A 121,896-nucleotide genomic window follows, 5' to 3' on the forward strand; every position below is an offset into this window, starting at 1 on the left:
GAAGCAGACACTGTTGTAATAAATGAATGTTTAAAAACATCAAATGTTTTTATTATCATCGAAACAGACACCTCATGAGACATTCCAAGGATGGATTTGGGCAGACTTTCAAAAAAAAGAAAATACCCCCTGAGATCCACAACGAAGAGCCTGAAGTAACAGATTCAGATATTTATTTGTTGTATAATTTGATGGTGGGGAGAGCAGAATCGATCCATGTAACAGTGACCGTGAACAATAGACCTATTAGAATGGAGGTGGACACAGGAGCTTGCACTATGGTAATTGGTGAACATGCTTTCAAGTATTTGAATTATGGGAACGTCAATTAAATTTGGAAGGAACAGATGCCAAATTGAAAACTTACACAGGAGAAAACATCAAAGTCAAAAGCATAAGCAAGTACAGTATGGAAGCCAATCAGTAAAACTAACCTTGATGGTGAAATAAGGCAGAGGACCAAGCCCACTAGGATGAAACTGGTTGAGGGGAATCAAACTTGATTTGTCTCAGAAATTCCAAAAGGAAGCTAAAAACATTCCAGTTTTGGAAAAGGTGTAAAGACCCAACAACCTAAAGAAATGCAGGATGTTCCAGTCCCTCAAGAACTTGTTTTATTGTTGAACTTCTTAGATTCATCACCAGTATGTGCTAGACAGATCAGAGGTTGGACAAGTCGAGACCCAGTCTTATCCAAAGTACGTGAACAAGTTCTTCATGGTTGGTCACAAGCGCAGGAATCCAATGAAATTAAACCGTATTTTCACAGAAGATATGAAATAACCAGCCAGCAGGGTATCTTATTGTGGGAAGCGTGAGTGATTGTTCCTCCAAAAGGACAAAAGCTATTGTTAACTGAACTACATGGTGCATATCCAGGAGTTTCCTGAATGAAGACCATAGCGAGCAGCTATTTATGGTGGCCTGGGATGGATGGAGAAATAGAAAACTTAGTGAGAAGCTCTATGCAGTGTCAGCAAGTGCAAAAGCTATCTCCAAAAGCTCCTCTACACCCCTGGGAACAGCCTGGAAGGCTATGGGTGCGATTATAAATTAACTATGTGGGACTGATATGAGATAGCCTTTCGGTAAAGCTGAGTTATTTAAAAATCCCAGAGGGAAATTTTAAACAACTATCATAACCTGTATTTTTAAGTGGTTTGTTTGAGATGCAACTCTAAATTCAGCAATCAGGCCACCAGTTCTCAAGAGGTTTTATATTATAAATGAAACATTTTATTAATTTACACAAGATAAATATATACATATAATATATGGCTACAAATTACTACTATCATAACTTTTAACAAATTCCCAAACTAATCTCCATTAAGGCAACAGTAACCCATGGATCTAACCGGACACAAGGCAAAGCATTTCCACCTTAAAAGTTCAAAATGAGGTTCCTTTCACTTTGGTTCCTGTGGAGACAATTGGAGGCTTACAGCTGCTTTGATCTTACATTGCCTCTGCACCGCACACACAAAACTGCTGAAGTTATATGTAGTACAGTTCAGTGAATGTAAATTCTCATTGTATCACCAGCCTCTTTGGACTCCACCTCTTCTAACAATAAAAACCCTTTCATAGTACCAATTTTATTAGTAATATAAACATATTGCTTGGTGACTGCTCAGTAGGTGCCAGATTTCACCCCACTTCTTGAATGCTCTATTCAAAAAATGCAAATGCATTCTACCTTTCTTATATCTCAAAACTAGTACACATCAAAGCACCCAGACCAGCTGCCTTTAATCCAATTAAGCAGACCCACAGACTAAACCTCTATTTTAAAAGAAAAATATTTTCCAATAATATTATATAAATTATAGCTTCATGACATTCCTGTCCCTATCAAAAAATGAGCTGTTATAATTCTAAAAGACAGCTTCATTTTAATAATGAACTATCTCCTATACGAAGGGTCATGAGGACTCGAAACGTCAACTCTTTTCTTCTCCGCCGATGCTGCCAGACCTGCTGAGTTTTTCCAGGTAATTCTGTTTTTGTTTTATCTCCTATACTTATTACACTAAAACATCACCAGTTGCATGCATTAACACTATATATACACACAGGTCCTTGGTATCAACAGCAATCACTCCAGTTCAGTGTCTAGGTTTTTTTTAAAAAATGTCCCATTTTCCTTTAAGCTTCAAGCTCTTGATAACGTATCAGCGAACAGATTTTCTCTCCAGCAATATGTATAATACGTAGATTAAATAGTTGTAGTAATAGACTTCATCTGAAAAGCCTCGCCCTTTTGTCTCAAAATTTGTCCAAAAACTTCGAAGAATTATGGCCTCTATAAACAATTCTTTCTGATGGATTGTTTGAAACATAAATTTCAAAATGCTGCAATGCTAACACCAAACTTAAAGTCTCTTTTTTGATCATTGAATATCTTCTGTTGTACATTCAACTTCTGTTTTTCAATTCCAGTGTCATCCAATTGTAACAGTACAGCCCCAATGTGTACATCGCTTGCATCAACAGCCAACTTGAATTACTTGGCCTAATTGGGTACTGCCAACACAGGTGTCGTAATTAATACAGTTTTCAAACTACCAAATGACCTCTGACACTCCAGTGTCCGTTGAAACTTCTTGTTCTTTTTTAATAGTTCAGTTAGTGGAACAACCACTTGGCTAAAGTTTGGTACAAATTTCTGGTAAAACCCATTCATGTCCAGAAATCTCAAAATTTCTTTTTGTTGTAGGCACTGAGAAATCCATGATAGCTTTGACTTTCGCATCTCTCGGAGCCACCTTACCATGTCCAAAGGTATGGCCTAGATAAGCAACTTGCGCTTTTGCAAATTCACTTTTAGCAAAGTTTGTCACCAAAGTAGCTTCTTGTAGTCGAGTAAATAATTCTTCCAGATGCTGTAAATGCTCTTCCCACGTCTGACTGAAAATATTCGATCATCAATATAAATGGCACAATTGCTTAGACCTGCAATTACTTTGTCAGTTTTTGAAATGTCACAGATGCATTCTTCATAGTAAATGGCATGACTTTAAACTGATATAGTCCACTTGGCGTTACAAAAGCTGAAATCTCCTTTGCTCTCTCCAACAGCAGTACCTGCCAATGTCCTTTTAGCAAGTCAATCTTTGCGTAAATTTCGATTGTCCCACTTTCTCAATGTAATCTTCCAACCGTGGTATGGGATTTAATCTGCTTTTGGCACTGTACTCACCTTTCGATAGTCCATGCACAGTCTTTGTGTTCCATCTGGTTTCAGTACCAGCACAATAGGCAAACTCCAGTTACTGCAACCTGACTCAATGATATCATTTTGAAGCATGAAATCAATTTCTTTTTGTACTTGTGATAACTTTGCTGGATTTAATCTATAATGTTGTTGTCTTATTGAAGATGATATATCTATAAATACATCATGTAAAGCTAAATCTGTCTTTCCCAATTTATTTCCACAAATAGGTGTGTGTGACATAGCTTTACCAAATCACTTTGAGACTTGCCTGGAAGGTAACTCAATATTTTGTTAAAATTTTTAAGCACCCCCTCATTATCTAATTTGATTAGAGGAAAACCAATTTCAGAGTCCTGCACTTCTACCTCTTATCATCCACCATCACTAATATCTCTTTTTGTTCCTCTTCCCTGCCGAAGTACTTTTTAAGCATAATTACCTGACACACCCTCTGCTTCTTTCTTCTATCTGGAGTATTTATTAAATAATTTCCTTCACTCAATTTCTTTTCAATCCTGTGCGGCCAACTAAATCTTGCATCTAATGAATCCCCTAGTACTGGAAGCAAAACTAATACTTTCTCTCCAGAAACAAAACTGCGAGCTTTAGCTTTCTTATCTACCCTCACTTTCATCATTTCCTGTGATATCTTTAGATGTTCCCTAGCCAACTCTGTTGCTCTGTTCAATCATTCCCTGAATTTTGATACATAATCCAAGAGAATAGTTTCTGAATTTTGACCCACCAATTTCTCATGTATTAATTTCAATGGTCCTCTTACCTCATAGTTCAAAAGGGTTAAAACAGGTAGTTGCATTAGAAGCATCTCTAATAGCACAAAGGAAAGAAGTGTTACTTCTCCTCCGACTAGAGAAAGAATATACCGGCCATAAAGATATTAATGTTATGATAGCCAGGACTTTAACAACAAAAGCAAACAAGCAAATTTCAGATAAACGCCATACAATAAAATTAGTTAAACTTAGAAATAAAATTAGTGCTTTCGATGAGATAAATGTTAATAATAATTCTACTGACTCTGTCTTCTTGTGAAGATGAGAGTAATGTAATGCCCGATAGAGAACGAGTTATGAATTATAGGCAAATAGGGACTTAGTAATATTGGGTAATAGATATGACAACATTGATATCTTAACGTTAATCAGTATGACCCTTAAGTTGTTAAATAGGGATAAAGCAGGTTCTAGTAATGACCATATTAGTGGCATACTAAACCTAATTTTTGAAAGAGTAATTAATATCGGACAAAAAGGTAGACAAGTTAATAATAAACAATTGGATGTAACTGATTGCTCCAAGTCTGATAATAAAAATCTAACCTTTAAAAGTTCCAGGTCTCGAAAGAGATATGCTGAAAAGAAACAAAAATATAAAGAGAGCCAGACACTTCATACATTTAATACATAAGGCTTGGCTAGGAAATTAATGGGCAGCCCAAGCCAAATATTATGTTCCTTGAGTTTGGGTGAATTGGAAGAATACGTTAAACAAAGATTGTCTAAAATTAATAGTAAAGCAGTTTTAGGCAAATATTTTAAGTGTCCTAATATGGCTGACAATTCTCAATTGTTTAATGCGATTAGTGAGAATGAGATTAAGACAATTATTGATCAGTTTAAGAAAGATACCGCCCCAAGCCCTGATAGAATTACAGTTAAGCACCTAAAGTATTTACTTGCTAAAAATCCTATTTCACTATCAAATATACTTACAAAATGGCTTAGATTGGGTATCGTCCCAGATAAAATTAAGGTCTGTAGAATGGTATTAATACCAAAATCAGGTGCCTTCAAGGCACTTGAAAATAAAAATAACTGAAGGCCTATTGTGGCAAACTGGATGTATAGTCACTCCCTCCTGCCAGTCATTGGTCATATGATGCACTGTGGGGGCTCCGACCAGTGAGCTCTTAGCGTTGGCAATCCGCGGGGCTGGGCTTTTCCAATGAGAGATCTGGTCGAGTGTGCTAGCACTGAAAATGTCACTGTTAAAAAGTTTAACTGTCTCCTGACAAAACCTGTCTGCTCCGTAGAATCATTACATTTGGCAATGAGGCAAAAATCAACTTTGTCTTTGCACATCGTTCTGTTACTGTGAGTAAATCGAATTTTTAAAAACTACTCACCAGCCATGCCGCTGTTTGGAAGAATCAATCCCTATGATGCTGATATTGAAGATGGGAGCCAGTATGTTGAGTGCCTTGGATTTTACTTTGTAGCAAATGAACTAACCGCTGAAGAAAAGCGGAAAGCAATCCTCCTAAGCGTAAGCGGCAGTAAAACATGTAACTTGATTTGTAACTTGACTGCCTCGAGTGTTCCCAATTACAAATCATATAGCAAATTAATGGACCTAGTGAAAACACACTTCCAGCCAAAGCCATCTGTGATAATGCAACGCTTTAAATTCAATTTAAGAGTTCAGACCCCAGGAGAGTCTATCGCAACCCACGTAGCAAACCTCAAGCTGTTAACAGAATACTGCGGCTTCGGAGACATTTTAAACAATATGCTGCTGGACCGATTGGTATGTGGAGTCAAGGATGACCCCATTCAGTGCCGAATGTTTGCCGAGGTCGAAATCGATATTAAATGCGCCCTAGAAATCTCCCTCGGCATGGAAAGTGCTGCGAGAGACTCGCAGGCTTTGCAACACATGGATAATGGTGCCGTACTTCATGTGGGGCTGGAATCTACCACTGAGCATGGCGTGAATGCCAGAACTGCAGAATTAAAGCGTGATTCAATGGCCACTGTGAGAAACATTAAGAAGCCTAACAGAAATGCTTCATCATCGGTTTCAAGACAAAATTGCTATAGATGTGGAGGTGACCACGGATCAGATACCAGTAGATTCAAAGAGGCAGAATGCCATTACTGTCAAAAGAAGGGTCACGTGGTTAGGCAATGCCAGACAAAGTTGAAGCAGTCTGCAAAATAGCAAACAAACATGAGGAAGAAACAGGTACAGCAAAAGTTGAAGCTGCTGCCCCTAATGTTTACTCCTTATATAATGTGACTGCTGTGAAGACTGAGCCTATTACAATGAATGAGAAGCCACTGACAATGGAAGTGGATACTGGTGCCTCAGATACGGTGGTAGGAGAGCCCACTTTCAGGTACCTTAATGGAAGGAAGACAGCCAATAAACTTGGAGTGGATAACTGGTAAATTAAGAACTTGCACTGGAGAATCTATTCAAGTAAAGGGAATCGCTATTGTCCCAGTCTCTCACATGCAACAGACAGCACAACTGCCTGTATTAATAGTGAAAGGAGAGGGACCCAGTCTTTTAGGTTGGGATTGGCTACAGAAGATCAAACTCGACTGGTCTGAGATATTTCACCTAAAATCAGATGAAAAATCAGAGTTTCTAAGGAAATGCAACGTGGTTTTTCAGGATGAATTATGGAAGTTAAAAGGCATGCATGCCAAGATACATGTTGATCCTCAGGTGACACTATTTCTCTAAGGCCAGGCCTGTGCCTTATACATTGAGAAAAAAGATGGATGCAGAGCTGTGCAGGTTAGAAAGGCTGGGCATCATCCAACCTGTCCAATTCTCATATTGGGCTGCACCCATAGTTCCAGTGATTAAGTCTGACCACACCATATGCATCTGTGGAGACTATAAATTGACTGTAAGTAAGGCAGCAAAAGTAGATAAGTACACCATTCCAAGGATGGACAACTTGTATGCCAAGCTGGATGGAGGTAAGTCCTATACGGAATTGGATATTAGCTACCAACAATTAGAATTGGTTAGCATGTCGAGAGAATATGTGACTTTGAACACACATAAGGGTCTCTGTCAGTACATTGGTCTACCTTTTGGAGTCTCATCAGCATGCGTTAGTTTCCAGAGAACAATGGAGATTCTTTTGCAAGAACTCCCACGAGTGTAGTATATTTGGATGATGATCTCCTCACGGGGCCAACCAAGATTTAGCACTTGGCCAACCTGTAGGAGGTGCTAAGAAGGTTCATGGACGCTGGCGTATGGTTAAAGAAGGAAAAATGCACATTTCAAGCACCAGAAGTTTAGGTCACGGAATGGATGACTTGGCTTTACATCTGGTAAAAGATAAAGTTCAGGCAATAAAAGATGTACCATCATCATCTAATGTAATAAAACTAAAGTCCTTCCTGGTTATAATCAACTACTATAGCCTGCTTCTTACCCTACCGATCAACTGTTTTGGCACCATTACACTCACTGCTAAGGCAAATTGGCAAGGCATTAACAATGATCCCGGAAGATCTAGCAGTTATAACAATGAGATGCGCCTTAATTGGCATAAATACGAATTTAAGTAGACTGCGTTAAATTACCAGGGCATTGGTGTTTCATTTTTATAATAATATTATTTCAAACCACTGGTTGCGTTTTAATCAGTTTAAACAATCTATTTTTAATCAAAGCTCTCTTATTTAGATCCAATGCTTGCCCAACGAGATTTTTTTATTCTTCAGTAGGACCGAATATATCACAACATCAGATACAATACAGTCAATGAGACTATCTGACACATTTCAGGCTGCAGTCCATTCATCAAAAATGCCAGAATTCAACAACACAACAAAATTCTCCATCTCTTTAAGGGGTTGGTGATTAAACATGGATGTACAGTTTTTCTAGAATCCTACATTAGAATAGATGAGGGATAACTTTTCAGATCAGATTTAGTTGTTTGTAGTGGTGACATAGTGGCCGTCGTAGATGTTACTGTAAGATTTGAGGGCAACAACAAGTTGTTAGAGAAGGTATGGGATGAGAAGGTTAAAATATATCATTTGACCTATAAAATCATTTCTTTGACGGTAGGCCAAAAAGTATTTTGGTTTTGTCCTTGGATCGCGGGGTAAGTTTGAAGAAAATAACTCTTTAATGAGCTACTTACAGATAGTTCATTTTCAAAACTTCGCATGCCATGCATCCAGACTCGCCATATATATGTACGAATTTTACAGATTTTCATGGATGATTGACTACCATCTGCCCAATTTTTCTAAATCAATTTTTAATGTTTGTTTTATTTGTATTCTTAATGTTAATTTTTATATTTTTTAGATTTCTGTTTCAGTAATAAAGGTTAATTTAGTTTTGATTGATAAATTAAGCTGACACACTTGTTAAGTGATGAGAAATAGGGTCCTGCTTGAACAGATTCTATTCAGCTTTTTCATGGACAAGCCACATAAAAACTCGAAATATACATTCGATAATTTTATCAATGTTTTAGTTAGCAGTTGGAAAAGATGGTAAAGACGACATATGGAATCCTTTCATTTATTAACCGAGGCAAAGAATAAAAGAGCAGGGAAATTTGGCTGGAATTATATAAAACATTAGTTAGGCCACAGCTTGAGCAATGTGTGCAGTTCTGGCCACCTCATTACAGAAAGGACGTAATTGCATTAGAGAGGGTACAGAGGAGATTTACGAAGTTGTTGCCAGGACTGGAAAATTGCAGCTATGAGGAAAGATTGGATAGGCTGGGGTTGTTCTCCTTGGAACAGAGGAGGCTGAGGGAAGATTTGATTGAGATGTACAAAATTGTGAGGGGTCTGGATGTCGGAGAGGTCAGTGACTAGGGGGCATAGATCTAAAGTGATTGGTAGAAAGATTAGAGGGGAAATGAGGAAATTCTTTTTCATCCAGCGGATCATGTGTTTCTGGAATTCACTGCATGAAAGGGTGGTGGAGGCAGAAACCTCAATTTATTTGAAATGTCTGGATATGCACCTCAAGTGCTGTAACCTGCAGGGGTGTGGAACAAATGCTGGAAAGTAGGATTAAGCTAGGTGGTTGGTTTATTGGCCGGTGCAGACACCATGGGCCAAGTGGCCTCATTCTGTGCCGTAAACTTTCTATGATTTGATAATGCAATTGAAATGTGATCCGAGAGATTTTCTATATGATTGACCCAATCACGCTGTGAGGTTGGTGTCATGTTTTGTTATTCTTAAAAATAAACTTAGTATCATCTTTGATAGTAAATAGACTCCAATATGCTAAAAAGATAAGATATTCTCCTTGGTGGTTTACCAGACCAGGAAGATCTCAAATCAGTTCTGCAGTGTGTGCTAGATTTACTGATCTCAGCCAGGGTACAGATGCTAAAATCAACTAACGCCCTTGAAGTAGGGAAGGAAAATTGACAAAGGTTCTTGCTCCTGATTCTTGTCCAGTGTCAATGGAGCGTTGGTCTGGGTGTTCCCACCTCTTCTAGATTCACATATGAAGAAAATCCACTTTGGTGGTGCCAGACGGTGACTAGTACCAGCACAATACCATCCCAACAACAGCTTGTATTTATATTGTACTTTTAACATAATGAAACATCCCAAGGTTCTACACAGGAACGTAAAGAAAAAAGAGAATAACACCAAGCCACACAAGGAGAAATTAGGTCAGATGACAAATGTTTGGTCAAAGAGGAAGGTTTTAAGGAATGTTTTAAAAAAGGAAAGTGAGGGGTGCTGGGAGGGAATTCCAGAGGTTAGGACTTAAGCAGCTGCAGACACAGACACTAATGATTGAGCAATTATAATTGGGAATGCACAAGAACCAAAATTAGAGCAGCAGGTATCTCCGAGTGTTGTGGGGCTGGAGGAGATTACAGAGATAGTGGAGGAATTTGAAAGCAAGGATGAGAACTTTAAAGTCAAGATGTTGCATGACTGGGTGATAGGGGAATGGGACTTGTTGCAAGCTGAGACACAAGGTCATCTAAAACTCTATTGTTCAGATTTATGAAGGGTATAAAGTAGGAAACTAACCAGGAGTGAGTTAGAAGTTTTTTTTTATTCTTTCACAAAATGTGGGCATTACTGGTTAGGCCAGCATTTGTTACCCATCCCTAATTACATTTGAGAAGGTGGTGATGAGCCACCTTCTTGAAGCATACAGTCCATGGGGTATAGGGATAGCATAATGCTGCTAGGGAAGGAGTTCCAAGATTTTAACACAGCGACAGTGAGGGGAAGTAATACAGTTCCAAGACAGAATAATGTTTGATTTCAAGGGGAACTTGAAGGTGGTGGTGTTTCCATGCATCAGCTGTTGTCCCAGTACTTAGGGGTCATGGGTTTGGAAAGTGCTGTTGAACTAGCCTTTTCAAGTTGCTACTGTACATGTTGTAGATGGTACACAATGCTACCACTGTGCATCAGTGGTGGAGGGAATGAATATTTAAGGTGGTGGATAAGGTGCCAATCAAACGGGTTGCTTTGTCCTGGGTGAAGTTGAGCTTCATGTGCTTTGTTGGACCTGCACTCATCCAGGCAAGTGGAGAGTATTCTATCACACTCCTGACTTGTAGATGGTGGACAGGCTTTAGGGAGTCAGGTGGTGAGTTACACACTGTGGAATTTCCCGCCTCTGACCTGTTCTATAGTCACAGTATTTATATGGCTGGTCTGGTTCAGTTTCTGGTCAATGGTAACCTCCAGGATGTTGACAGAGGGGGATTCAGCAATGGTAATGTCATTGAATGTTAAGGATAGTTAATTCTCTCTTGTTGGGGATGGTCATTGTCCTGCTCTTATGAGACACGAATGTTACTTGCCACTTAGACAACATTCAGGTTTGGATTGCTAGGTTTTGCTGCATATGGACACAGGTTGCTTCTTTATCTGAGTCGTCGCTAATGGTGCTGAACATCGTGCAAGCATCACTGAACATCCCCGCTTCTGACCTTATGATGGAAGGAAGGTCATTGATGAAGCAGCTGAAGACGGTTGAGTAGGACACTGCTCTGGGGAAGTCCTGTAGTGATATCCTGGGACTGACATGATTGATTTCCAACAACCACAGCCATCTTCCTTTGTGCTAGGGTATGATTCTAACTAGTAGAGAAATTTCCCCTGATTCCCATTGACTTCACTTTTGCTAAGGCTCTTTGATGCCATACCCAGTCAAATGCTGCCTTCATGTGAAGTGTACCTCACCTCGAGTTCAGATCTTTTGTCCATATTTGGACAGATGAAGTCAGGGGCTGAGTGACCCTGGCGGAACCCAAACTGAGTGTCAGTGAGCAGGTTATTGCTGAGTAAGTGCCACTTAATAGCATTGTGAATGACACCTCCCATCACTTTGCTGATAATAGAATAAATTGATGGGGCAAAAATTGTTCAGGTTGGATTTGTCCTGTTTTTTGTGGAGAGGATATGCCTGGGCAATTTTCTATATTGCTAGATAGATGCCAGTGTTGGAGTTACACTGGAATAGTTTGGCTCAGGGTGCAGCTAGTTCTGGAGCACAAATCTTCAAGACTATTGCCAGGGCCCATTATTGCAGAATATTGCAGTGTCCAGTGCTTTCAGCCATTTCTTGATATAACATGGACTGGATCAAATTGGCTAAAGATTGGCATCTGTGATGTTGGGGACCTCAGGAGGAAGCCAAGATGGATCATCCACCTGGCAATTCTGGCTGAAGATGGTTGCAAATGCTTCAGCCTTACCTTTTGCGCTGGTGCGCTGAGTTCCCCCAACATTGAGGATGGGGATATTTATGGAACTGTTTAATTGTCCATCACCATTCGTGACTAGATATGGCAGGACTGCAAAGCTTAGGTCAGATACTATCACGGACAGATGCATCTGTGACAGGTAGTTTGGTGAGGACTAGATAAAGTAGATTTTTCCCACTTGTTTGTTCCCTCACTGTCTTCTGCAGACCCAGTCTAGCAGCTATGTCCTTCAGGACTCAGCCAGGTGGGTCAGTGGTGTTACTATGCACTCTTGGTGATTGATATTGAAGTCCCCTGCCCAGAGTACAGTCTGTGCTCTTTCCAGCCTCAGTTCTTGTTCCAGTTGGTGTTCAACATGGAAGAGTACTGATTCATCAGCTGGGGGTGGGGGTGGGATGCTGCAGGTGGTGGTAATCAGCAAGAGCTTTCCTTGCCCATGTTTGACCTGATGTCATCCCACTTCCTAGGGTCTGGAGTCAATGTTGAGGACTCCCTGGGCACCTCCCTCCTGACTCAACCAGCCCAACCCCAGCTCCATGTTTGAGTTCAATGACAGCACCACACCTCAGCAGCTGAACATCAACCTAGGGGAAATTGCCAGATCAGAGGTCTAAACAGCCTGAAGAACAACAAGGCAACTGGGATTGATGAGGTACCAGCACAGCTATTGAAATGTGGCAAGAATACCATCACAACGAAGCTCACGGACCTGTTCAACAGGATCTGGACTGCGGAGGATGTCCCAGATGACATGGGGCAAGGGGCAACTGTTAAGCTGCCAAAGGTGAACTGCAACAACTGTAGGGGCATAACATTGTTATCAGTACCTGGCAAGGTCTTCAGCAGATTGAAAGTGGAAGTAAATGGTACCTTCGTGAAAAATAGGAAAATTTCTGGGGGCAGATCATACAGCGAGTAGATCTTCACACTCAGGAACATCATAGATGTTATGATGCAGATGATGTGTGTCAGGCAGATCAAATCCATGAGGGGAACTCGATCATGTGGTCACAATGGTTTTGCAATTTATATTTTAAATTGAGATGCATGCCCTGAATTCAGTAGTAGTAAGTCCACCAAGACTTGAGAGTTTAAAAAAAACTAAATTAAACCTTTATTAAATAAAAGATTTCAAGCATGTACATAGATCTACAAATTACTATTATAACTCCTAAAACCCCTAAGTAATCTAGCTTCCAGTTACAACCCCGTTAAGGCAACAGCAAAAACAAAGATTTAAACAGATCCAGGCAAGTCAACACAATACCCTGGACAGTAGAATTCAAAATGGCTTTTCCAAGCTTCGGTTTCTGTATAAAGCAAGCTTGATGTACAAATACTGGAGGCTTTTCACACTCCTGGTACATGTTACAATGCCTTCCCTGACACATAGCATCAATCTCCTTTATACATGTTTCTCCCTTTTAATATAAATTCCATTGTTCCCATATGTCTTTGGAACTTTACCCTTCTCATAATATTAATTTTTTCATGGTGCTAATATTATCAGTAACCTTTGGGAAAAATAAACACACTGCTTGGCCTAGCTTCTCTGGCTAGGTGTAACATCCCACCATCTCTTTGAAATTCAAACTTCCCTGATTTAACTAAAAATATAAATTCTCTTCACCTCACCTTTTAAGTCTTCAGTCATGTTTATGTATTTAGCATTTCAGACCTAGCTTTTGATGAGTCAAAGCCTCCAGACCAGTTGTCTCCAATTAAGTTAGATCCCCCACACACACACAAACTATCCAAACTCCGCTATTAACCTACTTTTACAATAAGTCACAATAATATTATGAGAATTATTATACTTTTGTGACAGAGCAGAACCTAGAGTATCCAAAACCGCTTTTCACGCAAGTTGGATGTCTTTCACCAGTGCTGCCATCAAGATCTTGGGCATCACATGGAGAGCCAGTATCACCAAGGAAGTGCTACTGAATTCTGGTCAGAGGCACCTTGATGGAGAGATGACGGATGGTGGCAGGACACATCCTTTGCCTTCCAGACATATGCCTCGCAGAGTGGCAGTAGTTTATCAACTTCATTGATTTCAAGGCAGCTTTTGACAGCAACCATCAGCAGTCACTCTGTTACATTGCAAGACAGTACATCCTAGAGCGGTACATTAACATCTTCAAAGCCAAATGCTACGACTCCAGCTGTTACATCAAGATCAGTACAAGCACCATGGACTCCTTCAACATCATTACAGGAGTACAGCAAGGCTGCATACCCTCTCCATTCCTTTGGTTATTGATTTCATCATGAAGGCAATGGTGGAAGTAACCTGTGGCACCACTGGTTCACGGACCTGGATTTCACAGACGACATCACCCTGCTGGCTGAAGAATCATGCAAGACAATCGAGAGTAGCAGAGTCACAGTTGGTCTACACATCAGCTGCAAGACGACCAAGACAATGATGACTGGATGGCAACAAGGGGTCAGCCCCCCCCCAATCACTATCAGGCAACAGAACTTTGAGGATGCAACATTCCAGGGGAGTGATGTAGAGGTTGACATCGACACAAGAATTGGCAAAGCAACATCAATCTTTCAGAGGGTCCACATGCCTGGGCATCTAGCACCATCAACATAGACATGAAGCTGCGACTCTACATGTCCATTGTAGTACCAGCCACAATCTATGCCAGCAAGACATGAAAGAGAACAGCAAAGTTTTCACGCAAGTTGGACGTCTTCCACCAGTGCTGCTGACACAAGATCTTGGGCATCACATGGAGAGTCAGTATCACCGAAGAAGTGCTACTGAATTCTGGTCAGAGGTACCTGCAGGACATCTTGATGGCGAGAAGACAGATGCTGGCAGGACACATCCTTCGCCTCTCAGACATACGCCCCGCAGAGTAGCAGTAGAGTGGACACCACCAGGCAGAAGATGATGGGGCCAACCGAAGGAGATCTGGTGAAGTATGTTTAAGGAGGAGCAAAAGAGATTGTGATGAACCAGAACTAGTGGCAGAGTCTTGCTGCCCATTGTCCATCACAGGACTGGAGGAACTAATTCTTAGTCTAAGTGATGGCAAGGGGATAATGCTTCAAGCAGGGGGAGAATAATAGTAAGAGTTGGAAAGAATCATGTCAATATTAGTATCACTTTTGGAAATTAAAAGCAATCATGATCTTGGTTCATTTCAGTATATTTGTTATTTTCCCCTGTGATTTTCTATAAGCAGAGCATCAATGATATCACTGGTAGAGTGTACTCACTGAACCATAAAGACAGAGAAAGTTTAACCAACCATCCGTGAATACAGTCAGCAACACCGTAGAACATTTATTTTTCCAAGCTATTTAGCCAGGTGTAACAACTCTTCCAAGTAATTCTTCCAGTTAGGTCAGAGAACAGCAAAAGAGGAAAGAAAGATCAGAAAAAGTGTATAAAAGATTTAAATACTAAGTTATGCCTAAATGCAAAATAGATTGTCTAAAGGAAAGTGTATAATTTTGATATTTGTATAATTTGGAAAATTGTCTGATTTTTTCATCAAATTGTTGATACACACAATTACAACTGGTTAAAAAAAAAGACAACACCAAGTGTGGCAAAAACATTCATTTTGTTCAGTTTTGTTTAACAAGGTAAACATTCTGTTCAAATTAATTATAACAAACTATTTTTTAATCACGGACAGACTGACAGTTCTTTTATTCCAAATAACAGCACCATTAAGAACACAAGTGAAAAACATTTATGTATTTCTTAGATTACAGCTATTCACAGTCTAGATATTATTACAATACAATTTGTGCAATGATCAATGTAGTGATCTACAAATCTGTGCACACATCACTGTCAGCACTGCATTTAGAGTTGTGCCATTGTTGCTCTGCACTTTCAGCTTCAGTGACATATCAAGGATGTCGTTATGTTGATGCCAAAAGTAGAAACCAGCTAGTGTTGTATAACTCGGCTCACAAAAAGTTCCTTCTATTAAAAAAAAACTCAGTGACAGCTTGCACCAAAAGTTTATGAATATCCCACCATGAGTTCTCTTAACCTTAGCGAAAAAATCATCAGCAATACATCTCACCAGTAAATTACAGCTCTGTGTTTGACCACGTATGTTTGGAGCTTTGCCATCTCTCTACCACAAGTAAAGAGTGTGACTGGATGCTCCCCATTTGGTATGCACACATTGTCAGCACTGTACTAGTAAGTGCAATACAACAGCAGCATTAGACTGATATATAATCTGTATTATTGTTGATTTATGTGTCAGATCTAATTAAATAATTTTTCTGTACACAGGCAGCAGCCTAAAACACTATGCAACCTATCTTAAAGTTAGAAGTCAGCAGCATCACATTCATTCACTGATATCTATGAAATATCACAAAGAGTAAATGCATTTTTTAAAATTCCATCATTTGCTGAAAGCTGAATAAGGTGATTAGAGTTTGTACAGATCGTTATTGGTTTTAAAAAAAACAGTCCGACAGAAAGGAACGCCATTCTTCTACAGTATGGTACGCGTGCTCTGCCCAAGGGCAGGCCCTAGGCTCATTGTCTGCTGGTGCTTCATCCTGAGTTGTTTTCTTGGCAGTTTTTTTTGTCAGTAGTGGTTTGACATTGCCTTCCACTCACTGGTGTAGGGCAAGGAGGGGCAGGTCCCAAGTCACCCTCAGCCAGAAGGGAATCAAATCCGCACTGTTGATGTTATTCAGAACCACATGCTAGCTATCTAGCCAACTCAGCTAACCAGCCCCGCCATTCTTCTAAACAATCTAAATTGTGTACAGCAGCATTTCAAAATTAGTGTCAGCATTTATTTCATGTTTGGCTGGTGGGAGGCAGGGGGCATAGGTGAGAAGAAAAACAAATGTATGATAACTAATTAATTTTTTTAAATATAAACATATCAAATTTAAAATGAAGGAAAAGTATATATTTTCTTAAATTAAGCACAGTCTGGGAAAACAAAATCACAAGAGTTCTAATACAAAACAGTTTCTCCCGAATATATTAGCGCAACATTCAGGCACAGTTTTTACATTCTAGCTAGCTCAGCTTTCATTTGTCCAGTAAGGGACAAGTTTTTAAAAAGTTATGTACACATTTGCCCTATTTTAATTGATATCATATCTAACATAAGCAATAACACTGCCATATTTTTCAATAAATGTTCCTACTTCTTAAAAAGATAGCTTTTTGCTGAAGGTGATGAACAAAACATTGGATGTTACCAAGGCCGAATAGTCAATGGTGAAATGGTTTAAAAAGAGGGGGAAAAAAAAACTTTTATTTTCCCCACAATGGAGCTGGATAAGGAATTTGACCATCCATTTTACACAACACTTAATCAACATGGAACATTCAAAGTCAGGAGAGATGGAAGAAAAGGAAGGAAAGCAGGAAAGAATTTTTTTCCCTCCTCCCATACCAATACACTTTTTAAAACAGTCCCATAAGGCAGCTTGACAGGAAGTGGAGGATCAGGAATGGGAAAATTTAGGGTTTGACTGGGGAAGGTGGGAGACAAAATTCTGACCTCAAAATATTGTAATTCTGGTCTACGGAATAAATGCATATCCCTTTCCAGAAGTGGGCAATAGTTTTTAAAATTATCCTACTGATTCCTTACAAGCTGCCAATTATAATGTGTGTATGAGAAAGTGCCAGAAAAGTGTAAAAAAATTAGAACAGAACTGGTTCCTACATCCCAGCATCCCAAGGAACCACAATTTTAATATCACAACAGCAATGTTACCTGCAACTCTGTAATGCACGAAATCCAGAGCATTAGAGAAGAATAAAAGCAAAAAAATGCAGATGATGGAAATCCAAAACAAAAACAAAAATACCCGGAAAAACTCAGCGGGTCTAGCATTAGAGAAGTCAGACTAGGAAATCAAACTAAAAAAAAAATGGCAGTGATTTAGGAGACTGATAAAGGGAAAGTTTTGTGACAGATTTTGTACTTTAACATTACAGATGTTAAAAAAGGTCTTAAAATGTCATTGTTAAAATAACCATCCCACTCTCTCTTTTGTGTGAAAATTTTCAATCACTCCTTGCAGGAGTTGAGGGCATAAGAACAAACAAGCAACACATTTGTATGCTTACAGTTAAATATTAGTTTTTCCTAGTATGCCCATGGGCATACTAATTCTAAACACTCGTTTTTGGGAGGAAGATGAAAAATCGCGAAAAAATGAAAAGTTCTCTCTCAAGTAGAGTACACGACAGATTTAATACCAACTATATTCTTTTGGATCTTAAACAAAAAATCAATGTGAATAAGGATCTTAGAACTTATTACCCTCAAAAGAAATTTTAGGTTAAATGTACAGAAAGATTAACTAATTCACTGTGCTAAATAGTGTGTGTTTAGTGCTCAGGGAATAGGGGAGATTTCCTATGAGGAACAAAATTCCTAACTTAACTATAAAGAGTTTGTATTTTACATATTGTGTGCAAAGGAAGTTTTGCCTCTTGGTTTGCCACAAAATGAGATCCAAACTTCAGCTACATTGTTTGGAGATGGGAGTGTGCAGATTTCCAGCAGCAAGAGAAATTGGGAGGAAGTCAGTCCTAGGTATTCTCGCAAACCTCTTCGTGACCTACTAGCAATGGAAAATGTTGCCCAACCCAACCCTTTTATGTTGAGCAAAGGGTGTGCCAGAGGAGACCCAAAATAAGAGAAAAAGAAATAATGCACTGCTGATTTTAGGAGTTTTTCTTTTAGTCAAAATGTTAGGCTTTACAATAACACATGTCCAGATATTCTAGAGTGGCCACTGGCATCAAATGGCACATTGGTTCTACCACCCAGAAAAACATTTTCATCGTGTAAAGGGTCAAAGCTCAATGCTTTCATAACTCTCAATCCTTTGTAATGTTAATATAAGAATACAGAACAACTCTCAAGTCTTGAATGATAATTAACATTCTTAAAAGTGCATTTTAAAAATAATGTTGCTTTTGAGGGAATTAATTTCTTAATTGGGTCATTTTCTATCAAACTATCAGTATATAGGAATACATAGTAGTTACAAAACAAAGACAGGGCAATCGGCCCAACCAGTTTGTGTCGCAATTTCTCCTCTAGTGAGCAATAGTTCTAATCATATTTATCCATCCTGTTCCCATATTACCCTTTCCATCATCCATCCACTCATTGTAATCTTGAGTGCTGACATAGTTTCTGCCTCAACCGCTATGGAAAGTGAATTCCATAGCCTCTCAACTCACCAAAAAGTTTCTCCAGCCCCCAATTCTAAATTTCTTAGATTAAATCTTGTTTTTAATGTCCTCTCGTTCTTGACCCTCAAGTTACTAGAAAAAGTCTGCTTCTATCTATCCTGTCCCATCCTTTCATAATTTTAAATGCCCCCATAATTTGGGATTTTCCTACAGAATTTCCCACCATATTTGCTCTTTGAGAACTATGATAGCACCTCTGCAACATTAATAGTACTAATAGCAATAATATAAAAACAAGATTACAATATAAAAAAAATACTGAAAGTTATATTCTGAATCATCATTCAGGCCATGTTACTTACAGAAACTCCTTGTTGTTTATGGTTCTTAATAGGAGAAATGGTTAAAAAGGGGGTATTTTACTCTTCGGTAGGCAAATATCTTCCATATTGAAATGAATTTAAATTGTGTTCCAAGAAGAGATCTACCTCAAGGATAAATATTTGCATTGTTTTTTAAAATATATATATATACATTTTATACATATAGTAGAATAATGGCCTGGTGTTTTCTTGTGCTAATTTCAGCTCAGTCAGAAGCAAATAACTTGCGGTCAGAAATCAGTCAGAAATTCACGTACTTGGTCTGCGCATTGCTCAATTATCACAGCAGTGAAATAGCCTCAGACACAAAGCAAGATATACAATGATAATCTTGATAAGGTGAAAACCACAGTGGTTTGCAAGGTTCAGTTTCAGCAAATTACTAAGGTCGTCAATTCAAATAAAGAGATGTTAGGTTAATTAATACTTTTAGCTGCCAATATTTTTGGAAGAAATCAGTGAGTCTTGATTCAACGGTTCTCATATTACTGTCTTCTGTCAAGCTACCACTGCAGCTGTGCTGCAAGAGTGTTGTTTACTTAAAAAACCCTTTACTATCATGCAACCCATTACTGGTATAAAATGTAGCAAAAGGCTTTATTTTTGAATAATATATTGTGTGATGGCTGGATATGATCAAGTTAATGAGATTTTAAAAGGTTATTTTAAAGGCCAGCAGTTCTGTGGAAAATCACAAATGACATCATCCTATTCAACTTACACTGTAGAAGAGGAAAAATAAAAAAGGATAGCTTCTGCCAGCATCACAACTGAAAACACTTCAGAATTTTCCACAATGCCGCAGCAAGTGATTTAGAACACAAAGGTCAGTGTTTGTGAATAAACTATTAATAACCACATGAGGCTGTTATGCTTGATGTAAAGTGCAAAGAAATCCAAAACAATAGCTCGGGGTACAAAATGTTGCTGCCAATATTATAACATTGGCAGAAATTGATGCAGTGATTACAAGAGCTGCACTTTATTTTGCAATGTCCTAATTTCAATTCAATCTATTAGGTAAAAGCAAAAGATCAAGAGCCTATCATTAAGTGAAAAAGTACCTTAATTAAAAGAGCAAGGTGAGTTTGGTACAACCATGCTATATGTTCATGGGATAACATCTAAAACTGTTTTATAATTAATAATCAATTTGCTTAAACAGCTCTAATTAATATAGTCATTTTCCATAACTGCCTTATGAATGTATTCAAGTATTATGAATATGTAAGCAAACAAACAAAATATTTAAAGCTGTTCTCCAAGGCTACTCTGTATCACAAAGCAGCTTAATAAAATGGGAATTCAGGAATATGGCAAAAATCTGATTGATTGTGAGATGTAAATAAATCAAGAAGCAAAACATGTGCAATGACTAATATGATTGTTCATTTATGGGCTACACAAAGGAAATTGCACTACTTGAATTGGTCCATTGTCATCTTTAAATGGAGTGTTGTAAATTGGTAATAACATAGGATAAAACAATCATAGAAATGCCTCATAAATAGTTCAATCATTTAGAATCCTACCTTGGCTAGGATATAAAGGCTAAGTATAATCGATGGGTTTCCAAGGTCACATTTTCACTATGGCTCAACATATACCAGTAAGGTCACTATAATTCATAAACCCATTAGTACTCTTGCTTGAATTAGTGTTCATTGAATAAAAGAATGTGGTTCATTTCCGATGCTTTTCTTGCATTTTTCAACAATTGACAGTTAATACATTGGCCTGAAGTCAACAGCATTTGAAAATGCTAGAGCTAATTAACATGACGAAAGAATTTCCCTCAGGAAAAATATGGTGATCCAGTGCTTTCCACTAACCAAATTTCCACATAATATTACATTCCATACATTACAATGGGTTAGTATTTAAACATCAGCCCCAAGACCAACACAATATATAAATGCAACCCTGATGGCTTATCCAATTTATATAAACTAGGAAGGTTGCAGGTTTAATGCTTAGTCTGTACTGAATTTGTCAACCTCAGTAAGGACAGTGGAATAGGAGACACTATTGACCTCAGTGTTATCCAGCATGGGGATGGGAATACAAAGAATATTTGTTGCTTCTTTAAGTCACACTCTGGAATTGCTCCTGACAGTGTTCATGTGATTCACGGAAGCCAGAGAACAGCACTGGGCTTAGTTGTGATGACACCAGACATGCAAGAATACTGTGTTGATTCTTACAATCATGCATGATTAATGGCCCCTTTGGGCAGGAGAACATTGGGCCTGTGAGAATGTTTCTCAGGATGAATCCACACCTTCAGAAAAGGGATGTGAAACAGTTGGAAAAGAAAAATAATTAAATATAAGGAAGATTTTATCTGACTGCTATGTATAGCAAATTCATAAATGTTTTATAAAATAAAATGCTTTATTAATTTAGGACTTTGTTGCATAACAGAGACAAAATCTTCCCTGATCGTCTCGAAGGACTTAAAATTTACAGAGGCAGAACTAAAGCTTAAGTTAAAACCAGAACAAAACAGCTACTGTACAAAAAATACAGTATGTGGTTCAATCAGTAACATACGCAAGATGAATAAAGACAAATAAAGGAATGAGCTGGTTGCTCATTAAATTCTACACAAGTGATGAAAAGCATCCAGTGAGAATGGGGACTGGGGTTATCAAAATATCCAACATTAGGCTATTTTAAAAGGGCTTAATGATCACATGCAGTGCTTATAAGAAAATGCACAATTTCCATATAAACGAACTACCTCAATTGTCAATTGTAAAATGACTCAATAAAAGCCCATTTAGCACCAATATATTATTTGAAGCATGGGACCATAAAGACCTTAGTGGTTAAAAGCAAATCAAATAGTGTATCATCTACATTTTAAGTTACCTTTTCTATTAAACTATTAATACCAGCCTTCATTGTAAGAAGCAACAAAATGGCAAATTCCGTGCATCAAATAAGCATTTGGCAGAGCTATTTCAAAGCACAGCAAAGTTAAAGTTGAGAATTTTTTTTCAATAATTCTAGATATTGTAGTGTTACCTCACTTGGGTATCTGAAGCGTAGAAGCTTTCTACATTGTATGTGTCTTTTTTTTGAAATATCAGCCTTCCATTCTGAAGTCCAGAAATTACCTTAAGCTTTGGTCAATAAGGTAAGAATTGCAGGAACTTTCTTCTTCATCAGATTGCCCCTGTAAACCGTCAGCTCTATTTCACAGATAATGTTCACATCATATCTAATTAAAGTTGCAACAGTTCAAGTAGCTGATGCTTCTGCCTTCACCAGGCAAAGGAGATGCTACATTATTGACCAGTGTGTGCTGCTTTGCCTCTCCAATCAACTGACATGCAAGGTCAAGGAACAGTTTTTCAACATTGTCTGACTCTTTTGCTGACGTTTCCAGGTAATGCATATTCTGAGATTCTGAGAATTCATCAGCCCTTTCTCTGGATACTTCTCGTTTCTCTGCTAAATCAATCTTGTTGCCTGTGAAATGGAGGAAAGAGGTATAAGTTAGAACATAGTTGAATGACCAGGTATCATTGCTAGAGTGTCAGAATTGGCAGTGGTAGTACTTCTGCCTCTCAGTCAGAAGGTTGCACTGTACTTGAACAGATAGGTCTGAATGTGATCAGCAGTGATATGTCAGCACTTGCCACTGACCTTGAAGAAAGCTACCCACAAAGGTTGTGATCTCCATGTCATGGATTCCATCTTTCCCAACATTAATTTGAATCTGGCACTAAGTCAAGGGGATCTCCAGAAATTCAGCAATGGTGATGTCAACAAGCAGGGTAAGCAGCCAATTGCATTGAAGAATTCTCAGAGCCATAAGCCAGGAAGAAAAACTCACATTATATTACTTCAATAAAATTTTCCAGAGGACAAAAAATTAGGACATAAGCATTAGAAGCTGAAATATCAAACAAACTTCAAAAAGGTAATTGTAAAGAAAATTATGAAATTGTTGGAATCATTTCTCTCAAGGCTGAATTTTTCTTTTACAAAATGAAAGGACTTGGCATTAACTATACATTCAGATGCCAACCTCGGATTTTTTTTAAAAAAAGGTCTTAAGTTCACCTTGGAACTGTCAACAAGCAGGCCACTTCCAAGAAATCACCTGACTATATGGCACTTAAGAAGGAGTTGTTTGTTTTGAATTGCAAAGCTCTTTAATTAATAAAAAGCTGGAAGATAAAAAGGCAATCACATGGCAGTGACAAACCTTAAGTTTGAACCTGTGGTTTTGCTTGCAGTCTTGTTGGGGAACAAGCTGGGGAAGGAAGGCTACCCTAACTGACTCCCCTCTCTACCTTGTCTGCAATTGTGTGTGGCTATCAACCTGTAGCCAGAGAACCCTCTTCTGAACGCAACTGGTCTGCATTTGGACCTACAAGGCTGAGACCAGTTGGTGAGAACTTCCAGACATCCACCAGGACCAGCGATCCATCTTCACACGAGGGAACTCCAGGTCGACGGCAATGAGACCCTGCGGACTTTATCCTTTATTTTATAACACCCATCCTCCAAAGCCCATCCCTGCAGAGACTCTATCTGTTTGTCCATTGTTTGTCTGTGTGCATGCTGGGGGATTTCTTTAGGAAGATATAGTTATACTTCGCAATTATAATTGTGCGTTAACTAGTACTTGCAACTTGTAAAAAGAAGTTTTGTTTTAAAATAAGTTAGTCATTGAGTATTTTGAAAGAAGCCTGGTCAGCGTCCCTTTTCTTCTAGGTACTAGAGATATAGGTACACAATTGGCCACTTCAGTGAGAAAATTAAACATTTAATTAACGGTATGGCCTGCAGAGTAGTGGGGCTTGATAATTTCTGCACTTCTCCCATCCCAGTCATAACATTATAATGCATAAAAATTGACATTCCAGAAATATAAAATGAGTTTTCCAGGGCCTAAGAGGCTCTTGGCTAGTAGTTATGACTTCATATGCCACTGAAAACCCAGTTACACTTCATTAAGAAGGCATAACTTTCTTCAGGAGTTTTAACAGTGATATAATCGTTTATATTTATATAATGTATAAAACCCAAAGTTTACATCAGTTCAGTGATTTCAGAAGATTGTTGTCTGTGGGGACATCAACAACACGCCTTGTGGAGGAGCAACTAGATTTCTGTTTAACTGTGCATGTATGGATATCAGAAGTTGTCATTTTTACAGAGTAATGACAGCAGACACAGTTTCAACATCATTTCAACGCCAAAATCTGGGCTATTAACAAGAATGACAAATCGGAAGAAACATTAAAATAAACACATCTGCCCTCTCAGTTGGATGTAAGAAAACTAGTGGCGCTATTTGAAGAAGAGCAGGGCATTTCTTCTCATGCCTTGGCCAACATCTAGATATCCCATCCAAACAGAATTTGATTATTTATATAATTATTGTTTGTACTACCGTACTGTGCACAATGTACCACAAACAACATTGTCTGCCATATTTTACAACACAACAGTGATTATATTTCAAAGGTTCATAGAAACATAGAAAATAGTAGGCCATTCGGCCCTACTAGCCTGCTCCACCATTCATTATGATCATGGCTGATCATCCAACTCAATAGCCTGCTCCTGCTTTCTCCCCATATCCTTTGATCCTTTTCACCCCAAGAGCCATATCTAACTCCTTCTTGAAAACGTATAATGTTTTGGCCTCAACTACTTTCTGTGGTAGCAAATTCCACAGGATCACCACTCTCTGGGTGAAGAAATCTCTCATTTCAGCCCTAAATGGCCTACCCCGTTTCCTCAGACTGTGACCCCTGGTTCTGGACTGCCTCACTATCAGGAACATCCTTCCTGCATCTACCCTGTCTAGTCCTGTTAGAATTTTATAGGTTTCTGTGTGATTCCCCCCTCATTCTTCTGAACTCCAGCAAATATAATCCTAACCGACTCAATTTCTCCTCATATGTCAGTCCCGCCATCCCAGGAATCAGTCTAGTAAATCCTTGCTGCACTCCCTCTATAGCAAGAACATACTTCCTCAGAGAAGAAAACCAAAACTGCACACAATATTCCAGGTGTGATCTCACCAAGGCCCTGTACAATTGCAGCAAGACATCCCCGTTCCTGTACTCGAATCCTCTGGCTATGAAAGCCAACATACCAACTTTTCCTTCTTTACCACCTGCTGCACCTGCATGCTTACCTTCAGCGGCTGGTGTACGAGGGCACCCAGGTCTCGTTGCACATTCCCTTCTCAATTTATAGCCATTCAGATAATAATCTGCCTTGCTGTTTTTGCTACCAAAGTGGATAACCTCACATTTATCCACATTATACTGCATTTACCATGTATTTGCCCACTCATTCAGCTTGTCCAAATCACACTGAAGCATCCCTGCATCCTCCTCACATCTCACCCTCCCGCTCAGTTTTGTGTCATCTGCAAATTTGGAGATATTACATTTGCATTCTTCTTCGGATGTGAAGTACTTTGAACCGCAATGGAAGGTGCTATAGGAGTCCAAATGATTTATTTTCTTCAGATAAAGTGGATTAAAAAAATCCATCAGGAAGACAGTCCAGAAGAACATTTTTAACCCAGGCAGGGGTCCTTATATCCTTCAAGGACCTTCCATGATGATTTTGATTGGACATTATTCTTAGTATGATTCAATGGAATCAATTCCCATTCCCCCACCCCTGCCTGAGTGCAAGTTAGCAGATCTGAACTGCACTCTGCCTGAAGGGACTGAATCCTCCTTTTATTTCTGGATTGAGTGTACATAACAACCCTAATATTCCCTGCTGTGGTTATGCTCTTTAAAGGGGTTTGTACTCAAAAGTAAGAGGTGCAACTATAATGGCTGCCAAAATCAGTCATGACAGCTGGCATCAAGGCCTTCTGGTTGCTAACTAAATACACATCTCATGCTCTGATAATAATAATCCTGCTATCTCTCTCTGTAGCCACAATGGGTTTGCTTTGAGCTCCTTCTCAGGAACTTTGATCTGAGGAGATGGGGCACTAAGGCCACTTACTATGGATGCCATTGCATCTGGTTCAGGATCCAGGAACATGAACTGGGACACATGATGATATCAATCATAACTCATTACCATAGCCTTCTGCCTACCTTGGGTAAACCCTCAAAAATTTGCATGAATCCAGTGTTACAGAAGTCACTTATGGGAGAAGCTTATAGGCCTGCTAAGAGTAACTGCGCTGTTGGACAGGGTATACAGGAAGAAATAAGGGGGCTTGTAAGGAAGATACGGCAATAATTATGGGTGATTTTAATCTACACATAGATTGGACCAATCAGATTGACAAATGTAGCCTGGAAGATGAGTGCAGAGAGTGCTTTTGGGACAATTTCTTAGAGCAGTATGAATTAGAGCCAAGTAGACAACAAGCCTGGTGGTGTGCAATGAGGCAGGTTTAATTAATGACCTTACAGTAAAGGAGCCTCTAGGGAGCAGTGATCAAAATATAATTGAATTTTGCATTCAGTTTGAAAGAGAGAGGGTGAGAAGTGTGGGTTTAAGACTAATGTCTTAACTTAAATAAGACAATTACAAGATTATGAAGACCAGGTTGGCTAATGTGAACTGAGAAAATAGGTGAAAAGGTATGTCTGTAGAAATGTAGTGGCAGATGTTTAAGGAGATATTCCATAACTGTCAGCAGATATATTCCAGTGAGAAAGAAGGAGACAAGGAGAAGAAGGATGCACCATCTGTGGCTAATTAAAGAAATTAAAGGTAGTATCAAATTGAAAGAAAATGTAAGCAATACTGTGTAGGTTAGTGGTAAGTCAAAAGACTGGACAAATTTTAGAAATAAGCAAAGAAAATGACAAAAAAAATTAATAAGGAGGGAGACATTAAGAGTATGAAAGAAAGCTAGCTAGAAATATAAGAACAGATGGAAAGAGTTGCCACAAGTATTTTAAAAAGGAAAAGAGTAGCTAATTGAGCCTTGGTCCCTTAGAGTGCGAGACTGGAGAATAAATAATGAGAAACAAAGAAACAGTGGAAGCGTTGAAAAAGGTATTTTGCATCTGTCTTCACTGTAGAAGACACAAAAAACAAGCCAAGAACACTTGAAAAATCAAGCGGTAAAAGAAAGAGAGGAACTTAAAACAATCACAACCACTAGGGAAAAAGTATTGGGGAAACTATTAGAGCTAACGGTTCACAAGTTTCCTGGACCTGATGGCTGTCATCTTAGGGTCTTAAAGTAAGTGGCTGCAGAATAGTAGATGCATTGGTTGTGATCTTCCAAAATTCTCTAGATTCTGAAAAGTTCCGATTGGATTGGAAAATCGCGAATAGAGTCATAGAGGTCTGCAGCACAAGAAAAAGGCACATCGGCTTGCACCAGTCAAACAAGTACCTAAATATTCTAATCCCATTTTCCAGCACTAGGCCCATAGCCTTATATGTCATGGCATCGCAAGTGCACATCCAAAAAATTCTTAAATGTTGTGAGGGTTTCTACCTCTACCATCCTTTCGGGCAGTGAGTTCCAGATTCCCACCACCCTCTGGGTGAAAAAATTCTTACTCACATCCCCTCTAAACCTCCTGCCCCTTACCTTAAATCTATACCACCTGGTTATTGATCCTTCCACCAAGGGGAAAAGTTCCTTCCTGTCTACCCTATCTATGCCCCTCAATTTTATACACCTCAATGTAACAGCTTTATTCAAGAAAGGAGGGAGTCAGAAAGCAGGAAACTATGAGCTGGTTAGCTTAATGTCCATCATAGGGAAAGTGCTAGAAACAATTATTAAGGACGTAATAGCATGACATTTAGAAATTCATAATATAAACAGACAGAGTCAACATGATTTTGTGAAAGGAAAATACCAAGCAACAGGGATAAAAAGGGGATTTGCAGATGTGGTGTTCTTGGATAAGCAGAAGGTATTTGACAGGTGCCACTAAGGTTACTTCACAAAATCAAAGCTCATGGTGTAGGGGGTAACATATTAGCATGGGTAGAGGATTGGTTAACTACCAGCAGAGAGTAGGGATAAATGGGTCATTTTCAGGTTAGCAAGCTGTCACTCATGGAGTGCCACAGAGATCAGTGCTGAGCCCTCAACTATTTACAATCTATATCAATGACTTGGATGAAGAGGCTGAATGCATGATAGTTAAATTTGCTGATGACATAGATAGGTAGGAAAGTAAGTTGGCAAGAGGACATAAAAGGTTTACAGAAAGATATAGATAGGTTAAGTGAGTGGGCAAAAAACTTGACAGAGTATAATGTGGGCAAATGTAAACTTGCCCACTTTGGCAGGTAGAATTGAAAGGCAATATATTATTTGAAAGGAGAGAGACTGCAGACCTCTACGGTACAGAGGGATCTGACTGTCCTGGTACAATAATCACAAAAGGTTGGTATGCAGGTACAAGTAATAGGTTTCAATTGAAGGGAAATTTTAAAAATCAAAAAGAAAGGAGAGCGCAGAGGTGCACGGTAGCGAAGAGATGAACAATAATCAAAGTGTGAGAGGAGGGGCAGAAAATATAAGCAGAAAGGTGCAACAGGATTCAGAACCAGAAAAAACAATAATGGTAAAAACTCAAAGCTTAAGGCTCCTTATCTGAATGTACGCAGCATTTGTAACAAGATGGGTGAGTTGACATCACAAATAGAAATAACTGAATATAACTTGATAGCCAATACAGAGATGTAGTTGCAGCATGACCAAGACTGGGAACTCAGTATTCAACATTCCAGAAAAACAGGCAAAAAGGAAAAGGAGGTAGGATAGCTTTGTTAATAAAGGAAGGTATCAGTACAGTGGTGAGTAGTGATGTAGGTCCAATAGGTCATGATGTGGAACCAGTTTGGGTGGAAATAAGGAAACAAGGGGAAGAGGTCACGGGTAGGAGTCGTCTATAGGCCCGGGAAGAGTTTTCTCACTGTAGGACAAAGTATAAATCAGGAAATAATGGAGGCGTGCAAGAATGGTGCTATAATTGTCATGGGTGATTTTAATCTGAATATTGACTGGAAAAATCAGATTGGGAGGGGTAACATGGAAGACAAATTTGTAGAGTGCACCAGGGATTGTTTCTTAGAGCAATATGTTACACAGCCTACCTGGGAACAGGCTATTTTAGATCTAGTTATGTGTAATGAGGTGGGATTAATAAAAGTTATCGTAGTTAAGGATCCTCTGTGGGGTAGCAGTCTCAATATGGTAGAATTTCAAATTCGGTTTGAGAGCAAGCTCCTCTGGTCTCAAACCAGCGTCCTCAACTTAAATAAGGGCAATTACAGAGGTATGAAGAAAGAGTTGTGTAAAGTAGGCTGGGAAAATAGACTAAGGAGGTCAGTGGATGAGCAATGGCAAACATTTAAGCAGATATTTCATAATGCTCAACAAAAATTTAACCCAGTTAAAAAGAACTCAATGAGAAGGATGAACCACCTGTGCTTAACAAAGATGGTCAAGGAGAGTATCCAATCAAAAACTAAAGCATACAAAGTGACAAAAAGTGATAGGCCAGAGGATTGGGATTTTTTTTTTTTTAGGAACCAGTAGCAGATGACTAAAAAGTTAACAAAGAAGAAGAAAATTGGATTATGAAATTGGCAAGAAATATTAAAACAAACAGCAAGAGTTTCTACGGGTATATGAAAAGAAAGAGAGTGGCAAAACTGAGCGAGGGACCCTTGGAGGATGCAACTGGAGATTTGATAATGGGGAACAAGGAAATGGCAGATAATTTAAACCAATATTTTGCATCGGTCTTCACGGTGGAGGACATTATAAACATCCCAAAGATATCAGATAAGCAAGGGGTTAATAGGAGGAAGGATCTTGTAACAATCTCTATCACGAGGGACAAAGTATTTGATAAATTAATGGGGCTAAAGACAGACAAGTTGCCAGGACCTGATGGCCTGCATCTAAGAGTTTTAAAGGAAGTGGCTGCCAAGATAGTGGAGGCATTGGTCAAAATATTCCAGAGCTCACTGGATTCCGGGAGGATCCCAGCCAATGGGAAAACCACTAATGTGACACTCCTGTTTGAGGAGGGAGAGAGACAAAAAGCAGGAAACTATAGGCCAGTCAGCCTAACATCTGTCACTGGGAAAATGCTAGAGTCCATTATTAAGGAAGAAACAGCAGGATATTTAAAAAAGCTTAACGCAATCAAACAGAGTCAACATGGTTTTTTTGAAAGGGAAATCACGTTTGACAAATTTGCTAGAGTTCTTTGAGGATATAACATGCAGAGTTGATAAAGGGGAGCCAATAGATGTAGTGTATTTGGATTTTCAGAAGGCATTCGATAAGGTGCCACATAAAAGGTTATTGCACAAGATAGGAAGGAGTTCATGGTATTGGGGGTAATATATTAGCATAGATTAAGGATTGGTTAACACACAGAAGACAGAGAGTCAGGATTAATGGGTATTTTTCAGGTTGGAAAGATGTAACTAGTGGAGTGCCACAAGGATCAGTCCAAGGCCAACAGTTATTTACTATCTATATTAATGACTTGGAGGAGGGGGCAGAGTGTAATGTACCCAAATTTGCTGACGATACAAAAATAGGTGGGAAGGCATGTTGTGATGAGGCCATAAGGAATCTGCAAGGGATATAGATAGGCCGAGTGCGGGCAAAATCTTGGTAGATGGAGTTTAATGTAGGAAAGTCTGAGGTCATGCATTTTGCTAGGAAGAATCAAAAGGCAGACTTTTATTTAAGCAGAGAAAGACTCAAAAAAAGTGCAGCACAGAGGGGTCTGGGTGTTCTTGTGCATGAAACACAAAGTTAATATGCAGGTGCAGCAAGTAATTAAGGCAGCAAATAAAATTTGGCTGTATTGCTAGGGGGTTGGAGTTTAAAAATAGGGAAGTCTTGTTACATCTGTACAGGGTGTTGGCGAGGCCACACTTGGAGTACTGTGTACAGTTTTGGTCCCTGTATTTAAGAAAGGATATACTGGCATTGGAGGCAGTTCAAAAAGAATTTCACTAGACTGATTCCTGGGATGAAAGGTGTTGACTCGTAAAGAATGGTTAAGCAGGTTAGGCTTTTATTCTTTAGAGTTTAGAAAAGTGAAGGGTGATCTTATTGAAATGTATAAGATTCCGAGGGGGCTTGACAGGATAGATGTTGAGAAAATGTTTCCACTAGTGGGGGAATCTCAAACTAGGGGACATAGTTACAGAAAAAGGGGACACTCATTTAAAACTGAGATGCGAAAGAATTTCTTCTGTCAGAGCGTAGTGAATGTCTGCAATTCCCTACCCCAGAGAGTTGTGGAGGCTAGATCACTAAAAGGATTTAAAGAGGAGTTAGATAAATTTTTGAAATATCGGGGAGTTGAGGGCTATTAGGAGCTGCCATGAAAGAGGAGTTGAGGCCTGGAGCAGATCAGCCATGATCTTATTGAATGGTGGGGCAAGCTTGAGGGGCTGAATAGCCTATTCCTGCTCCTACTTCTTACGTTCTTGAGACAGGTAATGGAATGATGGCAGTTATTGCAAGAGGAATGGAATATAGAAGTAGGAAAGTTTTACTGCAGCTGTACAGGACTGTGGTGATACTGCATCTGGAATATTGTGTACAGTTTTGGTTTCCTTACTTAAGAAAGGGTATTATTGCATTAGAAGCTGTTCAGAGAAGGTGCACTCAACTTAGATGAAGGACTTATCTTAGGAGGAAAGGTTGAGCAGGTTGGACCTATGGCCGTTGGGCATTTAGAAGAATGTGAGGTTATCTGATTGAAACATATGAGATCCTGTGGGGCAAAAACAAAAATTGCTGGAAAAACTCAGCGGGTCTGACAGCATTTGTGGAGAGAAAGACAGAGTTAACATTTCGAGTCCGTATGACTCTTCTTCAGAACTAAAGAGAAGTAGAAATGTGGTGAAATATATACTGTTTAAGGGGAGTGGGACAGGTGAAGCTGGATAGAAGGCCAGTAATAGGTGGAGGCAAAGGAGAGATTGCAAAAGGTATCAATAATGAAAGGTCGAAGGGGTGTTGATGGTGGTGATCCTGGCTAAAGGAGGTGCTAATGGTGCAGGATGAGTAAGTGACAGATGGCCCTAGTGGGGGTGAGATGGGGGGAGGGGACATTGTGGGAGAAAATCCATGATTGAATGGCAGAGCAGGCTCGATGGGCTGAATGGCCTAATTTCTGCTCCTATGTCTTATGGTCTTATACGGGGAGAAGGCAGGAGAATGGGGTTGAAAAACTTATCAACCATGATTGAAAGGAGAAGCAGACTCAATGGGCCGAATGACCTAATTTCTGCTCCTGTGCCTTATGGTCTAAAAGATCGAAATAAGCTAAAATGCGGGAATAAAACAACTAATGGAAATAAATTGAAACAAATAATAGAAATAGAGGATGCTGTTCCTCCAGTTTGCGTTGAGCTTCACTGGAACATTGCAGCAGGCCGAGGACAGACATGTGGGCATGAGAGCAGGGTGGTGTGTTGAAATGGCAAGCAACAGGAAGGTCTGGGTCATGCTTGCGGACAAAACAGTAGGTGTTCCACAAAGCAGTCACCCAGTCTGCGTTTGGTCTCTCCAATGTAGAGACCACTGCATTGGGAATGGCGAATGCAGTGGACCAAATTGAGAGAAGTGCAAGTGAAGCACTGCTTCACTGGAAAGGGGTGTTTAGGCCCTTGGGTGGTGAGGAGGGGGAAAGTAAAGAGGCACCTCCTGCGATTGCATGGGATGGTGCCATGGGAGGGGGTGGAGGTGTAGGAGGTAATGGAGGAGTGGACCAGGGTGTCCCAGAGGGAACGGTCCCTACAGAACGCCGACAGTGGGGGTGAAAGGGAGATGTGTTTGGTGGTGGCATCATGCTGGAATTGGCAGAAATGGCAATGCTTTGAATGCAGAGGCTGGTGGGGTGAAAAGTGAGAACAAGGGGGAACCTGTCATGGTTCTGGGAGGGAGAGGAAGGCGTGGGGGCAGAGGCATGGAAGATGGGTCAGACACAGTTCAGAGCCCTGTCAACCACAGTGGGTGGGAAACCTTGGTTAAGGAAAAAGGAAGACATGTCAGAAGTACTGTTTGGAAAGTGGCATCATTGGAACAGAAAAGATCCTGTAGGGTGACAGGGTGGATGCTGAGAGGATTTCCCCCCTTGTCGGGGAGTCTAGAACTAGGGAATATAGTTTAAAATATTGGAGGTCTTCCATTTAAGATTGAGATGAGGAAAAATTTCTCAGAGGGTCATTAGTCTGTGGAATTCTCTTCTCTAGAGAGCAGTAGAGACTGGGCCATTAAATATATTCAAGGCTGAGTTAGGTAGATTCTTGATCAGCAAAGGAGTTCAAGGTTATGAGGGACAAACAGGAAAATGGAGTTGAGGCCACAATTAGATCAGCCATGATCTTATTAATGGCAGAGCAGGCTTGAGGGACCAAATGGCCTACTCCTGCTCCTAATTTTTGTTCTTTGCTCCCTTTTCCTCTGCTCTGAGGTCAGGAAAAAATACTAAGCCCAATTGTAATGTCCAGGAAAATTAGCCTCCATGAATTTTAATTGTACTGGCGCGAAAAGATTCATTAACACATTTCATTCAACCTTCTTCCATGGCCTACTTGATAAAGACAATATCCAGAGTAATATTAAGTGATGCAATCCTAGAAGCTCAATACTCAACACCTGGTCAGTGTTGATGCACTTTTTCCTCACCCAAGGCAACAACAGCTACAAATTAGCCTGAACACATCTGGATTAGAAAGTGGAGAAACTTCTCAAGGCTTCCACCTCAATGTTATTCATCCTGCTGGAATGTATTGTGTGGGCATTGAGAGAAGGACATGATCAAGCTTAACTGTGCTATTTATCATGATTACATAGCCTTCTCACACGGTCTACGCTTACAAATGATGAATGGACACGAGAAAGGTATTGAGGATTGGTGGACTCATGAAGCCATACCATTTAAGAAAAAAAGGAATAAATGAAAAAAATGAAAATGAAAAAGCCCCCTTCTATAGTGGGAAAAGCTGCATCCTAACTTTTGCAACATGAGACCTGCTAATCTTCAAAGTCATGTTGTAATTTCACAGTATAATTTTTTTTTAAATTGGGGCAAAAATGGGGATAGAAGTGTAGGCATAATTGTGAAAATACAAATCAGAAGAAAAAGTCTGGGATGACCATTATTGCTGTTCCTGTGCTAATTTCACGTAGGACACCAATTAGTGTGTTCTATTAAACTGGTTTCTGCACCCCAATTCTGATTGTGCGCTTGTTTCCCTTCTGTCATCTCAGCTTCTGAAATCCATTTTTGCAGAAGGCAGAAATATGGGAGTGAGGAAGAGCTCAATATCAAGTTAAACATATTTTGGATACCATGGCAACATCAACACATTTGGTAGAAAAGTCAAACAACCCCCACCTTCAACCACAGAATCTGAAGCAAACATTTAATCGAAACAGTTCCCATGTTTTGAAAGGAAAACATTACAAATATTCCACGAGTAGGAATCCCCATTACCAACTTAATTCTCTCTTTACATTTCAATAAATCTATATCCATTAGACAATGTAGAGCTGATAATACAACATTATATCTTCAGGCACTCATGCTAGCTGTATAGGCCTCGAGTAACCAATATTGTACAACCTTCCCTATGGCACTTACAGTTTCAATAAGGGATGCTGGAAATATTGCTGCAGTAGCCCGATACAGCTAGGACAGCCTTTAACAGCGAGGAATTTTCAGATAACAGTAATAAAATACTAGGAACATGGAAGTCCATTGGACAGAATTTCAAGTGAGAAACAATTTTTTCAATGGGATTTTTCTCCCACCTTCCCAGCAGAAGGAGAAGGTAACAAATGCAAATGTAGTTACACAAGTTGACCAATTTTCTCTCAGCTGCAGATTGACCAAATTTGCATCAAAACAGGAAACTGGAAAGCCCTGCAGGATCAGAGGTAAAGAAAATTCAATGAAGTCGTGGAATGTGAACTGCAGTCCATTCAGGGCACTTTAACATTATAAGATCATAAGAAATAGGAGCAGGAGCAGGCCATTCAGCCTATTGGGCCAGCTCCACCATTCAATAAAATTATGGCTGATTGGAAAGTAGATTTAAGTCCACCTTCCTGTCTGCTCCCCATAACCCTCAACTCCCATGTCGATCAAAAATCCAACTCCACCTTGAATACATTCAATGACACAGCCTCCACTGCTCTTTGGGGAAAGAGTTCCAAAGGTTAACAACCTTCAAGAGAAGAAATTCCTCTTCATCTGTGTCTTAGATGGGATACTCTATTTTTAAACAGTGCCCCCTTAAACAACATTACTATACTTTCACACTGCAATCTATTCAAACTTGCTATTAAATAATGGAGGAAGGCTTGTTATTTCCAGTTAGTCTAAAATGTCTGTCAAAATATTATGTTTAATCAAACCTCAAACAAATAGGATTCTCAACTGCCCTGAAATGACCAGGCATTTCCCAGAAAATACCAGGTGGTTTTAGGATTACCACTAGTTACGGGTAGAATATTAGGGTATTACATAATTTACTCCTAGTTACATATAAACTATCAGTTATTATTTTTGGTTATGTTAGGAATCTGAATTTTACTTAGTTATAAATGCAATTTCATTGGTCCAATCAAAGTTCTTCCTATCTCTGATTTTCTCTCTACACATTGCTCCCCCAACTTCAGTTTCCTCACCTGCGCTCTTCCCCATTTCCCACTCCTCTGTACCTCTTCACAGGTGACCTCCTGGTTCTTGAAACTTGTCACACAACAGCCACGGATGCAAAATCATCCATTAAAAGGTAAATGCAATAACATCTGTAGAGGTTTATGTGCTGAGATGTCACGAGGTCTTTAATGGAACCATCTATACGCTGGACATCACCACTGGCCAGAAGCTGAACTGGACCAACCATAGCATCTCGGCCACAAGAACAGGACAGAGACTGGATATTCTGATGTGGCTCACGTACTGACCCTTCAAAAGCCTCTCTACTATCTACAAGGCTCAAGTCAGGGTACTTAATTTCTACCCCTGCATCTCAATTAATATTCACCTTCTCTAACACCGGCACATTGTTGCTCCAGTATGTACAATGTACAAAGTTCACTGTAACAATGCACTAATGTTACTTCAACAATAACTTCCCTATGATCTCAACAACATAAGTAGCACTGGTGTAGTAATACCACTGCCTCCAAGACACACATAATCCTGTCTTGGATGTACATTGCCATTTCTTCAGTGTCACTGGGTCAGAATCATGGAATTCCCCAACATTGTGGGTTCAAAAGGAATGCGGCAATTCACGGAGAACATGCACCTTCTCAAGGCAACAAATGCATCTTTGCTTACATCAAAAGGACAAATAACAAAACTAAGGTGCACAATTATTGCTTTAACCATGATAAATTGTAGGCACTGCTCTTTTGACTTACCAACTAAAACAGTGGTAACTTTATTGCTTGCATACTGCTCAATCTCCCTCAGCCATTCAGGAAGACAGCGGAAAGATTCTTCACATGTGATATCATAGGTCAATATTAAGGCATTTGCACTGCGGTAGTAGCTCTGTGTGATGGATCGAAACCGTTCTTGTCCAGCAGTATCCCAAATCTGGAGCTATGGGAAATTAGACAAAAAATAATTAAAAATCAATATGACTCATTGCAAAAGAATGTGAAACCTTTGGGCATCATTTTCACCTAACCCATCCAGCTTGAAGCTGACGGGATTGGGTTTACTGGCTGTTCTATATTCCATCAGGTTTTGCTTTCCACTGATTTTGGTGTGGCATGTTAAACAGAAACCCAACCTGTTCCAGTCAGTTTCCCACAGAATGGGAAGGGTTAAAATAAGCATTTACAAATTTAAATTAAAATTAATTAAATTAAAATTAAAATTTTCCTTTGTAGATTCAAACTCCCCAGCCAATTCTCTCCATTATTGGGAGTTATTGGACCTATGATCAGCACGTTCCCACAAAATTGGGCTTCAGAATACCTTCCTAGCAGAGTGAAGTATAGAATCTGCATCCTACCACTCCACAACACCACATACTCCTGCTCAAATATACCAGCATCAGGATTTTTTTTTATGGAAAAGCGTATCTACACACTTACTTATTCATTTGGGCAGACATCCTGTTAATCTGCTTTTAGTAGTCAAGTATAGGAAATTCCATGATCTGTCTGAACCAATGCTAAAAGATTTTAAACCAAGGCCCCTTTTGTAAGTCACAAAAACTTGCATTTATATAGTGCCTTTAGCATGGAGAAATGTCACAAGGTGCTTCATAGAGACATAGCAGACAAAACTGGACAGTGAGATAAAGGAGAGATGTTAGGGTGGTCAGATAGATGGGTATTTAGAGAGGGAGGTGGAGAGGTTTAAGGAAGGAATCATGTGTAACAAACCAATTAGAGTTTTTTGAGCATGTAACTAGTAAGGTACATAAAGACAAACCTGAGAATGTAGTGCATATGGATTTTCAAAAAGCATTCGATCTGGTGCCACACAAATTATGACAGTTTTAGGGCTCATGGAATTGAGGGTTGATTGACTGACAGAAAACAGAGTAAAAATAAGTGGGTCATTATACAAGTCTCCTCTGAGTCAGAAGATTGTGCATCAAACCCAAGTATGGAATCAGATGACTTAATCCAGGCTGGCACTTGAGAGCAGTGCTAAGAGAATACTGCATGTTCAGGGAGTGCTACCAGATCACTTGTTTAAATTTCTCCAATCAGGTTTTCCATCTTTGTCACGATTCTGAAATAGGTTTAACGTCACAAATGATATCCATTGTGACGCATTATCCCTTCTTGCAGTGTTTGACATAGTTGACCACACCAACCATCCTCCATTACTTTCCCCCATTGTCTAGTTCAGTGGCATTTCCTGCTTGGCTCCACTCCATATGATTGTAGCTAGAGCATCCTCAGCAATGAATTTTCATTCTGTCCCACGCAGTTACCTCTGGAACCTTGTGGACCTATCACTGACCCTCCTCCTCACCTACATGTTGCCCCTTGATATCACCCACAACTTTGGATCAGCTTTCACATGTGTACCCAACTTCTTCACCAACCATCTACTGCTTCAGTGGTGTCAGACTGCTTGTTTGATATCTAATGTTCAATAAGCTACAATTACTCAGAGTTAAATGCTGGGTAAGCCAAAGCAATCGACTGATATAAAATCAGAAGGTGCTGTAAATATTCAGGAGGTCTGGCAGCATCTGTGAAAGTAGAAACAAACTTCACATTTTGAGTCAAGTATGACAGAAGAGTACATAATGAGGCTTGACTGAACCAGAAATCCATTAGCCTTTGAAACATTTGAGCCCCTGGGGGAAACACTGCTTGATTGACTGCTCTAGCTCTCTGATCTATTCTGTCAATTGCACAATGTTTATTTACACAAGATGAATATATTTCAAGTACCTGCAGTTTCAGCTCTTGATAGACTAAAGGGTCTGGATGATTGACACTTTCGTTGAGCTGGAGTAAAAAGGTGTATTTTTTTTTAAAAAGAGACTTATCAATAAATGACTTTTTAAAAATGATTTTTCAAAGGCTTTTTTTAAAAAAAGAGATCCCATTGGCATTTTCAGTTTGATTGGTTCTGTGCCATGTATAGTGGGTGAATGGACATGAAAGTGCCATAGCTTTGCATGGGGGCATAAGAGGCCATGGAAGGTGTGTGTGGGGCATAAGTTAGCATGAGGGATGGTTTGCATGCCATAGGTTTGCATGGATGGCATGAGGAGCCAAGGGATGGGTGGAGGGGCAGAGTTTGGCATGGGGCATTAGGGGTGGATGAGAGAAATAGCTTGGCATGACGAGAACTTTCTGAACTTACCTTTCAAAAGGTTCCCTCATGCAGACTATGGTTGACGACAACCCTGAGGTGGACAAATCCAACCCAGCCAATTAGGGTCCACGTCAGTCTACTCTTGCTCATCGTCAAAGTGATGGAAAGGATTGTCAACAGTGCTATCAAACGGCACTTACTCAACAATAACCTCCTCACCAAAGCTCAGTTTGGATTCTGCCAGGCCACTCACCTCATGACCTCATTGCAGCCTTGGTCCAAACAAGGACAAATGAGCTGAATCCAAGGAAGGAGGAGAGACCACCTGCCCTTGACATCAAGGCAGCATTTGAATGAGTGTGGCATCAAGGAGCCCTAGCAAAACTGGAGTCAATGAGAATCAGGGGAAAGACTCTCCAATGGTTCGGGTCACAGAATCACAGAATTTCAATGGCACAGGAGGGGGCCATTCGGTCCATCATGTCTGCACCAGCTCTCCTAATGAGCATTATGACCTAGTGCCATTGTCCTGCTTTATCCTCGTACCCCTGCACATTGTTTCTATTCAAATAACCATCTAATGACCTCTTGAATGCCTTGACTGAACCTGCCTCCATCATATATCCAGGCAGTGCATTCCAAACCTGGACCACTCGTTGTATGAAAAGATCTTTTTCTCACGTCACATTTACTTCTTTTGCAAATCACTTTAAATCTGTGCCCTCTTGTTCTTGATCCTTTTACGAATGGGAACAGCTTCTTCCTATCTACTCTGTTCAGACGCTTCATGATTTTGATCATCTCTATCAAATCTCCTCTTAGTCTTCTTCTCTCCAAGGAGAACAGTCCCAGCCTCTCCAATCTATCCTCATAGCTGAAGTTTCACATCCCTGGAACCATTCTTGTAAACCTCTTCTGTACTCTTTCCAAAGTGTTCACACCCTTCCTGTGTGGTGCCCAGCTCTGTACTCAATATTCCAGCTGAGGTCTAATGAATGTCTTATATAAATTCAGCATAACCTCCTTGCTCTTATACTCTATGCACCTACTAATAAAGTCCAGGATACTATATGCTTTATAAATTGCTCTCTCCATCTATCCTGCCACTTTCAACGATCAATGCGCAGATACACCCAGGTCTTTCTGTTCCTGCACTCCCTTCAAAATTTCACCCCTTATTTTGTATTATCTGTTCATGTTCTTCCTACCGAAATGAATCACCTCACACATTTCCGCATTGAGCTTCATCTGTCACCTATCTGCCCACTCCACCAACTTGTCTACGTCCTTTTGAAGTTCTATGCTGCCCTCCTCACAGTTTAGAACACTCCTAAGCTTCGCATCATCTGCAAACTTTGAAACTGTCCCCTGCATACCAAGATCTGGGTCATTAATATATATCAAGTAAAGCAAAGATCTCAATACTGACCCCTGGGGAAATCCACTACAAACCTTGCTCCAGCCCAAAAAATATCCATTGACCATTACTCTGCTTCTTTTTTTCAGCCAATTTTGTATCTACATTGCTACTGTCTCTTTTATTCCATGAGCAATAAGATTTGTTACCAGTCTGTTGTGTGGCGCTGTATCAAATGCCCTTTGAAAGTCCATGTACACCACATTAACAGCATTACCCTCATCAAACTTTACTGTTACCTCTTCAAAAGACTCCAGCAAGTTAGTTAAACATGATTTCCCCTTTAGAAATCCATGCTGGCTCTTCCTTATCAACCCATGTTTTTCCATGTGACTATTAAATCTATCCCGAATAATTGTTTCTAGAATAAAAATACCTGGAAAAACTCAGGTCTGACAGCATCTGCGGAGAGGAATACAGTTAACGTTTCGAGTCCGTATGACTCTTCAACAGAACTAAGGAAAAATAGAAGAGAGGTGAAATATAAGCTGGTTTAAGGGGGGGTGGGGGGCGGTGGGACAAGTAGAGCTGGATAGAGGGCCAGTGATAGGCGGAGATTGCCAAAAGATGTCACAGACAAAAGGACAAAGAGGTGTTGATGGTGGTGATATTAGCTAAGATATGTGCTAATAGGTGACATTAAGGGTAGAAAGCAGGATGAGCAAGGTACAGATAGACCTAGAGGGGGTGGGGTGGGGGGGAAGGGATCAAAGTAAGCTAAAAGGTAGAGATAAAACAATGTTTCTCTCAGGTCCAACCCTGACATTGTCATCAAACCCGCTGAAAAGGGTGGTGCTGTAGTTGTCTGGCGCACTGACCTCCACCTTGCAGAGGCTGAGTGTCAACTCGCAGACACTTCCTCTACCTCCCCCTGGACCATGACCCCACCACTGAACATCAAGCCATTGTTTCCCGAACTGTTACTGACCTCATCTCCTCTGGAGATCTTCCTTCCACAGCTTCCAACCTCAGTCTCCCAACCTCGGATGGCCCGCTTCTACCTCCTACCCAAAATCCACAAACAGGACTGTCCTGGCAGACTGATCATGTCAGCCTGTTCCTGCCGCACGGAACTCATTTCTTGCTATCTTGACTCCATTCTCTCTCCCCTTGTCCAGTCCCTTCCCACCTACATCCGCGATTCCTCTGACACCCTACATCATATCAACAATTTCCAGTTCCATGGCCCCAACCGCCTCCTCTTCACCATGGACATCCAATCCCACTACACCTCCATCCCCTACCGGGATGGTCTGAGGGCTCTCCGCTTCTTCCTCGAACAGAGGCCGAACAATCCCCATCCATCACTACTCTCCTCCGTCTGGATGAACTTGTCCTCTCATTGAACAATTTCTCCTTAAAGTCCTCTTACTTCCTCCAAATAAAAGGTGTGGCTATGGGTACTCGCATGGGCCCCAGTTATGTCTGTCTCTTTATGGGGTATGTGGAACATTCCTTGTCCCAGTCCTACTCCGACCCCCTCCCACAACTCTTTCTCTAGTACATCGATTGCTTCGGTGCTGTTTCATGCTCTCGTCTGGCTCTGGAAAAATTTATTAATTTTGCTTCCAATTTCCACCCCTCCATCATTTTCACATGGTCCATCTCTGACACTTCCCTTTCCTTCCTGACCCCTCTGTCTCAATTTCTGGTGATAGACTGTCCACCAATATTCATTTCAAGCCTACCGACTCCCACAGCTACCTTGACTACAGCTCCTCACACCCCGCTTCCTGCAAGGAATCTATCCCATTCTCTTAGTTCCTTCGCCTCCATCGCATCTGTTCTGATGATGCCACTTTCAAAAACAGTTCCTCTGACATGTCTTCCTTCTTCCTTAACCGAGTTTTCCACCCACGGTGGTTGACAGGGCCCTCAACCGTGTCCGGCCCATCTCCTGCACATCTGCCTTCACACCTTCCTCTCCCTCCCAGAACCGTGATAGGGTCCCCCTTGTCCTCACTTATCACCCTACCAGCCTCCACATTCAAAGGATCATCCTCTGCCATTTACGCCAACTCCAGCATGATGCCACCACCAAACACCTCTTCTTTTCACCCCCCAGCAGCATTCCGCAGGGATCGTTCCCTCCAGGACACCCTGGTCCACTCCTCCATCACCCCCAACACCTCAACCCCCTCTTACGGCACCTTCCCATGCAACAGCAGAAGGTGCAACACCTGCCCCTTTACTTACCCTCTCACCACCGTCCAACGGCCCAAACACTCCATTCAAGTGAAGCAGCATTTCACTTGCACTTCCCTCAATTTAGTCTACTGTATTCACTGCTCCCAATGCGGTTTCCTCTCTATTGGAGAGATCAAACGCAGACTGGGTGACCGCTTTGCAGAACACCTTCGGTCTGTCCGCAAGCATGACCCAGACCTCCCTGTCGCTTGTCATTTCAACACTCCACCTGTTCTCATGCCCACATGTCTGTCCTTGGCCTGCTGCAATGTTCCAGTGAAGCTCAATGCAAAACGGAGGAACAGAACCTCATCTTCCGACTAGGTACTTTACAGCCTTCCGGATTGAATATTGAGTTCAACAACTTTAGATCATGAACTCTCTCCTCCATCCTCATCCCCTTTCTGATCCCCCTTTTTTCCAATAATTTATATAGATTTTTCTTTTCCCACTTATTTCCATTATTTTTAAACGTATTTCCATCCATTGTTTTATCTCTATCTTTTAGCCAATTTTGATCCCTTCTCCCTACCCCACCCCCACTAGGGCTATCTGTACCTTGCTCATCCGGCTTTCTACCCTTAATGTCACCTATTAGCACATATCTTAGCTAATATCACCACCGTCAACACCTCTTTGTCCTTTTGTCTGTGACATCTTTTGGCAATCTCCACCTATCACTGGCCCTCTATCCAGCTCTACTTGTCCCCCCACCCCCCCTTAAACCAGCTTATATTTCACCTCTCTTCTATTTTTCCTTAGTTCTGTTGAAGAGTCATACGGACTCGAAATGTTAACTGTATTCCTCTCCGCAGATGCTGTCAGACCTGCTGAGTTTTTCCAGGTATTTTTATTTTTGTTTTGGATTTCCAGCATCTGCAGTTTTTTGCTTTTACCTTAAATTGTTTCTAGAATCTTGCCCACCACTGAAGTTAAACTTCAGACTGTAATTGCTGGGCTTATCCTTCCTTATAACCTTTTTTTGAACAAGGGCATAATGTTTGCAATTATCCAGTCCTCTGGCATCTCCTGAGCCTAAGGAAGACTGAAAAATTATGGCCAGCAGCCCTGCAATTTCTACTCTCACTTCCTTCAATGGACGCATCTCGTCCAGTCCCGCTGCCTTCTCAACTTTAAGCATCGAAGGTCTATTCAACACTTACTCATCAATTTTGAATCCTTCTAGTGACAGAGTTTCCTCATCTGTGACCATGGCCTGTATAGCATCTGCCTCTTTGGTAGGGACGGGTGCAAAGTATTCATTTAATACCGCAGCCATGGCCCCTTCTCTATATGTAAATTCCATTTAAAGACCCTAATCGGCCCTACTCACCCTTTAACCACCTTTTTTCTATTTATATGCCTATAGAAGCCTTTGGGATTCCCCTTTATGTTGGCTGCCAGTCTTTTCTCACAATCCCTCTTCACTTCTCCAATATGCTTTTTCACCTCCTGTATTCCTCTTGGTTCTCAATTATATTTTCTACCCGACACCTGTCATAAGCACACTTTTGCTTCTTTTTAAAAAAATTTCTATCTCCTTTTTTCATCCAGGGAGCTCTGGATTTGTTTGCCCTACCTTTCTCTTTCGATGGACTATGCCTTGACTGTGCCTGAACCCATCATACAGCTAGAGTTTTTCCCGACAATCTTTTGTTCCAGTCTATGTGGCCCAGCTCAGTTCTTGCCCCATCGAAGTCGGCTCTCATCCAGTTAATTATTCTTACTTTGGATTGTATATCAGCCTTTCCTATCATCTTCCTAAAACGTACAGTACAATGATCACTGTCTCCTAAACGTTCCCTCACTGACACTTGATCTACCTGGCCCACTTCATTTCCAAGAACCAGGTTCAACAGTGCATCTTTTCTTCTTGGATTGGACACGTACTGCTGTAGAAAATTTTCCTGAACGCAATCTAGGAACTTTTGCCCCTCTCCGCCCTTTACATTACCACTGTCCCAGTCTACACTCGGGTAATTAAAGGACCCCATTATAACCACTCTATAATGCTTGCATCTCTCTGCAATTTCCCTGAAGATTTATTCTCCTATGTCCTTCTCACGAGTTGATGATCTATAAATTACACCAAGCAATGTAATTGTACCCTTTTTGTTCCTTAGCTCTAGCCGAACTGATTGCCCTTGAACCCTCTGGGACATGCTCTTTCTCCAGCACTGCAATGCTCTCCTTAACCAATACCGCCATCCCTTCTCCTTTCCTATCTTTTCTGAACACCTTATACCCAGGAATATTTAACACCCAGTTCTGCCCTTCCTTGAGCCAGGTCTCTGTTATCATCACATCATCATACTTCCACATGGCAATCTGCATCTGTAACTCCCCTTACCCTAGCACGAAGAAAAATGATTGTGGTTGTTGGCAGTCAATCATTGCAATTCCAGGACGCTGCTGCAGGAGTTCCTCAGGGTAGTGTGCTAGGCCCAACCATCTTCAGCTGCTTCATCAATGACCTTCCCTCCATCATAAGGTTAGAAGTGGGGATATTAGCTGATGATTGCACAATGCTCAGTACCATGCGCGACTCCTCAGATACTGAAGCCATCTGTGTCCATATGCATCAAGACCTGGGCAATATTCAGGCTTGGGCTGATAAGTGGCAAAGTGACATTCATGCTTCACAAGTGCCAGGTATTTTCCATCTCCAACAAGAGAGAATCCAACTATCTCCCCTAGACATTCAATGGCATTAGCATCACTGAATCCCCCACTATCAACATCCTGGGGTTACCATTGACCAGAAACTGAACTAGACTAGCCATATAAATATTGTGGTTATAAAAGTAAGTCAGAGGCTGGGAATCCTGCAGTGAGTAACTCACTTCCTGACTGCCCAAAGCTGTCCACCATCTACAAGGTACAAGTCATGAGTGTGATAGAATATTCTCCATTTGCCTGCATGAATGCAGCTCCAAAAGAACTCAAAAAGAGACATGCCAAGGCTTTTCACCTTGCACTCATTAGGGCATTTTGAAAGAATACCAATATAAGGGGAAAACAACAATTTATACTATATGAGAAGTGCGTGCTGATTGGTTGGCAAGTAGACTTTGAGTGGTGCCATGGAGAATGCACCAATTGATGGTGACTGACAGCTAACTGTCAACCATTGTTTGCAATTTAAACCAGGCAGCTCAAGCCCGAATGACTCATTCCTCAGGGCAATCACTCAATACTCAAAAAGCTTGATGCCATCCAGGACAAGGCAGCCCCCGCTTGATTGGCATCCCATCCACTACCTTCAAGATCCATTCCCTCCACCACCGACAACCAGTGACAGCAGTGTGCACCATCTAAAAAGATGTACTGCAGCAACTCACCAAGGCTCCTTCGACACCACCTTCCAAACCTATGACCTCTACCACCTCGAAAGACAAGGGTAGCAGATGCATGGTAACATCACCAGCTGCAATTTCCCCTTCAAGCCACACACCAGCCTGACTTGGAATTATATCACCATTCCTTCACCATTGCAGGGTAAAAATCCTGGAGCTTCCTTTCTAACAGCACTTTGGGTGTACCTACACCACAAGGCCTACAGCAGTTCATGAAGCCAGCTCACCAGCACCTTCTCAAGGGCAATTAGGGATGGGCAATAAAGGCTGGCCTAGCCAGCATTGCCCACATCCCATAATAGAATATAAAAATAATGATTCTTCGAAAAGCTAGCCGATTCCCATGAAAATTGCGGAGGACTAGGTCATGCCTATCCCTGCAATGAAGCCGGCCAGTTTGGGACCAAAGAGTGCAGGCCTGTAATCTGAACCTGCCTGCAGTCTTAAAAGGTACTCCCAAAAATTGGAAGCCCTGGAAACGGGGTCAGGAATCCTGGAATCAAGGCCCACCCACCATTTTTAAAGTGCTTACAAGTCATCCTGACTCAGTGGAATTTTAGCCCAAAGTTTTCCTCTTACAATTGCATAACACTGTAAAAGCTGCACTTGCTTTTCTTTCTTTCCTGGCGTTGTCTGTTACTATCGAAGTAGGTTTCTTACCAAGAAGAATGCCAGATAATTGTCTCTTTGTAGCAAAATGCATTGTTTAATTCAAAGCAGAATAAATGAATAACAAATTTAATCTTTCTTGTAGCAATCTGGTAGTTTAAAATTCCCTGCACATATCGCTTATAATTTGTGTCACTCTGTTCTTGTGCAGTTTTATAGATGCCAAATAGCCTCCTTCTGCACTGTAACTATTCTTTGATTCATTTTTCTATGTTTCTATGTTTTTCCTTACAGTTTGAAATACACATGAAGAGAGGGAGAGGGACAAGAGAACAAAATGGAGATAAAAAGAAAATGAGGAAAAATGTCAGGATGTCAAAAGATAAAAACACTACCATACTGAAACACAAGACACACAGAAGCAAAATGCTTAATTCCCCAGCATGGCCCCAACACCCATGATATACATTAAAAACTTGAATGGGAAAGAAAAAATAGCCTTAAGCAGTCGTCTATTTATGAAGCTTCAAAGTCTATACTTAGTAAAACAAAATTCTATAGGGATATTTAGTTTGTCAGTGAAATATTTCACTTTGACAGATTTAAGTTTTTCAAACACACTATATCACTATATCTGTATCTCTTAAAAGACTGAAGTGGTTACACCAGTCATGAAAACGATCAGTATTTGGCATCAATCAGGCAGTTTGATGTCAAATATGCAACCACAGGAATTATAATACATTTTTATTAGCTTATACACACAGCTTATATACACTAAAAACATTTTACTCAGAAGTCTATAGACAGTTTTCACCATCTGTACCTAAAACTTGAAATTTGATGAGAACAGCCACATTGAAATGTACCAGTCAGTCTAATTGCTAAGGTAGTGAAGCATTTCACTTCTGGCCAGAAAGTTGTATGTTCAAGCCCCTGAGGTGCACTTATTTTGAATTCACATTACAGAGGTTTCCCTAGTTCTCATCTTCAACCTTCCTTTTTCTCTCCAAAGTCCTTGGAGAACTGTTGCCTCCCAAACTGTGCAAATCTTTTCTGGGGCTCCATGTTTGAATCCCTCTAATCAGGTTTGCACCCCTGCCACAATACTGAAATGGCTCTTATCAAAGTCACAAATGACATCCTATATGATTGTGACAAAAATAAACCATCCCTCCTCATCCTTCTCAAACTGTTGGCATCCTTTGACGAGTTTGACGACACCATCCCGCTCCAACAGTTCTCAGTCTTCCAGCTGGGTGGAACTGCTCTCACCTGATTCCATTCTTATCGATAATATCCAGTCATAGCCACAGAAACACCTGCAATGGCTTCTCTTCCTACTCTTGTGCCATAAATTCTAGTGTCCCTAAAGATGTTTCCTTGGCCCCCTCCTAATTTTCATCGGCATGCTGCCCCACATATCATCCAAAAACAGTGCTAGTTTCCACATGTACACTGATGACACCCAGCTCTATGTCACCACAACATCTCTCGACTCCTTGACTATCTCTAGATGATCAGATTGCTTCTCTGACATCCAGTACTGAATGGAGAAAATTTCCTCCAATTAAACGTTAAGATGACCGAAGCCATTGTCTTTGGTCCCTACTACAACTCCATTCCTCTTCCTGGCTGCTGTCTCAACCCACTGCTCACAACCTTGGTGTCATATTTGACCCTGACATGAGCTTCTGACCATATATCCCCACCATCACCAAGACTGCCTATTTTCACCTCCTTAATATTGTCAGGCTTCACTCCTGCCTTGGCTCATCTGCTACTGAAACTCGCATCCATGCCTTTGTTAAATCTTGACTTGATTATTCTAATGCACTCCTGGCCATTCAACACTCCAAAAGTTTGAGGTTATCCAAAACTCTGCTGCCCATGCCCTAAAACGCCCATGTCCTTCACCCTATGCTTACTGACGTATATTGGTTGCTGGTTAAACACCACGTCAATTTTAAAATTTTTATTCTTTTCAACTTCCTCCATGGCTTGCACCTCCCTATCCTTGTAATTTCCTCCAATCCTACATCCTCAGAGATATCTGCAAATACAAGAGCAGCACAGTAACTCCAAACTTTGCATCAGATGTTGGGATAGTTTATCAGTTGCATTGTTCAATGTTATATTGCTTTATTATAAAGTAGTATTTGAACTACTTCAGCATCACCTCAAGCTTAATCCTAGTTTATTACCCAGTTTTCCAATAGAAAATCTGAATTCAATGGTGGAATTGGCAATTCCCTGGCAGAAACAGTGGGTTCATTCCAAAAATCTCGGTGAACAAGCAATCACTCCTACCAGTCAAGTATAAAAAGTAGGATCAGTGAGAGAGAGAGAATGAGAATAATCACAATGACCATTTTAATGTACCTTATGTACTTCCTAGCAACTGGTCTCAGAGCTACACTAGCGGAGACCTGGAGCAGGCCATGCATCCTTTCAGCATTGGCATGTGGCACGAAAAGACCCAGCCAAGGCCGCCTCAGGATATCCACTAGATTTTTTTTTAAAGTAATGTGCTTTAAAACTCATTGTTAAAGAAGAAGGGTTCTTATTGTATTGGCTTCAATTTTAAGATCTTCGCCCAGATCTTTTGATCCCAACATTGTCTCAACATTCATTGCCATTGTGACCCTCAATAGCACTGGAGGTTCTGCAGAACTGATTTAAACCGGAACCAGGACCTTTCAATACCTCAGAAATAGCTTCATGGGAGCCTCCTCTGATGGTCTCCTGTCACCAGATAAATTTGGGGAGTTTGCCATATACTTACCCAGGTTTTTACACTGATTTACTTAGAACTATTCCTGGCAGGTATAAAGCCTGTTCAGGAGTGCAGCTCTAAGTAAATCAGGTAGTATCAAAAGCATTCCAGCCAGCACAACAGCAACTCCAAGACTACTCAATACTCCAGCCCTGAGATCGCTCACCACCACCTCCTAGAAACCACACAGCCCCCACCCATCAAGGCTCACAACCATCACAACAACCCCATAGCCCACTACCATCCCCCTCCTGATAGCCCCAACATCACTCACCCCCACACACCCAGCACAGCTCAAGCACCTCCTGACAATGCTCACCACCCAGACCCCAGACACTGCTCACAATCACTTGTAGCACCACTCAACCCCCATGCCCCACTCACCCCCTCCACCCCCACCCCTCTGCTGCTCACCCACCCACACTCCCCTCTTGGCTCACTGTCTGAAATCCCTGGTTACTTAGTTGGACCAATGTCGGGACAGAGTCAGTAGTATCAGGGCATGCAGTGGGTGAAGATGGTAAGTATTGTCGGAGGGGGGCGGTGAAGCAGGGAGTTGCACATTGTCGCAGTAAGGGTAAGCAGTGTCGCCATGTGGGGTGGGGTGGGGCAGGGGAAGAGAACTAAACAGGACAGGGATATTAAAAAAAAACTTTGTGTCAGTGAACCTTAAGCAGCATGTCTTCACTTCATGACAAAAGGGGACCGTGGCTTTGCAAGAATTACACTTCACTACAAGCCCTCCACACTCCGCCCGTTGCTGGATCCAAGCCAGAGCCGGGACAGTAAGGTCTTAAGACTTCTGAAGGCAGTCCCGCTACACCACTGAACAGTAGGCATAGGCCTTTGTGTTTGTTGCAAAGTGTTGGAAAACAATTCGATAATCTCATGGGACTATCCTTCAAATCAAAGCAAGATTTCAATCCAATAACTTAAGCTCATTACTTCTTAAAAAAAAAAATTCCTCATGCTCTTATTTTCTTGCCCAGTTTACTCTCTAGACTGAACTTCAGCAGCTTCAAATTTCCACAACCTTTTTCAGAGATGTCAGTCATGTTAACCCTGAGGTGCATGATGAGCTTTGTACACAGGGCATCAACCTTGTGCCAAAAACAATTCAAATTGGCAAGCTGCATCCATCACAGCAGAGTATTAAACAACTATTTCATGAATTCACTATGTCTTTAGAATGAGAAGTACAATGCAGGGAGAGATACATAGTAGAAAGCCACTCAAAGATAATGATGTCTTTAATCCTTTGTATAATGTAACACTTGCCATCAACTTCAGGAAAATTACATACAAATGCATTTGTATACATGAAAGAAAAGATGCTTTGCATTGCATAAAGCTTCAAGACTCAAGACAAGTGAGGCAAAATGCCAGCATAGGGAGTCCAGTGACTGAGAGGCAAGATGGATTCATGGTCCAAAGAAAGGTACTCAAGGTGAAAGTGTTAAACTTACAATATATCTTTTGCCATTTAGATACCAAGTCAGGTATAACACACAGAAAAATGCTCTGTAAAAATACGTCTGCTCTGCCCTAGCAACACGCACCTACTGGACAATGGTATGGCTGAATATGTCTGTGCCTGTGGGGAGATGTCCGATGCCTTTGTAGTAACCAGCAGCATAAAGTAAGGGTGTGTCATTGCTCCGCAACTCTTCAACCTCTTCTTTGCTGCAATGCTTAATGAAGCTACCAGAGACATGGCGGGCATCAATATTAGATTCCGTTCAGTGAAGCTCTTCAATCTCTCCAGACCGCATGCCTCCAAAGTCACAGAGGCAGTAATCAGACATCTTCTGTATGCAGATGACTGTGACCTAGCTGCCCACAACAAGGAAGACATCTAAACAATGGCATGCCAAAAATTCTGGTCTCTAAATCAGTGTCGCCAAGACTAAGGTTATGTTTCAGCCAATACCAGGTATACGCTGTGAAACACCTGACATAATCGTTGATGGCACCAGTCTCAAGGTTGTAAAAATTCTCTACACCAAACTAGCAATATCCGACATGTTCAGAGTAAGGACAGAGGTGGCACAGTTAGATGTTCCCACAAGTACCAATAATGACAACATAAACTGCCAGTTCTCTGAATGCCCATGCTAATCCTGCTTTGAACTCTTTAGCCATGAGAGGACCCACAGAAGATGATAAAATTACTTACAGCTGGCACATACTCATAATGAGGAGTCTACGATGAAAAACATGTTTCATTCACAACTTCAGAGGAACATCAGTGTGCCAGTGAGACATTCTTTCATTTCCTACCAAACATCGTGTGGTCTTCTCAGATTGAGATTACCATTTTAATGCCAAATTCAGAATAATTTTGTGCTGAAGGCCCATGCTCATTAGGAACTGCATAAAACTGCACAAATACATTTCACTCAATGCCATATCTTGGAGACACAAAAATATGAAGCATAGCTGCTTCAACCTAACACACCTTGTGCTGGTTATTTACAATTTGCCAGGTGGGAAGTAATAATTTAGAACAGAGAAAAAGATCAAACTGGAACAGACTTCCCTTTTTAAAAAAAATACAGAAGTAACAAAGGCTTTTTGGATATGAATTTATTTGGTTTAGCTTTCAGATTACCAAAGGAATGTGATCTGTGAAACAGAGCATACTGTTCTCTAAGAAGTAGTGTACAACAGTCTCATGTTCAGCATGTGGCTATACAGCACGTGACACTTGCACAAGTTTCCCAAAAACACTCCTATTTACAGAAGCTGCCCTGGGGGTGTTGGTGGAGCAGGGGGAACAGGACGTGAATCAGACAGGAGGGAAACCCAAACTCAGCACTAATTTCAAATGGCCCTGCTGAGTTCAAACATGCCCCATTTTGGCTGTTGCAAGGGCCTTAAACCACAGCTGGGAGTCACAAATTGATAGAATAGACATAACCGTTCTTAAAAGGGTGGATAAGGTCTGCTTAAGTGTCATGATCTGAAGTTTTTTTTTAAATCCCCTGCTCTTTAAACATAAAACAAAATAGGCCAAAGTTGTCAGAGAGATTTAAAAAAACCCTCTACTGTACTGATTAACCAGCCATCTGGTGTGGGTTAGAAAAAATAATTACCATCCGGTTGTGCAGTTTCAATAGGGTTCTTTGTTGATATTTCTCCAAGGCCCATTATTATGTCATTATGCTTGGATAAATTTCAAAAGCTACAATTATCCCAGCAGGGTTCACAGTTGACAGTTTAAAGCAGCCACTAAAAGGCTAGCTGTCTTTGATGTGGAGTCTGAATAGACGTGTGTTTGTCTTTATTAGAGATTAACCATTTGCAGAGATTTAAAAGCTTTGAATGGGAGTTCTTTTTTCCCACTATCAAGTGTATAAGACGGAGAGCTCTTTTAGATTGTTAGAAGCTTTTTTTTTGACCTCCTCATGGCTCCTGAGGTCTACCCACAGTGGATACTGAGTGGCTATGGAGATGGCATGGGGATATGGGCAGCATGAGCTGGATTGGAGGTGGTGGCATGGGGGTGTAGGGAGTGAGGGGGTGAGGGATAAAGTGCCAAACAGCTCCAAAAACAACTAGGACAAAGTCCCAGAGAACTGAGGGAGGTCTTCTAACCAGTCCACCTTGGTACTTGCCTCTCCCCATAGCTGGGGAGGATCTACTTCTGGGGTCAACAGGTCCGACTCGATCCTGCCCCTGCCCCCACCTCCCTGGAGCAAAAATTGGATCTAATGGGTCCTTTAAACCAAAGCGGGCCTGCCAATTTACTGTATTTGCTGCTCACAATGCAGTCTGCTCTACACTGGAGAGACCAGACAGAGACTGGGTGACCGCTTTACATTCAGTCTGCAATCATGACCTTGAACTTCCAGTTGCCTGCTATTTTATTTCTGCATATTGCTCTCATGATGACCTCTCTGTCCTCTGCCTTCTGCACTGTTTCAACGAAGCGCAACATAAACTTGAGGAATAGTTTCTCATCTTTCATTGTCACACTTTATAACCGTCCGGGCTCGACAATGAGTTTATCAATTTCAGACTTGATCCTCTGCCCTCATTTTCTCCCCCTTTTTATTTGGTTTTGATTTTCTTTTTTTTTGCATTTGAATGGCAGCTGTTCATCATTCTGTCACACACTACGGCTCTAGACTGCTCTAGGTCTGTTTAAAAACAAAAAAACTGCGGATGCTGGAAATCCAAAACAAAAACAGAATTACCTGGAAAAACTCAGCAGGTCTGGCAGCATCGGCGGAGAAGAAAAGAGTTGACGTTTCGAGTCCTCATGACCCTTCCACAGAACTTGAGTTCGAGTCCAAGAAAGAGTTGAAATATAAGCTGGTTTAAGGTGTGTGGGGGGGGGGTGGAGAGAGAGAGAGAGAGAGAGAGAGAGAGAAGTGGAGGGGGGGGGTGTGGTTGTAGGGACAAACAAGCAGTGATAGAAGCAGATCATCAAAAGATGTCAACAACAATAGAACAAAAGAACACATAGGTGTTAAAGTTGGTGATATTATCTAAACGAATGTGCTAATTAAGAATGGATGGTAGGGCACTCAAGGTATTGCTCTAGTAGGGGTGGGGAGAGCATAAAAGATTTTTAAAAAATTTTTTTAAAAAAATTTTTTAATTTTTTTTAAATAATGGAAATAGGTGCGAAAAGGAAAATCTTTATAATTTATTGGAAAAAAAAAAGGAAGGGGGAAACAGAAAGGGGGTGGGGATGGGGGAGGGAGCTCACGACCTAAAGTTGTTGAATTCAATATTCAGTCCGGAAGGTTGTAAAGTGCCTAGTCGGAAGATGAGGTGTTGTTCCTCCACTTTGCGTTGGGCTTCACTGGAACAATGCAGCAAGCCAAGGACAGACATGTGGGCAAGAGAGCAGGGTGGAGTGTTAAAATGGCAAGCGACAGGGAGGTTTGGGTCATTCTTGCGGACAGACCGCAGGGGTTCTGCAAAGCGGTCGCCCAGTTTATGTTTGGTCTCTCCAATGTAGAGGAGACCACATTGGGAGCAACGAATGCAGTAGACTAAGTTGGGGGAAATGCAAGTGAAATGCTGCTTCACTTGAAAGGAGTGTTTGGGCCCTTGGACGGTGAGGAGAGAGGAAGTGAAGGGGCAGGTGTTGCATCTTTTGCGTGGGCATGGGGTGGTGCCACAGGAGGGAGTTGAGGAGTAGGGGGTGATAGAGGAGTGGACCAGGGTGTCCCAGAGGGAGCGATCCCTACGGAATGCTGATAGGGGGGGTGAAGGGAAGATGTGTTTGGTGGTGGCATCATGCTGGAGTTGGCGGAAATGACGGAGGATGATCCTTTGAATGCGGGGGCTGGTGGGGTGAGAAGTGAGGACAAGGGGGACCCTATCATGTTTCTGGGAGGGAGGAGAAGGCGTGAGGGCAGATGCGCGGGAGATGGGCCAGACACGGTTGAGGGTCCTGTCAAGGACCGTGGGTGGAAAACCTCGGTTAAGGAAGAAGGAGGACATGTCAGAGGAACTGTTTTTGAAGGTAGCATCATCGGAACAGATGCGACGGAGGCGAAGGAACTGAGAGAATGGGATGGAGTCCTTACAGGAAGCGGGGTGTGAGGAGCTGTAGTCGAGGTAGCTGTGGGAGTCGGTGGGTTTGTAATGGATATTGGTGGACAGTCTATCACCAGAGATTGAGACAGAGAGGTCAAGGAAGGGAAGTGTCAGAGATGGACCATGTGAAAATGATGGAGGGGTGGAGATTGGAAGCAAAATTAATAAATTTTTCCAAGTCCCGACGAGAGCATAAAGCAGCACCGAAGTAATCATCGATGTACCGGAGAAAGAGTTGTGGAAGGGGGCCGGAGTAGGACTGCAACAAGGAATGTTCCACATACCCCATAAAGAGACAGGCATAGCTGGGGCCCATGCAGGTACCCATAGCCACACCTTTTATTTGGAGGAAGTGAGAGGAGTTGAAGGAGAAATTGTTCAGCGTGAGAACTAGTTCAGCCAGACGGAGGAGAGTAGTGGTGGATGGGGATTGTTCGGGCCTCTTTTGGAGGAAGAAGCTAAGGGCCCTCAGACCATCCTGGTGGGGGATGGAGGTGTACAGGGATTGGACGTCCATGGTGAAGAGGAAGCGGTTGGGGCCAGGGAACTGGAAATTGTTGATGTGACGTAAGGTGTCAGAGGAATCACGGATGTAGGTGGGAAGGGTCTGGACAAGGGGAGGGAGAAGGGAGTCAAGATAACGAGAAATGAGTTCTGTGGGGCAGGAGCAAGCTGAGATGACTGGTCTACCGGGGCAGTTCTGTTTGTGGATTTTGGGTAGGAGATAGAAGCGGGCCGTCCGAGGTTGGGCGACTATCAGGTTGGAAGCTGTGGGAGGAAGATCCCCAGAGGAAATGAGGTCAGTGACAGTCCTGGAAACAATGGCTTGATGTTCATTGGTGGGGTCATGGTCCAGGGAGAGGTAGGAGGAAGTGTCTGCGAGTTGACGCTCAGCCTCCACGAGGTAGAGGTCAGTGCACCAGACAACAACAGCACCACCCTTGTCAGCGGGTTTGATGACAATGTCAGGATTGGACCTGAGAGAATGGAGTGCAGTAAGTTCAGAGAGAGACAGGTTAGAATGGGTGAGAGGAGCAGAGAAATTGAGACAACTAATGTCGCACCAACAGTTCTCAATGAAAAGATCAAGAGAAGGTAAGAATCCAGAGGGAGGGGTCCAGATGGAGGGAGAATATTGGAGATGGGTAAAAGGATCCGTTGAACTGGGAGAGGACTCCTGCCCAAAGAAGTGAGCCCGGAGAAGAAGACGGCGGAAGAAGAGTTCAGTATCGTGCCGAGCCCGAAATTCATTGAGGTGAGGGCGTAAGGGTATGAAACTAAGTCCTTTGCTGAGCACTGAACGTTCAGCATCGGAGAGGGGAAGGTCAGGGGGTATAGTGAATACACGGCTGGGGCTGGGATTGGAAGATGGGGTGGGGACGGAGGGACAAGATTCTGCCCCCTGTAGCCCTGCAATTTTTTCCTTTTCTGATAATGATCCAATTCCCTTTTAAAATTTCAGCTGACCCTGCCTCCTCCACAGTATCAGACAGTACATTCCAGATCCTAACCACTCGCTGCATGAAAAAGCTTTTGTCAAATCGCATTGTTTCTTTTTCCAATTATCTTAAATCTTTGCCCTCTGGTTCTCGATTCTTCCACCAGTGGGAACAGCTTCTCCCTATCTACTCTATCCAGGCCCCTCATGATTTTGAATACCTCTATCAAATTTGTTTTCAACCTTCACATCTCCAAGAAGAACAATACCAACTTCTCCAATCTCTCTAAATAACAAAAGTTCCTCATTCCTGAACCATTCTTGTGAAGCCTTTCTGCACTCTCTCTAATGTCTTCACATTAAAGTGTGGTGTCCAGAACTGGACACATTACTTTACTTGAGGCCACACCAGTGATTTATACAAGTTTAATATAATTTCCTTGCTTTTGTACTCTTATGCCCCTATTGATGAAGCCCAGGGCACTGTATGCTTTATTAAACATGCTCTCGACCTATCCTGCCACCTTCCATGATTTATGCTCCCTCCACCCCCACTAGAGCCATACCTTGAGTGCCCTACCATCCATTCTTAATTAGCACATTCGTTTGGATAATATCACCAACTTTAACACCTATGTGTTCTTTTGTTCTATTGTTGTTGACATCTTTTGATGATCTGCTTCTATCACTGCTTGTTTGTCCCTACAACCACACCCCCCCCTCCACTTCTCTCTCTCTCTCTCTCCCTCCGCCCCCCCACCCCCCCACACACACCTTAAACCAGCTTATATTTCAACTCTTTCTTGGACTCGAACTCAAGTTCTGTCAAAGGGTCATGAGGACTCGAAACGTCAACTCTTTTCTTCTCTAGATCTGTTTCTTTACTTGTTGCATTACCACTCCCCTTCACCTTGCACCATGAAAGCTTTTGTTATTCAATCACTTGTCTTCTGCACTACTATAGACCTTGCCTTTTGTTCTTTTTCACTACCTATTCTCCTTTCAACTTATTACATTGCTAACTTTTCCCAGTTCTGATGAAAGGTCATTGACCTGAAATGTTAATTCTGTTTCTCCCTCCACAGGTACTGCCTGACCAGCTATTTCCAGCATTTTCTGTTTTCAACAGAAAATTCATTCAAATCCCATTCTTTGCTCAAAATATGAACTATCCAGCTTCATAAATTAAGCAATTTCAAAAAGCAGAATTTTTTTGCAAAATTTCAATTTGTATTAACAGATAATGAAATTAAGAAACTTTTATCTAACAGGGATAGGTTATATGTGCAATAGAGCTGATTTGGAAACAATTTTAAAAAGCTATATTTTTGCTATTCAATATGGAGCTTTAGTCAAACATTTTAAAAACAAGTCTATGCACAATGTATTCATTACAACATAATCAGGCACTGTTGCCATAAGGAACCAAGGAAGTAAAAATAGCTGAAGCAAATACTTCTGTGTGCATGGCATGGTCAGCAGGTTATTGTCTAAAGATACTGCACAGCATTTACAGGAACACTCACTGCACCACTTTAAATACGAAAACAGTGTGGCTGCATTTTCATTGTGTAGCATGTCAGCAATTTAAGCAGTTTGGGGTGGAGAAAAATAGCCATTTCTTCATGTAGAATCTGCAGCACATGACCTGGTGAAAAGAATCAAAATTTCTATACTTTCTCTTCATAACTAAAGCCCCTGATTCTGTGTTTATATCACTAAACATATTGCCTGTTTGTTCCACTTGATTTCGTTGCCATTTTTTTGTCATTCTGTCAATTTCCCCAGATTCCATAATTTCTATGTCCATAATTTTAATGGGATTGCACAATTTGACCACTGTGTGCCCAACTCTGATTTCTGAACCATTTCTGCCAGCTCAAATGCCATGTTGGTTCTTCAGAAATAATCTCTCCTTTCAGTTTTTGTTTAAAATTTAACATTTTCTGCTTTTAAGTTTATTATATATGTTTTATTTCTTGCCTAGACAGAAGAACTTAAAATCTCTTGCAATCACAGCAGCACATTACTCCAGTCTGCTTGCTCCTGCTGCTTTCACCGGTGCAGTCAGCCAGAGAAACTTCATCTGACTTGGATGACATTCTTCCCACCCACTTCCCCAGCACTCGCTCATTGGTTTTTTTGTAATTCATTCATGGGATGTGGGCTTCGCTGGCTGGGCCTGCATTTATTGCTCATCCCTGGTCGTCCATGAGAAGGTGGTGAGCTGCCTTCTTAAGCTGCTGCAGTGGTTGCTCATTCACAGTTGCAAACCACAGGGCCTATTGTGCCAATTGACTTCTCCATATTGTGTCCTGGTGCCTGCTTCCATATTTTTGACTTGTTGACCACTTGGACATTTATTCCACCCCACTATTCCCTCAATTCTTGACCATTTCTCCAAACCATGCTCTGTGGTACACTTGCAGAAAGTGTTAATTAATGTGCTGAGAAGGCTTATTGGAGACCTGTAACAAAGTGAGGTCACTCATTCCCTGGTCCCTCTTTCTCCCAATGAGATACTGACTTTCTTCAAGAGAATTTGCCACCTCAGCAGTACCGTTGTCCCTGCATCTAAAAGAGTTTTCCACCCAACCCATCTCTACTGAGTTTTCCAGTGCTGAAATTTAGTTTCTTGTCTTTGCTCCCCAATACTGACCTTCTACAATCCTATACCCAATTCTCTTTTCCACTCTGCTGAATCTTTCCTCATTATGCAATGCTGGCAGTCAAAATTAATCAATGGATTTATAAACAAGTATCAATTTTATTACATTTTTTCATTCATTAAGAGGGTGTGGGTTTTGCTGGCTGGGCCAGCATTTATTGCCCACCCCTTGTTGCCCTTGAGAAGGTGGCAGTGAGCTGTCTTCTTGAACTGCTGCAGTCTATGTAGTGTTGGTACACCCACAGTGCTGCTGGGAAGGGTGTTACAGGATTTTGACCCAGCGACAGTGAAGGAATGGCGATATATTTCCAACTCAGGATAGTGAGTGACTTGGAGAGGAACTTGCAGGTGGTGGTGTTCCCATCTGTCTGCTTCCCTTGTCCTTCTAGATGGTAGTGGTCATGGGTTTGGAAGGTGCTGTTGAAGGAGTCTTGCTGAATTCCTGCAATGCATCTTGTAGATGGTACACACTGCTGCTATGATGCATCAGTGGTGGAGGGGGTGAATATTTGTGGATGTAGTGCCAATTAAGTGGGCTGCTTTGTCCTTGATGGTGTCAAGCTTCGAGTGTTGTGAGAGCTGCATTCATCCAGGCAAGTGGGGAGTATTCCATCACACTCCTGACTTGCGCCTTGTAGACGGTGGACAGGCTTTGGGGAGTCAGGTGGTGAGTTACTCATCACAGGATTCCTAGCCTCTGAACTGCTCTTGTAGCAACAGTATTTATATAGTTAGTTCTGTTTAGTTTCTGGTCAATGGTAACCCCCCAGTATGTTGATCGTGGGAGATTCAGTGATGTTGATGCCAATGAACATCAAGGGACGATGGTTGGATTCTCTCATTGGAGATGGTCATTATCTGCCACTTGTGTGGCGTGAATGTTACGTGACACCTGTCAGCCCAAGCCTGGAAATTGTCCAGGTCTTGCTGTATTTGGACATGGACTGCTTCAGTATCTGAGGAGTCGCGAATGGTGAACATGTTCGCTGATGATTGTGCAATCCCCACTTCTGACCTTATGATGGAAGGAAGGTCATTGAAGCAGCTGAAGATGGTTGGGCCTAGGATGCTACCCTGAAGAACTCCCGCAGTGATGTCCTGGAGTGGAGATGACTGACTTCCAACAACCACAACCATCTTCTTTTGTGCCAGGTATGACTCCTATCAACGGAGAATTTTCCACCTGATTCCCATTGTCTCCAGTTTTGTTGGGGCTCCTTGATGCCACACTCGGTCAAATGCAGCCTTGATGTCAAGGGCAGTCACTCTCACCTCACCTTGGGAGTTCAGCTCTTTTGTCCATGTTTGAACCAAGGCTGTAAGGAGGTCAGGAGCTGAGTGACCCTGGCAGAAACCAAACTGAGTGTCAATGAGCAGGTTATTGCTCAGCAAATGCTGCTTGATAGCACTGTCGATGACCCCTTCCATCACTTTACTGATGATTGAGAGTGGACTGATGGGGCAGTAATTGCCCGGGTTGGATTTGTCCTGCTTTTTGTATATAGGACATACCTGGGCAATTTTCCATATAGCCGGGTAGATGCCAGTGTTGTAGCTGTACTGGAACAGCTTGGCCAGGGGTGCAGCAAGTTCTAGAGCACAAGTCTGCAGTACTATTGCCGGAATGTTGTCAGGGCCCATAGCCTTTGCAGTGTCCAGTGCCTTCAGCCGTTTCTTGATATCATGTGGAGTGAATCGAGTTGGCTGAAGACTGGCATCTGTGACGCAGGGAACCTCCAGAGGAGGCCAAGATGGATCATCCTCTTGGCACTTCTGGCTGAAGATTTTGGCAAATACTTCAGCCTTATCTTTTGCACTGCTCTGCTGGGCTCCTCCATTATGGAGGATGGGGATATTTGTGGAGCCTACTCCTCCACTGAGTTTTTAAATTATCCACCACCATTCACGACTGGATGTGCCAGGACTGCAGAGCTTAGATCTGATCTGTTAGTTATAGGATCACTTAGCTCCGTCTATCACTTGCTGCTTATGCTGTTTCTCACGCAAATAGTCCTGTGTTATAGCTTCACCAGGTTGGCACCTCATTTTAGGTATGCCTGGTGCTGCTCCTGGCATGCCCTCCTGCATTGCCAGTATTAATCCTTGTCTTGGTGGTAATGGTAGAGTGGGAGATATGCCAGGCCATGAGGTTACAGATTGTAGTTGACTACAATTCTGCTGCTGCTGATGGCACATAGAGCTAATGATTGTCCAGTCTTGAGTTGCTGTTTCTGCTCGAAATCTATCTCATTTAGCACAGTGGTAGTGCAACACCACACAATGGAGGATATCCTCAATGTGAAGGCGGGACTTTGTCTCCACAATGACTGTGCTGTGGTCACTCCTACCGATACTGTCATGGACAGATACATCTACAGCAGGCTGGTTAGTGAGGGTGAGGTCAAGTATGTTTCTCCCTCTTGTTGGTTATAATGCCCTCTTAGATCTTACCTACTATTGATCTAGTTATCCCTTTCATTGATGTACTATTTTAGAAACTTTCTGGACCTTTGGCACTATTTTTGCATCCAAGAATGTGATCATGGCATCTGCTATTTTTTCCCTGACTTCTCTCAGTATCTTAGGAAGCATGCTATCAGAGTCTTCCAATAATTTTTGTACTGGGTGAGTTCCAACCTTTTCAGTGTTACTTTCAATAATTGTCCTATCTTAATTCTCATTCTCATGTATCCCTTTTTCCCTCTATCACAACTTCTGTCCAAAAAAGCGAAGTGCCCATTTTCTACTTCTATGAGAAGATTTCTTATATCATTGATTTCTTATATCTTTATCTTATATCAACTTATTCTTTATTTTTTTAAAATGCATTTCACCCTCACCTCGGTGAATTTGAATAATCTAACCTGTAAGAAAATTAAAATAATAAATCTGAGTCTGCTAAGCATTGAAATTCCAGTGATGAACATTACTTTCCAACTAGACCTGGTAAAGAACTGTATGCAATTACATTTTGTGCTTGTGTTAAGTTACAGAGCTCAAATAATATGGATATGAATATTTAGCAATACAGTACCTTCACTTTTTCTCCATTTATGTCAATGGTTTTAATCATGAAATCAACTCCAATAGTGGCTCCTTGACCTGGTGGAAACAAACCCTGTAACAGTAGAAGGACATCTCAGTTTATATGAATTAATTCATGTTGTACACACCTTGATAAGTACAATCCTAGAACAAACATTAGTTAGTAGATATGCAGGGAATAAACCTGCATCCAAATATTAACTTTGTATCCCGCATCAAATCAAGTTACCTTTCTTATAAAAAGGGGAAAAATATAAAAGTCAGAATAATACTAACATTGGAAAAATTAATTTGCAATAATGCAACAGGTGGGCTATCAATTCCAGAGTTATAAATACTGTATTACTAAAATAAAACAGCTGAAACAACATAAAATTAACATTCTTTATGAATACACAAAACTAGAATTTTTTGTTGGTGATGCAATATAATAAATGTCTAACACATTCTTACTAAATTTATCTCTGTAACCTTACTAGTGACCTTAGTAGAGGCATTAATCTGCTTATTTAAAATAGCTCAACAACAGCATTAAAATACTGGAGAAAGGAATTTGACACAAGCATGTTATGATATTATTGGATAATATCACTGGTAATTTCTACTTTCTGATTTCATATGCACCTGTTAAAGGCTAATTTAATTAGCATTTTAATTTGACAGGCAGTCAGTTGAGCTGCAATGCCACTAATGCCAAGATTCCAAATATAGTTAAAAGCTACATGGAAAGCATGGGATTCACCTTGCAACCCATTTTATAGGGGGAAACTTCTTATAAAGATATTGATATCAGTAGCACAGTAACTCTTTGCATCCAGCATTAGCATTTGAACTTCCAAGTCAGTGTCACAAAAAAATTGGAATCCCACAGATGGCCAAATTGGCAAACACACAAGAGTGTGGGTTCAACCCAAGATCCAGCCATAGTTTGTCTGCTGAGTGGAGATAAATGTTGGAGCACTTCAACTGGCCTTCATGTCTCATGGTTTGTTAGTTGCTTAAAAATCTCCTTAATATTTAATAATGAGAGAAAATTCAAAAGAAAAAATGGGAGGAAACACAATACTCACAGTTTGTCTTTAAACAGTCCAATCCAATTGAAAAAAAAGCAGTAAGAAGCAGATACAATATAAATTCACCCCCTGACCTATATCATATCAGACTCTCCGAAAAGGATGGTTACAGGAGTATAAAAATGAGTGCTGTCTTGGGGTTGATATTCCTAATTGTTGTCAGTTTTTAAGATTTCCTCCTTTCCTCACCTTTTTTGTTGTTTCATTTGCTAAAAATAATGGCCTGTAGCGTCTGGTGGACTGGCAACTGAGTCGGATTGCCACTCCGCTTGTAGTTACTTACCTTGAAATCTGGATGCTCCTTTCTCACCTGACCTTCCAACTCAGGGCTGGGTGAGAACTATGTAGTGCAGCAGGTTCCCACGGTCTTCTGTCCAGGGCTGCAGCATCGGCAGTAAGGAGGACACACCCTTTTTTCCTAACAGCACTAGCTTTTCTTAATCAAGTTTAAAAAGGTCCAGCCACGTTGACAAGCCAGGGAAAAAGTAAGTCTGTAAATTAGGTAGGATTTGGCAGGGCATGGTGGTGGTGGTTGGGGGGGGTGGTAAAAATAAGTACAGGGGTGGTGTTTGGGTCGGGTCAGGCCTGGGGAAGTGTAGTCAGGGGGTGTTGGGGAAGGGGGTGCGCCATGGGGGAAAGGGGTCCCAAGGAGGAGTAGTGGGAGTCCCATGAGGGCGATCGGGGAGGTCAGTACAATAGTTATCCAGAAGTGGTTTTAATTTGAACTTTTTCTGGGTAACTATTGCTGTGAGACAGTCGGAACCATCTGAAGTTTGCAATTTATATCTGAGTTTCAGATGGTTCCCAGTGCGGGGCAATTGCCCAAAAGGAGGTTTGAACTTCCTGGGCAACTACCGTGCAATCCTTATCTAGGTACTTCCCGGGGGTGGGGTGGGAGCTGCCCCTTTGCATTTTTGGGGTACCCCCCCCTGGATACACTGCCCTGGAGCTCAGAAGTTACAGCACAATATGTATCTACTCATTTAACATGCTCTGCATAAGTTGCTAATGACAGGAAGATAAATGTAGTATATCTGCATAATTACTCTGCCTTTATACAGCTAACTGCACCTCCATGGGGTACTGGAGATACATCGATTTTAAAATGAAGTAAATGCCAATTTGTCTGTATTTGGTGCAAGAAAGTTATGTTGTGAAAAGGTAAATCCTATTAAAATGATTAAGAAATCAGAGATTACAGTTCCAAAAAACAATGACACTCAGACTGAATAGATGTTGATACGATCAATTCTCCTTAAGCAGCAGTACCATTATGCACAAGTATTCTATTTAGTTCTAGTCCTTTTCTCTGCTCTCCTGACAACAGTATTTATAAAGAGCGCACTGGGGGGGGGAGGTGTGACAGAGCACGCCGTGGGGTGGGCTGGGGGTGAAAGAGCTCCTGACTGGGGGTGGGGGGTACACTCAACTCAGCCAGGGGGGACGGGGGGTGCCGGTAAGCACGCGAGAGAGGAGAAGAGCATGCGCCGGGGTGAGGGGGTGAAGAGCGAGGGGAAGGGAAGAGTTCAGTGTGGGAGTGGGCAGATAATGAAAATGTTCCACAACCACAAACTCACGGTCATGTTTCCAGTCAGACTTTTGGGTGGTAGCTATTCTCATTCACACTTCTCAACCCACCTATTGTTTCTTTACTTCCACCATCACCATCTCCATTTGCCTTGCACAATCATCCCTTTTGTTATTTAATCTCTCCTATCATTCACCCGACAAGAGAACTTCATGTTCTTTCCCCCCTTCCTCTGTACTTGCTTAAATCCTGTTGCATTTCTAATTTTTCCCCAGTTCTGACACAAGGTCATCAACTTGAAACATTGGGCTGAATTTTCAATTACATGAGGGGGCAAGCAGAGATGCAGGCATTTTGAAAAATGCATTTCCAGAGGGTGTTATTGTATCCCAACGCGTCTGGAATGTGGCGATATTTTCATAGGAAGGTGGGGAAACTGGGAACGTGTTCACCTCCAATTCATAGCCCATTAAGCCCCTCGAGCCTGGGAAAGCTGGGGGCAATTTTCAAACTGGAAATTAACAAATCATGTCAGTGCATGGCTGTCAGGTTCAATACAGGAACTACAAAGTTTTTTTTATTAAAAAAAAAGTGGAAAAGTTTCTGCCACCAGGGGTTTTCATACGAAAAACGTACATACGAGCAAGGAGCAGGAGTAGGCCATTCGGCCCCTTGAGCCTGCTCCGTCATTTAATAAGATCTGATCTGATAGCAACCTCAAATCTGCATCCTGCCCACCTCCGATAACCTATCACCCCCTTGCTTACCAAGAATCTATTGCTGCGAAATTGGGCACAGTACCTCAGAGATCAGGCATCGAGGTGGCCTCTGACCCAATTAGAGCATTAAAATTTAAAGACTGTGCAGCATAAGTGATGCACCAGCAGCATAGAGGGGCAGTGTAATGACCTGGAAATTGACTGGGCATCCATTTCCTGACCCCAATTTGAAAATCAAGCCTTTTAACCCCATTTTTCTTTCTACACTGATGCTATCTAACCTGCTGAGTATTTCTGGCATTTTCTGTTTTTGTTTCAGATTTCCAGCATCTGCAGTATTTTCCTTTGGAATTTGGAAAATCAATTCTGCAGAAAGTCTGTTATAAGCAGTTTACAATGTCATGGTATTTTGCAAGTTAAGTTGGGAGGGGAAAAACTTACTTATGCCAAAAATACTCCGCTCTAAATGTTACACTCTAAATTATTTCATAAAATGCAGAGAAACAAATTTATATTTTTTATTTGTTCATGGAATGTGGAGGTCATAAACAAGAGCACCATTTATTGGCCATCCCTAATTGCCCTTTAGAAGGTGGTGTGAGCCACCTTTTTGAACCACTGCCATCAATGTGATGTAGATACGCCCACAGTGCTGTTAGGGAAGGATGCCACCACATCTGATGGCTCTCCGTCCTGCTGGTGGGACAGGGGATACCCGGAGAGAATGAAATAAGGCTATAAGGAATGATTGTGTGGGTAAGACTTCGCCAGGCTCTTGCTTGATGAGTCTGTTGGATAACTCTCCCACTTTTGGCAAAGTCCTCAGAAGTTAGTGAGGAGGTATTTGCAGGGTTGACTAGGTAGGGTGTGCCTTTGTCATTTCTGGTGCCTAGATCGATACCAGGTGATCCATCTGGTTCTATTCTTATTCAACTTTTTCCATAACAGTTTGATACAACTGAGTGGCAGGATAGGCCATTTCAGGGAGCAGTTAAGTGTCAACCACATTGCTGTGGGTCTGGGTAAAGATGGAAGATTATGGGACCAGCTTTTTATTTCAAATTGATTTAATTAATTGAATCTAAATTCCCCCAAGCTGTCATGACGGGATTTGAAATTATGTCTTTGGAACATTAGTCCAATAAAATTACCGTTATGACTGAGGTACAACCAAAAAATGAATATAAAATGGAAGCCAAGAGGGGAAAGAACAAAGACAGCAGCTGAAAATAGAACTAAATATCAGCTTCTCAGGCAGAGTAGTTCTCCAATTCACCGTGGGATAGCTTCACCTGTTCAATTCCCTTCAGAATAAATTTCCAAGCTTATTAATACTATTAACATCAGGTAGCTGGTAAGGCTGACACCCACCTGGGGAAAAAGAGAAAATAAAAACAAAAATCTGGAAGTCAAGTTACTCCTCTATCTACTCTCATACATGTTAATAATATTTGGAGAGGCCTTGGGAAGGTTACCCGCTCTACTGGTAGTAAGGGAAAGGATCTAGAACACAGAAAAACTAATTTAAAAGCAGCATTAAAACAAAAGTGCTAAATGAAGAGAAGGAAAATCAGTGCAGTGGGACACCATTACAAGCTAGCCAAATCTCAAAACTATACATCAGCTCAAGTTTACTCAGGAGGAGTAGAATGGTCTCCTGACAGCAAATAGAGAATGGCTGGGCTGATGCATAATTAAAAAATAAACTAATAACTTTAATGCCTCTCATAAGACTGAGAACACAACAGTAGAAGGAGTGTGTGGAAGAGAGAAAGAAATATAAAGCCACCATATAGAACGTGTTTTTTTCTTAATTCATTCATGGGATGTGGGCGTCGCTGGCTAGGTCAACATTTATTGCCCATCCCTAATTGCCCTTGGTTGCTGTGGGTCTGGAGTCACATGGAGGCCAGGCCAGGAGAAGGCAGCAGATTTCCTTCCCCAAAGGACATTAGTGAACCAGATGGGTTTTTTCAACATTGACAATGGTTTCATGGTCATTAGACTTTTAATTCCATTTTTAAAAATTCAATTCAAATTCCACCATCTGCCATGGCGGGATTCAAACCCGGGTCCCCAGAGTGACCCTTGGTCTCTGGATTACTAGTCCAATGACAATACCATTATGACATTGCCTCCCCCAGCAGCTCAAACCAAATCCCTGCATGAGCAAGTTATCAAACTGACTTCATTAAGTCTATTGACTCTGATGCCAACCCACAATTTACCATGAAAACTCCAACTGGTATGGGTTCCCCATATTCAAACATCATTTGGACACAATCCCATTTCATTGTCCTGGTTATCAAACCTCTGTGGTAGTCATCCAAACCTTTCAGAAACAACACTTCTATCAATGTCTTGCAACCCCACTCATTTTAACACTTCGTAGTAATTCTAACAACAATGAAAGAACTGTGAAATACCTAGATAAATCTGTTAGATTGGCTAAATTGAACAGATAAGCCAAAAATCAATGCCTCCAGGTCCTCCTTTAAAATACCCAATGTCACCCTATCCCCAAGTAAATTCTTAGGATCCCCTGTGCTAGTGCTAACATATACATGGTTTAATTTCTCAAAGACAAGATGAAAAATACACATACCATACAGAGGCACTAGCAAAAGATTTAGAAGGATGATACCAGAACTGAGAGATTGTAACTATCAGACATTACAAATACTACATCTGTAAGACTTATGTTTTGGGACTGTGTCCTTAATTTAGGGTAATAGGAGCACAGAGCAAGCGAGCAAGCACAGAGCCAAGAGAGGGCAGGCGAGGGGGAGAGAGAGCAGGCGCACAAGCGAGAGGGCAAAAGCCAGAGAGAGAGAGAAAAAGCGCGAAAACCAGCGAGAGAGAGAGAGAGAGAGGGGAAAGAGGCGAGAGGCGAGCAAAAGCCAGAGAGAGAGAGAGAGAGCGCGAATGAAAGCCAGAGAGAAAGAGAGCGCGAATGAAAGCCAGAGAGAAAGAGAGAGAGAATGAAAGCCAGAGAGAAAGAGAGAGCGCGAAAGCACGTGAGAGAGACAGAAATACGAAGACACAACTGTTCTCCAAGCATGGTGCAGGTGGGATCTCATGCTTCAAATGAAGGGACGAAGCTCATGAAGATGTAAATACGGCTGGAAGATTTGCCTAATTTTGGCTAGAGAGAGGGATCTCCATTTTGTCCCTCACCATGAAAGTCAGTTTAGGATGTAGATGTTATCCAGCTGGAAAAGGAGCTGAGAATAGCTTTGGACCATTTCCAGGACAATAAAGTGCCTACTTAAACAACACGGGAAAGCATAAACATGGAGGGAGACTTTTGGTCGTTTTAAATGTTAAATTAGTGGTATCTTCTGCAATTGAGAGATTAAGTTGCCGACTGATACAGTGTCTAGTCAATGTTACTGTTAGTTTGTTTGTTATAGTCAAGAGTCATAAAGCTTAAATCTAGTCTCAGTAATTTACTGGAAGCTTGTTTTCTTTTAAAAGTTATGTCTCTACAGGGATTGTAACACAGGAGACACTCAGCAGGATAGATTCTTTTCCCGAGTAAAGAGAAGGTTGGGCAATGATCTAATAGAGGTCTTTACAATATTGAAGGGGTTGTTAGGGCAGGTGTAGAGAAGTTTTTTTTAAATTCTTTCAAGGGATGTGTGTTGCTGTCAAAGCCAGTTGCTCATCCCCAACTGTCTTTGAGAAGGTGATGGTAAGCCACCTTCTTGAACCATTACAGTACACCTGGTACACCCACAGTGCTGTTCGGAAGGGAGTTCCAGGATTTTGACCCAGTGGCAGTGAAGGAACGGCAATAAAAGTTCCAAGTCAGGATTGCGCCCAACTTGGAGGGGGTGAGGTTGAGTGTTTGGAAGGTGCTGTTGAAGGAGTCTTGGTGAGTTGCTGCAATGCATCTTATAGATGGTACACACTGCTGCCCATTGTGTGCTGGTGGTAAAGGGAGTAACTGTTTAAGATGGCAAATGAGGTAACGCTCAAGTGGCCTGCTTTGTCTTGGATTGTATCTAGAATCTAAAAAGTGTTGTTGGAACCACATTTATCCAGTATTCCATCACAATCCCGATTTGTGCCTTGTAGATGGTGGTGGACAGGCTTTGGGGAGTCAGGAGACAAGTTATTGGCCATAAAATTCCTAGCTTCTGACCTGGTTGGTCCAGTTGGATTTCTGATTAATAGTAACCACCAGGATATTGATGGTGGGGGATTCAGTGTTTGAAATTACATTGAATGTCAAGGGCAGATGGTTCGATCCACTCTTATTGGAGACAGTCATTACCTCGCACTTGTGGCACGAATGTTATTTGCCACTTATCAGCCCAAACCTGAATGTTGATCAGGTCTTGCTGCACGTGATATAGACTGCTTCAGTATCTGAAGAGTTGTGAATGGTACTGAACATTGTTCACTGATGATTACACAACCACCACTTCTGACCTTCTGATGGAAGGAAGGTCATTGATGAAGCAGCTGAAGATGGTTGGGCCCTGGAACCACCATGAGGAACTCCTGCAACAATATCCTTGGGCAGGGATGATTGACCACCAACAAACACAACCCATCTTCTTCTACATTAAAGTATGACTCCAACCAGTGGGGAGCTTCCTCATCCACATCCCCACCACCTTTGGTTGTGAGATCACTTAACTTTGTCTCTCTGTGCTGCTTCCGCTGTTGGCATACATATAGTCCTGCACTGTAGTTTCACAGGTTGGCACTTTAAGGTATGCCTGGTGCTGCTCCTGGCATGCTCTCCTGCACCCCTTTTCTGCTGCTGATGGCCTGCAGTGCCTCATGGATTCCCAGTTTTGAGCTGCTAGATCTGAATCTATCCCATTTAGTAAGGTGGTAGTGCCACACAACATGATGGATGATATCCTCAGTGTGAGGACAGGGCTTTGTGAGGACTGTGCAGTGGTAACTCCTACCAGTATTGTCATAGACATATGCACCTGCAACAGGTAGACAAGTAAAGGCGAGTTCAAGTAGCTTTTTCCCTCTTGTTGGTTCTGTCACTACCTGCCACTGGCCCAGTCTGGCATACATGTCCTTCAGGACTCAACTAGCTTGGTCAATGGTGGTCCTACCAAGCCAGTCTTGGTGATGGACATTCAGAGTATATCTGGTGCCCTTGTGACCCTCATGTTCAAAAATTAGGAGTACTAAAGGAGTTTCCTTATCCATATTTTACCTTTTGCCATGGGACTTCACCCTCCCAACTGTATACCACAGTGTCACACCACTTGTGTTGGATCTGTCATACCAGTGGGACAGGACAACCCAGGAATGGTGATGGAGATGTCTGGGACATTGGCTGTAAAGTATTTTTTGGTGAGTACGACTATGCCAGGCTGAAGCTGTGGAACAGCTCTCCCAATTTTGGCACAAGTGTCCAGATCTTAGTAAGATGATGTGCCATTCTCATTTCCAATGCCTAGGCTGATGCCAGGTGGTCCATCCAGTTTTATTTCTTTGACTTTTTGTATCAGTTTGCAATAATGAGTGGCTTACTGGACAATTTCGAGGGCAGTTAAGAATCAACCACATTGTGAGGTCTGGAGACACAAGTAGGCTAGACCAGGTAAGGATGGCAGAATTTTGTCTATTATGGATAGAACTTATGTTTTCTTACTGCCAGTGATCAATGTGTTTGTATGTAAAAGTTACATACCCCCAGAGTGATTGTCCCAATTCTTGTTTTACATGTTGGGCAACCAATGGCAGGGGCCTGGGGGAGGGATAATTGAAGGTAGGGTGTCATGTGATGAAATTTCCCAGAATAGGTCCAGCTGGAGTATGCAACCCTAAAGACACCAGTTACAAACCACAGACTTTTGTTTCAATTACATTTGTTCATTTTCTTTTAAAAAAACTGAACCAAGGCTTTATCTGTCACAAGATCCCAGAGTCCTTTATTTCACTCTAACTTTACTGTGCAATGCGCAATGGCAAGGCCAGTCCCCATTTAAAAGCCTCATTTATTTTCATTTACAAACTGGGTTCTAACAGTAGATGTTTTAAGCCAGAATTGGATTTTAAACTAGCAAATGTGGGAGCTTTTGTTTGCACCCAGAGCTGCAAGTAGAAAAGCATGCAATCGAGCAATGAGAAGTTTGATGCCACAGCTCAACTGAACCTGCCTGCCATCTTCCTCGGTGCTAATTCTTGGTTTACTGATCTGTGCCATCTGACTACCTCTTCAAGTAAGTATGGCTTGCAATTGGCAGATACCACTGTCAATCTTGTCTTCACCCAGAACCTCCTGGCTCCCAGGTGGTACATGGCTAATTTATAGGAGGTCATGGAGATTATTTACCCCAATGACCTCAGATAAATCACTCCCCTGCAGTGGCTCCTATAAGTCAGTACCTCCCCAGCTTGCCTCTGGCTCTTCCAATCACAGCTTTGTAACGGAATGGCCAAATCAGGGCATGGAAAGATGAACCAACAAGTGCACCAAAAAGCTGTCCAATAAGAAACAGCCCATTTTGGGGGGAAAAATTCACCCTGGTGCCAACTCTGGATGCTGGGTTTTTACTCATGTGGGAGCAACCCAGCTCAGCTGCTTAATGGTCACCAAGTAGGCAGCAGTCTGATTCCCAGGATGCAGCCAAGAGGGTTTTTTTTTGAGTTCGCTAACAGTAAATGGAGCACGAGGTAAAGGGGAGGTGAGAAGAAGTGAAGAGAAGAGATGCTGATGCGTGCAAAAAGGTGAAGTGCTGGCGGAAATCTCTGATATAGTTCATGTAGAGGGAAAACTGGGGCATTTGAGTTATTTTGAGCAAATTGTCAGGACACCAGGGTGATGGCAGTCCCTTGGGCAACAAAGCCTGCTGGACCCCTTTTGAAGGAAGAGGGAAAAGCACTGAGCCTCTCCTTAGACCCGTATACTTACTCAGTCCAGTTCAAAGCCAAATTGAAAAATTGAAGTGTTATCTGAGAACTCTTCAACAGCAAAACCAGGATGCCTCGTCACCATATGCTTGGATGACTTGCAGCTGGTTCGATGGCTTTCTGATGGAACTGTGCAGAACAGCTTCTTGCTGTTATTTTAAAGCAACTAACAAAATGGCTTCCGCACCATGTGACTTGTACAAGTTCAAAGACTTTTTTTCAAAAAGCAGTTGTGTGTTGATTACACATCCTGTGTTGTCATGTCATACCTTGAAATTCAACCAATCTAGTTTAGATAAGGTCCATCATAATACAATGGAAGGTCAATGGAATCCATTCACATCTGTCTAACACAGAATTTCAATGTTTCTTTCTTCCATGGTGAAACAAAGATAAACTGGCTGAAATGGCAAGCTTTTTTGCTTTTGTGCAAATTCCCTGGATGGCTGTGAATAACCATATTTACTTAGGTATATGCTTGAGACTCAGGACTATCTGGAGCTCAAAATGTGAAAGGTCACCTGATTTGCAGCAGCCATTTTAATAGTCTATGTTCAAAATTTTAAAGTATTGACGGAAAGCTCATAACATACTGGAGCATGACGCTTCCTTAAAGAGCATTAGTGAACCAAGTGGGTTTTTACGACAATCTGATAGTAAATGGTGACCATGAAACTGAGACTAGCTTTTAATTCCAGATTAATTAATTAATTGAATTTAAATTCCATGAGCTATTGGGTTTTGACCTCTTGTCCACAGGCCATTAGCCTGGGCCTCTAGATTGCTGGGCCAGCAACATTAGGGACTATGGCATAGTAGTAGAGTGTTTCCACTTCTGGGCAGTCTAAAACTAGGGCCCATAAATAACAGATACCGCCCCCCCACCCCCCAATGAATGCAGTAAAGAAAAAAATCAGAACTAATATTTTAGCCAGGGAATGTATACAATTTGGAACTTGCTAACACATGGAGTAACTCTTTTGAGTACAAACACGTTTCCATCTGTTCCTATTCAGATGAAGTTACATTGTTTCATAGTTTGCCATTGTGAGATTTGAACTCTTGTTAATCTTTTAAATGAAAACCAAATCAACAAAATTGGGATAAATCAGTCACAGCCCCTAATTCAGGTCAGCTGTAAAACCAAGGACAAAGTTTAAAGGAACCATAATTAATCATTGAGCAATCATGTATGGCCCACTCACTGGCTGTAACTCTTTCGAGTACAAACACGTTTCCATCTGTTTCAGATGAAGTTACATTGTTTCATAGTTTACCATTGTGAGATTTGAACTCTTGATACTCTTTCGAGTACAAACCTGTTTCCATCTGTTTCAGATGAAGTTACATGTTTCACAGTTTGCCATTGTGAGATTTGAACTCTTGATACTCTTTTTGAGTAAACCTGTTTCCATCTGTTTCAGATGAAGTTACATTGTTTCATAGTTTGCCATTGTGAGATTTGAACTCTTGATCTTGGGGTTACAAACCCAGTACCATAACCACTTGGCTATTTAGTCCAAGCCTAACACATGGAGTAGTTGAAGCAAATAATACAGATAGATAAGTATATGAAGGAGTAAAGAATAGAAGGATATACAAATAGGATTAGATGAAGCAGCATGGGAGAAGGCACAGGAGCATGAACAATAGTATAAACTAGTTGAATGGCATATTTTAGTACTGTAAGTTTTATGCCATTCTATGTAATAAGAACTGCATTGATGATAATTATGTTCTGGAACAAACAATTCAATGCATGTTGCATTGAAATACAAACTGATATTAAAACAACATTGATCAGCATAGGAAAATATAGCACAGGGGAATATGTAGATGTACTGCAACAATTTGTTAGATGTGACTGTAAAATATAGAAAAAGCTGACAAGTAAATCACTTGGCAAAAAAATGAATTTGTAGTATCCTAAGATCATACTTTGGGGTCCTAGATTTTCCTTCACCATCTTGCCGAAATCAGGTCAAGTAGAAACAGCTACTGTGGGAAAATCTGGTTTGGTTTGGAGGCCAACCACTGTAGCCCCGCCATGACCTATATTTTAGTCTCCTTGCCCTTCATTGTCCTACCAGATAAAAGGCAGCAGGGAGACAGGAGCTTGGCAAAACAGTTAAATTTTCCTACCTTCTGGTGCTGATTTCATCAACTAAAGGTTGATGGTAGTCCCTTGGGCAACAACTAAAGCCTGTTGGACCCCTTTTGAAGGAAGAGGGAAAAGCACTGAGCCACTCACCCTCTCCTTTGACCCAAATACTCACTCAGTCCAGTTCAAAGCCAAAATGAAAAATTGAACAGTTATTTGTAAACTCTTCAATGGCCCCTTCCTGTTCAGATACTACAGTAGCAATGCTACACATTCAGGTTTTTGATCAAAAGTCAGAAATACTTTTTCCAGCACAGCTAAAATCAATGTTGTAATTTTTTTTAAAAAAGTTTCTCAATCATTCTCACCAATATGCAGCATCAAAAGGATATTGGTAAAATATGCAGAAGATGTCAGCTGTCCCTTGATTCAGGGGATGACATCTACTCAGGATCACAAATTACTGCCACAGGTCTTCATGTGAGTGAACAGGCCAATTCTTGACCCGCCAATCTTTGGGCACACGGGGCAGGACACCCCATAAGGCAGAACAGGATCTGGAGCGCAGGATTTGCTACCTTTTTTTTCCTTCTCTGCGTCCATTCTGTCTCATCATTAAGACATTGTGTCTCACAAAGCATGATGCAGCTTGAAGGACAGGCTGTCGCCATTTTGAACGACTGGTAGCAAGCTCCTCCCAGTCAGTGTCAATTTTGCTGTGCTTCAAAGAATAGGTCAGAGTGTATTTGACACATTTTCTTTGTCCGTCCCTGGAACGTTGGCCATTCGAGAGTTGAGAAAACAGGACCTGGCTGAGGAAATGCTTTTCAGCCATCTGGACACAGTGTCCAGTCCATCATAGTCGATTTTGTAAGAGTTTTGCCCGAATATTGTGGAGCTGGCTTCAAGAAGCAACATATACACCATTTACCATAATAACCCCAATTTGGATCTTTTAATAATTCAGCACCCCCACTTTCTTACCTGAGTAAATCTTCGTACTAAGCAGGTCTTTCCAACTCCAGCATTTCCAATCAAGACAATTTTAAATAGGTAGTCATAATCTTCCATACTCATTTACACACCTGGAGGAGGACAAGAAGCTTTCATTACAAATTAACCAATGTCTTAAATGCTCTTAAGCTGCCTAATTGGAGAAAGAAAAAACATCATAGCAGTAATTCTAAAAAAACATTCCCAGCTATTGTCAACCATGTTGCTGGAATAAAATAAGAAATTCTAATAACCACAAAAAAAATGAGAATTGTTACTAAAATTATATTATAATGGTTCTTACTGATTTTCAGTCTCACTTATGCACCTCTTAGTCTATGGTTTTATATTGACTATTATCAGAAAAAATTCTCAAGAGGTCCAATTAAAATATTGATCTATTCATTACAGCTATTTCTAACCTTGATCAGAGAATGTATTAAGAGCCTAAACATTTCTACCCACTTGTATCTAGTTTGTGCCCATATCCCATGACAGCTGGGCAATGATGGCAGAGAAATTTTAAACAAAACAGGGATGTGTAAACTTCAGGTATCCAAAAGTTTCACAATGCTTAATTTTAAATTTTAGAGTAAATAAATTAGAGAGTAAATAAAAGAAAATACAAAAGGATGCTAACTCTAAATGTTTCTTAACATAATATTTCAAAATGTCCTCAATTTACACCGACAAATGTTTCATAATCTATTTTAACATATCTCTTGCTATTTTTCTTTACCAATGACTGTAGTCTAAATTTAACAAAAACAGATTATGCATCAACATTCCAGTGTTAAACTCATGCAGAAAAAGAAAACCATTTCATAATTTTGATCCAAGATCTGAAGGTGTTACAGCAACATATAAAATAGAGTTTGAGCAGAACAAGCTAACATCGTGTGATTTCGAATAACATATGATTGTTTCCATGCTATTTTCCCAAGTGACAATTTTTACACAAAAACCCTGTGCATTAAGAAAACTGAGCTGAATAAGATGAATGACTTGACATAAGTGTATGAAACTGGGATTGGATTTGTTAAACTGAAACAAAATGTAAAATTGTTTAAGCACTTATTAAAAAGTACTTAGTCGTGAAATACTAGTTGGATCTCTCAAAAATTAAAGAGTTTGTCTATTTGACAAAAAACCTTGTAATATAAGGTGGAATTCAATTCTATGAGCTCCATGCATACACAAAAGGTTCGAATGTCAGGCAGCAAGATTGTTCTCATATTTCGTCCCCCACTCCCTCTTAATTTCTGTTCTTTTCCCCCTCCCCACCAGATCTCCTGTGTCAGATTTCCATCCCCAACTGTGCCAAGAATGTTGAAATTTATAAGAGAGTTTATTTTTCTAACTTGGCAAACCGAGTGGCACTGGAAGCCCCTAGGACATTTTGGCCGAGCACAATGATGTTGATACCAGAGATTGCACCTTCCCTATCAACATGGTTCAGCACCTTACCATCCACAACATTTATCCACTTAAACATTAGAAGCATCAGTTCTTTTTTGCAATATGAATGTGAGCTTTTCTCCAACCCTCCCATCGCCATGCCAATTTTCTCCCAAAGTTTTGCCTGCTAACCCTTATCCCCCATTCCTGAAAACACTAACTCCTTCCTGAGATATGGTGTCAAGAATATGAATTGCCCTATGGTACAGGATCCAAATGGTCATGTTAAAAGCTTGGTAGTGAGTGTTCACTGTTTATCTGACTGCAGAGACCATCTCAAAAATGAGTCCTTTTCTGTCTTCAACCAGTACCAACACAAATCCACTTCCTGATGGATAATGATCAGTAGAATTCTTCGATTTACTACCCCTAAGCCCAGAGACACTGGCATAGATTTTTCATGGAGTAATGGAGACCCTACGGCGCATCTAAAATATGGATATAGGCCCAACCAACTCAGCCTTTCCTTATAAACTAATACCGTCATCTTAGGAATTAGTAGGGGGAACCTTCTCTGAATTGCATCTAACACAATTATATCCTATCTTAAGTAAGGAGACAAAAACTGCACACAGTACTCCAGATGCGGTCTCAACAAGGCCCTGTACAGTGGAGTAAAACTTCCCTACTTTTATATTCCATTCCCCTTGCAATAAGTGCTAACATTCCATTAGCCTTCTTAATCACTTGCTATACCTGCATACTAACTTTTTGTGACTCATGTACCAGGACACTCAGATCCCTCTGCACCATAGACTCAGTAGTCTCCCTCCATTTAAATAATATGCTGCTTTTCTATTCTTACTGCTCAAGTGGATGAGTTCACTTTTACCCACATTATACACCATCTGCCAAGTTTTTTGCCCACTCACTTAACCTTTCTAAATCCCTGTGTAGACTCTGTCCTCTTGACAACTTACTTTCCTACATATCTTTGTGAGGTCAACAAATTTGGTTGCCATACCTTCAGTTCCTTCATCCAAGTCATTAATATAGATTGTAAGTAATGGAGGCCTCAACATTCATCCCTGTGGCACTCCAATAGTTACAGCTTGCCAACCTGAAAATGACCTATTTATCCTCTGCTTCATGTTAGCTAACCAATCCTTATATCTTGGTAATATGTTACCCCCTACACCATATATCTTAAATTGTGTAGTAACCTCAATGTGGCACCTATATCAAATGGCTTTTGAGATCCGCTAACTTAGTACAGAATGGGAATTAAACCCAGGGCCTTCCTGGTCTGTGCAGCTCAGCTCATTGGATAAATTAAGTGAACTCAGAAAACTTTTTCCAATTTTCCTTTCCACAGGTAAATTACCTCGAACTGATGCCTTCAGCTGACAGCAGGAATAAAGTCAAAGAGTAATTCCAGTTCTCAAGGTGGTTCAGTAGCAATAAAAATGGTGGGGGATCCAAAAGCAGTTTGAAGCAGAACATCAATCACCACATTAGGAAAGACAATAGCAGTGGAAACATGCAGAGTGGACAGATTATGTCTCCAGTCAACATCTAACCCTGACTTGGCACCCCATCTGCCACTTTGGATTCTGCAGGTCCTGTTAATAAACCCTTTTAAATCCACTCAGCTGAACACGGGTTCAGCTGCATGAAGGACCTCACTAGTGCAATTTATAGGCATTACTGTGGAACTGTCAGGGGAGGCGCTTATGATTTTCTTTTTCTGCTGCATAGTCAGTGGATGCAGTGTGTACTGTGTTGTTGGAGGAGCTCACACATATGGTTGGAGTCAGAAGGGAGTAGTGCTGGACCTTTGCAAGGAGTTGGGAAGAGTTTGAAGGCCACTGAGCAGAAAACTTGTTCTCTTAGTCATGGGGCTATAGTTCCATGCCTTCTTGGGCTGCAGCACGATAGGGAAAAGGAGGAGAGGCAACAAGGAGAAGTTGTGCACAGAGGGAGAAAGAAAAGGGCTCTCAACAGAAGGTCACACCCAACTAGGGTCTTCAGAGACCACTTCTCTGACCTCCACCTCAGCCAGGAGCAGTGTCTGAGGTGGTTATGATTTGCCAAGGAGGTGGTTACTGAACTGGGCTACATCTCAGGAAGCTTCCAGGCTAGATCCAGCAACACTGCCAAAATCTCCAATTCACCACCCATTGCTGCAACAGGGAAATCACTGAGGCTGTGTACGCAAGGAACTTCACTCTTGGGAGAGAGAAGCAGGAGCATGCGGTTTTGCCAGGGTAGCAGGATTACCAATGGCACAGGGAGCCATCGACTGCATGCCAGTGGCTCTGTGGAAGTCATATCTCAATGGGAGAAGTACTAGAACCACAAGAGTTCCACTCCATCAATGTGCAGCTGATATGTGATCTTGTGTAGACCATCATGGTAGCAAATGCTCACTATCCTCATAGCAGTCATGTTGCTTTTAAGTTACTCCAGTCAGCCATTTCTGCCATATTCAAGCTATCCAATCAAGCCTGAAAGCAGCTGATTGGTGAAGTGAATATGCCACCTGACCCCCACATGCACACCACTCCTATAACAAAAGTCATACTGTGACCAGGAAAAACGCTTGGCGTTCTCAAACAATGCCTAAATCATTCGGGATAGGAGGAGCCCTCCAGGACTCACCAGTACATGTCTCTAGATTAATGGTGTTCTGCTGCGTCCTGCACAACCTGGCAATCATGAAAGCACAACCCTTGCCACCAGGCCTTCAGCGAGGACTTCAGGAAGAGGTGGAGGAGGAGGACGCAGCATCTAGACCAATAAGCAGCTCATCAGATTTGAGTCTCCCTGAAAAAAATCCCTGATTGCCATCATTGCTTTCCCCACCTGTCCATTTGCTTCCTGTAAGGACTCCATCCCATTCTCTCAGTTCCTTCGCCTCCGTCGCATCTGTTCCAATGATGCTACCTTCAAAAACAGTTCCTCTGACATGTCCTCCTTCTTCCTTAACCGAGGTTTTCCACCCATGGTCGTTGACAGGGCCCTCAACCGTGTCTGGCCCATCTACCGCGCATCTGCCCTCACGCCTTCTCCTCCCTCCCAGAAACATGATAGAGACCCCCTTGTCCTCACTTATCACCCCATCAGCCTCTGCAGTCAAAGGATCATCCTCCGCCATTTCCGCCAACTCCAGCATGATGCCACCACCAAACACACCTTCCCTTCACCCCCCCTATCGGCATTCCGTAGGGATCGCTCCCTCCGGGACACCCTGGTCCACTCCTCCATCACCCCCTACTCCTCAACCCCCTCCTATGGCACCACCCCATGCCCACGCAAAAGGTGCAACACCTGCCCCTTCACTTCCTCTCTCCTCACCGTCCAAGGGCCCAAACACTCCTTTCAAGTGAAGCAGCATTTCACTTGCATTTCCCCCAACTTAGTCTACTGCATTCGTTGCTCCCAATGTGGTCTCCTCTACATTGGAGAGACCAGACGTAAACTGGGCGACCGCTTTGCAGAACCCCTGCGGTCTGTCCGCAAGAATGACCCAAACCTCCCTGTCGCTTGCCATTTTAACACTCCACCCTGCTCTCTTGCCCACATGTCTGTCCTTGGCTTGCTGCATTGTTCCAGTGAAGACCAACGCAAACTGGAGGAACAACACCTCATCTTCCGACTAGGCACTTTACAGCCTTCCGGACTGAATATTGAATTCAACAACTTTAGGTCGTGAGTTCCCTCCCCCATCCCCACCCCCTTTCTGTTTCCCCCTTCCTTTTTTTTTTCCAATAAATTATAAAGATTTTCCTTTTCGCACCTATTTCCATTAGTTAAAAAAAATTAAAAATTTTTTTTTAAAAAATTTTTTAAAAATCTTTTATGCTCTCCCCACCCCCACTAGAGCTATACCTTGAGTGCCCTACCATCCATTCTTAATTAGCACATTCGTTTAGATAATATCACCAACTTTAACACCTATGTGTTCTTTTGTACTATTGTTGTTGACATCTTTTGATGATCTGCTTCTATCACTGCTTGTTTGTCCCTACAACCACACCCCCCCCCCCACTTCTCTCTCTCTCTCTCACTCTCTCCGCCCCCCCACACCTTAAACCAGCTTATATTTCAACTCTTTCTTGGACTCGAACTCAAGTTCTGTCGAAGGGTCATGAGGACTCGAAACGTCAACTCTTTTCTTCTCCGCCGATGCTGCCAGACCTGCTGAGTTTTTCCAGGTAATTCTGTTTTTGTTTTTGTTTTGGATTTCCAGCATCCACAGTTTTTTTGTTTTTATCTTTGTATTAACTGTATAGCAACTAAGTATTTAATTTTGTTCAGATGGTAACTGGGCATTCACATGCTCCTCTCCACAGGAACAGACTGAAGATATGGTGGTTGGGTGAGGGCCTGCATGTTTGTGATATGTATCTCCACTAACTTCACAAGTTTTTATTTCTAAAGATTAGACTCCAGTTCTATCCTTCACTGCCTGGCTTTCTGAAATAAAACTACAGACCATCAGAGCATTCTCTTAGCTGAGATAAAAGACACCACAGAAGAACCACTTCATAACATCTTTATCCAACACTTCCAACGATACATACAAATCTGAATATTGCTTGTGCCTGCCTAGTGTTCCTCTGCAGTGCCACCCCAATGGCTGTAGCATGATTGGTGGAAGGCCACTGACCTTCAGTAAGGGGAAGATTGCAGATGACCTTACAGGATGCCCTTGAGCAGCTCTCGATCCTAAGGGCCTGCTTTCAGTCTGCACCACCTCAGCATATATAGCAGCAGTGTAGGCTAGTTTGTTAACAGGTAACAGCAGGGTACTGGCAGGTGGGTGACTGCTGTCATCCCAAAAGAAAACAGCAGGACCATGCACCATGGAGTCATTGTCATTACCCCAGGATGGCACCTCAGCAATCCTTGTGACTTACTGGAGCACAGATTGCTGAACTGCTAAGAGACTCTCTCTAAGAGTGCTAAGAGAGTGCTAAGAGAGCAAGTCTCTAAGTACTAGTATCTGCAGCCACAATGGGTTGGCAGCAGTCTGAGCCTGTATGGCGTCAAGCTGACCTTACAAGCATAAACCTCATGACTGCAGTTTGAGCTTCCACTGCAGCAGCCAAACATTGGATAGCTTCTGCCTGTGCTTAATGAAAGCCGAGACATATGTCAGCCATCAGACACTGCAACATGGCTGGGTCCTCAAGTCATGGAGATGGCTAGTAAGTTGGAGTTGGACTCCTCCATGTTCCTTCTCCATGACAGCAGGCTTTCCGGCAGGCTCAGCAACGTACCAAGTATTTCAGTATCCATGCCCATCAACCTTTTCCTGAAAGCTGCCCCACTGAAATTCTGAATCCTCTGCAGCAGAACTCGTGTGCAACCTTGCCCTCCAGGGGGTTGGCGCATGCGCTATTCTTTTCCCCTGGCCTTGCTGCAGTCCACCCGTGCCCAGTCGCTTGCCATGTACTGATGGCACCTCTACAGTGCCCTGTAAAATACACGCACTGCCAGCATCTAAGCTTGTGGTGGTAAGTGTCAGATCAAGTGACGGTGCTTCTTTCTCAAACATGTGCTTTTCTACTTGCCCTTCATCGTCAAGCTGCTCTTGGATATCTGGAAGTGTCAATGCAAAAGGAGCAGGTTGTGGTGATGGAAGGGGGAGGGAGTAGGTGGAAAGCATGGTCATACCATTGGCGGCTTGTACTTTACACCAAATTGTGCGGTGAGGGTTGATGAAGGAACTTGAGAAGGTGCATGAGGTAGGAACATACAGTATCCTGCACTGGTTGCAAAGGCCTCAGTCATTGCCACGACAGTAACTCAAAGCACCATCCCCTCCAAGGAGCTCAGGAGAAGCAGCTGTGTCTCCCTCTCTCTGGTTCTTTGTTGCTCTATCCCATTGTGTGCCACATAGTCAGTGAACGTGTTACAATGCATTTGGCTGAAGTGACTGTCAAAACTGAAAGTATGTGGAAGTTTCAAGATGTGGGTGTGAGGGCTGCAGCACTGATAAATGTATGAGGGAGTGATGGAACATATGAATGTTAGTTTTGAGTTCTTAATGCTAAAGAATGCTGATAGATGAGTAATGAGGTGTGGTGCAATGAACACTAAGCTGGCTGTGCAGTGGCTAGGAGATGGCTTTTAAAAATGCATTCGCTGACCTTAACCACTTGTGTGAGGTCAGTAAACTTTTTCCACCACTACAATCACGTTCTCAGGGCCAGACTCCTTGCATTGACCTCTGTGGGTATCTGCTCCCATTCCCTTGGATGTGATAATAAAATCAAACTACTGTGGATGTTGGAAATCTGAAATAAAAACAAAATGCTGGAAAAACTCAGCAGGTCTGACAGCATATGTGAAGAGAGAAACAGAGTTAATGTTTCAAGATCATATGACTCTTCTTCAAAAGGTCTTAAGAGTCATATGAACTCGAAACGTCAACTCTGTTTCTCTCCCTTTGATGCATTGCGTCTGGACGGCCTCCTGCGGAAACATGTCATCTATCCTCTTTTCTAACTCTTGCATCAAGGACTCCAATGTTGCACTGGAAAACCCTGGAGCCTCTCTCTCGCCTGCTGCTGCATTGCTCCTCTTTCCTTTCACAAATAGTTACAACCCCTGGTGCAGACAGATTGTACCTCCCCTTTAAGAAGTGCAGGCGAGTTTAATTGGTTCCAGCCTCACACAAACCTCAGCCCTCTGCCGAAGTATGCAGCTAGTCTGCAGCAAGTTTAGGATTGGCTGAACAACGCAACCATCGAAATGGGCAGGCAGCATAAAGCTGTCTGCCTGCATCACTTCCACCTGATGTGGGGCATTTTTGATTTGCTAAATTTACTTGGGCAAAAGTGAAAATTTTTCCCCAAAATAAGAACTGCTTTACTAAATCATAGGACATAGGAGTCAAAATCAAGAGCAATGAGTAACAGACTGACAATTCACTGTCACCCAAATTGCCCATGGCAAATTTCATTCCCAGTCCCTCCATCCATCTGCAAGTATTTAGTTTAAACTTTTTTGTTGGTCAGAGAATCCTTATCCATTTGACACAAATAGTAAAAAAATTTCAAGGCCTCAAAGGAGGCCAGGAAAAATGTGAGTACAAACTAAATTTGAAGTCTGTCCCTGTAAACAAACACTTTTCCTAAAAATGATTGCAGGGTAGCGATTATCAAACCATGCCAATAGTAACATGTATACAAAATTGTGAGATGTATCAATAGATAATATGATCTCAAGAGTTAGTAATAAAAATTGTCATCTCATCAAACTATCCTCTTACTTATAATTTCAAAATGTTTTTAAACTTGAATGTAAATGAGCAAGCAGCAAAAGAAAGTAGAAATAAAATTGAAAACAATTTCTTGCAAACACTGCACACTAAAAAAAAACTTGGGTTTAGTCTAGAGATGAAAATCATTTGACACAGATTTGTCTAAAACCACAAGCTGAAGTTAGCGAGCATCCCTCAATAGGCAGCTTTGGTTCAAAGGCAGCAAACGTTACTTGCAACAGAGGATTCTGCTGTATTCAATCTAAGTGTTCTTTACATACATGTTTAGACCAGACAATGTACAGTCAAGCTGTAGTCACGACAATCAAGCAATTTAGTTTGCTTTCTAATTAGAATGGACTATTTATTGTAGATTATAGTGCACAAATTAGATTTATAATAATGTTCATCCACTGCTGCACATCACTTATGGAATAAGTTTAATCAGTGCTGGGAATTCCCAGTCCCTCACCCTATTTAAAACATATATTTGACCTTTGTTTCAGTTTTCCTTCTTTGTCAGTTTATGCCCACATTCACATTCTGTCTCGCAGGAACCAATTGCCATCCTTTTCCAAAACCTGCACATCTTCATTCCACGCTTGACTGGCGACCTTTCGGGTTCCTTCAATTCTCACTCATGTCATTTAGATTTTAACTCATCACTACATCAGGATCTGTCTCTTATTTTAATATAGTTCATCAATATAAAATTTACCAAAAACACAAACAAGCTCCAGTCATTCACATGAACTTAAAGACTGCATTTTTAACTAGTAATCCATGTCAAGAGGGAGACATTTCAATACACAGCAGTTTGTAACAATAGTTCAGTTGATAGTCATGTGGCTTCGTATGGAGCATGATATGAAATAAACTATATATCCCACTATATGTCTTTCTGTATGTAATATAAAGCTCCCGTGTTTCAGCAGTTTATTCAGTAGTTTATACAGATCATACATTAGTATGTAAAAAAATTTGAAAATCCTACATTAAAACAACGATAGTTTTCAATCCTGCCTACTAATATATACGGTCAAATATTGCTAATTACATTTCTGCATAATATCAAGTTTAATATCAGCACCTTGATGAAGTCGTAGGTCAACTTATTTCACGATTATGTCTGACATGTAGAAAAGACTAATCTTCGTCAAGGAAATGCCGTTTAACAATCTGCTTTATTTTCATTGACTTACCTATCACTTTGACACCAAGAGATGTCACCATATTCCCTCCTCTCAAAAAGACATTCATTCTTACCAGATTTGAGCCTAGGCTTTTAAGCTGTTTGATTTCTCTAATCATCACAGCCAAGCCCAATACTATCCCCACACGTCTACTTATCTGCACTTCCAGCAGTGATCACCAGGTAGAGATATGGAGTATGATCCCTGGCTCATTATTTCCTACCTAGAGCACTGAGGCAAATTTTAGCACCCCAAGCAAGATAGGTGAAGTCACCCTAGAGCAAGTCTTGAATCTGAAATCTTAGTGATCTGTATGGCTCAGCTACTGAATAAACTGCTGAAACACAGGAGCTTTATATTACATACAGAAATACACATAGTGGGATATATAGTTTATTTCATATCACGCTCCATACAAAGCCACATGACTATCAACTGAACTATTGTTACAAACTATGTTTCAGAAATGCAAGCTACTTCACTCCATCTCCAGACAGGGTGTCTGGTCCATACAACACAATTGATGTTGCTGGGCAACAAGCATTTATGTGGAGATTTAGCACCATGTTTCTCACTGAAAGCTTAGCAAGTGATGGAAATTGAACGTTGCACTTCCACTAATAATCAATGTCAAATGCATACAAAAATTCTTAAAATTGTGAAAAAAAACTGCTGCTATGTTTGAGCTTGTGACTACTTTTTAGCCTGAATATGGTTTAGATGCAGACAACCTTTGTGTAGGAAAGAAACCTTCATTTATAAATTCTTTAAATTTACTGCTCACTTGACACAGCAATATCTCTCTAAAAGGAGCTCAATAGATTAAAGTTCTGCTAGTGGTTAGACCACACCTGCAATGTAAAGATATGCTGAGAGAGAATTAGAAATAAATGAGATATGAGCACAATATCAGGCAAGTCATGTAAAGCCCAAATGCATTACTGTCATCAAAACCAAGTCTATTTTACAAATCTGTTAAGACATTTCGATGTGAAGACGACAGCTTGTCTTAGGAGTATGCTTGTAACAGATGAAATGTAACAAGGTAGATTAGAACACAAAAGTGATTTTAACATTTGCTAACTCTGGCTTAAACAATCATGTCCCAAAGGAAATTGTGTTGCCCAAAAGGTGTGGTTAGAATACACTAAAAATATGATTCTGGATGCAGTTCTCCTCTTGCTGGCAAACTTGCTCTAGTCGCTCATTCTCCTCTCTCCATCTCCTTCCCAAGAATGTCAGTAATATCTGTTGAAAGCAGAAGTTGCTAGCAACTATAAATAGATTTTATTTTGATCATCATTGTAATAATAAAAGCAAAATAGTGCAGATGCTGGAAATCTGAAAAAAAAACAGAAAATGCTAGAAAAACTCAGCAGGGCTGACAGCACCTATGGAGAGAAAAGCAGAGTTAACGTTTCGAGTCCATATCATTTGGACTCAAAATGTCAACTGTTTTACTCTCCACAGATGCTATCAAGACCTGCCGAGTTTTTCCAGCATTTCCTATTTTTCTTAATGATGGCCGAGTTTGGTGACATCACAACTGCAGAGGCACACTCCCCACACATGCAGTTACAATACCTGGTGATGTCCCAAGTTAGCTACCCGCATCAAAGATGGCACAGAGCAAACTTAACCAGAAAAAAATTACACCTTGAACTCGAAACTGCAAACACTGCCGTATCCTTTTCTACAAAAAAGCATTTGCCTATTTCTTTTTTCAAATAAAAATGGTAATATCCAAGAAGATTGCACATCAGATGATTATTGCATGAGATTGTAGGGTAGACAACTGTTGAGTTCAATTTATTCCTGGAGGTTTCATCAAATGACTCGCCCCACATTCCAGCCATTAGTTGGCCAACACATCCATCCTCACAATGCACTGTCTTTCTGTGCCAGTTGGAAAGCAAAAAGGCTCATTACTCAATTGGATGATGCTGGACTGTTAGGCACACAGTCTGTTTTTCCCCCCCCATTTTCAATATTTTTATGTCTAGTAAAGAGAAATATTCAAAGAAAATGACAAAAATAAAACAATCCTTTTTAATGTTCCTATGATATTTCTCCAGTTGCCAGAGCTATATCCTGGAGATTGATCTTCAATTCCTGGAGACTACAAGCCAATCCTGAAGTTCCTGTGATAACCATTTCAAGTTGTGACTAATGGTCCAGAAAGCAGCACTTTTCTTATCTGATGGGAGACTGGCAGGTTATTTTGACAATTTAAATGGACAGCATGCTGCTTCATTCTGTACCTAATCCATGTTTCATCTTTCCTGGGGAGTACACGATGGGAAAATGAACAGGATAGTTTCTTCTCTATCTAACCAGTGCTGTAAGCCCAGGATAAGGTGACAAGCGATGACTCAGACAAGGAGGCAGCAATGGCTCGGGAGAAAGGCAACAAAGGTTCAGGCCGGCGATAAACAGAACAGCGCAGGTGCAAAGCAGTAGTGTCACCAACTGGTGGGCGCACATCAGCCATGCGAGAAACCAAACAAGCTCGGCGGGTGCCGAGTGCACGTGCTCAACTGTTCTTGTTCAGTGGTAGGAGTTATCCTTTAATAATTAGTGTGGACAATTTTGTACAGAACATTTGGAATCACCAAATATATGTTGGAAAATTGTTAAATCCATCACTTCGCCAATTTTAACTATGGATTCCAAATCAGAGTAAGTTGCAGCTTCAAATTTCTCCTACATTGATACAGAACATCCCCCCCAAAAAATTTGGGATATTTTCAGAACGCTCACTAGTTCAGAGGCCTATCTTGAACTCATTAATTTTAATCAAGAGGTTGAAGTTGATGTCTTGGTAAACCTGACCTTCTGTGCATATTTAAAGGCTGCAAGTGCAAACATTAGCAATGTGCTCTGGTCAGTAGCATAAAGAGAAGGCAAGTTGGCAAAACAGCTGGATACACAACCAAAGCTGAGGTTTGTCTTAAACAATCTTCAATGGGGATTCCACATTTAGCAGATAACATCCAAAACAAACAGGGTTCTTGGATTTCTGAGCAGGAATCTTTGTTATTGCAACAAAAAATATCAGCTATAGTTTACCAAACATTTGTCCATCCATTCTTGGATCGGGATAAATAAGAGTGAAGTGCTTGAAAGACACACTGCATGATTCTGCACAAATCAGTATGGGAAATACATCCTTGTTAAAAGATTTGGATTGGGAATCACTACTGTAAAGGGGGTAGAAAAATAGACTGAACATGTTCCATAAAATATGCAATGGACTGATGCGAACTAACAGAAACAGGTACCTGGTGCCCTGCGGCAATGACAAGACATGAGGTAGCCATCCACACAAGCCACAAAGACCATTTGTTTCCAAGACAGTATATCAACAATCTTTCTTCCCAAGGACAATCCCACAATGGAACAAGCTGCCAAAGGAAAAGTCACAGCTCCATCACCTGAAATCTTCAAGACCCGTCTTTTGATTTTTTCCATTGAAAAGCTTTCATTATCAGGACTATGCCATTTCTGCAGGTCTAGCTAGCACTACCTATATAAAAGTGTTGCCAGAATATGGATATTTGTCTGTGATGGCAACACAACTAAGCAGCAACACAAAAATTGTTCTTATTAAAATGCATCCCATTGAATATGCATGGAATTATGCAAGGAAGATCTAATAATGTTATTGGAATTTATTGTAAAATAGTGGTATCTGTGTCTGTATGTGTGTGAGTGAGAGACTTAATTAGATTAAAGGAAACTGGTCTGAAGGCTTTGGTGTTTTAGGAGATGAGCTAGGTTTGAAATGTTAAATAGGTAAACATAGATGTAAAAGAATATTTGCATTTTTAAATAAATCAGACTAGATTGTTTTCAAACCAGGCAGTGAAATGTGTAGCCAGGTGAAGTTCAGAAACAGCGTGTTTATTTTTCCCAAAGATTACTGGTAAAATGGACAGTTTACCTTTCTGATCATAAAAATTTAGCTAAGTCCAAAGACATAGTGAAACAATGGGTATTTGCATTCAAAGGGGAAAATATTTATAAAAGGAGTGAAGGCTGTATGCAAGGCTAGGCATTTTAAGATCTAACAAGTATGAAAAGCCGTCAGCGTTTACGCCTCAAGTTGCTGTTAACAAAGAACTGAAGTTAAGGAAACTCACTTTGAATTGGATTGTCAGGGTATCATGTTTCTTTGCCTGGGTCTTTTAAAATCTATGCGTCTTACTGTTGCCTTAACAGAGGTGTAACTCGGAGTCAGGTTAAGTAGGGGATTTAGAAGTTATTATAGTAGTAATTTGTGGACATATTTATGTGCTTAAAATAATTTCTCTTAATAAATGTTTAATCTAGTTTTGTAAAAACCTACAAGACTTGGTGGTCTTATTACTAATAAGTTCAAGGCACGTACCTCAAAATTTATACAAATTACAAAACAAGTTGTGGCAGTTGTTTCAACTTTCCCTTTGGGATTTGAACAACTCAGCATTTGCCCTCAGTTCTGTCATAACAATTCACTGAAGGATTTCTTGACCTGGAAAATGTAAGGCAAATATAAGCTCATCCATCTTGGACCTTTCTAAATGGTGAAAAGGTTATAAACAATGGCAGCCCTAACAGACTTAGGGGTACAGGTACAAAGATCATTAAAATGTAATAAACAAGTATAGAAAATAATCAAAAGACTAATGGAACACTGATCTTTAGATCTAGAGGACTGGGATACAAGACGCAGCAGTAATGCTGCAGCTATACAAAGACTAGGTCATACCACACCTAAAGTATTTTGTGCAGTTCTCAGCACCACACCTTGGGAAGAATAGTCTGGCCCTGGAGCGAGTGCAGTTTAGATGTACTACAATGACACCTGGATTCTAAGGGTTAAGCAACGTGGATAGGTTCAACAAACTAGGGTTGTATTTCCTGGAATTTAGATGATTTAAGCAGTGATTTGATTGAAGCTTTTAAGATATTAAGGAGAACACATAGAGCAGATAAAAACTATTTCTAATAGCTGGGGAGTTTAGGAGTAGGAGCCGTGGCCTAAAAACTATATCCAAACTTTCTGGATAGTAGCATTAGGAAAGACTTCCACACTCAGTAGAAGTTCAGAACCTTCTGCAAATGGCAATTTATACAAGATCAATTGTTACTTTTAAATTTGAGATTGATGGATTTTTGTTGAGGGGGCAAAGGCCAGTATATGGAGTTAGGTCGCAGATCAGATATGATCTCATTGAACGGCGGACAAGGTTCGAGGGGCTAAATGGCCTACTCCACTTCCTATGGATCTTAGTGACTTTAAAGATCACAAAGTGCAATGAAGATGACGCAAAAGGGAAATATGAGAAAAAACTATCAACATATATCAAGCTAATTGAAAATATTTATATATTAAGAGAAAGGAAATGGTAAAGGACAATGTCAGCCCATCATAGACGGATCATGGGGAGATTATAGTGGATACAGAGAAATGGCAAACTTGTTAAATTAGTACTTTTTAATCCCAGGGCAAAGTGTCAGCTGTATAAGGGAACCTAAAATTAAGTCAAATTAAATCAGGTATGTAGTTTTTAAAAAATGGTAATCAAGAAAATAATAGCATTTGAGCTAAACTGATCATCCAGATCTAATGGTTTCCATCCCAATGTATTATAAAGAAGAAGAAATTGAACAAGCATTAGTTATAATTTTCCAAAGTCGTCTAGATTTAGGAATAGTGCTTCTATTGGAAATTTGCATATGTCAGTCCATTATTTAGGAAGTGAGACACAAACCAGGTAACTACAGGCTTGTCAGTTTAACATCAATTGTGGGACAGTTACTGGAATCTATCATCACAGACTGAGTGACTAAGCACTAGGATCACTATCAGCTGATCAAAGAAAATCAGCACTGAGTTTTGAAGGACTCACAGCTATACTTTTGTTTGAGATGACTAGCATGGTGGATAGGACAGTGTCTTCATGAGATTTCAAAAGCCATTTAAAAGGATCCATACAAAAAAATAATGAGCAAAATAAGTGCATGGAATTGGAGTTAAACTTATATGGGTCAGTAATTGGTTTGGAGGTAGGAGGCCCATTAGTGATGAAAGGTTCGCTCACTGATAGGTGAGATGTAGCAAATGGTGCTCCACAGGTATCTGTATTGGGGCTTCAGCATTTCATTGCATATATTAATGATTTGGATGAAGGAATAGAGAGTTAGTTATATATCTAAGTTTGCAGTTGACACTAAATTAGGAGACACTGTAGGATGCAATCAGGAAACCGTAAAGGAACATAAACAGACTAAGAGTGGGAAACACTGTGTCCGATGGAGTTCAATTCAAATGTGAGCTCTTCCACTTTGGATCTCAAAGATAAATCAGAATGTTTCTTTATGGTGAGAGAACAGGAACTATGGAGGAGCAAATAAGATTTAAGTGTCCATGTGCATAAGTCACTAAAAGCTAGTGCATAGGTTGAAAAAATACAAAGACAACCTTTATTTAATCATTTACTCAAAGAAGTTAGAATTCAAATGCAACTAGGAAACACTTCAGTTGCATAGAGGTTTGGTCAAATCCCATCTGGAGTACAACATTCAGTTTGGGGTGCCAAAATTCAAGACAGACAGACAGACATTCTGGGTTTTGAAGGGGTACCGTGCATATTACCCAGAATGATACTGGAGCTTAAAAGGTATGAAAACACAGGTTGCATAAACTAGGGTGTTTAGAAGGTTCAGGAGTGATCTAATCAAAATTGTTCAGCATGATAAAAGGGAATTGATAAGGTAGTCATAAAATAAATTTCCATTAGTGGAGGCAATTGCAAATGAGGGGGACATAATTTTAAAAATAGACCTAGGCCATTTAGGACCGAGGAATAAAAGTATGTAACTTGCTCCTGCTAAAGGCTGAGGGAATTAGATCACATGAAATTTTCAAGATTGAGACCAATAGATTTTTATTAAGTAAGGGTATCCAAAAATACAGAACTGCAGTAAATGGAGTTGGGGTAGAAATCTAACAACGTCAGAGCAGATTTGAGGGGCTGAACAATCTTACTCCTATTCCTAAAATCAGAGCTACCAGTTTGTACCAATGATCCAAATTGTTCTAAAGGCGCGTTGGATCAAGGTGTCCCTGGTGGTTTCAGAGGTCTGACTCCATATCCTCAGCATTCTCCTCACCATGCTCCTCCTGTTGCACCGCTGCTCTGCCTGTTCTTGGGTGGCGGAGAGGCATCAAGAGCCATCTTATCAAAAGATAGCCCTGGTCACCCAGCAGCCATCCATCCAGTTGGGCTGGAACACTGAAGAGCCTGAGCACCTGGGAATGCCTCAGGATATACGCGTCATGGGAGCTGCCAGGGTACCTTGCACAGACTTGCAGAATCTGCATCCTGTTGTCACACACTATCTGCATGTTCATGGAGTGGAATCTCTCTGTTAATGAAGGCACCCAGCTGACCCACTGGCACCTTGATGGCCACAAGTATGCAGTTGAAGGCACACTGCACGTGGGGGAACCCAGAAATCGCTGCAAAGCCTCTGGCTCACTCAGCCTGGCTGGCCTCGTCCATTCAGAAATGAAAGAAAGTCAATGCCCACCTAAACAGAGCTTCTGTCACCAGTTTGATGCAACTCTGGACAGCTGATTGGGAGACTCCACACACAACCCCCACTAACCCCTGGAAAGAGCTGGAGGCATAGAAGTTGAGGACCACTGTAACCTTCAGAGTCACTGGCACGGGGTGTCCACTCTCACAGTCGGAGCTAATCTTAGGCCCGATCGTCTTCCCGGAGAGGTAGAGCCTTCTTTGGCGTTGCACATCAGACATAATGAGGTAGCTGCATTGCTGCCTGTAAATCCCGGCAGCAGAATAGTGGCTTCTTCTGTGGCCCCTTTATGCCTTGGGCTACCTGCTGGCCCTGTGCCTCTCCTCCCACAGATCCCTCCCTTGGAAGCTGCATAGGGATACCTGGCCTCCTCTGAGGAGGAAAAGAAGGGCAGAAGGAAGAGGAAGTGCCTCCAGTGGAGACCACAATCCCCATTACCTGGGTAAGGGAGGGCTGTCTGTTACCTGGAAGTATCCACATGGTCTGCATCCTAAGGGGGCCTAAAAGACACAAATGAGTCCAGAAATGGAAATGCTAAGAACGAAGCCCTGCTCAAAGATTAAGTTGACAAGTACCAATAAGCCACCCGCAGCAAATTATCTCCAAAACTCCTCACTACTCACATTGACAATGCTGCAGACCTTTCTTATCCCACCCCGTGGATGAAGTTTTGCAAATTGTGAGCTGCCCACCTGCCTGTGCAACAAGTGGAAAAAAAAAATACTTCGCACGGGCAACATTAAATTGCCATCAATTGGGTTGTCAAGAGACTTAACTGGCATCTTAATTAATAGTGAGTATGACTCCAACTCCCATGTGCGCCTGTCAAGCGAAATATCGCGTGTCATTTTACGCTCATTTGGGTCAGACATGCACTCTCCCAACGAGTGAAAAATTCTGCCCTTGATGTTTTAGCTTGGGAGAGTTAGAACACTACAGGCATAACTTTACTTGGCTATATGATACTCTCTCCCCCTTGACTTGATGTCCTTACAATCACTAAACTACATGACATATAAGTTGAATTAGGAAAAACATGAAATGTTGAACCCACCAGCAGATTGAAAATACAACTTATATTTCACTATTTATGCTGCTACCAGGCCAACAGTGATTACTTTGTGTTTCTCTATTTTATGCATTGAGAGCGCAACAGCGAGGATAAAAGAGAGACAGCAGCAGCAAGAGGAAGAGCGAGACTGGCAGGGAGGATAAAAGAGCGGCTGTAGCAATGAGAGCAAGACCAGGGGGAGCAGGTGCAGTGCTTCAGAGCTCATAGACTGTGTTCAGAAGAAAAATCTTAATGTGACAGAGAAAAGTAGCTGTGGAGTAGGAAGAACACAGATATGGCTGGAGACACCAGCAGCATCAAAGGATAAGAGAGAGAGAGAGAGAGAGAGAGAGAGGAAGCAGAGGAAAAACATGGACCCTGCTGGGGACATCAACAGCAGTGCATGGCCATAATCAGCCAATAAAGCACATAAGAAATTTAAGGGAGACAGTGGCCTAGTGGTATTGTCACTGGACTTTTATTCCAGAGACCCAGGGTAATACTCTAGGGGCCGGGATTCAAATCCCACCATAGCCGATGGTGATATTTGAATTCAACAGAAATCTGGAATTAAAAGTTTGATGATGAGCAAGAAACAATTGCCGATTGTTGTAAAAACACATCTGGTTCACTAATGTCCTTTAGGAAAGGAAATCTGCTGTCCTCACCTAGTCTAACCTGAATGTGACTCCAGTGATGTGGTTGTCTTAAATACCCTCTGAACAAGGGCAATTAGGGATGGGCAATAAATGCTGGCCAAGGCAGTGACGCCCATGTCTCATAAATAAAAAACACACCCATGTAGCTCAGTTAGTCGTTGCCTTGACCAGATGCATCACTGGGAGAAGGCAGGTACTCAAAACTACTGTGGCAATAAATATTTTCTGAAGTTAACAAATTCAGGATCATGTCATTGAAAAAGGGCCCAATTACTGTTGAGAATTTGATATATTTAATTAATTGATTGCTATATCACCGGCACCAAGGGCCAAGCTGAGACTGGAAGTTAAAATCATAATTGGGCTGATACTATAAATTCCAAGCTAATGAGCTCAGGCCCATCAAATTTGCAGGTAGTGTGAATTATGTTATTGTTAACAAAGCTGATCATATCCAACACTAGAACTCACAACATGGTGGATTTTCTGCAAATTTTGCTCTATTAAAAAAAATTCCATGTGGCAAATTCTTCCTCTCAAATGCAGTGCTGAGCAGAAGAGAATTTAAAAAAAAGACCATCATGACTACCAGACACCCGAAAGCACTTTAAAGCCAATAAGTTACTTTTAAAGTGTAATTGCTGTTGTAATGCAAGAAACAGGGCAGTCAACTAACAAGGGGAAGATGAAATACTGGCGGGAGTAGTCTATAGGCCTCCTAACAGTAGCTATACTGTAGGACAGAGAATAAATCAGGGGATAATTAGGGCATGTAAAAAAGGCATGCCCTCATTATCCCCTGACTTTAATCTTCATGTAGATTGGGAAAATCAAATTGGCAGAGGAAGCCACAAGCAAGAATTCAGTGTATTTGGGACAGTTTCCTAGAACAATATGTTGTGGATTCAACCAGAGGTCAAGCTATTTTGGATTTGGTAATATCTAATGAGGCAGGTTTAATAAACGATCTCAGAGTAAAAGGTCCCCTGAGAAACAGTGACCATAACATGGTAGAATTTAGTATTCAGTTTAAGAGTGAGGAACTTGGGTCAGAAACAATTGTGCTAAACTTAAATAAATAAAGGCAATTACAATGGAATGAGGGCAGAGTTGGCTGGAGTGGACTGGGAAAGGAATTTAGCAGAAAAAACAGTTGATGAACAATGTAGATGTTTAAGAAAATAGTTCATGACTCACAACAAAGATACATCCCAATGAGAAAGAAGGACTCTAGGAAGGGGATAAACCAACTATGGTTAACCAAGGAAGTTAAGGATAGTGTCAAATTGAAAGAAAAAGCATACAATGTGGCAAAGAGTAGTGGTAAGCCAAAGGATTGGGAAAGCTGACCAAAGAAATAATAGAGGGAAGAAATAAACTTAGGGTAAACTAGCAAGTAATATAAAAAGACAGTAAAAGTTTCTCTAAATATATAAAAAGGAAGAGGCCAATGTGAACATATTTTGAGGCTGGGGAAATAATTATGGGGAACCAGGAAATGGCAGAGGAGTTGAATAAGTACTTGGCATCAGTCTTCACAGTAGAAGACACTAATAACATTCCAAAAATACTAAATAATCAAGGGGCAAAAAGGGAGAGGAAATAAATACAATAACTATCACTAGAGAAAAAGTACTAGTGGGGCTAAAGGTCGATTAGTCCTCTGGACCTGATGGGTTGCATCCTAGGATATTGAAGGAAGTAGCTACACAAATAGTGGATACACTGATAGTAATCTTCCAGGAATCCTTAGATTCTGGAAAAGTCCCAGAAGGTTGGAAAACTGCCAACATAACACCCTTATTCAAAAACGGAGGAAGACAAAAAAACAGGTAACTATAGGTCCGTTAGCTTAACATCCGTCATTCGGAAAATGTTAGAGTCTATTATAAATAATGTAATAGAGCATTTAGAAATGCATAACATAATCAAGCAGAGTCAGCATGGCTTCATGAAGGGGAAATCATGCCTGACAAATTCATTAGGCTTCTCTGAGGAAGTAACAAGCAGGATAGATAAAGGGGAACCAGTAGATGTAACATATTTGAATTTCCAGAAGGAGTTTGATAAGGTACCACACATAAGGCTATTTAATAAGGTACAGAATTACCTGGAAAAACTCAGCGGGTCTGGCAGCATTGGCGGAGAAGAAAAGAGTTGACGTTTCGAGTCCTCATGACCCTTCGACAGAACTTGAGTTCGAGTCCAAGAAAGAACTCTTTCTTGGACTCGAACTCAAGTTCTGTCGAAGGGTCATGAGGACTCGAAACGTCAACTCTTTTCTTCTCCGCCGATGCTGCCAGACCTGCTGAGTTTTTCCAGGTAATTCTGTTTTTGTTTTTGTTTTGGATTTCCAGCATCCGCAGTTTTTTTGTTTTTATTACTTAATAAGGTAAGTGTCCATGGTATTGAGGGTAGTATATTAGCTAGAGGATTGGATAGAGGATTGGCTAACTAATAGATGACAGAGTTGGGATAAGAGGGGCATTTTCAGGACGGCAACCTGTAACTAGGAGTGCCACAGGGATTAGTGCTGGGGCCACAATTATTTACAATATATATTAACTACTTAGATGAGGGAAGTAAATGTACTATCGCCAACTTTGCAGATGACACAAAAATAGGTGGGAAGACAAGTGGTGAAGATGACACAGTGTCTACAGAGGGATATAGATAGGTTAAATGAGTGGGCAAAAACTTGGCAGATGGAAAATAATGTAGGAAAATGTGAGGTTATGCACTTTGGCTGGAAGAATAGAGGAGTTGAATATTATTTACATGAAGACTGCAGAAAGCTACAGCACAGAGGGCTTTCGGGGTCCTCATGCATGCATCCTAAAAAGCTAATATACAAGTTCAGCAGGTAATAGGGAAGGCAAGTAGAATGTTGACCTTTATTTCAAAGGGAATGGAGTATAAAAATAGGGAAGTCTTACTAAAACTATACAAGGCACTAGTTAGACCACACCTAGAATACTCTGAACAATTTTGGTCCCCTTACCTAAGGAAAGATATACTGGCTTTGGAGGCAGTCTAGTGAAGATTCACTAGGTTGATCGCAGGTATGGAGGGATTTTCTTATGAGGTGAGGTTGAACCTGTACTTATTTGTAGTTTAGAAGAATGAGAGGAGACCTAATTGAAACATAAGATTCTTAGGGGGCTTGACAGGGTAGATGCTGAGAGGTTGTTTCCCCTTGTGGGAGAGTCTAGGACCAGAGGGCATAATCGCAGAGGAAGGGCTCACCCAGTTAAATCAGAAATGAGGAGGAATTTCTTTTCGCAGAGGGTAGTGAATCTGTGGAATTCTTTACCGCAGAAGGATGTAGAGGCTGGGCCGTTAAGTATATTCAAGGCTGAGATAGAGAGAGTTTTAATCAGTAAGGGAATGAAGGGTCATGGGGGCAAGGCAGGAAAGTGGAGTTGAGGATTATCAGATCAGCCATGGTCTCATTGAATGGCGAAGCAGACTCGATAGGCCGAATGGCCAACTTCTGCTCCTATGTCTTATGGTCTAACTTACACACAGCAAACTCGCACAAACAGCAATGTGATGATGCCCAAATATTTTTTTATATTTATGGTGCATGATGATATAATACTGGCCAGGATACCGGAATAACTCCTCTCCTCTATGAGTGTCGTGGGATTTTTTTTTTTTTACATCCACCTGAGGGGACCTTGGTTTAACATATCACCTTACAGTGCAGTATTCTCTCAGTACTGAGTGTCAGTCTTGATTTTTGTGTTCAAGCCCTACCTTCTGACTTAGAGTCAAGAGAACTACCAACCAAGCCACAGCTGACACAAGATGATTTCTTATTACTTACAACCAGCACTGAACAGCAAGAACAGCTTTAGTAAAGGAAAAGTTGCAAGTCACTGGCTTGCCCTCACAGGATCGGAAACAATAGAGAAGATGATGATAAAATTGGGAGGTATGGCAAATAGAAGCAAAGTTTCTCGGACTCTTAAAATTGAATACCTGTAAAAATTGGTACAAAAAGAAAACCAGAAAGCAATGCAATAGATTTCTTTCCCTTTATCCTAATTTTCTTTGTTTCTTCTTTCCACTCTTTAAGACTTTACTTCATATTCATTTAATATTTCCTATTCTGTTTTTGTCTTTAGAACAAGCAACACTAAATGCTCACACTTACCATATTCCTAAACTTAAGTCTTTAATTTTTCTCCTATCTCATGCTCACCCCAAGCTCATCTTGTCTACAAGACCCACCTTTTGTTCTCTTGGCTCTAATCCCATTAAACTGCTGTCACCCAACTTCCCTTCCTGGTCTCCATGCTAACTGAAATTGTAAATAGTTCCACCTTCTCCAAGCACTATCCAATTATCTTTTAAATCTGCCTTCATCATCTCAAGAAAACTGCCCTTGACCTCCTCTGTCCTTACAAACTATCACCCCACATCTCTAACCTCCCTTTCTTCTCCAAAGAATTAAAATAGGTTGATTTCTAAAACCATGCTCATATTCCTGCACCTCCATATCGGAAGCTCCCCGGTTAGATTTTTTTCCTCTGCTACAACACAAATGCCCCCAATTAAAATCACCATATGGCAATAGTACACTTAGTCCTCATCCTTCTCATCCCGTCTGCAGTGATTGACAAGGTTGACAACACCATCCTCCTCCAATGTTTCCCTGGATGTTTAGAGTCATACGGACTCGAAACGTTAACTGTGTTCCTCTCCGGAGATGCTGCCAGACCTACTGAGTTTTTCCAGGTATTTTTATTTTTGTTTTCTCTGGCTGAGTTGGGCCACCCTCAACTGATTCCACTCTTACCGATCCAATCATTGGAAAATTTTCCTACAATGGCTGCTTCCTACACCATTATCTCTGGAAACACCCAAGAATCTACTCTTGCCCCTTTCCTATTTCTCATCTACAGCTTGCCCTTTGGTAAAATCCTCCCAATCAGGTTGTCACGGTCACGTCATTTGCCCGTAAAAAGTAGGAAGATGGGCACTGCTTCTAAAAGACAGCCTGAAATATGCAATTACCTTCACAAAATGGACTCCAAAGGGTCAGGTGAATTATTTTGGAGTTTTTGCAGACAGGGACTAATTTCATGTCTGGACATGCCTCTGGAAAGGCTTTAAAATGTAAATGAACTTGGAGGACCTTGCATTGAAGAGACTTAACAATGACTATTAGACTTGCTGGCCCCATGAAGGTGGAGTTACAAATAAAGACATTTGGAAGCATTTCAATCAATCCACTGATTTCTATTGTCCACATATCAATACTGCTATCACATAAAAGAAATTGGCCTGTAATAAGAAATACCTGGAAGTACCTTATCAATCCACAAGGCAGGTCTGTCGGGGATAAGACAACCAGAGGGAAGCCATCTTTCACCCAGCGAAAGGGAGGACCGTGCCTCAAAAGTCACCTTAGACAGAGAATTGGGGCTTATTCATTTTACCTGCAAAAATATAGTTCTTCACCACACAGGCTCGACCAACTTTGACTGAAAAGACAGAAGCTTGCTGTTGTTTGGGGTGAACCAGTTCATACTCATCACCAGAAACCTCTGACTTTCATTTTTCTTCAATGCAAAAAGAGAGAATCCCTCAGACCTGCAATGTTTCAACTACCATTTTGAGGGATGATGGGAAGCAACTTTTACTAAATACATGTAACATCTTTAGAAATCATCTTTTCTTGTGTGCGCATGTACCTGATATGAATGAGGAATGGGTGTTTGTTGTGTCTACATTTTAAATGTTGTGAAAGATCAATGTTTATTCTTTCTTTTAATTTAAATTTACAAGAAAGCCAGTTTTGGTGCCTGTTCTTAAAAGTCACAGCACTCCAGGGGTTAAAACACTTTCTCTAAAATACATTTTGTTGCAGTCAGCTGAGAGTTGAGAAAAGGAGAAATTATCCCACATCCCTCCCCTGTCCATAACAAGGTTCCACATGTAAAGAAGGAAACAAAGACGAGTGTTTATATAATGCCTTTCAAGACCTCAAGATATCCCAAAGCACTTTGCCAGCAATTAAATACATTTTACAAAAGGGACAGAGGGAAACCAGGGAATTATAGATCAGTAAGCTGAACATCCATTGTCAGAAAATTGCTAGAATCTACAATGGAGGATGGCATGATGGAACACCTTGAAATTTTTCAGCTGACAGAGCCAGTATGGTTTTGTAAAGGGTAGGTCATGCCTAACAAATCTGATTGAATTTTTTTGAAGAGGCGTCTGAAGTAACGGGCAGGGGAATCTCTATGAAGGTTATTTACTTTGTCTTCCAGAAGGCATTTGATAAAGTTCCTCATAAGAGATTATTAGCTAAAGGCAAATTATTTTCCCGATCAGGAAATTAACTGAGCGGAAGGATTCAGAGAGCAGGGACAATGTGCAATTTAATCCAATTGACAGGATGTGACTGGTGCTGTCCTGCAAGGGTCTGTTAGGGTCTCAATCATTCACTGTATTTATTAGTGACATAGACAATAGAATAGAAAGCACATATCTAGATCTGCTGATGACACAATGATGCAGTATTATAAGCAATGTAGATAGAAGCGTAATATTACAAAGTGATATTGACAGGTTAAATAAATGGCCAAAGCTGTGGCAAATGGATTTCAATGTTTGTAAATGAGAGTCATCCAATTTGGACTTAAAAGGATAAAACAGGGTACTTCCTAAATGGTGAAAAGCCAGAAACAGTGGCAGTCCTAAGAGACTTGAGGATCCAAACACACCAATCATTAAAATGTATGAACAGATACAGAACATGATGAACAAGGATATATGAATGCTGGCATTTATAGCTACAAGAATATAATACCATAGGGGGAGAAGTTATGCTTCAGCAAAACAAATCCCTGGTTAGACCACACCTGGAATACGGTGAACAGTTTTGGGCACCATACCTTTGGAAGGATATACTGGCCTTGAAGGAGTGCAGCATTGCTCTACTAGAATGATATCTGGACTCCAAGAAGAAATTTAATAAACCAGGATTGGATTCCCTTGAACTTAGGGCCAGAATTTTACATTCAACGTGTGAGCTCGGCGGGAGTGGGCCCGTGACCAGCTCTGCACCAAGATTTCACGTGAATTGAGAGCGGTAGCACTGAACGTTGTCTGTCTGGGCTGGGGGAAGGAGGGAGAGTCGGGTCTAGCGCGCAAAAGAGCGGTTCAATCTCCAGGGCACGGAGCTGCCTCAGAGAGATTGAAGTGCTTTTTAAAATAATTAATAATGACATTAAAAATTTAATGAAACATGTCCCCTCATGTGACTGTGTCACATGAAATGGAACATGTTTTTAATGTCAAAAGAAAGTTTTTATTTAATTTGTATTAACTTTAGAAAATCTCATCCCGCTTTTGGATGAGGTTTCCTAAAAAAACGTAAAGGCCGCTTGGCCTTTTCACCTGCCCGCCAACCGTAAGGTTGGACAGGAGTGTAAAATTCAACTTAATTACCTTGTTAATGGCCTTAATAGGCCTTTCAATTATCGGTGGGCGCACAGCTGACTCGAGTGTGCACCCACCGAACGAAATATCGCACGAGTTTGCAATGACGTTGGGACACACGTCTAACGTCATTACGTGTCATTTTACATTCCGACATGTCGGGCGTGCACCCGCACACCAAATGTAAAATTCTGGCCTAGTAGATTAAGGGGGTGATTTGTTTAAACTTCTCAAAATATTAAAAGGGAACAGATTGGGAGAAACAATTTACCTATTTCCATTAGTTGGGGTGTCTACCATTATGGGGTATAGTCAAAACACTTGAGCCAGACTTTCAGGAATGAAAGTAGTCTACGCACAATGCACCCCAAGAGTGGTAGGAGTTTTGAACTGTCTTTGGCAAATGGCAGTTAAAGCTTGATCAACTGTTAGTTTTAAACCTGAGACTGATAGATCTTTGTTAGCCAATGTTATTAAGGGATATGGGGCAATTGCAGATATATGGAGTTAGGTTGCAGATCAGCAATGAATGGGCAGAACAGGCTCAAGGAGCTGATTGGCCTACTCTTATTCCTATGTCTACATGAAGTCTGGTGGTTGTTGCAATGTAGGACACAATACAACAGATTTGCACATAGCAAGGTGCACAAATGGCAACATGACAATAACCACATAATTTGGTGATGTTGGCTAAGGAATAAAAACATTAGCCAGGACACCAGAGAGAGTACTCCACTGCTATACTTCAAATAATGCCATAAGATCTTTTACCTCCACATGAAAGGGCAGATGGGGCCTCAGTTTAATGTCTCATCTGAAAGATGACACCTCTGACAGTGTGGTACTTCCTCAATGATGCACTGACGTGTCAAACTGAATGTGTTCAAGTCTCTGGAGTAGGGTTTCAATCCACAGCCTTCTGACTTAGAGGCAAAACTGTTACCGCATAGCATACACCTGAAGAAATGAATGCTGATGACATTCAACTCTACTTCCCCACTACCTCTCCTTCCTCCATTGTCTGCGTTGTTAGACTGCTTGTCCAACATCTAATCCTACCTGATCCAGTATTTCCTCTTATTAAACATCAAGAAGATTGAAGCTATTGTCTACAAACATTCCATAGCCCTCCCTAGCCAGTAATAGGCTGGACCCAACTGTACCCAACCTTGGCATTCTATTTGACCTGATTCAAATGTCCCATCCCACATCCCTTTCATCACAAGACTCCCAATTTTCACCTATGGAATATCACTTGTCTCTGCCCCTGCCTCATCAGGCTACATCATCCAAACAGATGCGATGGAGACGGAGAAACCGGAAGTATGGGATAATGTCCTTCCAGGAAGCAGGTGTGAGGAAGTGTAATCAAGGTAGCTGTGGGAGTCAGTGGTATATAATGAATATTTACTGATGGCCTATCCCCAGAAATGGAGACAGAAGTTAAAGAAGGGAAGAATCGAAGATAGAAATGAAGGCAAGGAAAGGGGTGGAAATTGGAAGCAGTGAGCAGGAAATGACACCTATACAAGTAAGGCAAGCCAAGGTGACAGCTCCCCACCCTACAGTCCCCTGCCCTGAATAGGACTGGAACAAAGAATGTTCCATGTATTCCACAAAAAGGCAAGTAATAGCTAGGACCCATGTGGATACCCATAGCATATTATTCGGTTATTTAGTTGGGTCCACAAAATGCTGTTATTGTAATCATTAAATAAAATTTATTGCTGTGCTTACATTGATTTAGATTGTCATGTGTCAAGTAGCAGGAACCTATTGGACCCAGTATCATTATAATCAATGATATTAAATACAGTTTGACAGAAGTAGCTGAAGAATAATGATTAGTAATAACATATCCCTGTCAATTAATTCCTTGATACCTCTGGTCAGTTAAAAGTTAATTTATTCTTCAACCAATACGGTATGCAGTCCTGCCAATGCCAGAAATGTTAATCAACATTAAGAAACTTAGTAGTAGGATGACACAAGAATAGCTGAATAAATTTCCATCCACTTTTCCTACAACCCTTAGTGGAGGTGGGGAATGAAGAGGGCAGGTATCACATTGCATATAAATAAGTATTTGTGTAAGAAAGGAGTCACTGACATTAATGATCTTCTAGCCAGCTTCAGTGACTCATTGGATTATAGAACATGATTAAATTTATGATCACTTCACCTGCATTACGATGCATCTAACACACTCAAAAATGGTATGAAGGGTGAAACTAAAATTTGATTAACATCAAATACACACTTTGTATTAGAAAAAAAACAAACTGCTGAAAGGGAATTTATGAGAATTATTCAACTTTGGGAACTCCCTCGTTTTTTGAAGCAATTAGAATCACTCCATTGCTTTTTAATGCATTGCCAATCATTACCCTATAATGGCATAAACTGATTCTTTGGAGGTGGTGAGTAACATGAACAAAGCACCTCAACTCACCTCAAAATACTATGACACATTCATGATTGATGCTCAATGCATGTGATAATTGTAATATTAGGACCTTGCTGCTGGGCAGTTTAGTTTTTTTTATTGGTTCATGGGGTATGGGCACCGCAAGACCAGAATTTATTACCCAAATCTAAATGTCTTTGAGAAGATGGTGGTGAGCTGCTCTTGAATCATTACAGTCTGAGAGATGTAGGTGCACCTATAGTGCTGTTAGGTATGGAGTTCCAGGATTTTGACTCAGCAATAAGTAAGGAACAGTGAAAGATGTTCAAGTCAGGATGCTGCATGAATTTCAGGTGGTGATGTTCCCATGTGCCTGTGGTTCTTCAAGTTTGCAGAGATTGTGGGTTTGGAGGGTGCTGTTGAAGAAGCCTTGACAAGTTGCTGCAGTGAATCTTGCAGATGGTACACATGACAGCCACGGTGCACTGGTAATGGAGGCAAAGAACATTTAAGGTGGCATATGGGTGGCATAAGGTGATGAAGCAAGTTGCTTTGTCCTGGATTATGTTGAGCTTCTAAGTTGCTGGAGCTGCACTCATCCTGGAAAGTAGCAGTATTTCATCACACTCCTGATCTATTGTCTTTAGAAGGTGGAATGGCTTTGGGAAGTCAGGAGGTGAGCTACAAGCCACAGAATTCCCAGACTCTGACCTGCTCTTGTAGCCACTGCATTTATATTGCTGGTCCAGTTTAAGTTTCTGATCAATGGCAGGCCCTAGGTTTTTGATGATGGAGGAATTAGTGATAGCAATGTCAAAGGCAGATGTCTCTTAATGGCACTTGTGTACTCTCAATTCAACTTGCCATTATCAGCCCAAGCCCGAATATTATCCAGGTCTTGTTGCAGGCGGCCACGGACTATTATTTTTCTGAAGAGTTGTAAACGGAACATAGTAATCAAAGATTATTCCCACTTCTGAGTTTATTTTGGAAGCAAGGTCTTTGATGAAGCAGCTCAAGATGGTTGGGCCCTGAGGAACTGCTGCAGCGATGTCCTGGGGCTGTGCTAGTTGGCCTCCAACAACAGGGTATGACTCCAGTCAAGAGAGTTTCCACCCCATCACCACACCCACCATAAGTTTCTACTGACTTCAATTTTACTAGGGCTCCTCAGTCAAATGGTGCCTTAATGACAATGATAGTCACGCCCACCTCACCTCTGGAATTCAACTCTTTTGTCAATGTTTAAACCAAGGCTGGAATGAGATCTGGAACTGCGTGATCCTAATGGAACCCAAACAGAGCACTGTTGAACAGCTTATTTTAAGCAAGCGCTGCCTGATGGAAGGTGGCATCAACACTCTCATTTTTGATGATCAATGGGGCAGTAAGTAGCAAATTCAGTTTATCCTTTTTGTGAGCATGACATATCTGGGCAATTTTCCACTTTGTCGAATAGATGCCAGTATATTAGCTGCACTTGAATAATTCGGCTATGGGGGCAGTTAGTTCTGGAGAACAAGTCTTTAGCACTACAGCAGGGACGTTACCAGGGCCCATAGCCTTTGCTATATCCATGAACTCAGCCCTTTTCTTGATATTACATGGAGTGAATTGAATTGGCTGAAAAATCCTACTCATGATGGTGCAGATGAATTTTCCGTGCAAGCTACACAATGGTAGAACAATCAGGAATCTGCCATACAGGGAACAAACAGGTCATGCACAAACCACAGTCCCTTTAAAATGTGTGCATATGCAGCTATGCAGTAACCTTAAAGGGATCACGCATGCATCAAACATTCTATGCTCAGCCACAGGGAATTAGAGGACAATTGGTGGCAACCTCAAGAGGGAGGAGGCTGAGATGGATTATCCACTCAGCACATTTGGCTGAATACAGTTGCAAAAGACAAGGTTGAAGCATTTGTAATCAGGCTGAATCATTTGTAATTTGTAAAACAGGACTACTTGTGTGCCATACAGCATAAGCAGCAAGTGATGGACAGAGCTAAGCGATCCCACAACCAATGGATCAGATCTCTCTGTCCTGCCACATCCAGTCGTGAATGGTGGACAACAATTAAACAACTCACTGGAGGTGGCGGCTTCACAAATATCCCTTTCCTCAATGATGGAGGAGCCCAGCACATCAATACAAAAGATAAGGCTGAAGCATTCGCAACAATCTTCAGCCAGAAATGCCGAGTGGATGACCCATCTTGGTCTCCTCCGGAGATCCCCAGCATCATAGATGCCAGCCTTCAGCCAAATCAATACACTCCACGTGACATCAAGGAACGGCTGAAGGCACTGCATACTGCAAAGACAATGGGTCCTGACAATATTCCGGCAACTGTACTGAAGACTTGTGCTCCAGAATTTGCCGTGCTCCTAGCCAAGCTGTTCCAGTACAGCTACAACTCTGGCATCTACCCGGCTATGTGGAAAATTGCCAAGGTATGTTCTGTACACAAAAAACAGGACAAATCCAATCCAGCCAATTCCCGCCATCAGTCTACCATCAATCATCAGTAAAGTAATGGAAGAGATCATCAACAGTGCTATCAAGTGGCACATGCTGAGCAATAACCTGCTCATTGATGCCCAGTTTGGATTCTGCCAGGGCCACTCAGCTCCTGACCTCATTACATCCTTGGTTCAAACATGGACAAAAGAGCTGATCTCCCGAGGTGAGGTGAGAGTGACTCCCCTTAGCATTTGACCGAATGTAGCATCAAGGAGCCCTAACAAAACTGGAGTCAATGGGAATCAGGGGGCAAACTGTCCATTGGTTGGAGTCATACCTAGCACAAAGGGAGGTGGTTGTGGTTGTTGGAGGTCAATCATCTCAGCTCCAGGGCTTCACTGCAGGAGTTTCTCAGGGTAGTGTCCTAGGCCCAATAATCTTCAGCTGCTTTATCAATGACCTTCCTTCCATCATCAGGTCAGAAGTGGGGAAGTTTGCGTGATGTTCAGCACCATGCGTGACTCCAATACTGAAGCAGTCCATGTCCAAATGCAGCAAGGACTGGGCAACATCCAGGCTTGGGCTGACAAGTGGCAAGTAACATTCATACCACACAAGTATCAGGAAATTACCATCTCCAACAAGAGAGAATCCACCCATCGCACCTTGGTGTTCAATGGCATTACCATCACTGAGTCCCACACTACCAACACCCTGGGAGTTACCATTGACCAAAAACTGAACTGGACTAGCCATATAAATACTGTGGCTACAAGAGCATGTCAGAGGCTAAGAATTGTGCAATGGGTAACTCATCTCCTGATTCCCCAAAGCCCGTCCACCATCTACAAAGCACAAGTCAGGAATGTGATGGAATACTCCCCATTTGCCTGGGTGAGTTCAGCTCCTACAACACTGAAGAAGCTGGACAATGTCCAGGACAAAGCAGTCCGCTTGATTGGCACTGCGTCCACAAACATTCACTCCCTCCACCACCACAGTAGCAGCAGTGCACCATCTACAAGATGCACTGCAGGAATTCACCGAGGCTCCTTTGACAGCACCTTCCAAACCCATAACCACTACCATCTAGAAGGACAAGGGCAGCAGATAGATGGGAACACCACCACCTGGAAGTTCCCCTCCAAGCCACTCACTACCTTGAGTTGGAAATATAACGCCATTCCTTCACTGACATTGGGTCAAAATCCCGAACTCCCTTCCTAACAGCACTGTGGGTATACCTACACCACATGGACTGCAGCGGTTCAAGAAGACAGCTCACCACCACCTTCTCAAGGGCAACTAGGGATGGGCAATAAATGCTGGCCCAGCCAGTGAAGCCCACATCCCGTGAATGAATTTTTTAAAAAAAAATCACATGCTGGAATTTGCCATCATGAAGGATGAGGATAGTTGTGGAACTTACCCCCACCAATAATTGTTTCATTGTCCCCCACCATTTATGACAGTATGCGACAGTTCTGCAGAGCTTTGATCTGATCTGTTGGTTGTGGCACCATTTAGCTCTGTCTATTGCATGCTGCTTGCTGGTCAGCATTCATATACTCCTGTGCTGTCAATTCACCTGGTTGACACCTCATTTTTAGGTATGCTTGGTGCTGCTCCTGGCATGCTCGTCTACATTCCTCATTGAACCGAGCTGGTTTCCTGGTTTGAGGGTAATGGTAGAGCTGGTATATGCTGCGCAAGAGGTTACAGATTGTGATGGAATACAATTCTGCTGCTGATGATCCACAGTATTTCTTGGTTGCCTAGTTTTAAGCTGTCAGATCTGTTCTGAATCCATCCCATTTAGCATGATTGTAGTAGCAGACAACTTGATGAAGGATATCCTCAAGTGTGAAGGCGGGACTTTATCTCCACAAGGATTGTACAGTGCTCATTCCTAACAATACTGTCACAGATAAATGCACCTGCAACAGGTAGATTGGTGAAGAGGAGGTCAAGTAGGCTGCTCCCTCATGTTGGCTCTCACCACTTGACGCAAGCCAAGTCTGGAAGAAAGATCCTTCGGGACTCACTCAACTTGGTCAGTAGTGGTGCTACTGAGCCACTTTTGGTGATGGACATTGAAATGCTCCACCCAGAGTACATTTTGTGTCCTTGCTTCCCTCAGGGCTTCTCCCAATTGGTGTTCAGCATGGAGAAGTACTAATTCATCAGCTGAGGGAGGGTGCAAAGTGTTAATCAGCAGAAGTTTTCCTTGCCCAAGTTTGACTGGGTGCCATGAGACTTCATGGGGTCTGGAGTCAATCTTGAGGACTTCCAGGATAACTCCTTCCTGATTGTTTACCTTAGTGCTACAAAGTCTGGTGATTCTGTCTTGCTATGGGATAGGACTTGGACAGGAATGGTGGAGGAGGAGGCTGGGCCTCTGGCTCAAAAATATGACTATTAAACTGTTGCTTGACTAGAGCGTGGGACAACTCTCCCAATATTGGCACAAGTCTCCAGTGTTATTGCGTGCAATACCTAGGATCGATGCCAGGTGTTCTGTCCGGTTTTGGAACATGAGCAATAGAGCTTGGAAGACTTGAAATTTATGGAGTGTAGAATGTGGAGGGTGGCCAGGAGTGCTTTAGAATAGTTAAATCTAGAGGTAACAATGGGATGGATGACAGTTCAGCAGTAGATGGGGCAGAGCTGGATGATGTTATGGAGGTAGAAATAGGCAGTCTTAGTGATGGCATGGATATGTGGTCGGAAGCTTATTTCAGGGTCAAATATGACAGCAAGGTTCAAACAGATTCAGCCTCAGACAGCTGTGAGGAAGAGGGGTGGAGTTGGTGGTTGGGGAATGCAGATTGTGGCAGGGACCAATGACAATGGCCTCAGGCTTCCCAATATTTAATTGAAAGAAATTCTGCTCACCCAGTATTGGAAGTCAAATAAGTAGCGTAACAATTGAGAAAATGGAGCAGTTGAGAGCCGCGCTGGTGAAGTAGAGTTGGTGTCTTCGAAATACATGTGAAAACTGACACTAATTTCAGATTCAGAGGGGCAGAGTATAGTTGAGAAATAGAAGGGGCCAATGATAGATCCTTGGAGAACACTAGAAGTATTGGTGTGTGAGTAGCAAGAGAAGCAGGTGATTCTCTGACTATGATTCAATAGATAAGAATTGAACCAGGCAAATCCAGTCCCACCCAACAGGATGATGTTGTAATCAATCATGTCAAAGGCTGCAGTCAGGTCGAGAAGGAGTCAGATCATGAAGAACAAGGGGGAATAGTTTACTTCTGTCACAGTCACAAAGTATCTTTGTGACTTCGGTACCGATGATTGCACAGTATTCAGCTTATTCGCAGCCCCTCAGAATATGAAGCAGATCATGCATGCATGCAGCAAAGCCTAGACAACATTCAGCTTGGGTTGATAGGTGGCAAGTAACATTTACACCATACAAATGTCAGGCAATGAGCATCTCCAATCTAACCACCTGCCCTTGGCATTCAATCACATTATCAAATGCCCCATTACCAACATTTCAATACTGTGCCAAAGGCAGAAAGCTGATTATATTTACATTGGTTAGTTTCTGATGGTAATAGCCAATAGCAAGCAGCAAGAGTGGGAGAGATCCCTGGTCAGCCATATGATAGAAAGGAAGTTGGAGCCTCAACCATCACTATCCATAACTCCAGACTATAAACTGCATGTAAAAGCGCATGTTGCCAAAGCAACTCGGAGTCCCCGAGTGAACTGTAACACACCACCACATCATAATGGGTTGTAGGATGGTCCACTTGACATTTGGAAGCAGTGCAAAGGGGATAATTGGCACATAGTAGAAAAAGCCCAAGGGAAGGCAATCTGACACACTGGACGAAGAGTTCCAAGGCATGGAAGCAATAGTAGAGAGTCTGAGGGGCATCAGAATATGTCAGTATTGGGTAAAGAGACGAAGCAAATACAATAAAGAGAAAATGGCAAACAAGGAAGCTTTTCAGATTTATTCATAACAGTATCGTTAGTTGACCATTAGAGATTCTTGACACATTTTAGGTGGGAAATGATCCAATATACTAAATATGTTTTTCAAAAACATGAAGACTCTAGGACCCGGATTTCTGTCTGTGAGTCAGGTGCATAGCTGCAAACCTGACTTCTATAAGTGGCCACCGGGATGTCAGATTTTCAGTCTGGGGTTGGGATGGAGGTGGGGGCGTGGTGTGGGAGAACGATGAGGGGGGCAACTAAATCAGAAGTTGGGGCGGGCAGACCTGGAAGAACTGAGAAGGCTGCCAGGTGCAGAAGTGGCTGTGCAGAAGGCATGAGACAATGTCCAATTTTTAAAAATTAAAACAGCATGAAATATCCCTCGAAACCTCACCCTGCCCCCTCCCCCCCACTCACTCCCCATGCCAATTCATGCCCTCTGCCCACCCAATGGCTGCTCATAGCCTTTATGTCAACCTATGCCCTGTTACCCACCCATGGCCCTTTATAGGCAGCGTCAACTTAATGCCAAGTCAGGCCAATCCATGCCCCCACCCACCATCCTTTGTCCTTATACCTACCATGCCATCTTGGCCTTTATTGCAAGGGGATTGGAGAACAAGAGTAAAAATGTCTTGCTTCAACTATACAGAATCTTGGGTAGACCACACCTGGAGTATTGTGTACAGTTTTGGACCCCTCACCTAAGGAAGGATATACCTGTCATAGAGGGAGTGCAGCAGAGGTTCCCCAAACTGATTCCTGGGACTGTCCTTTCAAGAGAGATTGCAGATACTGGGCCTGTATTCTCTAGAGTTAAGAAAAATGAGAGGTGATTTCACTGAAACCTACAAAATATTTTAAGGGGTAGTGAATCTTTGGAATTCTCTGCCCCATAGGGCTGTGGAAGCTCAATCATTGATCAAGAGCATCATGTCCAAGATAGAGATTGATAGATTTCTAAATATTAAATGATATCAAGGGTTATGAGGAAAGCGTGGGAAAATGGCATTGAGGTGGACAATCAGTAGTCATGATCTAGTTGAACAGCATAGCAGGCTCGAGGGGCTGAATGGCCTAATCCTGCTCCTATATTCCCATGTTCCTATGACAACTCACCGAGTATCCACCATCAGCAGACTTCAGGACTCATGCAGAAAGGCGATAAAATAAAGTTCTAAGTGTCTATTGCAGATTTCACTATATTGAAAAAGCTCTGACTCAAAAACCCATTTATTATCTTAACATTCCTTCAACTAAGTAAAGCCTCATAACAATAGGCATTTCATTCAAATGCACAGTCACTTATAACAACCAGCACTGGAATCCATTGTTCGTTTGAAATAGGACAATCTATAACCACTTGCAGCTGTCAGTCAAACCTACTGTGTTAATGCATGTAAAAACAGAAATTGCTGGAAAAACCCAGAAGATCTAGCAGCATCTGTGGAGAGAGAAATAGAGTTAACGTTTCAAGTCCATATGACTCTTCTTCAGAGCTAAAGAGAAGTAGAAGTATGATGGATTTTATACTGTTTAAGAGGGGATGGAGCAAAATAGAAGGTCATGGATAGGTGGGAGCTCAGGAGGAGAGATTGGCAAAGGTGTCATGGACACAAGACAAAGAGTGTTAATGGTAGTGGCAAAGACTAAAGAAGGTGCTGATAGTGGCATAAAGGTAAAAAAGCAGTATGTGTTAATAGCACAACAAGGGCCAGCGTTCTGTTATAGCACAACATAGAAACAAGTGACAGATGGTCCTGTAAAGTGGGAGGGGGAGGGGTGGGGGGCGGGTGTTGGGGAAAAGGGATAAAAAAAATGAATAGGTGAATAAAAATAAATAAAAAATACACATTTTTAAAAGGAATCAAGTTGGAGAAGAGAGCTCATGGTCTGAAGTTGTTGAATTCAATGTTAAGGCCGGAAGGCTGTAAAGTGCCTAATCAGAAGATGAGGTGTTGTTCCACCAGTTTGCGTTGGGCTTCAATGGAACATTGCAGCAGGCCAAGGACAGACATGTGAGCATGAGAGCCAGATCATGTGTTGAAATGACAAGCGACAGGAAGGCCTGGGTCATGCTTACAGACTTAGCAAAGGTGTTCCGCAAAGCGGCCATCCAGTCTGCGTTTAGTCTCCCCAGCGAAGGGACCATCACATTGGGAGCAGATAATGCACCTCCTTCAATTTGGTTTACTGTAAGTGAAGTGCTGCTTCACCTGAAAGGAGTATTTGGGGCCTTGGATGGCGAGGAGGAAGGAGGTAAAGGGGCAGGTGTTGCACCTTCTGTGATTGCACGGGAAGGTGCCATGGAAAGCAGATGAAGAGTTGGGGGTGATGGAGAAGTGGACAAGGGTGTCCTGGAGGGAATGGTCCCTACAGAATGCTGACAGGGGACATGAGGGGGAGATGTGTTTGGTAATGGCATCATGCTGGAGTTGGCGGAAATGGTGCAAGATCATCCTTTGAATGCAGAGGCTATTAGGGTAAAAATAGAGGACAAGCGGCACCCTATCATGGTTCTGGGAGGGAGAGGAAGGAGAGACGGCAGAGGCACGGGAGGTGGGTTGGACATGGTTAAGGGCCCTGTCAACTACAGTTGGGGGAGAATCGTCGGTTAAGGAAAAAGGAAGACATGTGATAAGCACCATTTTTGAAGCAGCATCATCTGAACAGATGCGACGGAGACAGAGGAACTGGGAGAATGGGATAGAGTCTTTACAGGAAGCAGGGTGTGAGGAGCTGTGGGACTCAGCAGGGCTTGTAATGAATATTGGCATACAGTCTATCACCAGAAATGGAGACAGAGAGGTCAAGGAAGGGGAGGGAAGTGTCAGAGATGGACCATATGAAAGTGAGAGAGAGAGAGGGGTGGAAATTAGAAGTTTCCAGGTATAGAAGAGAGCATTAAGTGGCACTGGTACAGGCATCGAAGTACTGAAAAAAGTTGTGGGAGGAGGCGAGTAGGACTGTAACAAGGAATGATTCACATACCCCACAAAAGACAGGCATAACTGGGGCCTATGCAGGTACTCATAGCCACACCTTTAACTTGTCTCACTTCCTCCAAATAAAAGAAGAAAATTGTTCAGTGAGAGAACAAGTTCAGCCAGGCAGAGGAAAGTGTTGGTGGATGGGGATTGTTTGGGCCTCTGTTCAAGGAAGAAGCAGAGAGCCCTCAGATGTCCTGGTGGGAGATGGAAGTGTACAGGGATTGGATAGTGAAGAGGCGGCGGTTAGGACCAGGAAACTGGAAACTGTCGATATGACATAGGGCATCAGAGGAATCGCAAATGTAGGTGGGAAGAGACTGGACAAGGGAAGAGAGAACAGAGTCAAGATAGGAATAAATGAGTACCGTGGGGCAGGAACAGGCTAACACGATGGGTCTATCAGGACAGTCCTGTTGGTGGATTGGTGGGAAGAAGGTAGAAGCGAGCTATGTGGAGTTGGGAGACTGAGGTTGGTAGCTGTGGAGAGATGATCTCCAGAGGACATGAGGTCAGTCACAGTCCTGGAAGCAATGGCTTGATGTTCGGTGGTGGGATCATGGTCCACCGGAGGTAGGAAGAAGTGTCTGAGAGTTGGGGCTCAGCCTTTGCAAGGTAGAGATCAGTATGCCAGGCAACAACAGCGCCATCCTTGTCAGTAGATTTGATAAAGGCAGGGTTGGACCTGAGAGAACGCAGTGCAGCAATTTCAGAAGGAGACAGGTTGGAGTGGGTGAGAGGAGCAGAGAAATTGAGACGGCTGTTGCAATGCCGACAGACCTCAATGGAAAGACCAAGAGCAGGTGGGGTCCAGGTAGAAGGAGAATACTGGAGGTAGTTGAAAGGATCCACTGCGGGGGGGGGGGGGGGGGGGGGGGGGGGGGGGGGGGAGAGAGAGGGAAGGACTCCTGCCCAGAAAGATGAGCATGGAGACAAAGGCGATGGGTAAATAGTTCAGCATCACGCTGAGCCCAAAATTCATCGAGGCAAGGGTGTAAGGGGATGAAACTGAGTCCTTTGCTGATTACAGAATGTTCAGCAACAACGAGCAGAAAGTCAGAGGGTATAGTGAATTCACAGCAAGAGTTGGGATTAGAAAAGGGATAGGAAGGGGTGGAGGGTCCCAGGTGGGCGTTGGTATCAATAAGTTGCCTTTGGCACTGAAGAAGTCATACGGACTCAAAACGTTAACTCTGTTTCTCTCTCCACAGATGCTGCCAGGCCTGCTGAGTTTTTCCAGAATTTTCTGTTTTTATTTCAGATTTCTAGCATCCGCAGTATTTTGCTTTCATCTTTGTATTAACGGTTCGTTGTGAAATCAGTCATGCAGCACTAATCCAGTAATGGAAACTCTCAGGCTTATGTCCATAGACAGAGTGAAATAGCAAGCAAGATTTTTTTTCCAAACACTCCAGGCATCTTGTCAAAGATTTAAAGGGCAAGACTTTTAAATGCCTTGACAGTTTGACAACTTCCTTTCCACAACTCCTTTGATAGGGTCCTCTTGACAGTTGATTTTGAGAGGTCTGTTGACAGTTCCAATCAGCTTGACAGTTAATGAGCTTTTTACACACATTCATGCTTAATTTTAACAATTCCAATGGGCACCTTACCTCCCTCAATGGGCACCTGACCTATCCCAAAGGGCACCTTACCTCCACCAAATGTGTCCTCGGACCACATCCAAAGGGATACCTTACCACTCCAAAAAGGTACCCTGGCTATCCAAATGAATCCACAAAGTTCAGACCTGTTCTTATCAGGTCTAATCTGCACACTTCAAGTTTCACATACCTAGGCTACCAAAATCCAACTTCAGCAGATGCTGCTGATGATTTAAATGGCCAGCTGCCTCCGTAAAGTGCACATGCGTGAACCCTGCTCGAATCCCTGCCCTGTGAAAATGGGAACTGCCCTGTTCGGGGACTTATGATTTTCAGCCACTTTTGGTATTTTTTCCACGACGGAAAGGCTTTCTGTTCTGGCAAAAATTTGGGCACAGGTCTTCAATCTTTGTTGCTCAAATATTTGCTTCCTGCAAGCTGTGATATGTCACAAAAAGCTGGTGTCTCACCGAAACTGGTAAGCTGTATTCCACTGAAGCTTCAGAAAACGTGAAACATTACTGTTGTAATCTCATGCTACCATGAAGATATGCGCCTTATTTTTACATACAAAGATAGACAGTAACACAATATTAACCAACTGCACCAAAGGGAAATTGGCAACCAACTTGTTTTGAATCAGGCGATGCAACAGATTCTCATTTCCCATGAGAAGACAAACAAATTCTGGGAATTTGAAACAAGAAGAAAATGCTAGAAAGATGCAACTGCTCTATCAGCATCTGAAATATTTTAATAGTATAATTTTGATCTACATCCCAAAATGTTGGCCTATTGTTTCCCTTTCCACATGTAACCACACCAGCTGAATTTTTCTATTTCATTATTTTCATAAACCTTGACATCATGTTTAGCACAGACACTGGATTTGTATTTATCAGCATTTGACTTTGATCCATTTCTATTTAGACAAGGAATTTAGGTAAAGGTTCAGCATCCATCGTTTTTTTTTGATTGCCACAATATTTGCTTGCACTCTGTCAGGTGACCCTTTAAAGGCATTATCCGAAAGTTGAGCCAAAACTCAATAATTCCTTACTTAGACATTTAAAAACCCAAGCATCCACACTCAAGAATCAGAAACATAGGTCCCATTATATCAAATATTCACAATACAATGTGGATTAGTAGTAGTGTTACAGCCTAACAGGATAAAAGCTCACACCAGCACTACCTCTACCACAAAACATGCAAAGATTGGAAGACAGAGCAGAAGCTACTCCTCTGACAATAAGAGGCGAGGAGGTTAAAAAAAATCTAAACTATTATTTGATTTCTTCGATTCATTGGATAGAATGGCATTAGCAAAGGCCCAGGAAAAAGCTACTCTCAGCTAAGAGCTTAATCTGTGACTTTATTTTATCAAGCATTTAGATAACCTAAGAAACAAATGTTCATTGTCTCATCATTTTGTTTTCGATTACTAATAATGGTTGATTACTTTAACCTTTTCTCAGTGATTCATTATACCAGTGTACCTCTAGAAGAAATGGTAACTATTTATATATAAACTATATTATTTATAATGTAGCGAGATAATAATGCACAAAATTTATGTCTTATAGTCCCAGGATGCATACAACTCCAAAGTAACTGAAATGTTATTGCCAATTATTAGCATTTCACAAAAAGGAACAACAGCTCCTCCAAGACTCAAGTTTATCCAGACAGTGGTTGAGATTACAGATCAGAAAAGGTCACAAGTTCAATCACAATCAAGTTTCGTGATAAGGCTAATAAGAATGTTAAAATTATTCTCAGCCTCACAACTGTTGGAGGAGGGGAAAAAAAAACTTCAAGGTTCATATTTCTGATTGCCAACCAGCAACCTATGGAACCATAAAAAAAACGTTTACAGCCCAAGAGTCCAGTCCTTTGTGGAATAACCCTTTGTAGAATCCCAAGGCCCCACTTTCTCCCCATAGTCCTGTATTTTCCTCTACTTCAATATATTTACCCACTTCTTCTTCAAAGGACGCAATGACCTCTGTCTCAACCACTCCTCTTGACAACCCTTGCTGAAAGTCCCTGTGGATAACAAAGAAGAAGAATGTAACTTTACCCCAACAAGGAGTTGATGCCTTCATAAAACAAAATATATGCACATGTTAAAAATTACATTTTTTTTTAAACTGTTTCACCCAGTACAGCTTATACCTGTAATGTCACATTGCTAGCAGATTACAATATAAACCATCCAATATTTGCCATAACATATCTTCAAACTTTTGGAATAGATTACTGCCTAGCAATTCACAGAAGTATCTAGCTTCCTCTTTATATCTGTGCTATATCAACTAGCCTTATTGAAAAGATAACATATATAGTAAACATTAGCAGTGATTATAAGTGTTGCGTTTATCTTCCTTCTAAAATCATGTCATTTCGAAATTTTTTTTAAACCAGTCCATACCCTTCAACTTTCCCATCCACTCATGAGTCTGCCATTTATGACTTCCAAAGCTGTAAATTTTATTGAACACTTCATCCAGTGGCAGTTGGTCTAACTATATGCACAGAAATGCACATACACATAACTTTGTTACTGTCAGTGAAGAAGCAAAAGTTGTCTTGGAATAAAGGGCAATGTGATCTTATGAATGAGTGGAGATGGAAATTTTCACTCTTTAACAAGGGTACATGTTCAACAGGACTACTACAGTTCATGCAGCATCACTCTTTTCTTAATTATTTAATTGACATAATAATGATGATGATCAACTCCCCTCCAGATTTTATTTTCATATTTAACTACACAGTCACCTATACTAGGATAACATTTCTCAAGAATCCATCAAAACATTTCAAACCAATATTTATTTCTGTTGAAGATTTTAGGTGAATTTCATGTCAAAGTGATGAATGTCAATGCTAGGTAATAACATTCGTCCATTGTAAGGGAAACACCCAAGCCAAGTACAGAAGTGATTCACTGCAAGGTAATACCCTTGTACAAGACAGTGTAGTTGCACTCCACATTTAAGGAAGAGGGAGATTAGCAGCAGTTGAAGTTGGTGTCGAAGAGGTAACTTTCAGGAAGATTTGAAGCAAAGGAGAGTTGCAATAAGACAAAAATGTTTGTTAGGGAGGCTTCAGGGTGTGTGGCCCCACATTATTGCAGATAACCACTAACGGTAGAGGTAAGAGACACCTTTTAGTAGATTAGTGTTGGAAGAACTGAAGACACAGGTTCTGATCTTGAGGAAATAATTGCCCAACTACAGAAAGTGTATTCATACTACATCAGAATACTATTATATCAGGTATCTTGTATGCTATGAATATAATCACTGCAGAATATAACTTCTCGATCAGAGCATCTGTGTTAACTGCACTATGTCAATTTCATGCTCAAATTCTGTATTGATCACTTCATGCAGGCTTACATGCTACAATAAAGATCTTCAACACAATTTGTAGTTACATAACATAACTTTTTTGCTATGTGGAATTAAATTTGATACTATATTAGGCTGCGTCAAAACAGAGTGTACTATCTTCATGTACATCATCCTAATTCTGTAAGGACACATCTATACTTCAGACTCAAATTATCAAAAGCTGTTGAATAATCCCTAATTCTACTTTTGAACCAAGTTGATACTGTCTGCTGCTAGAATGAATAAAGATTTTAATGTATTGTACCAATCGCAGCATCTTGGAATCTGAGCCGCTGAAAATAAGGCTCTTAAACACCAAGAGGAACATATTTCATAATCAATTAAAGTTAAACTTGGATAACACACACAGTACCTAGAGATAAAAACAAAGTGCTGGAAATGCTCAGTGGGTCAGCAACACCTGTGGAGAGAGAAACTGAGTTAACATTTCAAGTTGAATATGATTTCTTCAGAACTGTTATATTCAGCTTGACACATTACCTCAGTTTCTCTTTCCCCAGACGCTACCATACCTCCTAAATATTTTCAGCACTTTGTTTTTATTTCGGTGTTCCAGCATCCACAGTATTTTGCTTTTATTTTAGTGCCTAGGGATTATTCTCTTGTGTCTCGTATTCTTATACAACATGGAATGCAAGTGTTGGCCCATATTCAAAAGGAAGCATTCCAAAACACATGCACATTGGTAATGCCCACAGGTAATACAGTATCAAAAATAAAGCAGTAACAAACTGATTAAATTCAGTTGTCACATTTTGGTTAAATCTTACATTAAAACCTAGCAGTTTTGCACAGTTGCGCACTACAGCCAAAGAAAGAGTGAAGTATGCTGGGAAACACAGGCAAGACAAGGTTAGTTCTACCTCAAACCACAACCATTGGAATCAGTCATGTTAAATTAAAGAAGCCAAAGACACCTAAACTTTGTTAAATCATAGCTTTAAAATACAAAAACATAAAACTTACAAATTATAGTATAATCTTAAAACCATGAAGATTTTCTGTCAAGTCATCATATATGATTAATAAAAACACTACTCCACAAGATTTGACAAGGTATTAAGTATTGTGTTTAAATGGGCCAACAGAATTGTTTTTGTACAGTACTTGAAAATTGGAACTGAAGTATAAACTCTAGTTTCATAGAAGCACAATTTGAAATCTTGTGAAATGGTTTTACAGGATATACTAAAGGCACTTTTCATTTTGAGGTACAAATATACTACCTTTACCAACATTATTTATGAAAAAGAAACACATTTTATTGACCTACCGTGCCTTGTCTCCTCAGGGTACCAAGAGTAATTTGGGCAAAATAGAGCAGTCCTTTCCAATGTACAAATGAAATGGACTCAAGTCAAAGCAAATGACTTGTCTCCTCCTTCACCCGCCACCACACATCACCAAATTGAGCACAATATTTAATTTGGAAAAAGTTGCAATTTTAAAATCAGAGACTTTACAAATAAACTATTTTATAGTGTGAGCTGGCTCAGCATAAATCATAACTTTGTGAAATGAAACTTCGCGGTAAAATAAAAATAATGCATTCAAAAATATTTAATTAACAAATCAAATTTCCACTTTCGGAAGCTAAAAATAGCTTTTAGTCCTCTGTACAATAAGCTGCACCGCTATAACTACTTAGAAATCATGCAACACAACAACAATATGCCAATATTAAACAGACGAATGACCAATCAGTCCGGAAACCAGGACCACTTCAGTCTGACTTCCATGAATTGTGCTGGAAGTGGAAGAAAACACAAGCTCAGCAATGAAGGAAATAAGAAGTCATTCACACACAAAAAACACATTGAAATAAAAACTTACTTGTTTCGTTTTTTTTTCTTTGTCACTGCTATGTGAGAAATGCGGAGTTACAGTATGTCTCGGAGTGCAGCAGTCATACCTTGCTTGTGACTATGTCCAGCGCTGCACCACAGACACTACATTGCACAATGCACCCACTTTCTGGGAGCTTTAACAATGACGTAATTTCTTTCCGAGCGGAAGCGCGAGCATTGGGGCTCGGTGCTCGCCGGGAGTTGTAGTCCTGCACCTCACCCCCCCCCCCCCCAACCCCGGCCGCGCATGCGCACCATCATTCTGAGGTACTGTGTTTTCACTGGGTCTTTGTCTTCCAAGAGTTCTGATGGCAGTGGAAGAGGAATTAAATATTACTATGAATTACTGGTTCTGAATATCAAATATAATGTAGCCAATCACTGTAATTGTTTGTGCTTTTCTCCCCTTTTTTCTCCCTTTGCTTTCCCTCTACTTCCGATGGTATTCTGTTGCGGTGCAGGTCTAGTATCATCTTAATGTTTGAAGCCGAGACATTGAGTCCTGGTTGGCTATTCAGCTGCAGAGAACTTCAAAACCAACACAGTGCCAAACATCTACTCTTACAGTAGCGTTTGCTAATGTTTTGTGTCCCAGACCAAAAAAAATACAGCTTCATTGACATATCTCACGTTAACAGAAACATTTCATGAATAGGCATATAGACATTTTTTAATTAATTCATGGGATGAGGCATCACTGGCTAGGCCAGCATTTCTTGCCCTGTGCAGAGGGCATTTAAGAGTCAACCACTTTGCATGGGCCTGGAGTCACATATAGTCCAGACTAGGTAAGGATGACAGATTTTCTTCCCTAAGGACATCAGTGAACCAGATGGATTTTTGCAACAATCAAAGATAGTTTCACAGCCACTAGCACTGAGACTAGCTTTATATTCCAGATTATTAACTGAATTCAAACTCTACCAGCTAGAGTGGTGGGATTTGAACCCATATCCCCAGAGGATTCACCTGGATCGTTGTATTATTAGTCCAGCAACATTACCACTACACCACCATCTCTAGCTGAAGATTACAGCAGACGTTACAGATCAGCAATATACTTCCAGGAATTTCTGTTTTTATTCAGATTTCAAACATGCAATTTTTCTTTTTATTCCCTAGAATGGAAAATGTTTGGAATCTCTAATGATCT

The 121,896-nt window shown here is 41.4% G+C and overlaps 1 protein-coding gene across 5 annotated transcripts; it reads right to left on the reverse strand.

Annotated features, from left to right (window-relative positions):
- Positions 1 to 15,288: 15,288 nt before the first annotated feature.
- Positions 15,289 to 120,887, reverse strand: rab30 (RAB30, member RAS oncogene family). 5 transcript variants are annotated; one of them, XM_041199120.1, is made up of 6 exons: positions 120,730 to 120,887; positions 117,457 to 117,523; positions 75,416 to 75,516; positions 62,106 to 62,189; positions 36,688 to 36,871; positions 15,289 to 22,754 (listed from the first exon to the last, which is right to left on the reverse strand). In XM_041199120.1, the coding sequence occupies exons 3-6, from the start codon at positions 75,506 to 75,508 to the stop codon at positions 22,504 to 22,506; spliced, it is 612 nt and encodes a 203-aa protein (XP_041055054.1). In that variant the 5' UTR covers positions 75,509 to 75,516; positions 117,457 to 117,523; positions 120,730 to 120,887; the 3' UTR covers positions 15,289 to 22,503. The 5 variants fall into 5 exon arrangements, with proteins under 5 accessions (XP_041055054.1, XP_041055053.1, XP_041055055.1 ...); XM_041199119.1 differs by having other exon boundaries at positions 117,453 to 117,523; positions 120,730 to 120,881; XM_041199121.1 differs by lacking the exon at positions 120,730 to 120,887 and adding an exon at positions 120,170 to 120,290 and having other exon boundaries at positions 117,453 to 117,523.
- Positions 120,888 to 121,896: the final 1,009 nt, after the last annotated feature.

Source organism: Carcharodon carcharias, chromosome 11 (genome assembly GCF_017639515.1).
Source record: "Carcharodon carcharias isolate sCarCar2 chromosome 11, sCarCar2.pri, whole genome shotgun sequence".
Taxonomy (NCBI): Eukaryota; Metazoa; Chordata; class Chondrichthyes; order Lamniformes; family Lamnidae; genus Carcharodon; species Carcharodon carcharias.

Coding starts and splice junctions, on each gene's coding strand:
- rab30 (XM_041199120.1), bottom strand. CDS start 75,508: ATGAGTATGGAAGATTATGACTACCTATTTAAAATTGTCTTGATTGGA. Junction 62,190..75,415: donor TAGTACGAAGATTTACTCAG/GTAAGAAAGTGG, acceptor CTACTGTTACAG/GGTTTGTTTCCACCAGGTCA. Junction 22,755..36,687: donor AGTTACCACTGTTTTAGTTG/GTAAGTCAAAAG, acceptor TCCATTTCACAG/GCAACAAGATTGATTTAGCA.